This window comes from Somniosus microcephalus, chromosome 7 (genome assembly GCF_052327205.1).
Source record: "Somniosus microcephalus isolate GS21.2 chromosome 7, FLI_Smic_1.0, whole genome shotgun sequence".
NCBI classification, from domain to species: Eukaryota; Metazoa; Chordata; class Chondrichthyes; order Squaliformes; family Somniosidae; genus Somniosus; species Somniosus microcephalus.
Genome location: NC_140993.1, coordinates 77,643,036 through 77,787,214, shown reverse-complemented (window position 1 = coordinate 77,787,214; position 144,179 = coordinate 77,643,036). Strand labels below are relative to the sequence as shown.

Sequence of the window (144,179 nt, the reverse complement as noted above, 5' to 3'; positions counted from 1 at the left end):
TTTTCAACACCACGCGCCTCTGCATACTAGGCAGCGTGGTGGAGAATGGGGAAATCGGACCAGACCCCGACCGATTGCGCCCCCTACGGGAGCTGCCCCTGCCCAACACTCCCAAAGCCCTGAAAAGGTGCCTGGGGTTATTTTCTTATTATTCCCAATGGGTCCCCAACTACTCCGACAAAGCCCACCCCCTCTTGAAAGCATCCTCTTTTCCGCTCTCTGCTGAGGCCCACGCCGCCTTCAAAAGCATTAAGCAGGATATTGAGCGGGCCACGCTACAGGCAGTGGACGAGAACACTCCATTTCAAGTGGAAAGTGATGCGTCTGACTTTGCCTTGGCGGCCACCCTCAACCAGGCGGGGCGGCCCGTAGCTTTCTTCTCGAGGACCCTCCAAGGGCCCGAGATCAGACACACCTCCGTGGAAAAGGAGGCCCAAGCCATCGTGGAGGCAGTGCGCCACTGGCGCCACTACCTAGCCGGCAAACGCTTCACCCTACTTACCGACCAGCGGTCGGTAGCGTTTATGTTCAATAATAAACAGAGGGGGAAGATCAAAAATGATAAGATTCTTAGGTGGCGGATCGAGCTCTCCACCTTCGAGTATGACATCATTTACCGGCCAGGGGCCCTTAACGAATCCCCAGATGCCCTCTCACGAGGGATGTGTGCCAGCGCCACCGGGGATCGGCTACAGACCCTCCACAACGACCTCTGTCACCCAGGGGTCACGCGGCTGTTCCACTTCATAAAGTCCCGCAACTTACCCTACTCGATTGAGGAAGTTCGGTCTCTGACCAGGAACTGCCGCACTTGCGCTGAGTGCAAGCCTCGGTTCTACCACCCTGATAGAGCCCACTTAATCAAAGCTACACGGCCCTTTGAGCGGCTCAGCTTAGATTTCAAGGGCCCCCTCCCGTCCGTCGACCGCAATGTTTACTTCCTGAACATTGTGGACGAATACTCCCGGTTCCCATTCGCCTTCCCCTGCCCAGACATGACCAGCGCCACGGTCATTAAATGCCTCAACAGCCTGTTCTGCCTGTTCGGTATGCCGAGCTACATCCACACGGATAGGGGGGCGTCCTTCATGAGTGAAGAGCTACGCCAGTACATGCTGTCCAGGGGTATCGCCACGAGCCGTACCACCAGCTACAACCCCCGGGGTAACGGTCAAGTGGAGCGAGAGAACGGGACAGTATGGAAAGCAGTCACTCTAGCTCTAAGGACCAAGGGCCTCCCTATCTTCCGCTGGCAGGAAGTCCTCTCAGATGTGCTCCATTCGATACGGTCGCTATTGTGTACTGCCACTAATGCCACGCCTCATGAACGAATGTTTAGCTTCCCCCGGAAATCCACCTCAGGCGTATCCATGCCGTCATGGCTCTCCACCCCGGGTCCGGTATTCGTGCGAAGGCATGTGAGGGGCCATAAGACGGACCCTCTCGTGGAGCCAGTGCACCTACTCCACGCCAACCCCCAATACGCGTATGTCCGGCACGCCGACGGAAGGGAGGACACCGTGTCAATAAAAGACGTCGCCCCAGCTGGTAACGACAACAACCATGGCAATAGCAGCAACAACGACCACAGCAACTCTTACCCACCCACTACTCTTTCATCACCCCCGGAAGAACATCGACCAACGGCACCCCCACCAACTACCCCTTCAACAACCCTGGCGGCACCCCCGGCAGAGACCCAGGAGGCCACCGGGGACACCCAGCCGACACCCGCGACACCACAACAGCCACGTCGGTCGCAGAGGACTACCAAACCCCCGAACAGACTAAATCTATAGAAGGGGTGAATGTGATGAAATATTCCATTCATCACTGCCTGTGACTGTGGTTGGATTCAGGTTCCCCCTTACCATTGTATTGCCTGTGACTGTGGTTGGTTTCAGGTTTCTCCTCACCATTGTATTGTGTATTGGAATGTATGGAATGTGTTTTGTGTAGGGCTCCGCCCATACCTGGCCTCTATGTAAGCCAGCTCAGTCTGGCCTCACAGCCAGTACTGCAGACCTCCAGGGAAGATACCTCTCTCCACTGCGTGTTATCTTCTAAGTTAATAAAAGCCTTGTTTTGTTTCGCTAACATCGAGTCTCGGGATTATTGAGGCACATCAGTGCTGTAGCGGGTCGTCGTAGCTGCTGCTGCTGCTTACTGCTGCTGCGCTGCCTCCGCCCGACTCGCCGAACACATCGTCGAGATGTATAAGCTCCGGTCGCTGCGGCCTCCTCCTCACTGTCGCCGGCTCCACGGCCCGGGGCCTGCTTCTCCCACTCACGGTCCAGCCTCTGGCCGCCATGCCCGGCTCCCCTCGTCCCAGTCGGAATGCGAGCTTCCCGCCGAGGAGCTGCCGGCCGACGTGCTGCAGCGGGTTGTCGTGGCTGCTGCGCTGCCTCCGCCCGACTCGCCGAACACATCGCTCCGGCAGCGGGAGCGGGCGGCGGGGGAGCGGGCTGTCCGAAGCAGGGAGAGCGCTTACCTCCGGACCGCCTCGGTCACCATCTTGACTTCAAACTTTTGATAGGCCTTTGTGATTTTAACCCTTTTCCCACGTGAAGCCCGTCTGTTCTGAAACACGACGGTGAAACCTGGCGGTAGCACAATTGGATTGCTGACTATCAGCTGCAGCTCAACCATTAAATAGGAGATTCGATCAGCCATCATTTGCAGGTGGCAGGACTTTGTTGTCTCAGGTCTGGGGGAACTTTTAGAAGGCATACCCATTGTTGTGGAAGTTTGGAGCCTGACACCCATCTCCAGTGTGACCTCCTGGGAAACCCCTCTCGCCACCTTCACTCAACTGAGGCATATACCAAGTAATCCTAAGCCCTCAATGTGGAAGTCCCATTAGCAAAATGACACACGCCACAATTGCAGCAGTAGCCATCAGATTCTTTATTTACAGTAACCATCTGATGGCTTTTTAATATTAAACATCAAATTTCACCCAAGTGACTACCCTTATGACTATTTGTGCAGTATCTTTCTCTTACGCGTGCTCCCACGTGGCGCTTCCCCTGTGGCTTCAGCAGATGTGGAGGCCTCTTGCTCACTTTCTTGCTGCTCCTGTCTCGACACTTTTGGCGGGCGTCCTCTGGGGTTGCGAACCTGTGAGGGCTCGCCAACAGTCTGCTGCTCCTGCGGCTGTGCAGGGGTTGAGACGCCAATCTCAGTTGGGTGTGGACTCTGGTGAGGCTCTGACCGAGGGCTCTGCAGTGGTATGGAAGTGTGAGTGCTTGGAGAGAAGCCTTAATGTCTGCCACCAACTTCCCTCTCATGGGTCAGGTCCCCCTCAGCGCTTGCAAGTGGTTTGAGAGCACCTTGCGGCACATCAGGGGGGCCATGGGGGCCCGTATCTGCATTGGCAGTCCTACTCAGAAGGACTTCCATGAAGGTCTGGTTTCTCTGTTCAATAGATGACCATAGCTCCTCCAGAGATGTCATTCTATTCAGAACACTCACCATGTTTTCTGCACTCTGGCGACCTATCACCTCCATAGAGGTTGCCATCCTTTCAGTGGTGATGCGGTCATGCGCCAGACTCCACAAAGGCTCTGCTCATGTTTGCAATGGACTCCTCCATTCACTCCACACTCACAGCGACCCTGGAGACAAAACCTGCCAGAGACTCCTGCATCTGTTCCTGGAGTTCCAGCACTGCTGATCTTATGGATGGATCCAGAGGCAGAGGGTCGACATGCAGCTGAGCCGAGCTGGCAGAGTCCTGCGCCCTCCGACTAGGACTCTCCACTGCTGTCCCTGTCTCCACCATCTGCTGATGCTCACTTGTGAGCTGTGATACACCAGGTGACAATACGACTCTATCTCGCGAAGGTCCCACCGAGGTCTGAGTGTCTGCGCTAGTGCTGGGTGCACTGAATTCTGCTGTGCTGTGCCCTCAGAGGTTGCAGCTTCCTCTGAGGAGTCAGGATGCTCAGGCTCTTCCTCCTGGCTAGTGGGGACGGGTGCTTGCGATGGTCCTGTGGGGGAGTAAAGGAAAGAGTCAGAGATGTGATGCGAAGGTTACATGCACATTGTATATTGCAGATGATCATAAGTCCATCTGTTAGAGCTTCAGAATCATTATCAGTGACTCATGCAATGTCAATGAGAGAGATGGAAAACTATTCTGTCACCAGCTTGCTGTGATGCACCCGTCTGTCCGTCCCCCACTTGCGCATCGTCCTCCACTCCCACAATCTCCAGGACCGCCTCCTCCCAAGGGCTGAGCTGGGCTACTGAGGGTGGCCCTCCTCCTGTCCTCGCTCTTTCCCTCTTATTGTGAGCTCTCTTTTCCTGCAATGAGGGAGACAAGTGGAGTTTGAGTGAGAATGAAGGAGTGAGTGTAGAGAATCCATAGCATTGATGCTTAGAAGGAGACAGATGGAGTGAGGTAGCAAAACCAAGGGACCTCCCTGTGTGTTGTAAGTTGTAATTGCATCACGGTGATAGGGAGTGTGAGGGCTGCATAGTCGAATAGTTAGGTGAATGTGACCATAGAGAGAGAGGGAATGGGTAAGGGTGCATGGATGTCAGTGTCAAGTGGGATGTGGAGGAAGCGATTGCTAAAGCTGAGTGTTGGTGAGGAGAGGCAATGGGGATCAGATTGAGGGTGATGGGAAATTCATACTCACTTTTCCAGTGTGCAGAAGGTCATGAAACCTCTTCCTGCACTGAAGCCAGGTTCTGCGGGTTAGTGACAAAGAGTTGACCTCCTCTGCCACCTGGATCCACACAGCCTTGGTTTGCTGGGGAGGCTTCTTCTTCCCTGAAGAAGGGAAGAGCACCTCTTTATTTGCTTTTGCTCCCTCTACTAAAGCCTGCAGGCCAACGTCATCAAAGCGGGGTGCAGACCTAGGTCTCTGGCTGGCAGGTGCCTCTAACATGCAAAGGCAAAAGCTTGGCAGTCTGCAGAAGATCAAGGCTTGTTGCAGACCTTAAATGCAGCAGCAATGATGACGTCATCGGAGGCGACTTTCAGACTGGAAAAACTCATTGGCCATGGGTTCCCACACGTTGGAACTCAATTGCCCAATTAAGTTAAAATGGCATCATTCTCCCACATCGATTTAGAATCGGGTGGCTAACACGAAATGCGGATTACATGACCCCAGACCGCCCCAGTATCAAAATCCAGCCCTATGCCTCTATTTATAAAGCCAAGGATCCCGTATGCTTTTTTAATATCTTTATCAACTTGTCCTGCCACCTTCAAAGATTTGTGTTGAGTCTGTATGTCCCAGTTAGGTTTAGGATCAATCACTGGACACAGACAACAAGGATAACTTTTAACAGGTCTTTACTATTCGAAGGTCAGGGCTGAACTGCCCAGCAAATCCTTGCACAACACTTATATACCGGTGTGGTCACCACCGGTATTACAGTATTACAGTATACAGCAGCCAAGAGAAAGTAGTACATCTCTTAAGGTAGTTCTCTTAAGGTGGAACAGGTTACATACACCACAATCCTCCCTTTTTAGCTTAACAGTTATATCCCCATTTAACATAACATAATAACATATATATATACAACTTCATGCAAAACAGTTCAAAGATTCAGTCTCTGAGGAGGCCTCCTGATCCGAGTTGGATAACGCCTTTCAGGGGTCTCTGATTCTCGTTGCTGGGGTGACTCATCTAGTTGGTCTCTTATGGATTGGACATCATCAGGTACATTCACTTCTGAGGTAGATGCTTCAGGTTCACTAACTTCTTTCACGGTTGTCTCTGCCATAACCATGGGTTCGACCCTTGTTCTCGATTCTACCAGTTGGTCAGCATGACGCCGTATTACATTTTCACCAATATCTACCATGTACATCAGGGGTCCTTGTCTGGCCCGAATTGTTCCAGATTGCCATTTCTCGTTTTTATAGTCCCGGGCTAACACTGGTTGTCCTATTTCGAAACTCCGAGTGGTCTTGTTATTTATATGCTGGAACTGTTTGTTTTCAACTTCCCTCCGCACATTTGGTTTTAACAAGTCCAACCTGGACCGCAACCTCCTGTTGTAGAACATCATGGCAGGACTTTGGTTTGTCACTGCATGAGTGGCGTTTCGATATGCCAGTAGGAATTTGTCCACCTTGTGTTGTAGTGGAATCTGATCTTCGCTCATGGCCTTTATTGCTTTTTTAAACGTTTGTACAAATCTCTCGGCCAACCCGTTTGTAGCCGGATGATATGGGGCAGAGGTATAATGTTTCACCCCATTCTTCTTCATGAATCTCTGGAATTCTTCTGACACGAACTGCGGTCCGTTGTCTGAACATATTTGTTCTGGCAATCCATTTCTCGCAAATATCGTTCTTAACACCGCGATCGTCTTTTCCGAGGTAGTGGTAGTCATCTTAATCACTTCTGGCCATTTAGAATGTGCGTCCACCGCAATTAAAAACATGGAGTCCATGAAAGGACCAGCAAAGTCAATATGTACACGTTGCCATGGGGTTGAAGGCCATTCCCATGGATGCAGCGGTGCAATCGGAGGTGCATTTTGCACTTTTTGGCACCCTGAGCAGCTTTTCGTCAGCTCCTCTATCTGTTGGTCGATACCCGGCCACCACACATAAGCCCTAGCAAGGCTTTTCATCTTGACTCCCCCCAGATGACCTTCATGCAGTTCCTTTAGAACTCTCTCTCTTAACTTAGGAGGAATAATCACCCTTGTTCCATACATCAATGTTCCTTGACAGACGGACAGCTGTTCTCGTCTTGCTGAGAATGCCGGTAACAGTGGATCACCATGTGCTGGCCATCCCTTCACTGTCACTTCGTAGACCCTGGACAGTGTCGGGTCGTTCCTGGTTTCTCTTTCAATACTTGCATTGGTGACTGGTAAACATTCGATGATGGTCGAGTGAAATAACTCAACAGGGTCAACCGTCGGTGTCTCCTCCTCTGTAGGTAGTGGCAGGCGCGACAGCCCATCAGCATTACCATGCTGCTTTGTACCTTTGAATTCTATCTGATATTGATGTGCCCCTAGGAAAAGGGACCATCTCTGGAGTCTCTGTGCTGTCATCACCGAAACACCCTTCTTAAGGTTAAAAATGGATACCAACGGCTGGTGGTCTGTCAGAAGCATAAACTTTTGGCCCTGAGGTAATGATTAAACTTCTTTACTCCCCGCACAAGGCTGAGAGCCTCCCTATCTATCTGAGCATAGTTGCGCTCAGCGGAGGTCAATGATCTGGATGCGAACGCAACTGGCCTCTCCTGGCCATTTGGCAACTTGTGTGAGAGTACTGCCCCAATACCATACGGAGAAGGATCACAAGCCAAACGAATAGGCAGCGTTGGGTTGAAGTGAGCCAACACTTCCTCTGAGGTGATCAATGCCTTGCTTTTGCGAAAGGCCCTCTTACAGTCCTCGCTCCACTTCCATGGTACTCCCTTCTGCAAAAGAGCGTTCAGCGGGTGCAGCACCGTGGATAAATTTGGCAGAAACTTATGGTAATAGTTAATCAACCCTAGAAACGACCTCAATTGGGATACATTATCCGGAGCGGGAGCCTTCACAACAGCTTCGATCTTGTCAGGAGACTTATGAAGCCCCTCCTGGTCAATGACATGACCACAGTACGAGATCCGCTTCTGAAAGAATTCACATTTCTGGCGATTAACTCGAAGACCATATTCTTTCAATCTGGTGAGCACCAGTTCCAAGTTTGCAAGGTGTTCCTCGTCATCATCTCCTGTAATCAGAATATCGTCCAGGTAACATTGTGTACCTGGAATTCCCTGTAATACCTGCTCCATGGCCCTCTGCCAAATTGCTGGAGCCGATGCCACTCCAAAAACCAGTCTATTATACCGGTACAAGCCTCTATGCGTGTTGATCGTGAGATACTGGCGTGACTCTTCCTCAACTTCCATCTGTAAGTACACCTGCGCCAGGTCTATCTTGGTGAAGTGTTTCCCACCAGACAACAAAGCGAAGATATCCTCAATCCGTGGAAGCGGATACTGCACCGTGTGAAGCACCGGATTAACAGTGATCTTGAAATCACCACAGATGCGAACCTTCCCCGGTTCCCCCGGCTTGTTGCCCGATGAACGCTTCATGACTGGGACAATGGGCGTGGCCCACTCACTCCAGTCTACCTTAGACAGTACTCCTGAACGTTCTAGCCCTTCCAGCTCAGCTTCCACAGCAGGTCGTATTGCATAAGGTACCGGTCTGGCTTTGAAAAATTTCGGGTTTGCATGTTCTTCAACCTTGATGTTTACCGTAATTCCTCTCAGTGTTCCCAGTCCTTGTTGGAACACCTCTTTAGCATCGTCCAATATTCTGGACAATCGTTTAGGTTTGACATCTTTTGTACCGGAACCTACCATTAGTGCTTTTAAGGAATGCCAGTCCATATTTATTTTCCTAATCCACTCCCGTCCCACTAGTGGTGGACCTCCCTCAGGTAGCACATATAAGTCCATTCCTCGGCTTTCTTTGCCCTTGTGGACCACCTTTACCTCTATCTTCCCGATGGGGTATACTCTTTGCCCCGTGTATATTTTCAATACAATCTCCGTATCCCGTAGGGGAATATGTGGGAATAACCTTTTGTAATCTTTCTTATTCATGACCGTCAATGCCGATCCAGTGTCCAATTCCATCTTCACTTGGACTCCTGCTATCTGAAGTGTGACCCAAATTGTTTGGAGGTCTGCTTCCTTACCAACATTGTGTACTCTTAGACTACCCAGTTCATTACTGCTGGCGTCTGAATCTGACTTCTGTTCGTTCGAACTGTTCTCTGTCACCTTGTGTACCTTTTTGTACTTTTCCTGCGGTGACTTTTTGTTGCTGGTCTTCTTTCCTGACCGGCATACTTTAGCTATGTGACCAAGCCTGCCACATTTTCTGCATTCCTGATTTTTGAACCAGCACTGGTTCTGATCGTGTGTTGTCTTTCCACAACGATAACCTTTTACTGTACTCAAGACCATTTGATTGGTACAGAGTTCCGGTGACCGTAGCTGCATTTCCGCAGTGCCTCTTGCTGCGGCTTCTTGCGATGCTGCAATAATGACAGCTTTATCAAGCGTAAGATCATTCTCTTCAAGCAGTCGCTTTTGTGTTCCTTCTTTTAACAATCCACACACAAATTTATCTCTCAGCGCATCTGCTAGCCCTGTCCCAAACTGACAGTACTTCGATAGCTTATGTAGTTCAATTAAAAATTCAGCGTTGCTTTCGTCTTTCAACTGCGTTCTTCTGTAAAATTTAAATTGTTCCGCTATCATCAGCGGCGTGGGGTTTAAATGATTTTTCAGGACAGTAACAATATTCGCGAAGGTCTGATCCGCCGGTTTATTTGGTGATAGAAGGTGCTTCAATAGCCCGTATGTATTCACCCCCATTGAGCTTAATAAGGTTAATGCTTTCTCATCATCTGGTACCTTATTTGCTTTACAATAAACTTCCATGCGTTCTACATATGTGGTCCAATCTTCGACATCACTATCAAAGGTATTAATGTTCCCATGTTTAGGCATCCTTGCAAGTTAAAATTTTTTTTTTTTTTTTTCAATGGCGGCTTCCCACGCTTGTCTTCTTCCCCCGCCTACTAAAATGGCGGCTTCCCGCGCTTGGCGGTCTTTCCCGCGCTCGTCTTCTTCCCCCCCGCCGACTACAATGGCGGATTCCCGCGTTTGCCTTCTTCCCCCGCTGGCTGCAATGGCGATTGCCTTGCTGCTGCCGTTCTCGCCTCCCCAGCGGTTCTCACTCCCCGATGCTGCTTTGCCTTGCAGCCCCGCTTGCAGCCCGGTCCTTTACACCGGCTGCATTTGAATTCTCCGCGGCTCTCGTGCCTTAAGCTTCTCAACTCCCCAACGCTGTTTTGTCTCGCAGCCCCGCTCACAGCCCGGTCCTGTACACCGGCTGCGTTTGAGTTCTCCGCGGCTCTCGAGCCTTAAGCTGCCCCAGTCGCTGCGCCTCTCGGCCTCGATTGCAGCCCGGCCCTTTCTACCGGCCGTGGTCGAGCTCTCCGCCCTTATTCCTCCGTTTTCCCTCCCCTACTCCACAGTCAACGCGGCCGACTTTCTGCTCGTGTCGCTGATCGGCTTACCCACCACCGTGGTAGAAGGGATGATCACTGCCTGTCGCTGATGGAGGGCTTCGTGGTCAGAATTCTTTTTCTTTTTAACCCGGGTTCTCGATGCCTCCCGTGCGATGGTGCTCAGCAGGATGATGAGGGCGGATGCCTCTTCTCGACGCCCGTTTTGAGGACGAAGCTGCCTTGGATGTAAATTTGCCGCAGGGTAAGATCGGACTCGTCGCCACTGTTGAGTCTGTATGTCCCAGTTAGGTTTAGGATCAATCACTGGACACAGACAACAAGAATAACTTTTAACAGGTCTTTACTATTCGAAGGTCAGGGCTGAACTGCCCAGCAAATCCTTGCACAACACTTATATACCGGTGTGGTCACCACCGGTATTACAGTATTACAGTATACAGCAGCCAAGAGAAAGTAGTACATCTCTTAAGGTAGTTCTCTTAAGGTGGAACAGGTTACATACACCACAATTTGTGTATGTGAATCCTCAGCTCTCTCTGTTCTTGCACCCCCTTTAAAATTTTACCAATTTAGTTTATACTGCCTCTCCTAATTTGTCCTTCCAAAATGCATCACTTTACACTTCACTGCATTAAATTTCATCTGCCATGTGTCTGTTTCTTCAGAATCGTCATCACTATTTCCTAATATTTTCAGTTGTGTCTTTAATATTGAGTCTTTGTTTCACTCTCAAAAGAATAAAAGCCAAATAAATAAGAGTCAAGACAGCAAATAAGTACCTGTAGTACCATTAAGAGTTGAGAGGACAATAACATTTTTCCCAGGTGGTTCTCTAAAATTCTGGGCACAGTACTGCTGTGTCCCTTAAGTCCAAGGGACGCAGACTTGAACAGATATGGCAGACAATTGGTTTATCCATTCACCGCCAGATCTGGCTGGACCACATAAAGCATTATCGGGCCCTGCTCTCGTCTGCCAAAATTGCTCACTATTCCAGAATCATTCTGGAATGCAAAGATAAACCCCGGCTCCTATTCTCTACTGCTAACCGTCTTCTTAAACCCCTCTCCCCTGTCTCCTCCACCCTCACCTCCAATAACAAATGTGAGGAGCTCATGCACTTCTTTGTCTCTAAGATTGAGACCATCCGTTCAGCTGCTTCTGCCACTTCCCTTCCTTCCTCTAGCCCACTGGGCCAAACGTCCTCTAAGGCTCCCCCCTGCCCTAGCCCTGAACTCACATCTTTCTCTAGTTTCTCTCCGATCTCGCCTCATAACCTCTCTGCGCTCATCGCTCATCTTGTCTATGAGATCCACCTCCTGCTCCCTCGACCCTATTCCCACCAAAATGCTGACCACCCAACTTCCTTTTCTGGCTCCCATGTTAGCTGATATTGTTAATGGTTCTCTCTCCTCAGGTACTGTCCCCCTCTCCCTCATATCTGCCATCATCACCCCTCTCCTCAAAAAACCAAACCTTGATCTCTCCGTCCTTGCAAACTACCGACCCATCTCCAACCTCCCTTTCCTCTCTAAAGTCCTTGCACGTGTTGTTGCCTCCCAAATCCTTTGTGACTGTGACAAAGGTAAACTATCCCTCCTCGTCCTTTTTGACTTGTCTGCAGCCTTTGACATGGTTGACCACTCCATCCTTCTCCAACGCCTCTCCACCGTTGTCCAGCTGGGTGGGACTGCACTCACCTGGTTCCATTCTTATTTATCTAATTGTAACCAGAGAATCACCTGCAACGGCTTCTCTTCCCGCTCCCGCATCGTTACCTCTGGTGTCCCCCAAGGATCTATCCTGGGCCTCCTCCTATTTCCCATCTACATGTTGCCCCTTGGCGACATCATCCGAAAACACAGCGTCAGTTTCCACATGTACGCTGACAACACCCAGCTCTACCTCACTACTTCTTCTCTCGACCCCTCCACGGTGTCTGTATTGTCAGACTGCTTGTCCGACATACAGTTCTGGATGAGCAAAAATTTTCTCCAATTAAATATTGGGAAAACCGAAGCCATTATTTTCGGTCCCCTCCACAAACTCCGTTCCCTAGCCACTGACTCCATCCCTCTCCCCAACATCTGTCTGAGGCTGAACCACACTGTTCGCAACCTTGGTGTCATATTTGACCCTAAAATGAGCTTCCGACCACATATCTGCAGCATAACAAAGACCGCCTACTTCCACCTCCGTAACATCGCTCGTCTCCGCCCTTGCCTCAGCTCATCCGCTGCTGAAACCCTCATCCATGCCTTTGTTACCTCTAGGCTTGACTATTCCAACGCACTCCTGGCTGGCCTCCCACATTCCACCCTACGTATACTTGAGGTCATCCAAAACTCAGCTGTCCTAACTCACATCAAGTCCCGTTTGCCCATCACCCCTGTGCTCGCTGACCTACATTGGCTCCCGGTTAAGCAGCGCCTCAATTTCAAAATTCTCATCCTGGTTTTCAAATCCCTCCATGGCCTCGCCCCTTCATATCTCTGTAATCTCTTTCAGCCCCACAACCGCCCCCCCCCCCCCCCACCGAGATATCTGCACTCCTCTAATTCTGCCCTCTTGAGGATCCCAGATTATAATCGCTCAACCTTTGGTGGCCGTGCCTTCTGTTGCCTAGGCCCTAAGCTCTGGAATTCCCTACCTAAATCTGTCTGCCTCGTTACCTCTCTTTCCTCCTTTAAGATGCTCTTTAAAACCTACCTCTTTGAACAAGCTTTTGGTCACCTGCCCTAATTTATCCTTATGTGGATCGGTGTCAAATTTTTTTTGTCTTAAGATACTGTGCAGCACATTGGGACGTTTTACTACGTTAAAGGCGCTACTGTTGTTGTTGTACATACAGAGGGGTTGGAGACCATAAATTGGAAACGGATTGGGGACTCATTTAAGAGGAAGTGGAAACAGGGGTAAAACAAATCCTTGGTAACAGGTAGTGAGACCGAATGACTAACCTCATGGTTTATTTGGATATAAAACAGATTTTACTCATAATCTGGGGATTTCCAGAGACACCAACATTGAAAATGCAAAATTATTGAGATTTATATCCTCATAAAAAATGGGGGCTCAGCCCGATTGTTGGAGGGTCCATAGCAGGTGTGCTTCTCTTCACCACATAGGGTCTGGGAAGTGGTTCTTCAGGAGTATGGCCTGTCAATTCCCCTCAAAATATAACATTTTTGATCACTGAAGGTGAAAGTGTGAACGTTTGCTGTTGGCTACATGATCTTGAAAGTTAACGGTGATGTTATTAACTGTTAACCTGATTAGCAGAAACGACTGCTGTTTTCTTTTTTTGGTTTTTAACTGATTTGGAGTAATTGACGAGTGTTTGATTAAATTATCAAATTATCAAACTGTTTTTCTGTGGATGGCCACTACAGACAGCTAGTGTTGCAAATTCTGTAAATAGTCCCTAGGTGCGCAACTTGGGATTATCTTGAAAAATTTGACATTTTCAGAGTTCGTAACTCATTACAGGAATCAATATTTTTGAGGTGCATGAAAGCGTGAATGGTTGTTGAGTGTTCATTTCAAGTTAAGATTGTGCCGCCAGAATACGGGAGAGTTAAGGTAGCAAATTTAGGAAAAATAAAGTGTTTGAAATTTGGCTTTATACATCCTAAATTAAAGACACGTGGTGTGGATTTATTTTGATTGAAATACCACTGTTAAATACACAGAGAGATTAAAAAAAAGTTAAAAAGCAGGTTTGGAGAGTCAAGTCGGGGAACTGCTATTGTGCGATTGACTCCACCCCCACCCCCTATGGTTTTCACCTTTACTTCTGGTTGCCAAATTGTATTGCTGAAGTTAATTCTTTACTGTACTAGTTTTTTTAAGAAGGACGTTACAGAGTTAGGGAGGGGGCGAGGCCATGGAGGGATTTGAAAACAAGGATGAGAATTTTAAAATCAAAGCGTTGCTTAACTGGGAGCCAACATAGCGAGCACAGGGGTGCTTCCAGCACTTCAATCTGCTTTTGAGTGCAAAGAGCAGTCACTGTACAAACAGTTCCATTGTCCCTTAATAAAACAATGCTATTCATGATGGCCCTCTGATTTTTGTAGTTCCTACAATCCTGTGCCACTAACTAATTCAGACAGTCCATGATATTATTAGACAATGGCAAGTCAGGCAAGTATCCCCCAAGGGTCTATCCTTGGTCCCCCTCCTATTTCTCATCTACATGCTGCCCATTGGCTACATCATCCGAAAACACAACGCAGGTTCCACACTGAGCTCTACCTCACCACCACCTCTCTTGACCCCTCCACTGTCTCTAAATTGCTAGACTGCTTGTTCCTCCAACTAAATATTGGCAAGACCGAAACTATTGTCTTCAATCTCGCCACAAACTCAGTTCCCTAGCCACCGACTCTCTCCCTCTCCCTGGCAACCGTCTGGGGCTGAAACAGACTATTCGCAACCTTGGTGTCATATTTGACCCCGAGATGAGTTTCCGACCACATATCTGCGCCGTCACTAAGACTGCCTATTTCCACCTCCGTAACATCGCTCCACTCCTCCCCTGCCTCAGCTCATCTGCTGCTGAAACACTCTTCCATGCCTTTGTTACCTCTAGGCTTGACTATTGCAAAGCACACCAGCCGGCCTCACTTAAGCTCATCCAAAACTCAGCTGTCCATGTCCTAACTCGCACCAGGTCCCATTCACAAAGAACCCTTGTGCTCGCTGACCTACATTGGCTCCTAGTTAAGCAACGTTTTGATTTTAAAATTCTAATCAGTTTTAAAATGCCTCCATGGCCTCGCCCTTCCCAAACTCTGTAACCTCCTCCAGCCCTACAACCCTCCGAGATATCTGCGCACCTCCAATTCTGGCCTCTTGCGCATCCCTAATTTTAATCGCTCCATCATTGGTGGCTGTGCCTTCAGTTGCCGAGGCCCTATGCTCTGGAATTCCCTCCCTAAACCTCTCTGCCTCTCTACCTCCTTTAAGACACTCCTCTTTACTTTCTAAATGGTGAAAAGCCACAAACAGTGGATGTCCAAAGAGACTTGGGGGGTCCAGGTACATAGAGCATTAAAATGTCATGAACAGGTACAGAAAATAATCAAAAAGGCTAATGGAATGCTGGCCTTTATATCTAGAGGACTAGAATACAAGGGGGTAGAAGTTATGCTGCAGCTGTACAAATCCCTGGTTAGACCACACCCGGAGTACTGTGAGCAGTTCTGGGCACCACACCTTAGGAAGGATATATTGGCCTCGGAGGGAGTGCAGGTTTACCGCAATGATACCCGGACTTCAAGGGTTAAGTTACGAGGAGAGATTACACAAATTAGGGTTGTATTCCCTAGAATGTAGAAGGTTAAGGGGTGATCTGATCAAAGTTTTCAAGATATTAAGGGGAACAGATAGGGTAGCTAGAGAGAAACTATTTCCATTGGTTGGGGATTGTAGGACTGGGGGCCTAGTCTACAAATTAAATCCAGACCTTTCAGGAGTGAAATTAGGAAACACTTCTACACACAAAGGATGGGAGAAGTTTGGAACTCACTTCCTCAAATGGCAATTGACGCTAAATCAATTGTTAATTTTAAATCGGAAATTGATAGCTTTTTATTAACCAAAGGTATTAAGGGATATAGGCCAAAGGCGGGTATATGGAGTTAGGTCGCAGATCAGCCATGATCTCTTTAAATGGTGGAACAGGCTCGAGGGGCTCAATGATCTAATCCTGTTCCTATGTTCGTTGACCTGCCCTAATATCCCCTTACGTGGCTCAGTGTCAAATTTTGTTTGATAATGCTCCTGTGAAGCAATTTAAGATGTTTTACTACGTTAATGGCGCTATATAAATGCAAGCTGTTGTCTTCCTTAGTGATTGACAGAAAGACTTGCATTTCTATAGTGCCTTTCACGACCACCAGATGTCTCAAAGCGCTTTACAGCCAATGAAGTACTTTTTGAAGTGTAGTCACTGTTGTAATGTAGGCAACACGGCAGCTAATTTGCGCACAGCAAGCTCCCACAAACAGCAATGTGATAATGACCAGATAATCTGATTTAGTGATGTTGATTGAGGGATAAATACTGGCCAGGACACTGGGAATAACTCCCCTGATCTTTGAAATAGTACCATGGGATTTTTTACCTCCACCTGAGAGAGCAGACAGGGCCTCAGTTTAACGTCTCATCTGAAAGACGGCACCTCTGACAGTGCAGCACTCCCTCAGCACTGCACTGGAGTGTCAGCCTAGATTTTTGTGCTGAAGTCTCTCGAGTGGGATTTGAACCCTCAACCTTCTGACTCAGAGCCGAAGGTGCTACCAACTGAGGTGCGGCTGACAGCATTTAAAGGTGCTTACTAAATTTGTCAGGCATTCCTAGAACCACCGAGGGTACTGTTCTGTTTTCACAGATGTCTGGTGTGATCCTTCAAAGTTTAGCAGTGGGTCCAGACTGGGGTCAGAAGTGGCAGGCATCTATACATATTAAGAATGAGGAGGTTTGGAGCATCGTTTATAATGTAACTAGTGGAGACCTGCTCATTCTTGTCTGTATTAACTCTGGTCAAGACCTGCAGACAGATCTGGATGTGGCATTCTTTAAGAAAGGCTATGAAAAGGAAACCGTACTATTGTCATCTTGAATGGCAAAACATTGACAATGTAGGGATTCTATATGAGGATACCTGTACTAAGAGCCCAAAATTCTGCAGGTGAGAAAAGAACAAGAAAAAGGGAACTCCCAAAAGAATAGGAAACAGGTTAACCATATGGTGAACACAGATCCCAAAAATGCTTAATTTTTTTAAATCATAAATTTCACCCTTTTCCTAATATTATCCTGAACATGATAGTTCTGTGCAGTTAAAATCTCCACTCAATACTTTGCCGGGTATTGCTTTTTCACATGTGCTAAACTTTAGGCTTGTACAAATATGATAAATTGCATGTATGCACAGTGGAGGCAACTCACTGTGCATTATGGTGCGATTTCAGTCAGCCTCTTGAATGTTGCTTTTGGAGCGTGGCAACCCAGCAGTTACGTGAATGATACCAGCGAATCAGGGCGAGTGATTCATTAATCTGAAGCAGTAAAGAGTAGGATCACAGTCTATGCATGTATATCTCTAAACACAGGGGAAAATTCCTGATGTTTCTGTGCACTGGTGTAATGTGATCTGATGCTGATCCTTGTATGTGGTGTGAGGAGGAGAGAAACCGGTTCATGGTAGGTGTTTCAAGAATGTAATTTGAGGTCAATTTAAAAGTATTCAACAACTGAAATCAAGGGACTTTGCCAAGGACTGGTTACAGCCAAAGGCAAAGGCAAAAGAAAAGAGCAAGATGTGAACATCTAAGTAGAATGCATAATGCTGACAGGCTATAAGTTACTTAATTAGCTTACAATTTCATTTGCAACTTGGTCTTTAAACACTGAAAACTACAGTCACATTCTTGTAGAAGGTATTTGCTTGTGATTACAAAAACACCAACAAATTTTGTTACATAGGGGTTCTCAGGTTGATACCATGTAAAAACTACAAAGACAAAGCCCAATTGTCAACAATTACAGAGCTTAAAAATCTTGCAGAGTATGAAGTAAATATTTTTTGGAAAGAGTATACCATATTCCTTGGAAATATACCAAGGCATATTGGACCAGTCCCAGTCAGGAGGGTGGGATTATCAACAGAAATAACTAAAGTTCTACAGTTGAGACTCGAATGACACCAACATTTGTCTCTCAGGGGATGTACAATGCCTGCAGAGTATTTGGACCTCACTAAAAATCATAACCTTACAACTGATAACTACTAACATGAGGAAACACGATTAGGCCATTCAGCCCCTTGAGACATTCAATTAGAACATGGCTGATCTGTACCTCACCCCCATTTGCCTGCCTTGCTCCATATCCCTTGATACTCTTGCCTAACAAAAATCTCTCACAGTCTTGGAAATTTCAATTGGCCCAGCATCCACTGCCTTTTGGGGGTGAGTGTTCCAGATTCCCACTACCCTTTGTGTGAAAAAGTGCTTCCTGATTTCCCTCCTAAATGACCTAGCAATAATTTTAGGACTATGTGTTACATTGTTATAGTATCACATCGTTAAATGGAACTAATTTGGTATGGAACTACTTTGGTATGGTGTAGTTATATTGCTGTGTGGCACATTGTGCACGGGCGTCGGACATCTTGTATCATTCCGCACCATGCGGCAGCACTGTAACAAAAGAATACAGCTAAGTAAAAAGCACTAACTAAAATGAACTAAAAGTGTCTGTAATATATATAGTATAAGAACACAAGGAGACACAACATGGTGGCAGCGGTATAAGCGAGTACAAATTCTGCTGTACGAACTACGAATAAGACGAAAAGTGATTTTATGAGCTGATTGTGAGTGCCGGTGTCTGCGGTGATTGAAAGTGAAACTAAAATGACGGCTGCCGCTGCACTGACTGTGCAAATGCAACCCCTCATGAACTGGGAAGCCGACGATATAGTGGAAGCATTCCGCAAGTTCAAACAGAAATGTGAGCTTACATTCAAAAGCTTCCTGAAGGGTACTACCAACGAGGAAAAGGTTAGTTACATTCTGTTGTGGACAGGAGAAAAAGGCCTAGATTTGTATAATAGCTGGAGTTTGACTGAAGAGGAAAAGGAAAACCCAGCAACAATTTTTGATAAATTCAGCAACCATCTAGAGCCTAGATCCAATCACCGTATACACAGATACAAATTCCAGAGTCTAAGACAGGAACCCGGAGAAACAGCTGACAATTTCCTGACAAGGCTGAGAAATGAAGCCAGCAAGTGTAAATTTAAGGAAATGGAGGAAAGGCTTATGGACCAGCTAATATGGGAGTCAGCGCATGTAGAGGTACAAAAAGCCCTGATAGGAAAAGAAAAGCTCGGAATAACAGAGGCTATAGATACTGCGAGAGCTCATGAAGCCATGAAGCAGCAAATGAAAACGCTGATTTCTCAAACAGCCGACATGCGGATGGCTTCTGAGATGGACAACAGAGTGGATACAGTGAGAGAAAAGTACAACACACAAAGACATGCACATGACAACGGGGGAAACATGTGCAGAAATTGTGGAAGACCGCACGATTATACAGACAAGAGGAAATGTCCAGCATATGGAACAAGCTGCAATGCATGTGGCAAACTAAACCACTGGGAAAAGAGGTGTAGAATGAAGAAAGAAGGAACATACATCAAAAGCAAAGGCAGACAGCAGAACCAGAGAAAGAAACACAATATCCATGCCATGGATGAGCAGGATGATGATGATGATCACGACAATGCACTAAACATCGAAACCATAAAGATACAGCTTCACGAGATGTCCAGAGTGGAAAATACTCCAAGGAGAGAATTGCACACCGTCGTCCAAATCAAAAAAAAGTTCAAAGGTCGGCCCACAACCATCAACTTAAAGTTGAAGCTGGACACAGGGGCTCAGAGCAACATTCTCCCATTGAGATTGTACCAGCAGATCTTTCCCGAAAACCTGAGAGAAGATGGCTACCCGAAAAGCGGTTGTTTAAAGGCAAGTAATGTCACGCTGACAGCATACGGGGGGAATGAGATTAAACAACTCGGAATAACCTTTATCAAAGGGACACATAAAAGAAAGAACATCAACTGCATGTTCTATGTCACCGACACTGAGGGGCCAGCAATCCTGGGATTAAACAGCTGCGAGAAGTTGAGATTGATCTCAGTGCATCACGAGCTGACGGAAACGTCACTGAAGATAGACAGCAACACCCCACTGGAGAACCGCCCACAAATCAAGAGTAAAAAAGACCTGATAGACATGTATCCGGAATGTTTCGATGATACAGTGGGATGTTTCGGAGATTTCCAATACCACATCACCATCGATCCAGAGGTAAAGCCCGTTATCCATGCTCCACGAAAAGCACCCATCGAGCTGAAGACAAAGCTTGAAAGAGAGCTAAAGGAGATGGAAGAAAAGGGAGTGATCGTAAAGGTCACTGAACCCACAGACTGGGTAAACTCAATTGTGGTACGAGAAAAGCCAAACGGGCGTCTCAGAATATGTTTGGACCCCAAAGATCTAAACCAGGCGATAAAGAGGGACCACTATCCCACCCCAACACTAGAGGAGATTACGCCATCACTGGCAGGAGCCAAGGTTTTCTCAAAACTAGATGCCAGAAATGGATATTGGAATGTGAAGTTGGATGAGGAATCAACAACACTGACAACATTCAACACACCATTTGGGCGTTACAAATTCCTGCAGCTACCATTCGGGCTAAAGGTCAGTCAAGATATCTTTCAACAGAAAATAGACGAGACATACAGGGGCTGTGAAGGAGCTATAGGAATAGCTGATGATATTCAGATCTATGGAGCAGATGAAAGAGACCATGACATGCACCTACATGAGGCCATGGAGAGTACCAGGAAGGCTGGCATCAAGTTAAATGCAAATAAGTGCATAGTTAAAGTCAAGGAATGCCAATTCTTCGGTATGATTTATACACCAGAGGGAGTCAAGCCAAATCCAGAGAAGATTGCGGCGATTGCTGAAATGAAACCACCCAAAGACAAGAAAGAGCTGAGGAGTTACCTCGGCTTGGTCCAATACATGAGTTCTTTCATCCCACACATGTCGGAACATACAACAAATCTCAGAGAGCTATTGAAAGAAGACACCGAATACCAGTGGTCAGAATCACACGAAAGGAATTTCAAACAACTTAAAGAACTGTTGTGCAAAGAAACAAGTCTGTCATATTATGACAGAAGAAAACCAGTCACTCTGCAAGTAGACGCTTCTACCAGAGGACTAGGGGCAGCTCTGGTGCAGGAAGGAAAGCCGATAGCTTTCGCATCAAAGACCTTGACGTCAGCCGAGACGAGATACGCCAACATAGAAAGAGAATTATTAGCAGTAGTGTACGGATGCGAGAAATTCCATACATACCTATATGGCAGGCGATTTACAATAGAGAGTGAGCATCGTCCACTAGAACAGATCTATAAGAAGAATCGGTGCAAAGCGCCTGCAAGACTGCAAAGACTACTTCTAAGGATCCAAAGCTATGACTTCACGCTTAACTATAAGCCAGGAAAGGAAATGGTGCTAGCAGATGCGTTGTCTCGATTGTCACCATATGAGAAACACGAGGTGGAGGACCTAACAGTAAAAATCCACCACCTAGTGAATGTTACCCCTACAAAGCTCAGTCAAATCAGAGATGAGACTAGCAATTCGTCAATACTGGACGATTAAAGACGATATTGCAGTAGAAGACGGTATTCTCCTTGCTGGATCGAGGATCATCGTGCCAAAGACGATGCAGACACAACTTCTCCATCTCATACATGAAGGCCACATGGGAATGGAGAAATGCAAGCTGAGAGCCAGATCAGCTGTATACTGGATAGGCATGTACAAAAATATCGAACAGATGGTCTCTGCATGTGGTATATGCCAGAAATACAGAAATGCAGAACAGAAAGAGATGATACCTAGGGCAGCACGGTGGCATAGTGGTTAGCACTGTTGCCTCACAGCGCCAGGGACCCGGGTTCAAATCCGGCCTCGGGTGACTGTCTGTGTGGAGTTTGCACATTCTCCCCGTGTTTGCGTGGGTTTCCTCCGGGTGCTCCGGTTTCCTCCCACAGTCCAAAGATGTGCGGGTTAGGTTGATTGGCCATGATAAAAATTGGCCCTTAGTGTTAGGGGGGATTAAATACGTGGGGTTACGGGGATAGGGCTTGGGTGGGATGGCTGTCAGTGTAGGGACCGGGTGCTAGGGTTTGGATGATCAGCCATGATCTCGTTGAATGGCGGAGCAGGCTCGAAGGGCCGAATGGCCTACTCCTGCTCCTAGTTTCTATGAAATACTGTCAAGACCATGGCACACTGTTGGGGCAGATCTCTTCATGTGCAATCAAGAATGGTATCTCATAGTGGTAGATTACTATTCCAAGTTTCCTTTTGTGAGAAGGATGAAAGGCTTGAGAGCCACAACTACCACCAGGATTGCAAAGAGCTTATTTGCTGAACAAGGAATCCCGGAAAAGGTAATCTGTGACAATGGAACCCAGTTCACATCGAGTGAATTCAGAGCTCTGGCAGAAAAGTATGGGTTCAAAATAGTAACCTCATCCACACATTTCCCAAGGGGACACGGGTTCATCGAAAGACAGATCCAGACTGTCAAGAGAACTCTCATCAAAAGTAGTGAGATGGGGGAAGACCAAGACCTTGTCCTCCTATCACTCAGATCAACACCACTGAAAGCAGACATGAAATCACCTGCGGAATTGCTGAATGGGAGGAAGTTTAAGACTACACTACCAGCAAAAATACATCCTCCCCAGGACCAGGAGGACTTCAGACAAAAGCTGGCAGAAGCACAAATCGTAGGAAGCAAACATTACGATAAACATGCAAAGACGCTACCAGAATTGCTGAATGGACAATCAGTACATGTGCAAGACCCGGTGTTGAAAACCTGGAATCCAGCCAAGGTCATTGGAAAAGCTGATACTCCAAGATCCTACTTCGTAGAGACTGAAGCTGGTAACCAATACAGACGGAACAGACTCCACATCAGACCTTCACCTGAACTGGATAAGAAGCAGACATCAGCAACACTGACAACACCAGCTACCACAAGCAGTACAACACCAGAAACAAGCGCTACAAATCAAACAACCACGAGCATGCACACTCCAACTCCAAAGGCGACAGCAACAACAACGAGAGCGGAACACACCAAAACACCGCAGAGAGGAATGGTCACCACAAAATCCATGATATCGCGAATAAAAAAAAACCTCACGATTCTTTGTAGTTGATAATAATAGTTTAGAGATAATATTTGTTAATTTAAATTGTTAAATTTCATGTTTTAGTTTTTTGAGAAAGAGGGATGTTACATTGTTATAGTATCACATCGTTAAATGGAACTACTTTGGTATGGAACTACTTTGGTATGGTGTAGTTATATTGCTATGTGGCACATGTGCACGGGCAGTGCACAGTGCAGCGTCGGATATCTTGTATCACTCCGCACCATGCGGCAGCACTGTAACAAAAGCAAGAATACAGCTAAGTAAAAAGCACTAACTAAAAGTGTCTGTAATAGATATAGTATAAGAACACAAGGAGACACAACACTTGTTCTGGATTCCCCCACCAGAGGAAATAATTTCTCTGAATCTACCTTATTGAATACCTTTATAATTTTAAAGATCTCGATTAGATCAACCCTCAACCTTCTAATGGCAATCAAATATAAAAAGTTATACAATCTGGCCTCATAATTTAACCCTTTAAGCCCTGGTATTAATCTGGTGAATCTGTGCTGTACCCCCTCCAAGGCCAATATATCATTTCTGAGGTTTGGTGTCCAAAATTGAACCCAGCACTCCAGATGGGGTCTGACCAAGGCTCTGTACAACTGAATTGAACTCTACAACTCTGTGCACTTCCTCACTTTTGTATTCCAGCCCTCTTGAAATAAAGGCTAACATTCCATTAGCCTTTTTGATTACTATAGACTTACAATGGTAGGTTAAACACGGTGTGCTTGCCCCTTTCAATAAATATCCTCCGCCCACAATAGAGGAAATGAAAGATTATTACAAGACAGAAACTTAACGTAAAAATAGGCGCTTTATTGATTCCTGGGAACCATGTTTTAAACAAGTCGTTCACAATTATTTGCAGCACCCGCGCGGGGAATTCTGGCTGCAGTGGGGTTAGTTGGTAACTTATTTATCTGCAAAGTTAGGATCTTAAATGGTTGCATTTTCTGTATAAATATACACCCTTTCTATTCTTTTTCAGCCGTGGCCGGTTGTTCGCTGGTTTCTGTAGAAAGGTCAAATTCTCTGGTCGGCTGGTGCGGGTAGAAGCTGCGCGCGCACGCTGGCTGGCTGGCCCGGGCTGTGCATCTATCAGGTCTGTATCTGGCTTCTAAAGCTTCGTCAATATATTTTTTTAAAATTGCAGAACGTAAATAATACTTAGATTGCATTTATCTTTTCTCCCTCCCCCCGGATTTGTTGCACCCACGCAGACGTGGTTGAGTCGTAGTAAGGTTTCCATAATTGTAAATTAAATCCGTACATTGAATCAGGGGTTTAAAACAGGAAGACGGACTGATTACCATTTCCCTTCCTGCCTTGGTGTAAATAAATCTAGGGCTGTGTCGGCATGGATTGTGGAAATGCGCGTTGTGATTGACGATTATAGCAATTGTGTGAGATCAGATGGGTTATTCTGTTTTAAAAAGAAAAACATTCTAGATTAACATGAGCAGTCTCCCAGTTGGTTTGAAGCACAAGGTTGGTATGTAGGTAGATAAATGTATACTTTGTTGAGATGCGAAACAGTAGTTAAAGCACAGGGATCAAATGAAAAATTGCAAATACCAGAAATGTGAAATTAAAACAAATGGTCAGTAGGTCTCTCGACATTTGGAAGATAAAAGATAGTTTCACATTTTGGGTGGGATATTTTTGAGGAAGTGGGGAAGGGGATGTGCCAGTGTAGTACTAAGCCATGCAGACCAAAAGGTCCTGCTTTCAGTTACTGATCTGTACTGAATTATCTGATCTCTGGAACCTTGTAATTGGCCTCAGCACCCCTGAGCTAGAGAGGGAAAATCAGCAATGGTTTTCACTTCTGATCATTATTCAGTGACCCTTGCTGAAAAGTAAAGTAAAGGACTGCACGTGGGACCATTAATGGGATAGGTTGTGATGTATTCCACAGTCAGATAGGTTGCCGACACACCTTGTAAATATTGGGAAGATGGAAGCCATTGTCTTCAGTCCCTGCCACAAACTCCATTCCCTAGCCACCGACTCCAACCCTTTCCCTAGCCACTGTCTGAGGCTGAACCAGACTGCTCGCAACCATAGTGTCCTATTTGATTCTGAGCTGAGATTCCGACCCCCATATTCACTCCATCGCCATTATGTTCACCTCCGAAACATCGCCTGTCTCTGTCATTTGAGACCCACATCCATGCCTTTGTTATCACTGGACCCGACTATTCCAATGCTCTCATGGCCGGCCTCCCATCTTGCATCCTCTGTAAACTTGAGCTCATCCAAAACTCTGCTGCCTGTATCCTAACTCATACCAAGTCCTGTTCATCTGCTTCGATTTTAAAATTCTCATGCTTGCTTTCAAATCCCTTCATGGCCTCGCTCCTCTCTATCTCTGTAACTTCCTCCAGCCCTACAATCCTCAGATCTCTGCACTCCTCCAATTCTGGTCTCTTGCGCATCCCTGATTTTCATCGCTCCACCATTGGTGACCATGCCGTCAGCTGCCTAGGACTTAAGCTCTGGAATCCCCTCCCTAAACCTCTCCATCTCTCCACCTCTCTTTCCTCCTTTAAAATGCTACTTAAAACCTACTGTTTTGGCCAAGGTTTTAGTCACCTGTCCTAATATGTCCTTATGTGGCTCGGCGTCAAATTTTGTTCATGCATTTAGTGATGCGACTTGGGGCGTTTTACTATGTTAAAGGTGCCATATAAGTGCAAGTCTTTTTTTTATTGTTTTTAAATGTTGTTGTCTATGGTCACAGAAAATGCTGAAAATAATAGCAGATTTGATGCATATGTTGATGATAAAGTTGGAACAATTAAGCCTTGGACTTTGAAATCTAGAATATTAAGGCTGTCGGCAAGGTTTAAGCTGTCCTGGCTAGGTCCTTCCACTACATTGAAGGCAGATATCCTTCATATAACTGGTGAAGAAATTTTAAGTCTTGGGAAGGCAGCTGCTGGAGGCTGGGTATGACAACAAGCTTTGTGGTTTTAGCAGCACCACTCGTATGTTCATGCTTGATGCTACCTAACAGAAAGGCAAGCCGCTATTGTTGAAGCTGTCAACCATTCAGTGGCGAATAGTGTGTGTCCAGAGGCTGCGTTACAGCCATGCAACTCGTGCCATTGACCTGAGTTGTAATCAAGGGGACACTCAGTAGCCTGCAGCGGGCTCCGACCTTCTTGCCTGTCTCACTCGCCCTCCTGCCCTCATGGCTGAGATGGAAGAAGGAGAAGATGAAATTCAGTTCTTAAAAACTGTAAGTAAAATGTAATGGCTCCAAACTGAACCTTGTACAAGGCCCTTGCAAGGCAAACACCACTCCTGTGTGTGTCTATGCTGTAATCAGGGGAATGGTGGCAGTGCCCTCACATTTTATAGTGAGTTGGCTGCTCGTCATGCCTCTTGTGAAGTACTCCTAGCAAGAGCTCTGCACATTACACAACTGACAAGTGCATGTTAATGTCCAATTAGTGATTCCTTGAGGGGAGGGGAGGGAGTAGGCAGGGTATCTCCAAGGTTGAGGTGGCTCGAAGATATCTTGCTTGGCAATAGATGTTTGGAACCAAACTTCCCTTCTGCGATAGGCTTGGCCGTACAATCATTGAGCAAGGCAGGTTGCAGTACTCCGGGGCACAGTTGACTGTCAGCCAGCTAGCCTAGCTCACTATTGGAATTTTCGTGCAATTGCATGGGAACCTGAGTGGAGGATTTGCAGCTCTCTTATAATAAGAGTTGTAATCAAGGGGACACGCAGTAGCCTGCAGCGGGCTCCGACCTTAGTAATCTGTCACTGGGGCTGAGCTGCTTCCCACTTGCAACAACAAGAACTTGTATTTATATAGCGCCTTTAACGTAGTAAAATGTCCCAAGGTGCTTCACAGGAGTGTTATAAGACAAAAAATTTGACACGGAGCCGCATGAGAAATTGGAGCAGATGACCAAAAGCTTGGTCAAAGAGGTAGGTTTTAAGGAGTGTCTTAAAGGAAGAAAGAGAGGTAGCGAGGTGGACCCATTTAGGCAGAGAATTCCAGAGCTTAGGGCCTAGGCAACAGAAGGCACGGCCACCAATGGTTGAGCGATTATAATCAGGAATGCTCAAGAGGGCAGAATTAGAGGAGTGCAGATATCTCTGGAGTTGTGGGGCTGGAGGAGATTACAGAGATAGGGAGGGGCAAGGCCATGGAGGGACTTGAAAACAAGGATGAGAAATTTGGAAAAGAGATGTTGCGTAACCTGGAGCCAATTTAGGTCAGCGAGCACAGGGGTGATGGGTGAACGTGACTTGATGTGAGTTAGGACATGGGCAGCCGATTTTTGGATGACCTCAAGTTTACGTAGGGTAGAATGTGGGAGGCCAGCCAGGAGTGCATTGGAATAGCCAAGTCTAGAGGTAACAAAGGCATGGATGAGGGTTTCAGCAGCAGATGGGCTGAGGCAGGGCGAAGCCGGGCGATGTTACGTTGGTGGAAATAGGCAATCTTGGTTATGCCACGGATATGTGGTCGGAAGCTCATTTCAGGGTCAAATATAACACCAAGGTTGCAAACAGTGTGGTTCAGCCTCACAGATGTTGGGGAGAGGGATGGAGTCAGTGGGTAGGGAACGGAGTTTGTGGTGCGGACTGAAAACAATGGCTTTGATCTGTCCAATCTTTAATTAGAGAAAATTTCTGCTCATCCAGAACTGGATGTTGGACAAGCAGTCTGATAATTTAGAGACCGTGGAAGGGTCACGAGAAGTGGTGTTGGGGTAAAGCTGGATGTCGTCAGAGTACATGTGGAAACTAACGCTATGTTTTCGGATGATGTCGCCAACGGGCAGCAAGTAGATGAGAAATCGGAGGGGGGGCCAAGGATAGAACCTTGGGGGTGGGTGGGGGGGGGAACATCAGAGGTAATTATGCGGGAGCAGGAAGAGAAGCCATTGCAGGTGATTCTCTGGCTACGATCAGATATATAAGAATGGAACCAGGCGAGTGCAGCCCCACCTAGCTGGATGATGGTGGAGAGGCGTTGGAGGAGGATGAAGTGGTCAACTGTGTCAAAGGCTGCAGACAAGTCGACAAGGACAAGCAGGGCTAGTTTACCTTTGTCACAGTCACAAAGGATGTCATTTGTGACTTTGAGAGCTGTTTCGGTAATGTGGCACTGGCGGAAACCTGATTGGAGGGATTCAAACATGGAGTTGCGGGAAAGATGGGCACGGGTTTGGTAGGCGACAACACGTTCAAGGACTTTGGAGAGGAAAGGGAGGCTGGAGATGAGGCAATAGTTTGCAAGGATGGAGGGGTCAAGGGTTTTTTTGAGGAGCGGGGTGATGATGGCAGATTTGAGGGAGAGGGGGATAGCACCTGAGGAGAGAGAACCGTTAACAATGTCAGCTAACATGGGAGCCAGAAAAGGAAGTTGGGTGGTCAGCAGTTTGGTGGGAATAGGGTTGAGGGAGCAGGAAGTAGGTCTCCTGGACAAGATGAGCATGGCGAGATCAGGAGAGGAGATTGGAGAGAAACTGGAGAAAGATGCAAGTTCAGGGCTAGGGCAGGGGGAACTTTATAGGAAGTCTGGCCCGGTGGGCGAGAGGAAGGAAGGGAAGTGGCAGAAGCAGCTGAACGGATGGTCTCCATGTTGGATGCAAAGAAGTTCATGAGTTCCTCACACTTGTTGGAGGTGAGGGTGGAGGAGACAAGGGAGAAGGGTTTAAGAAGACAGTTAGCAGTGGAGAATAGAAGCCGGGGTTTATATTTGCATTCCAGAACGATTCTGGAAATGTGAGCAGTTTTGGCAGACAAGAGTAGGACCCGACAATGCTTTGTGGGCCAGCCAGATCTGGCGGTGAATGGCTAAACCAGTTGTCTGCCATATTGTTTAAGTCTGTGTCCCTTGAACTTAAGGGAGCGAAGATAAGGGCTGTACCAGGGGGAACAGCCAGGGTGAGAGAGAGAGTAATTGTTTTAATAGGGACTAGGGCATCAAAGGTGGTGGTGAGGGTGTGGTTGAGCTGATTGGTAGCTGCACAAATGTCATAGTGAATGGAGGGCCAAAGGCTGGACAGTTGGGATTTCGTAAGTGCAGTTGTAAGAGTTGGGGGAGAGTTTTTTCCAGGGGTGGACACAGAAGGAAGTAGGGTTGGGGGCGGGGTGGGGGGCGGAAGGGGATGTGGGTGGAGAGCGATACGAGGAAGTGGTCAGATATGGCCTTCTCTGCGATTGACACGATGGGCGTAGCGAGGCCACGAGAGATGGCAAGGTCGAGGTGGTGGCATGAATATGGGTTGGGGAATTTATATATCGAAGATAGGAGCAGCAGTAGGCCATTTGGCCCCTCGAGCCTGCTCCGCCGTTCAGTGCGATCATGGCTGATCATCCAAATTCAGTACCCTGTCCCTGCTTTCTCCCTATATCCCTTGATCCCTTTAGCCTTAAGAAATATATCTAACTCCTTCTTGAATATATTTAATGAATTGGCCTCAACTGTCTTCTGTGGTAGAGAATTCCACAGGTTCACCACTCTCTCTGGGTGAAGAAATTCCTCCTCATCTCAGTCCTAAATGGCTTACCCCTTATCCTTAGACTGTGGCCCCTGGTTCTGGACTCCCCCGCCATCGGGAACAGCCTTCCTGCATCTAGTCTGTCTAGTCCTGTTAGAATTTTATAAATTTCAATGAGATCCCCTCTCATTCTTCTAAATTCTAGCGAATATAAGCCTAATCGACCCAATCTCTCTTCATACGTCATTCCTGCCATCCCAGGTATCAGTTTGGTGAATCTTCGCTGCACTCCCTCCTTGGCAAGAACATCCTTCCTCGGATAAGGCGACCAAAACTGCACACAATACTCAAGATGTGGTCTCACCAAGGCCCTGTACAACTGCAGCAAGACATCCTTGCTCCTGTACTCTAATCCTCGAGGGAGAGATTAAGGGAGGATAGGAGGAGAGTGAACTCGGAGGAGAGAGAACATGATGAATTGCGATGGAGGTTGAAATCACAGAGGATGAGAAGTCGCTCGGTGCAGAGGCTGAGGGAGGAAAGCAGTGAAGATATCTCGGTAATAACATTTTTATGGTACTTGTGTGGGCGGTAGAGAATGAGAATTTTAAATGAGAGGTGAGCGGGGTGGAATAAGGTGAGATGCTCAAAGGAGGAGAAAGTGCCAGAGGAGTAGAGGGAGAGACCAAGGTGCGATTTGTTGATGAGAGCCACACTGCCACCATGGCATTCTGGGCGGGGCAAGTGGTGGAAGGTATAGCCAGGTGCGGAGGCTTAATTTAAGGGTAAGGTGTCATCACCCCTCTGCCAAGTTTCAGTCAGCGGCCATGATGTCGATGCAATCATCCACGATAAGCTCATGGATGGTAAGGGCCTGGAGGGAGCTGCGGAGAGGGTCAGTGATGGTTGACCCACTGCAGCGTCCACAGGGTCAGCGCTGGGAGGGGTGAGTTGGACGGGGAGGAGATTGGCAAGATTAGCCCCAACGGCCGCACTAGGCGGTAAGGTCGGCGAGAGAGTAGAATGGGACAGTTGGGGGTGCTGCTAGTGAGGAGGCAGCGACGAGTGCCACGGTGGACCTTTCAGAGGATGCCAAGAGAGGCACAGAGGGAAGCTGTGGGCTTATCTAAGAGGCAGTCGAGCCTGGGACGGCGGCAGGAGAGTAGGAAGGTCGAAGAGTAATGAAGGATTGAGGTAGGGATTTGGGAGGTCAGAGTATTGGAGAGATGAAAGGAAGCATGACGACAGGAGAGAGCGGTCAGGGAAGGATAGATAAAGAGAAAAGGAAAAGGGGGGGAGAAAAAAGTGGAAATAGAAGTAAACGGCTTGGGTCCAGAGCGGCAGCCAGAGTGCGCATGCAAATGGACACCGTGAAAAGCTCCGGTTCCATAGGCCTGATTATGTAGTAACTAGTGGGATACATATTTCCTAGTAGTAGCGGGGAATAGGTTGGAGACAATAGTAGGGAGACCAGCATTAACGTCAGAGGTCCCATGGAGGGATAAAGTTGATGCAGGTAGGATGGTGTTGGCAGAAAAGTGCGAAGTGATACATTTGGGTAGGAAGAACGAGGAGAGGCAATATTAACTAAAGTGTACAATCATAAAGGGGGTGCATGAACGGAGAGACCTAGGGCTATATGTGCACAAATCGTTGAAGGTGGCAGGGCAGGTTGAGAAAGCATTTTAAAAAAGCATACGGGATACTTCATACTTCATAAATAAAGGCATAGAGTACAGAAGCAAGGAAGTTATGATGAACCTTTATAAAACACTGGTTCAGCCTCAACTGGAGTATTGTGTCCAATTCTGGGCACTGCACTTTAGGAAGGATGTGAAGGCCTTTGAGAGTGATTCCAGGAATGAGGGACTTCAGTTACGTGGATAGACTAGAGAGGCTGGGGTTGTTCTCCTTAGAGCAGAGAAGGTTGAGAGGAGATTTGATAGAGGTATTCAAAATCATGAGGGGTCTGGATAGAGAGAAATTGTTCCCATTGGTGGACGGGTCGAGAACCAGAGGACACAGATTTAAGGCGATTGGTAAAAGAACCAAAGGCGACGTGAGGAAAATCTTTTTTGTAGTGAGTGTTTATGACCTGGAATGCACTGCCTGAAAGGGTGGTAGAGGCGGATTCAATTGTGGCTTTCAAAGGGAATTGGATAAGTACCTGAAGGGAAAGAATTTGTAGATCTACAGAGAAAGGGCGGGGGATTGGGACTAGCTGAGGTGCTCTTGCAGAGAGCTGGAACGGGCTCGATGGGCTGAATGGCCGCCTTCTGTGCTGTAACCATTCTATGATTCTAGGAAGTCCTGCTCCTAAACCTGCTTCTTAATCTGCTGAACGACTTTTACAAAACTATTTCCTTTCCTATATTGGTGGCTCCCACGTGGACCGCAATGACTGGTTGCTCTCTCACTCCTTGTATAAACCTTTCCAGGAGTTTTTTGAGGATGTAACTGATCGAATAGACAAGGGAGAACCAGTGGATGTGGTGTATTTGGACTTTCAGAAGGCCTTTGATAAAGTCCCACATAAGAGGTTAGTGTGCAAAATTAAAGCACATGGGATTGGGAGTAATATACTGACATGGCTTGAAAATTGGTTAACAGACAGGAAACAGGGAGTAGGAATAAATGGGTCTTTTTTGGGGTGGCAGGCGGTGACTAGTGGGGTACCGCAGGGATCAGTGCTTGGGGCCCCAGCTATTCACAATATATATCAATGATTTGGATGAGGGAACCAAATGTAATATTTCCAAGTTTGCTGACGACACAAAACTAGGTGGGATTGTGAGTTGTGAGGACGATGCAAAGAGGCTTCAAGGTGATTTAGACAAGTTGAGTGAGTGGGCAAATACATGGCAGATGCAGTATAATGTGGATAAATGTGAAGTTATCCACTTCGGTAGGAAAAACAGAAAGGCAGAGTATTATTTAAATGGTGATAGATTGGGAAATGTTGATGTACACAGGGACTTGGGTGTCCTTGTACACCAGTCACTGAAAGCAAACATGCAGGTGCAGCAAGCAGTTAACCAACCATGGCTAGCAAAAGAAATTAAAGCTAGTATTAAGTCAAAGGAAGAAGCTTATAAAGTTGCCAGAAAAAGCGGTCAGCCTGAGGATTGGGATCTTTTTAGAAATCAGCAAAGGGGGGCCAAGAAATTGATAAAGAAAGGGAAAATGAAATATGAGCACAAACTAGCGCAAAATATAAAAATGGATTGTAAAAGCTTCTATAGGTATGTGAAAAGGAAAAGACTGGCGAAGGTAAATGTAGGTCCTTTACAGTCAGAGACGGGAGAATTTATAATGGGGAATGAGGAAATGGCAGAGAAATTAAATAAATACTTTGTTTCTGTCTTCTTGGAGTAAGACACAAAAAACCTCCCAGAAATAAGAGAAAACCAAGGGTGTGGCGAGAATGAGGAACTTAAAGAAATTATTATTAGTAAAAAAACAGGACTAGCAAAATTAATGGGACTAAAAGTTGATAAATCCCAAGGACCGGTTGACCTACATCCTAGGGTTTTGAAAGAGGTGGCCATTGGGATAGTGGATGCACTGGTTGTCATCTTCCAAAATTCTATAGATTCTGGAACCCTGTTCCCGCAGATTGGAGGATAGCAAATGTAACCCCGCTATTTAAGAAAGGAGGGAGAGAGAAAATGGGGAACTACAGACCTGTTAGCCTCACATCAGTAGTTGGGGAAAATGCTGGAATCTATTATAAAGGATGCAATAACTGGGCACTTAGAAACTAATACAGGTAGACTATCCTTTATCTGAACTTCCGAAAACCTCTAAAAACCGAAAGTTTTTTCGTTCAGCGTAAGTCGTGCGCACGACATGACCAGAGTGGCGCACGACTTACGCTGAGCAGGGCAGAGGGTCACAGAGTTCCCTCCTGGGTAGGAGATTGCAGGCCGAACCGGGCAGTGTGAAGGAGGTACCGGGAGAGTGAACCCAACAATACAGTGGCCCGTCCGATGGCTGCAGCGGCCTGTCCGATATTCTTTTCTCCCCCCCCCCGCCGACCCCAACCCCCCCGCCGACCCCGACCCCCTGCCGACCCCCACCCCCGACAAATTTCCCAGTCTTCTAAAATACCTTCTGAAATCCGAAATTTTCCGAAAACCGAAACACGGCCGGTCCCGAGGTTTTCGGATAAAGGATAGTCTACCTGTAGTAAGATTGGGCAGAGTCAACATGGATTTATGAAAGGGAAGTCCTGTTTGACAAACCTATTGGAGTTCTTTGAGGATGTAACTAGTGGAGTAGACAAAGGGGAACTGGTAGATGTGGTGTATTTGGATTTTCAGAAGGCCTTCGCTAAGGTCCCACACAAGAGGTTGGTGAACAAAATTAGGGCACATGGAATTGGGGGTAATATACAAGCATGGATTGAGAATTGGTTAACAGACAGAAAACAAAGAGTAGGGATAAACGGGTCTTTTTCAGGATGGCAGGCTGTGACTAGTGAGGTACCGCAAGGATCGGTGCTTGGGCCCCAGCTATTCACAATCTATATCAATGATTTGGATGAGGGAACTAAATGTAACATTTCCAAATTTGCTGATGATACAAAGCTAGGTGGCAGTGTCAGTTGTGAAGAGGCTTCAAGGGGATCTCGACAGGCTCAGTGAGTGGGTGAGAACATGGCAGATAGAATATAATGTGGATAAATGTGAAGTTATCCACTTTGGTAGAAAAAACAGAAAGGCAGAGTATTTCCTAAATGGTGAAAGATTGGGGCATGCAGATGCTCCAAGGGACCTGGGTGTCCTTGTACATGAGTCACTGAAAGTGAATGTGCAGGTGCAGCAAGCCATTAGGAAGGCAAATGGTATGCTGGCCTTCATTAAAAGAGGATTCGAGTACAGGAGTAAAGAAGTCTTACTCCAATTATATAGGGCCTTGGTGAGACCACACCTGGAGTACTGTATACAATTTTGGCCTCCTTACCTAAGGAAGGATATACTTGCCATAGAGGGAGTGCAATGAAGGTTTACGAGATTGATTCCTGGGATGGTGGGACTGTCGTATGAGAAGAGATTGAGTAAACTAGGCCTGTATTCTCTTGAATTCAGAAGAATGAGAGGGGATCTCATTGAAGCATACAAAATTATTACAGGGCTCCCAAAAGCTGGGAGAATGTTTCCCTTGGCTGGGGAGTCTAGAACCAGGGGCCACAGCCTTAGGATAAAGGGTAGGCCATTTAGGACTGAGATGAGAAGAAATTTCTTCACACAGGGTGGTGAATCTTTGGAATTCTCTACCCCAGAGAGCTGTGGAGGCTCAGTCATTGGGTACATTCAAAACAGAAGTCGATAGATTTCTGACTAGTAAGGGCATCAAGGGATATGGCGATAGGGCTAGTGAATGGAGTTGAGGCAGAAGATCAGCCATGGTCATATTGAATGACGGAGCAGGCTCGAAGGGCCGAATGGCCTATTCCTGCTCCTATTTTTCTATGTTCTAATGTCTCTTACCCTCACACCAGGGAGCAACTAAGCATTGCTAGATTTATTTACAGGATAGAAGCAGTAAGACACAGTATGAAAGTAATATTGGAATATTTAAAAACAAGGCTAAAATCAGCCCATAAGTGGTTGAAATACACATTTTAGAATGTATATTTTACATGGCCGTATAGACTTTTGGGTGAAATATGTTTTGTCAGTTGGTAGACTTTCCAGATACAGGAAACTTTGTGCTATCCGGAGGTGAGCTATCCGGCAATCTGGAGCCGTTTTTTATTCTTTTTGTTTGTTTTTTTTGCTTTGTTTGAACAGTCAAGCTGTGCAAGGTCTGTAGCTATAGCAACAGCTTCAGCTACAGAGCTTTAGGGCCACACCCGAGTGTTTAGAAGCTGTTGCTAAGCAACAGTGTTTGTTGTCAAATACGGAGATAAGAATCTCTGTATCTCTCAACATTAACTCTGGAGAGTACGGCAGTTTTGAGGCAACGGCAGCAGCTCGGTCCCGTGGGTGCCGGATAGCACAAAGTTTCCTGTACAACATTGTACCTGCACAATTGTGAAATGCAATTCATCCACGGAGTTTGAATCTTTAGCCAGAGCTAAAGCCTATGGGAGCATTCTTCTCTAAACCTCTGAAATCAGAGCTGCCAGTTTTCCTTGATTAATGACCGAGGTGGGGGATATTGCATAGCATGCTAATGAGTAGGTAGTCATACACCATTCTGTCTCTCATACTATTAATGCTTTGACTATGTACAGTTTAATCAGCACAAAGTCTCTGTATCCTGATTAATTTCAAGTGCAATTAACTTAACCTGGTCTATAAGCTTCATTTAGTATTTGATAAGGAAAGATTGCTTTGATTTTTAACTCTAGCTATTTTAGTACTGTATGAGATAAAATACAAAAATCTCTGTTTTGACAATAGATATGATTGTTTCAAAATGCACCCAATTATAGATGCATGCAATTGTATTTTCGCCTCTGATTCAGAAGGATGCAGGTTCAAGCTCCACTCCAGGACTTGAGCACCTAAATTAGGCTGACACTTCAGTGCAGTACTGAGGGAGTGCTGCACTACTGGAGGCACTGTCTTTCAGATGAGATATTAAACCAGGGCCCCGTCTGCCCTCAAATGGATGTAAAAGATCCAACGACACTGTTCGAAGAAGAGCAGGGGAGTTCTCCCAGTGCCCTGGCCAATATTTATCCCTTAACCAACATGACTAAAATAGATACAAAAGCAAAATACTGTGGATGCTGGAAATCTAAAATAAAAACAGAAAATGTTGGAAATACTCAGCAGGTCAGGCAGCATCTGTGGAGAGAGCAACAGTTAACGTTTCAGGTCGATGACCTTTCGTCAGAACTGGAAAAAGTTAGAGATGTAACAGGTTTTAAGCAAGTACAGAGGCAGGGCAAGGGGGAGGGGAGAAAAGAACAAAAGGGAAGGTCCATAATTTGGTGGAAGGCAGGAAAGATTAAATGACAAAAAGGATGATGGTAAAAGGCAAAGGAGGATGGTAATGGGACAAGTAAAGAAGCAAAAGAAGGGTCTAGAGGAGGTGTAAATGGGAGTAGCAGAATGATTACCTACAGCTGTTGTCTGGAAAAAAAAAAATGGGGGCTGTGGTTATGATCTGAAATTGTTGAACTCGATGTTGAGTCCAGAAGGCTGTAAAGTGCCTAAATCGAAAGATGAGGTGTTGTTCCTCGAGCTTGCGTGTAGCTTCATTGGAACAGTGTAGTAGGCCGAGGTCAGAGTGGGAGTGGGACGGAAGAATTAAAGTGACAGGCGATCGGAAGCTCAGGGTCATGCTTGTGGACTGAACGGAGGTGTTCCACAAAGCGATCACCCAATCTGCGTTTGGTCTACCTGAATACAGTATACTAAATTGAAAGAAGTACAAGTAAATCAATCGCTGTTTTACCTGCAAGGGATGTTTGGGGCCCTAAATGGTGGGAAGGGAGGAGGTAAAAGGGTAGGTGTTGCATCTCCTGTGCTTGCATGAGAAGGTGCCGTGGGAAGGGGCGCGGGTGTTGGAGGTGCTGGAGGAGTGGACTAGGCTGCCATGGAGGGACGAAACAAGCAGAGGCCACCTGAAAAGTAGAGCGGTAGCGATCAAGTGGGAGGCCAAGTAGGGATAATGTGGCAAGCGGACAAGGAAAGCAACATGGGGAGCCCAAGACCTGCTGCTTGAAGTTGAGGTAAAAGCAAGGTTGGGAAGCGGCAAAGCAAAATTATGGCTGTCATTACTGTGAGGGGGGAAAATCCAGCAGATGCCTGCTCTCATAGATCACGTGTCCACACGGACCTGCCATTTTGCTAGCGGAGTAACACGGTATCAAGTGTCTGCTTGGCACAGTTGGTCGCACTCTTATCTCGGAGTCAGAAGTTGTACTTCTCTAGGACTTGAGCACATAAACTAGTGACAATTTTCTGGAGTATTGCACTATTGGAGATGCGTTTCTCGGATCAGATGTTAAACCAAGGCTCACCCCATCCGCCTGTTCAGGTAGGCTTTAATGATCCACTGACCTTATTCGATGAATTGCAGAGAGATCTCCTTGTTTTAGGGTGTGTACGTTTTTATAGTGGATAAAATGAGTACCATGTCTAATCAAAGACTATTAAGAATGATAGGTTTTAAAGCAGCAAGATAACAACAGTTGTTTGAGAGCGGGAATATAATTCCAAAGACATTATGGGGCTAGAATTTGCCATCCCCAATTGTGATCGGAGTCTGACTGTTGGTTATATTGCTGGAGACACTGGGGGAAAATTGGGTGGCGCCCCTTTTTGGGGTGCTAACGTCGCCAGCGCCCCGAAATAATTAGCACCCCTCCGCCGGAAATTCAGTTATAGCGCCCCAAGCAGGAGGTGGAACGCTGCTGGAAGATCGCGGCGCTACGTGCAACAGCGCCACGCGTGTCAGCACATAGCGCTGCGTCATTGCAGGCCTCCTCCCCTGATTAAAGGGGAGGGGCCTAGCGCTCCGCGCACTGGGGCCTTGCTAGACCACCAGGAACGGGGTGCCGTGGAAACAGCCCGGCACTCCAGGGGCAGGTGTTGGCAGTCGGACCAAACAAAATGGCCACCTGGCACCTGTCCCTTTTCCTAACGCCGCTGCCGCTGCAAAATCGGCCCCTGACCCTATCGGACATATCATCCGGCGATAGGTCTGGGGGCACAAGCGAAGTTTGCTGCTGGGGCGCTGCGCACGGCAATGACTTCATTACCGGTGGCAACGCGGGGCACTACTGGCCGACGCCGGCGCTAACCTCCCGCTGAATTTCGGGGGAGGCATCAGGGGCGCCGGTGCTGGGGGATTTGCCTAGTTAGCGCCCCCTGGGGGCACTAACGAGAGGCGCAAATCAACCCAATTTTTCCCCGACTCTCTGGTGAAGGATTTCATCTGGTTTGTGAAAACATAATCAGGAAATATTCTGGCATTGCCCACTTTCTGCAAGTGCTTTTGATTGCTGGTAATTTTAGAATGTGATTAGTGGCAACCATGGACAGAGAAAAATAAAAACAAAGTGCCAGAGACAAAAGCAAAATGCTGAAAACACACATCAGGTCAGCTAGCATCTGTGGAGAAAGAACCTTTCAGGCTAAAAGGTCATCGACCTGCAACGTTAACTCTGTTTCTCTTTCCACAGATGCTGCCTGACCTGCTGTGTGTTTTCAGCATTTTGTAGTATTTAGCTTTTGCTTTATTTGCTGGAGATTAATAGTTTTTAAGCAAGTACAGAGCCAGGGATAAGGAACAAAAGCGATAGGCTAGAGGGCAGGAGTGATTAAGTGACAAAAGTGATGCTGGTGCAAGGCAAAATGAGGTGATAATGAGACAAGTATAGAAACAAAAGATGGGTCCATAGGAGATGTAATTGGTTACAGCAGAATAGCCGAGGAGGAGGGTTGGACAAGATTTCTGATTGGTCCCCTTTAAGGACAAGACACACTCGACAGTTTTTCTGGAATGTGTAATTTGATCCTGCCTGCTGTAGAGGAGTCTGCAATGTGTAATTTGATCCAGCCTTGTCACGCAGCTTACAGAAAGTGGAAGTGTAGTTAGCTTTGTGAAGATCCTCTGTTATCTAGTAATCTGTAATTGTAATTATAGTTGTCCTTGGCTGGTAAAATAAGACTTTATACTCTAATTAGTGGGTTAGTTACTTCTTTGGCGTTTTATGTGTTTTTTTTCTTTCTGTACATGATAATTCTGTAATTCAAAATGAATGGACTGCGTATATGGGAGGCACATGCGTATGTGGGTGTTGCGTCTTTGGGTGGGGTCCATGTGTGAGGTGTGTATGTGTATTCAACCTTCTAACACACCAGCGAGTTCACACTGGAGAGCGGCCATTCACCTGCTCAGTATGTGGAAAGGGATTCACTAATTCATCCGATTGGAAGACCGTGATCCACATCTAACATACTGTGTGCATGTGCAGAAGGACGTAGAAGACCCTGTGCAAATAATCACAGTGTAGAAAGATGGATCAAGGGATCTGAGTCATGAAATACACCATTCATGGTGAGAGTGCTTATAAGAGGGCCACAACAAATCATAAAAATACAGACCAAAATATTGCAAAAGCTTCTGTGTATACAGTAAAGGCGGTTATAGAATCTGTATTTACATAGGAATACATACATAGGATATACAGCACAGAAACAGGCCATTTGGCCCAACCTGTCCATGCCGAAGTTTATGCTCCACTCGAGCCTCCTCCCGTCTTTCCTCACCTAACCCTATCAGCATAACTCTCTATTCCTTTCTCCCTCGCATGCTTATCTAGCCTCCCTTTAGATGCATCTATAGTAGTCGCTTCAACCACTCCCTGTGGTAGCGAGCTCCACATTCTCAACACTCTGGGTAAAGAAGTTTCTACTGAATTCCCTATTTGATTTCTTGGTGACTATCTTATATTGATTGCCTCTAGTTTTGTTCTTCCCCACAAGTGGAAACACTCTCTCTGTATCTACTCTATGAAAACCTTTCATAATTTTAAAGACCTCTATTAGGCCACCCCTCAGCCTTCTCTTTTGAAGAGAAAAGCGATCCAGACTTTTCATCCTTTCCTGATGGGTATAACATCTCATTTCTAGTACAATCCCTGCAAATCTTTTTTGCACCCTCTCCAGTGTCTCTGTATCCTTTTTATAATATGGCGACCAGAATTGTACGCAGTATTCCGTGTGGTCTAACCAAGTTTTGATACAAGTTTAGCATAACCTCTCTACTTTTCAATTCAATCCCTCTAGAAATAAACCCTAGTGCTTGTTTTTTTTTTTATGGCCTCGTTAACCTGCGTCGCTACTTTTAGTGATTGACTACTACTTTCCTCCCCCCACCCCTCCAATTTGGTGTCATCCGCTGTTGTGTCTCAAGGGGTTTTATAACCTTACCTATATAACAATTAAGAAGGACTCCGGGGTGGAGAGTTTAGTTTACGGCCATTTTATTTACAATGTGCTTCTTCACTCAATGCACTATATTTCCCATGGTGCATTGCAAATCACCACTACGGTATCCCATGTGGGACAATTCTAATACACATTCAAAATACACAACATGTTTCCTCCCCCTTAAAATAGAATGTCCACAAAACAGAATAACCGAAAATGACTATAACTTTGGAAGAGAGGGTAGACCGCCTCTACATTCCGCTAACCCTGGGGATTATTCTGCCCCATGCACACAGGTTAGCACTAACTGTAACTAAGGCGCTCTGGAGGCTGCCTTTCTCTTTGGGGGTAATGCCTAGTCTCAGGAGCAGGCTCTGGCTGGCTCTCCCGTGACTCTGCAGGCGTGGCTTCCTCCCTCGATGGCACAAGAGTGGATGGTGCCACCGTCTCAGGGTCGGACGACCAGCCCCTGCTGGAGCCCCCAGCAGGTCCTTGATCCTCTGTTTCTTGGGTTACCTGTGACGACTGTCTTGGCAGTAACTGGTCTACATGCCGTCTCCATGTTCGGTCGTCTCCGGTGCGGACTCGGTATGAAACGGGGCCCGTCTTTTGAATGACCGTAGCCGGGACCCACTGCTCCGGGGTGGTGTAGTTACGCGCGAGGACTTTGCCCCCCACCACAAAGTGTCGTTCTTTGGACCTCTGAGCTCGTCTGCTGACTTGATCCTGCTGATTGGCGTGCACCACTGCTTCTGTGGACGTTGGCCTCAGCAGGTCAAGGCCTGTCCGTAGCTGCCTTCCCATGAGTAGGTAAGCAGGAGATGCTCCAGTCGTAGCATGAGGCGTGTTTTGGTATTTCAGCAAGAAAGCATTCAGGCGCTGCTTTAGAGGAGCATCACTTCTTGCCGCTTTCAACGCGCGTCTCAACGTTCTGACAAATCTCTCCACCAATCCATTCGTGGATGGATGATAAGGCGCGGAGAACGTGTGCTGGATTCCATTGCTCTTGAGGAACTCCTCCATCTCCTGGGATGTGAACTGTGTTCCATTGTCGGTTACGATCTGCTCCGGCAGACCAAATTGCCCGAGCATCTCTCTGAGTCTCGATGGTTTTCTCCGTAGTGGTAGTGGACATTACTGCAACCTCCGGCCATTTGGAATGGGAGTCCACCGCGACCAGGAACATCGCTCCTTCCACTGGTCCCGCGAAGTCCAGATGGATCCGTTGCCACGGTGTCGCCGGCCATTCCCATGGATGTAGTGGCGCTGCTCTTGGCGTATCCCTGGTTGTCTCGCATGATGGGCATGATTTTGCTTCAACTTCAATTTCATGATCCAGACCGGGCCACCAGAAGTAGCTTCGTGCCAGCTCCTTCATCTGGACAATGCCACAATGTCCTGAGTGCAGCTCGTTGAGGACATGTTTCCGCAGCTTTGGTGGTATGATCACTTGCATGCCCCAAAGGAGGCATCCTGACATGACAGACAACTCCTTCCCTCTTGACAGGTAAGGTAGGAGCTCAGGTGGTGCGTCTGACACCCGTGATCCGTCTCCTCGCATCACCCGATCCAGCACCTTGGATAGCGTAGGGTCCACTCTGGTCTCTTTCTTGACCTGCCGGGCCGTGACAGGGGCATTGCTCACCATGTCAAAGTAAAAAATCTTCTGCTCACAGCCTTCAGAGGGCACAGGCAGCGGAAGTCTTGACAATCCGTCCGCATTGCCATGTGCTGCTGACCTCCGGTATTTGATGTTGTAATTGTGAGCGCTTAACATCAGCGCTGCATCCTGCACGCTGCCAGGGAGGGTATTCCTGTGTGTGGACCAAAGATCGATGTCAGAGGACGATGATCTGTCGGCAAGGTGAATTTCCTTCCGAACAAGTAGTGATGGAACTTTTTGATTCCAAAGATGATGCCCAAAGACTCTTTTTCGATCTGCGGGTATTTCACCTCCGCCTTGCTCAGGGACCTTGACGCGAATGCAATCGGCTTCTCTTCGCCTGAGGGAAAGATGTGGGACATGACTGCGCCGACGCCATAAGGCGACGCGTCACAGGCCAGCTGAATCTGCAACGACGGGTCAAAGTGCGTCAACACTCTGGGGTCAGTCAAAGCTGCTTTGGCTTTCTTGAATGCAGCTTCGCACTCCTTCGTCCACGCCCAGGCCTTGCCCTGACACAGCAACTCGTAATGGCTTCAACAGTGATGCCAGCTGTGGAATAAACTTTCCGTAATAGTTCAGGAGACCTAAGAATGACCGCAGCTGGTCGACATTTGTAGGTGCAGGAGCGTCGGCAATGGCTTTCACTTTCGACGGTGCTGTGTGTAGGCCGTCCGCGTCGATGACATGGCCTAGGTACTCCACTGATGGCTTGAAAAATTCGCATTTGTCCTTGCAAACGCGTAAGCCATATTCTTCAAGTCTTCCCAGTGTCTTCGTCAGGTTCTGCAGATGCTCGTTGTCGTCCTTTCCTGTGACAAGGATATCGTTGAGATAACATTGTACCCCTGGAATGCCGCTTAAGATCTGGTCCATAGCCCGCTGAAACAATGCTGGTGCTGACATTATACCAAAGGGTAGGCGGCAGTACCTGTAGAGGCCCTTGTGGGTGGTGATGGTGAGGTACTTCTGTGAGTCCTCTTCTACATGCATCTGCAAGTAGGCTTGGCATAGATCAATCTTGCTAAACTTCTGACCGCCTGCTAGACCCGCGAAAAGATCTTCAATGATGGGGAGGGGGTACTGTTCAGCTGAGAGCACAGGTTTCACTGTTACTTTGAAATCTCCACATAAGTGAACCGCGCCGTCACTCTTCATCACTGGTACCACGGGCGTGGCCCACTCACTGTGCGAAACCAGCACCAGGACCCCTATCTTGACCAGACGCTCCAGGTCAGCCTCCACCTTTGGTCTGAGGGCGTAGGGAACGTTCCTGGCCTTCAGGAATCGTGGCTGGCTGTCGGGCTTCACCTTGAGTTTGACCGTAATCCCCTTCATACTCCCCAATTCTCCGTCAAAGACAGCTGCATGCTTTGTCAACATTGCCGCTAGCCCCGCCTCTTCGACTGACACCGCATTCACTTTTTTCCAATCCAGATGAATTTTCTCCAACCATGGCCTGCCCATCAGGGATGGCTAGTCACCCTTGACCACGTAAACTGGCAGCATCACGGTTTGTCCATTAAGCTCCACCTTGACCTCCGTCTTACCCAGCATTGGGACTGTTTCCCCAGTGTAGGTCTTTAAGATGAGCTTGGCTGGTGTCAGTGATAGGTGGTTCAGTTTTTCTTTGAATAGCTTCTCTGAAATCGAGACAGCGGCCCCCGTATCCAGCTCCATTTTGACCGGTATTCCCTCTAGTGGTGGAGTGACTCCATAGCCCGATGAGCCTCCATTCACCGTTAACACATGGAGATTCAGCTCCCCATCAGAGTCTGTGTCACTGTCTTCCTGTTCTTCTTTCACCATGTGTAGGTTTTTCTTTTTAGAACGCCAGTTGGATGCGTTTCCTTGTTTGTGTCTGTGTAGGATTGTTTGCTTTGCCCTTTACACACACGTTCAATGTGTCCTTTCTTTTCACATTTCCGACAGGTCAGGTCTTTACACCAGCAGTCAGATGGCTGATGACCTGACCTTCCACATTTGTAACACTCTCTGGCACCCCTTGCATGCTTATCCGGTGTAGCTGCTACCCTGTGCACTCTTGTTACAGCCCCCAACAGCTGTGCATCTTTAGCTGCTAACTCCATAGACACATGGAGCTCCACTGCTGATTTAAGCGTCAGTTTGTCAGTCATGAGCAAGCACTTCTGCGTTGCATCACATCTTAATCCACACACAAACCTATCACGGACAGTGTCATTTAGAGTTTCACCAAACTCACAATGCTCAGTTAGCTTCTTTAGCACTGCAACATATTCGGCTACGGACTCGCCCTCCCCTTGGTTTCGTTTGTGAAACCTGAACCTCTCGGCAATCAGCAGCGGCTTGGGTGCGAAATGTGTTTTCAAAACTTCCACAATCTGATCATATGTCTTCGCGCCGGGCTTATCCGGGTACATCAAACTCCGTAACAAGCCAAATGTTTTTGCTCCGATCACACTGAGGAACGTCGCCACTTTCACGTCATCTTTAATGCCATTTGCAGTCACACAAAATCCGCAACGCTCTGTATAAGCACTCCATTGCTCCGCCGTTTCATCAAATGGTCCAAACGCTCCGGTTAGCATAGCCATTTTGTTTTCTTTTTTTTTTTACAGTCCTTTTCCTCCACTTCGTTTCACTGTATCGTTGCTCTCCCCCTTCTTATTTGTGTAACACACGAACCGCCACCTTTACGAGGCGATTGCATCAGCACTCGACTGCGGGCGCGCCATTAAGAAAAGACAGGAACTTCTTACTTTAAACATCGCCGATTCCAGTGCAAAGTGATGCGCAACTCCGTCATCCTCGTCACCAGTTTTGTTGTGTCTCGAGGGGTTTTATACCCTTGCCTATATAACAATTAAGAAGGATTCCGGGGTGGAGAGTTTAGTTAACAGCCATTTTATTTACAATGTGCTTCTTCACTCAATGCACTACATTTCCCATAGTGTATTGCAAATCACCACTACGGTATCCCATGTGGGACAATTCTAATACACATTCAAAATACACAACATCCACAAATTTAGAAATTGTGGTTTTGATTCCAAAGTTTAAATTGTGAACGCCATTGGTCCCGGTACTGATCCTTGTGGAACACCATTTGTGGAATACCTTCTGCCACTCTGATTAGCTACCCTTTACCCCTATTCCCTGCTTTCTGTCTTGAAGCCAGCTATCCATTCTGCTACTTGTCCACTGACTCCGCATTCTCTGACCTTATTCATTAGTCTGTTATGTGGTACCTTATCGAAAGTCTTTTGAAAATAAGATAAATTACATCTACTGCATTACCCTTGTCTACTCTCTCTGTTACCTGTTTAAAAAATTCAGTGAGGTTGGTCAAGTAAGACTTTCCGTTTTGAAATCCATGTCTATTCATTATTATTTTTGGTTTCTAGATGTTCTTTTTTCTCCTTTTTAGTAGGGATTCTATTATTTTTCCTACCATCAATGTTAAGCTGACTGGTCTATGCACATGTCCTATCTCCCTTCTTAAATATAGATATCTGGCACTACACCTTTTCCTAATGAATTATTGAATATGTGTAGTAGTGCCTCCTCTATCTCTTCCCTAGAATCTTTTAAAATGCGCGGATGTAATCCATCCAGTCCACTGGTTTTATCCTCTGAGTTTGATTAGTTTATTTAATATTTCTCCGCTTTTTTTATTTTAAATGCGCTTATCTCATTTCTGATCATCTGACGTCAAATCCACCTGTTCTGTCTCCCTGGTAAATACTGAAGCAAAGTAATTATTTAATATTCTTGCCATTTTTCTATCGCTGCCTGTGATATTATCCTGTCCATCCCTTGGTGGTCCTATTCCCATCCTGACTCCTTTTTTTCATTTAGGTGCCTGTAGAATATTTTACAATGTTGGTTTATGTTCCTTGATAATTAAATTTAATAGTTTCTCTTTGCCTTCCTAATTGTTTTTTTTTACTTCTTTCCTAATTTCTTTGTATTCTCCTCCTCCCCTCCCCCACCCCGAATTCCTTACCCTCTCCATCTCTCGCCTCCCACCCTGAGTTCCTGACCTTCTCCTATATTTATATTAATGTTGTAGAATTGCATATGTCACAGAAAATTGTGTGCCTCTGCTCAGAACATATAAGACTGCTCAGAACATATAAGAACAGAACAACTAGGAGTAGGCCATTTGGCCCTTCGAACCTGCTCCACCATTCAATAAGATCATGGCTGATCGTCTAACTCAACTCCACCTTCCCGCACTCTCTCCATATCCCCTGATTCCCTTAGTATCCAAAAATCTATCGATCTCTGCCTTGAATATCCTCAACGACTGAGCCTCCACAGCCCTCTGGGGTAGAGAATTCCAAAGATTCACCACCCTCTGAGTGAAGAAATTTCTCCTGACCTCAGTCTTAAATGGCCGACCCCTTATTCTGAGACTGCGACCCCTAGTTCTAGACTGTCCAGCCAGGGGAAACAACCTCTCAGCATCTACCCTGTAAAGCCCTCTCAGAATTTTTCTATGTTTCAAATGAGATCACCTCTCATTCTTTTAAACTCTAGAGAATATAGGCCTAGTCTACTCAATCTCTCCTCCAAGGACAATCCCCTCATCCCAGAAATCAGTCTGGTGAACCTTTGTTGCACTCCCTCTAAGGCAAGTATATCCTTCCTTAGGTAAGGAGACCAAAACTGTACACAATACTCCAGGTGTGGTCTCACCAAGGCCCTATATAATTGCAGTAAGACTCCTTTTACTCTTGTGCTACAGTCCCTTTGTAAGAAAGGCGAACATACCATTTACTTTCCTAATTGCTTGCTGTACCTGCATGTTAACTTTCTGTGATTTCTGTACAAGGGCACCCAGGTCCCTCTGAACACCAGCCTTTCCCAGTCTCTCGCCGTTTAAAAAATATTCTGATTTTCTATTTTTCCTACCAAACTTCACATTTCTCCACATTACCCCATCCGATGAGCCTAATTTTGTGTAATAACTTCTTGTATGGCACCTTATCGAATGCTTTTTGAAAATTCAAATAATCTGCATTCTCTGCTTCCCCCTTATCTAACCTGCTAGTTACAACCTCAGAAAACAGATTTGTCAAACATGATTTCCCTTTCAGAAATCTGTAATCTGCCCAGCCATATTAAGATTTTTCTGAGTGTCCTGTTACCATGTCCGTAATAATAGATTCTAGCATTTTCCATACTACTGATGTCAGGCTAACTGGCCTATAGTTCCCTGTTTTCTCTCTCCCGCCTTTCTTGAATAGCGAGGTAATGTTTTCTACCTTCCAATTTTTGGGGACCATTCTAAAGTCTAGGGAAATCTGGAAGATCAAAACCAATGTATCCACTATCTCTGTAGCCAGTTCTTTTAAACCCTAGAATATAGGCCAACACGTCCAGGTGATTTGTCCCATTAATTTCCCCAGTACTCTTTCTTTACTGATCCAAGTTCCTCATTCTCACGAGACCCTTGGTTCCCCACTATTTCCGAAATGTTTTTTGTGTCTTCTGCCGTGAGGACAGATACAAAGATTTGTTTAATGTCTCTGCCATTTCCTTATTCTCCATTATAATTTCTCCTGTCCCTGCCTCTAAGAGACCCACGTTTACTTTCGGTAATCTCTTCCTTTTTACATACCTATAGAAGCTGTTTTTATGTCTCTTGCTAGTTTACTCTCATACTCCAGTTTCTTTCTCTTCATCAATTTCTTGGTCATCCTTTGCTGAATTCTAAAATCCTCCCAATCCTCAGGCTTTCTGCTCTTTTTGACAACATTATAAGCCTCCTCCTTTAATCTGATACTACCTTTAACTTTTCTTGTTAGCCACAGTTGGACCACATTTCCCGTGGGGTTTTTATTCCTTAAGGAAATGTATATTTGTTGTGAATTATAAATTATTTCTTTTAATTCTTTAGTATCTCATTTTCTATTTGCTGTGCCAAGCAGTAATAAGCTATTTAGTGGGGATATTAAATATTTTGAGGGAGTAGCAGTAATATTATTTTTCAAATTTTTGTGTAAAATCATTCCTCAAATTAAAATCTGTAGGTGGCAAATACTGCAGCTCCGAATATAAAATATCCGATATTTTTATAAATACAATTATAAATGAGCTTATATTTCTGTTTGTCTATTTACTGACTACATTTTCATTTATTATGTACCTGTTGAATAGTAAACAGTTTGTCCAAAGTTTTTTTTTTATGTCCGAGGTACCAGTGGATGATGATGGTAATTTTTAATTTTCTGAAAGTGATTTTTGTAGTGCTGTTTAGTTCCAGGTATTATAACCATTTTAGTAATGCAATAGCTTTTACATTATAGGTGAAATGACAGAGCTGAGAAAGAGAAAAACACAGAAATGTTTAGAAGAACCCGCCATTCAGGAGGAGGCCAAGCCCGTGGCGGTGGCAGCAGCAGCAGATGCATGCCTGGAAGAGTCTGCCCCGAAGGATGAGGTCGAACAAGCCTGTGCAGAAGAAATTGTCTCAAAGGAGGAAGAAGAGGAGGAGGAACGTACAGAAAAACTGACGCCGACAGACAAAACAGCCAGCACAGGAAGCAAGGATACAAAGAGCAAGTGTAAGTATGTGTATTTTCCTTTTTTAAAATTCGTTCCTGGGATGTGGACGTCGCTGGCAGGGCCAGCATTTATTGCCCGTCCCTAATTGCCCTTGAGAAGGTGGTGGTGAGCCGCCTTCTTGAACCGCTGCAATCCGTGTGGTGAAGGTACTCCCATAGGGCTGTTAGGTAGGGAGTTCCAGGATTTTGACCCAGCAACGATGAAGGATCGACGATATACTTTCAGGTCAGGATGATGTGCGATTTGGAGGGGAACTTGGAGGTGGTGGTGATCCCATGCGCCTGCTGCCCTTGTCCTTCTAGGTGGAAGAGGTCGTGGGTTTGGGAGGTGCTGCTGAAGAAGCCTTGGCGAGTTGCTGCAGTGCATCTTATCGATGATACACACTACAGCCACGGTGGAGGGAGTGAATGTTTAAGGTGGTGGATGGGGTGCCAATCAAGCAGGCTGCTTTGTCCTGGATGGTGTCGAGCTTCTTGAGTGTTGTTGGAGTTGCACTCATCCAGGCAAGTGGAGAGTATTCCATCACACTCCTTACTTGTGCCTTGTAGATGGTGGAAAGGCTTTGGGGAGTCAGGAGGTGAGACACTTGCCGCAGAATACCTTGCCTCTGACCTGCTCTTGTTGCCACAGTATTTATGTGGCTGGTCCAGTTAAGTTTCTGGTTAATGGTGACCCCCCCCAGGATGTTGATGATGGGAGATTCGGCGAAGGTAATGTCGTTGAATGTCAAGGGGCGATGGTTAGACTCTCGCTTGTTGGAGATAGTCATTGCCGGGCACTTCTGTGGCACGAATGTTACCTGCCACTTATCAGCCCAAGCCTGAACGTCGTCCTGGTCTTGTTGCATGCGGGCATGGACTGCTTCATTATCTGAGGAGTTGTGAATGGCACTGAACACTCTGCAGTCATCAGCGAACATCCCCATTTCCAGCCTTATGTCGGAGGCAGCTGAAGATGGTTGGGCCTAGGACACTGCCCTGAGGAACTCCTGCAGTGATGTCCTGGGGCTGTGATGATTGACCTCCAACCACCACAACCATCTTCCTTTGTGCTAGTTATGATTCCAGCCAGTGGAGAGTTTTGCCCCGATTCCCATTGACTTCAGATTTACTAGGTCTCCTTGATGCCACGCTTGGTCAAATGCTGCCTTGATGTCAAGGGCAGTCACTCTCACCTCACCTCTGGAACTCAGCTCCTTTTGTCCATGTTTGGACCAAGGCTGTAATGAGGTCGGTAGCCGAGTGTTCTTGGCGGAACCCAAACTGGGCATCAGTGAGCAGGTTATTGGTGAGTAAGTGCTGCTTGATAGCACTGTCGATGACCCCTTCCATCACTTTTTGCTAATGATTGAGCGTAGACTGATGGGGCGGTAATTGGCTGGATTGGATTTGTCCTGCATTTTGTGGACAGGACATATCTGGGCAGTTTTCCACATTGTCTGGTAGATGCTAGTATTGTAGCTGTACTGGAACAGCTTGGCTAGAGGCGCAGCTAGTTCTGGAGCACAAGTCTTTAGCACGACAGCCAGATATTGTCGGGGCCCATAGCCTTTGCTGTATCCAGTGCGCTCAGCCATTTCTTGATATCATTAGGAGTGAATCAAATTGGCTGACGACTGTCTTCTCGGATGGTGGGGCCCTCGGGAGGAGGCCGATATGGATCATCCACTCGGCACTTCTGGCTGAAGATGGTTGCAAACGCTTCAGCCTTGTCTTTTGCATTCACGTGCTGGGCTTCATCATCATTTGAGGATGGGGATGTTCATGGAGTCCACTCCTCCCGTTAGTTGTTTAATTGTCCACCACCATTCACGACTCAATGTGACAGGGCTGTAGAGCTTTGATCTGATCCATTGGTTGTGGAATCGCTTAGCCCTGTCTATAGCATACTGCTTCTGCTGTTTAGCATGCATGTAGTCCTGTGTTGCAACATCCCCAGGTTGTTACCTCATTTTTAGGTACACCTGGTCCTGCTCCTGGCATGTTCTTCTACACTCTTCATTGAACCAGGGTTGGTCCCCTGGCTTGATGGTAATGGTAGAGTGGGGGATATGTCGGACCATGAGGTTACAGATTGTGGTGGAATACAATTCTGCTGCTGATGATGGCCCACAACGCCTCATGGATGCCCAGTTTTGAGCTGCTAGATCTGTTCTGAATCTATCCATTTAGCACGGTGGTAGTGCCACACAACATGATGGAGGGTGTCCCCCGTGTGAAGACGGGACTTTGACTCCACAAGTACTGCGGCGCGGCAGTCACTGCTACCAATACCAATACAATCATGGACAGATGCATCTGCGACAGGTAGATTGGTGAGGACGAGGTCAAGTAGGTTTTTCCCTTGTGTTGGTTCTCTCACCACCTGCTGCTGGCCCAGTCTGGCAGCTATGTCCTTCGGGACTCAGCCAGTTCGGTCAGTAGTGGTGCTACTGAGCCACTCTTGGTGACGGACATTGAAGTCCCCCACTCAGAGTACATTCTGTGCCCTTGCTACCCTCAATGCTTCTTCCAAGTGGTGTTCAACATTTCTTCTTACTTTCACTAATCCTGCAATGACCTTTTTAAAAGTTTGCTGTCAAATGACTGCCATAGTAGCAGCACAATTACTACAGGTAATTTATTTACCCAAGGCATTTTCTCAGTTTTATTCCAAGTAGGTACTACTGGAAGTAATAATAAAAACAGAAAATGCTGGGAATACCTGAAACGTTAACACTGTTTCTCTGTCCACAGATGCTGCCTAACCTGCTGAGTATTCCCAGCACTTTCTGTTTTTATTTCAGATTTCCAGCATCCACAGTATTTCGCTTTTGTACTACTGTAAGCAATGCAGACATTATTGCATGGATTGAGAAAATACTTGAAGAATGAAATTGAAAATTCCATTGGTTTGTCATCTACATAAACCAACTTGCTTTGTTTAAGAAAAGACTTGTCACAGCCAGTCCTCTTCTCCATCAGACAACTTCAGAACCGTAGGAGTTTCCCACACTGCCTCTACCTCAGTTGATCTTTCCCTCAGCTGATGGTCACCCACTTCCCTTCCTCCGTTTCACTATGCCTCTTTAGCTGCCAGTGACATGAAATATGCATTATACGAAGCTTTCCTTTTCTTCTTCAGTCTGGATTGTCTCCACTGTTTCTCAAGCTCAGTAGCCTTGAATGGGAGTCACTCCTTACACCTATGTTTGTCCTGGATGCTCGTGGTTTCCAGAAACACTCAAATGATGGCATTCCACACAACATTAGTTTCAATTATTTTGCCATAATAAATGGACTTGAATGTGTTGTCACCTTCCAGCTCCATGCTTTTCTCTACCAAACATCCGAGTTAAATCCCTTCAGTCCAGCTTACCCTGCTCATAGCATTCGAGGCAGCCCTGGCCAAAGACAAGACTGGCATCCTCTGACTTAATGCGCTATTCTTCCTAAAACCCTCTGCTGTTCAAATCAGGGCTACTATTTTTACAGTTTTCACAGAAAAGTGCACAGTCACAGAATTACAACCCCCAAAAATGCTTGTAAAAATCTCATGTAATAAAAGCGATATTTAGTCATTTTGTGAATTTGTGGCTATTAATCTGTTTCACAATGGCATGTACCTCTTCTCTTCTGAACCAACTCTGTTCAACGACTGAACCTCTACCGGCTGCACATCTACTTTGGTTTCTCCTAGCTTGAATTTGGACAAGGTGGCATCCCCTCCTGGTACTGAATCCAGTCACTGGAAATCAATTGCATTTCTGCAGTTTTGAATAATTGTGGGAGTCCAACATTATTATTTTTTTTAAACACCAAATACTTGCATGTTTGAAGAACTGTTGTAATCAAGAAGAGCTTAACTGTTTATCGGGGCCTATCCAAACTATGGGTTGCAATTTAACTAGAACCTTATGTAATGACTATTAAAATAACTATTAATATATTTCCAATTGCAGTTAACTACAGACCTCAGCCCAGGTCATTGGCAGGGCAGAGTTGCACAAAGACAGACCATGGTTTTATAAATAAACAGTCAAGCAGGATTGGATTACACTTTTATATAACATGGAGTTATTACTTAAAGTAGACTCATGAATAATATGCCACACTGAGCTAAATTGCATCTGTTTTGAACTTGTCCTTTAAAGGAAAAAAATGCACAATTAATTGTAAAAGTTACCCACATTGATACTGTTATTTTTAACAATTCAGATCGGATATGTTTGGCTAAAGTACACAAATTATTGTGTTTGCTAGTCTGTAATTAAAAACTTTATAATTGTGTGTGGAAGTTTCTGTATTTCATACTTGTGATAGAGTTGAATTTTTTTTAATGTTTTGCAGCTGCCTTTCATCAGTGGGTAAAGGTTTTCTTTGGCAGCTGGGCAGCAATTGCAAGTGGAATGTTGTATGCTGTGTACCTTTCTACATTTCATGAAAGAAAATTCTGGTTTTCTAGCAGACAGGTGAGATTGTTAGTATATCTTGAGGTTTGCCTAATTTGCTGTTAACGATAATGCTAAAGATATTTTTTCCCCTTTTCCCCTCCCCCCCCCACCCCCAACACCACCTTTTCTGAAGGTGGTGACTCATACTAACAAGCAGTTGTGGTTGTGGCACCGTCCTTGGCCTCTTGTATTGTTCCACGGAAGCTCAACGTAAACTCGAGGAACAGCAAATCATCTTCCGATTAGGCACTTTGCAGTCTTCCGGACTCAATATCGAGTTCAATAATTTCAGACCATAACCTCGGCCTCTATTACTTTTTTCCTTTTTAATTTTTTCCACCCCTTTGTTTTGGGTCCTCCTTTTTCCCCCCCCCCCCCCCCCTCCTTTTCCTTTTTGTTTCTCTCTCTCACCTGGCAGCTGTCCTTATCCTGCCAGTACACTTCACACCTAATCTCCGCTGCCTTTTGTCTCCACGGGCCCATTACCATCTCATCTGGCTTCTAATACCTTTTATTGTCTCCTTTTCTTCTTTTGTTCGATCGCAGCTTTGCCTTTGATCTTTTTATTTTCTTTCCAGTTTTGAAGAAGGGTTTCAACCCGAAACGTCAACTCAAATTTCTCTCCACGGATGTTGCCTGACCTGCTGAGTTTTTCCAGCATTCTCTGTTGTTAGTAAGCAGTTGTGGTTCTCTGGTACCTTGTATCAGTGGCTATTCTTCATATATAAATGAAAGCAAGTTTCAGGGCCTGATAATGACCTTTGAACCAGATGACTGCAAGTACTGTTTAAAAGCAGTGCTTTGCTGGTGTAGGTTGTTTATATTTAGAAGATTGAATGGCAAGCTCTGTGCCCGGCCTCCCAATAATGGTACTACCCTGTGGACAGTATTTCCTATAGCATAGTTTTGGGGGTGGGGGGAGGATCAGACACGCATGACCGAGACGGAAAGGAGAAAACAAAAACCCTGTCATGTCAGGAAAGTCCAGTAATGCCAACTCTCGCAATTTAATTGCAAGACACACGATTTTTTTAATGAAAGTTTTCCCCAACTCGTGATCTCTCGATTGACCTCTGATTAAATTATGACTTTTTTCCCGGCTGTATGAATCTTCGTCGCTGCCTCCTGTGATTGGCTGCTGGGGACACGTGGGTTGGGTCAGTGGTTCTCAAGGGGGTGGTTGGAGGGCGGGGATGGGGTCCGGGATCACTGCGTGATCAAAGGCTGTTGCGGACCATGGGCACTTAAACAGGCACAGTACCGACCGCAGAGTTAGATCGCAGACCCCATTTAATGTTGAAGTGTACCTCGGAGTCGACTCCATTTTTCTTTCGGATGCGATCGTTTTTCTTGTGCCGAGCTGCAGTCCGAAAAAGCAATGAGCTGTGCCAGACTTCCTGCGCTGTGTGTTGTTTTATCTGAGGCTAATCGCTGGGCTCTGGAGCGTTTGTGAGTTTCAGACTGTGTGTGAAGCACTTCTCAGCGCCAGGGGTTACTGTCTATCCCTTTCATCTGTCTTCAGATCCCATGTAACCATCAGACTGCAAAGGGATTGGTTAGGAGTGAGACATCCTGGGGAAAGTTGGTAATAGTGAAAAAACAAACTTTGCTCCTCCTTCAGACTGGGTTTGCACACATGCCTGCTTAACTTGAGCGTGGAATCCTGACGACCATAGTGTCATAACCGCACAGAAGGAGGCCCATCAAGTCTGTGCCGGCTCTCTGTAGAGCAGTCCAGTCAGTCCCATTCCCCCGCTCTATCCCCGTAGCCCTGCAAGTTTATTTCCCTCAAGTGCCTATCCAGTCTCCCCTTGAAAACATTGAGTGTCTCCACTTCCACCACTTCCGTTGGCAGCGAGTTTCAGGTCCTCACCACTCGCTGTGTAAAAAAGTTTTTCCTCACATCCCCCCTGTATCTTTTTCCCAAAACCTTAAATCTGTGTGCCCTAATCCTTGTACCATCAACTAGTGGGAACAGCCTTTCCCCGTCTAGCCTATCCAAACCCGTCATAATCTTGTACACCTCTATCAAATCACCCCTCAACCTCCTTTGCGCTAATAAAAACAAATCCAGCTTCTCCAACCTGTCCTTGTAGCTAAGATCTCCCATCCCCGGAACCATTCTGGTAAATAATCTCTGCACCCTCTCAAGTGCCTTCAAATCCTTCCTAAAGTGTGGTGACCAGAACTGGACGCAATATTCCAATTGTGGCCGAAACAGCGCTTTATAAAGGTTCAGCATAACTTCTCTACTTTTGTACTCAATACCTCTATTTATGAAGCCCAAGATCCCATATGCTTTGCTGACCACTCTCTCTCAATATGTCCCGTCACCTTCAGGGACCTATGCACATTAAATCCCAGGTCCCTCTGTCCCTGCACTCTCTTTAAAACTGTGCCATTAAGTTATATTGCCTCTCCCTGTTCCTCTGCCAAAATGCATCACCTCACACTTCTCTGTATTAAGTTCTGTTTGCCACTTGTCTGCCCATTCTGTCCTGTTGCAGTCGATTGATATCATCCTCACTGTTTGAAACCCCCCGCCCCCCCCCCCCCCCCCCCCAAGTTTGGTGTCATCGGCAAATTTAGAAATTCTACTCTGTATTCCAATAGGCCCTAGCACTGACCCTTGGGGAACACCACTTTGACCACTGGACAAAGATACATGCATCCATAGATAGATGCAATATATCATTTATTCTCAATACATGCATCTTTGAAAATCTTGTTGAATAATATAAATAACTATTTATAACTATAGTACTGACTTCAAGATTCTTATTATTGAAGCTGCATTGCACGGAATATTACCCTCTGTAATGAGTCAGAATACATTCAGAGTTGTATACAACCACACAAAGCTGTATACAAAGAACAATCTATATGCCATTGCTTACAAAATAGGCAAAAATCAGGATGGTGACAATTTTCATGCACCTTGACATTGGCAGGATTTTTTATATGGGAATTTGGCTTTGTTATTTTTCTCACTGATTTTTCTCTGCCAGTTAATTTTCCCCTGCTCTGAGGTGTACTGAATCCCCAATGCCATCAATGGAACTGAATATCAGGCTCTGCATATAATGGGTGGCTGATCTGATATCGCCCGAATATCAATTCATTAAATATATTCACAATTCATTAAATATATTTAAGAAGGGGTTGGATATATTTCTTAAGGCTAAAGGGATCAAGGGATATGGGGAGAATGCAGGGACAGGGTACTGAATTTGGATGATCAGCCATGATCTCATTGAATGGCGGAGCAGGCTCGAGGGGCCGACTGGCGTACTCCTGCTCCTATCTTCTATGTTTTGTGTCACCACTCGAGCCGTATTTCTAGGCCAGACTGTTTTCTGTGATTGAAGGGTCTAGATTACAACCACATAGTGTTCTGGAAAGGGTAATGATCAAAAGCAGAGCCAGGCCGGCCTGCGAGTGATGAAACAGCTACTCCTGCTCCTATTTCTTATGTTCATGTGTTTTTAATGTCAGTAATTGCAAGGCCAGTGAGGGGTCAGGTCAGGTCGAGGGGAAAAAAATAGCAACTCATGATTTCTATACCAAATCTCATGATTTTTTTAAGAGTTTGTCTCCTGATTTATGAGGCGGTGGGGGGTGGCAATGTCCTCCAAGCCAGGTACTCTAATATTGAGCTTTACTTTGAATATGTAATTTAAAAAAATTCTAATATCATTACAAGCAGTCCTTTAGAGTATTTTTACAGTGCTTTTAAGGTGTGTCTTTCTGAAGTTGAGCGCTGACAGTAATTTCAAATGCACTAAACTGTCCCCACCACTTACACTGTCCATGCTTACACTGTTCATATCGGGCAAATGGTGCCAACATTTTCAATCACCATAGGAGCCTATTGCAAAGGTGCCGCTTATAACGTAGCGTGCTGATTGTTTCGGGCAGTTCAACAAGTACTTACCGATTTAAAAGGCTCTGCTGATTTCAGCCAAGATCAGGTTTTCAAGTAGCATCAAACCACCATTCACACCTTGTAATAACAACAGCAAACGTTGGAAAAACTCAGCAGGCCAGGGCAACATCTGTGGAGAGAGAAACGGAGTTAACGTTTCAGGTCGAAGACCCTTCGTCACCATTCACACCTTGTACTCCCCTGTATTGTGTTTATTCATTTAAAAGGCTGTACTAATTCCAGTTGCGGTCAGGTCTTCGAGCAGTTTCAACCCACCGTTCACACCTTGTTATTCCCCAGTATTGTATTTATTGATTGAATAGACTGTGCTGATTTCAGATGGAGTCGAGTCTGCAAGCAGTTTCAATCAGCTGTTCACACCATGTTAAAGTACGATTACCTTAGTGATGAGATTCTGGATGCAACTGCTAACAATTGCCAGTTGCTAAGTGAGATTTTCCATTTTTTAAAAACATGTTGGTAACTTAGCTTTTTAGTTTTACCAGCCACTGCGTATAGCGCAAAAAAAATCACGTTAACACCAATGCACCTGCTATAAGTGGTGGGCACTTTTTTTTCTCCTTTCACTCTCTCCATTAGTCCTCTGTTCCTTTCTTGAAGGAGGTGGTTATTAGAACAGTGAGTACACTTCAAAAGTACTTAATTGACTGAAGCATTTTGGAGTTCCCTGAGGTTATGAAAGGTGCTATATAAATGCAAGTTTGCTCTTTCTTTCTGCTGGAGTACAGTTCAATAGGCCATGTAGTACCTTGTCCAAATGTCTATTCTACACATTTTGGCACGCTATTCGACTATGGGGGTATCATCCAAGCCTAATCCTTTACTCGCCAACTGTCTACATGCGCACCTTTTAGCAGATCAAGGATTCTGGCTGATATTTTGTTACTTCACTCGATTAGGGACACTGAGGCCAGTTGGTGTGCTCTCGTCAGGTAGAAACATAGAAGATAGGAGCAGGAGTAGGCCATTCGGCCCCTCGAGCCTGCTTCGCCATTCAATGCGATCATGGCTGATCATCCAAATTCAGTACCCGGTCCCTGCCTTCTCTCCATATCCCTTTAGCCTTAAGAAATATATCCAACTCCTTCTTGAATATATTTAATGAATTGGCCTCTACTGCCTTCTGTGGTAGAGAATTCCACAGGTTCACCACTCTCTGGGTGAAGAAATTCCTCCTCATTTCTGTCCTAAATGGCTTACCCCTTATCCTTAGACTGTGACCCCTGGTTCTGGGCTCCCCGACCATCGGGAACACCCTTCCTGCATCTAGTCTGTCCAGTCCTGTCAGAATTTTATAAGTTTCAATGAGATCCCCACTCATTCATCTAAACTCCAGCGAGTATAAGCCCAATCGACCCAATCTCTTCTCATACGTTATTCCAGCCATCCCAGGTATCAGCCTGGTGAATCTTTGCTGAACTCCTTCCATGGCAAGAACATCCTTCCTCAGATAAGGCGACCAAAACTACACACAATACTCAAGGTGTGGTCTCACCAAGGCCCTGTACAACTGCAGCAAGACATCCTTGTTCCTGTACTCAAACCCTCTCGCTATGAAGGCCAACATACCATTTGCCTTCTTAACCGCCTGCTGCACCTGCATGCTTACCTTCAGCGACTGGTGCACAAGGACACCCAGGTCTCGTTGCACTTCCCCTTCTCCCAATCTATTGCCATTCAGATAATCTGCATTCCTGTTTCTGCCACCAAAGTGGATAACCTCACATTTATCCACGTTATATTGCATCTGCCATGCTTCTGCCCAATCACCCAACCTGTCCAAATCATCCTGGAGTTTCTCGGCATCCTCCTCACAGCACACACGCCCACCCAGCTTTGTGTCGTCTGCAAACTTGGAGATATTACATCTAGTTCCCTTGTCTAGATCATTAATATATATTGTGAATAGCTGGGGTCCAAGGACCGATCCCTTGGACCCCGTTTATTCCAACTCTTTGCTTTCTGTCTGCCAACCAGTTCTCTATCCAAGTCAATACCTTGCCCCCAATCCCATGTGCCTTAACTTTACACGCTAATCTCTTATGCGGGACCTTATCGAAAGCCTTCTGAAAGTCCAAATACACCACATCCACTGGTTCTCCCTTATCTATTTTACCAGTTACATCCTCAAAAAATTCCAGTAGATTAGTCGAGCATGATTTACCTTTTGTAAATCCATGTTGACTTTGTCCGATCCTGTCACTGTTTTCCAAGTGCTCTGCTATTGCATCTTTTATAATGGACTCTAGCATTTTCCCCACTACCGATGTCAGGCTTACCGGTCTGTAATTCCCCGTTTTCTCTCTACCACCTTTTTTGAATAGTGGGGTAACATTAGCTACCCTCCAATCCATGGGTACTGTTCCAGATTCCATCGAATGTTGGAAGATGATCAGCAATGCATCTACTATTTCTAGGGCCACTTCCTTAAGTACCCTAGGATGTAGATTATCAGGCCCTGGGGATTTATCGGCCTTCAATCCCGTCAATTTCCCTAACACCATTTCCCTACAAATACTGATTTCATTCAGTTCCTCCCTCTCATTAGACCCTATGTTCCCCGACATCTCTGGGAGGTTATTTGTGTCCTCCTTTGTGAATACAGAACCAAAATATGTATTTAATTGGTCTGCCATTTCTTTGTTCCCCATTATAACTTCCCCTGACTGCAAGGGACCTATGCTTGACTTCACCAATCTTTTTCTCTTCACCTATCTATAAAAGCTTTTACAGTCAGTTTTTATGTTCCCTGCAAGCTTACTTTCATATTCTATTTTCCCCTTCTTAATTAATCCCTTTGTCCTCCTTTTGTTGAATCCTAAACTGCTCCCAATCCTCAGGTTTACTGTTTTTTCTGGCCAATTTATATGTCCTCTCCTTGGATCTTATGCTATCCCTAATTTCCCTTGTTAGCCACGCTTGAGTCACCTTTTTTGTTTTATTTTTATGCCAAACTGGGATGAACAAATTCTGTAGTTCATCCATGTGGTCTTTGAATGTTTGCCATTGCCTATCCACTGTCAATCCTTTGAGTGACATTCCCCAATCAATCCTACCCAACTCTCGCCTCAGACCATCATAGTTTCCTTTATTTAAATTCAGGACCCTAGTCGCTGAGTCAACTACTTCATTCTCCATCTTAATGAAGAATTCTATCATATTATGATCGCTCTGACCCAAGGGGCCTCGTACAACAAGATTGCTAATTAATTCTTTCTCATTACATAATACCCAGTCTAAGATGGCCTGATCTCTGGTTGGTTCCTCGACATATTGGTCCAGGAAAACATCCTGTAAACACTCCAGGAATTCCTCCTCCACAGTATTGTTACTAATTTGGTTAGCCCAATCTATATGTAGATTAAAGTCACCCATGATGACTGCTGTGCCCTTATTGCACGCTTCTCTAATTTCCCTTTTAATGCCATCCCCAACCTCCGCATTACTGTTGGAGGTCTGTATACCACTCCCACTAACGTTTTCTGCTCCTTGGTATTTCTCAGTTCTACCCATACAGATTCCACATCATCAGAGCTAATATCCTTCCTTACAATTGTGTTAATCCCTTCTTTAACCAGCAATGCTACCCCACCTCCTTTTCCTTTTTGCCTATCTTTCCTGAATACTGAATACCCCTGGATGTTGAGTTCCCAGCCTTGGCCACCCTGGAACCATGTTTCCATAACCCCAATCAAATCATATTCGTTTACCTCTATTTGCTCCTCGCATTAAGACACAAAGCCTTCAGGCTTGTTTTTTTAACGCTCTTAAACCTATTAGAATTATTATTTACTGTGGCCATGTTTGATTTAAACCGTTCATTTCTCTGACTGCCGCTTTTGTTTTTCTCCTTCCTATCTTTTGCTTTTATCCTTGTTTCCCTTTCCTCTGTCCCCCTGTTGAGGTTCCCAACCCCCTGCTATTTTAGTTTAAACCCTCCCCCAGAGCACCAGCAAACACTCCCTCTAGGACATCGGTCCCGGCCCTGCCCAGGTGCAGACCGTCCGGTTTGTACTGGTCCCACCTCCCCCAGAACCGGTTCCAATGTCCCAGGAATTTGAATCCCTCCCCCTTGCACCATTCCTCTAGCCATGTATTCATCTGAAATATCCTTCTATTTCTACTCTGACTAGCGCGTGGCACTGGTAGCAATCCCGAGATTACTACCTTTGAGGTCCTATTTTTTAATTTACCTCCAAACTCCGTATATTCAGCTTTTAGGACCTCACCCTGTTTTTTTACCTATATCGTTGGTACCTATATGCACCACGACAACTGGCTGTTCACCCTCCCCTTCCAAAATGTTCTGCAGCTGCTCTGAGGCATCCTTGACCCTTGCACCAGGGAGGCAACACACCATCCTGGAGTCTCGTTTGCAGCTGCAGAAACACCGATCTATTCCCCTTACAATAGAATCCCCTATTACTATAGCTCTAGCCCTCTACCCCTCTTTTTCCTCCCGTCCTGTGCAGCAGAGCCACCCCTGGTGCCAGGAAGTTGGCTGCTGCTGCCTTCCTCTGATAAGCCATCCCCCAACAGTATTCAAAGTGGTATATCTGAGAGGGGGATGTCCACAGTGGACCCCTGCACTACCTGCCTGCGCCTACTACTCTGTCTGTTGGTCACCCATTCCCTTTCTGCCTGTCCAACCTTTGCCTCTGGTGTGACCAACTGCTTAAATGTGATATCCATGACGTCCTCAGCATCGCGAATGGTCCAGTATGTATCCAATCGCAGCTCCAGCACCGCAGTGCGGTCTGCCAGTAGCTGCAGCTGGACACACTTCCTGCACACATGGTTGTCAGGGACACAGGAAGTGTCCCTGAGTTCCCACATAGCGCAGGAGGAGCATACCACGGGGCCGGGCTGTCCTGCCATGACTTACCGTTTAATTAATTGAAATTAAATTGAATTAAATCAAATCCATCCCACCAATTACACTACAGTTAAATGATATATTTAAGGGCCCTGGTTTACAAACAGTCCCTGCTACACCACAGAGACCTTAAACTATAAACCACAAAGTTAAAGTTTAAAAAGAGAGAAATATTCACCAACCATATTCACCAACCAATCACTTACCTGCTTTCTGGTGACATCACACTTCGATTACTTTTTACTTCTCCCTCCCTCTGAGCTCGGAGATTGGAGATTAGTAAGCCTACCTGGTCCTCGCCGCAGGTTTCATACCTCGCCGCCTCGTCTCCCGCAGGTCCGCTGCCGCCGCTCAGCTAACTCCAAACAGTTCAGCTATTGAATGAAGGGCCTTCCTGATCCCTTTGACTCTATGCTGCACCAAGAGTGTGTTTACCTACGGCAGACCACTCTGTAATACTTATTATGGGTTACATGCTAAATGCTACATTTTTATTTGTTTTTCTCTCCCTTGGTTTCTGTCATGTTTAGAAGTGAGAGGTGGATATAAAATGTGTACAGTAAAGTACAGAACTGCGTCTAAGATATCATAGAGTCAATTTTCCAAAGCATTATGATTTGAAAGCCATTGATGACTTGGAATAATGTTCCAAATCAGCCTTGAAACTCTTCCAGCCCACCCCTGTTCCCTCTCCAAAGAGCCCTATTTTCAAATAAACATTTTTTTTTAAAATGTGCGTGCATGTTGTTGAATTCTTTTTGATTACATTTCCTGATTAATTTTGTATGTTTTATAATGCATCTCGGAAACTGAAGTTGTTCGATTTAGTCTGACAATGAAACTGTACAGAAAAGTTTCTTCAGTAACCCAAATGGTCTTTTCTCCAAGTATTTATGCTTATTGTTGAGAAGCCCTCCCAGGATGTACAGTGGCTAGTCTGGAGCCCATCCTAGTTCATTTTAAGATGACTTTGCTTTGGCGATTGGGAAGCAAATGTAATGCTACTATTCAAGAAAGGAGGGGGACAGAAAGCCGGAAACTATAGGCCAGTTAGCCTAACACGAGCGAATATGGCTAGGATAAATAAAATTAAAGAGTTAAATGCGTGGCTCAAAGACTGGTGTGGGAGAAATGGGTTTTGCTTCTTGGGACACTGGCACCAATACTGGGACAGGAGGGAGCTGTTCCGTTGGGACGGACTCCACTTGGCCAGTGCTGGGACTAGAGTCTTGGCGAATCATATAACTAGGGCTGTAGAGAGGGCTTTAAACTAATTAGTGGGGGGGAGGTTTCTAGAGAGCAAATAATAGAAATGACAACAGAGAAGGTCATAGACTTAGGTAGCAGTGGGGGAATTAAAAAACAGAATGTGTCAGGAAGGGACAAAAGGTATGGAGCAAAAATAAAGTACTAAAAAGGGAAAAAACAGGAACTAAGTGTTACAAAACATATTTGAAAGTTCTTTATCTGAATGCACGTAGCATTCGTAACAAAATGAATGAGTTAACGGCACAAATAACGACATATGGGTATGATCTTGTGGCCATTACAGAAACATGGCTGCAGGGTGACCGTGACTGTTTATTAACCTGGTATGTTTAATTCCCAATCAGGAAGGACAGGCAGGAAGGGAGAGGAGGTGGGGTGGCTATGTTAATAAAGGAAGGAATCACTAAAATACAGAGAAATGATATTGGGTCGAAGGAGCAGGATAGTGAAACAGTTTGGGTGGAGATAAGGAATAATAAGGGGAAAAAAACACTAGTGGGTGTAGTCTATAGGCCTCCGAACAGTTGCAACTCTGTTGGACGGAGTATTAATCAGGAAATAGTTGAGGCTTGTAATAAGGGAACAGCTATAATTATGGGGGATTTTAATTATCATATTAACTGGACAAATCAAATTGGGCAGAGCAGCCTTGAGGATGAGTTCATTGAGTGTATTAGGGATGGGTTTCTTGAGCAGTATGTAACTGAACCGACCAGGGGGCAAGCAACCTTAGATTTGGTCCTGTGTAATGAGACAGGATTAATTAAAAATGTCCTAGTAAAGGATCCCCTTGGAATGAGTGACCATAACATGGTTGAGTTCCATATTCAATTAGAGGGTGAGAAGGTTGGATCTCAAACAAGCGTGCTGAGCTTGAATAAAGGAGACTATGAAGGTATGAGAGCGGAATTGATTAGAGTGGACTGGGAAAATAGATTAAAGGGTAAGGCGGTACATGATCAGTGGTGTACATTTAAGGAGTTATTTTACAACTTCCAAAAAATATATATTCCACTGAGGAAAAAAGGGTGTAAAAGAAAAGATAGCCATCCGTGGCTAAGTAAAGTAATTAAGGATAGTATCCGACTAAAAACAAGGGCATATAAGGTAGCCAAATCTAGTGGGAGGATGGAAGATTGGGAAGTCTTTAAAAGACAGCAAAAAATAACTAAAAGATTGATTAAGAAAGGGAAGCTAGATTATGAAAGTAAATTAGCAAAAAATATAAAAACAGACAGTAAAAGTTTCTATAGTTATATAAAAAGAAAAAAGGTGGCTAAAGTAAATGTTGGTCCATTAGAGGATGAGACCGGGAAATTAATGGTGGGAAACATGGAGATGGCAAAAACACTGAACAATTATTTTGTATCAGTCTTTACAGTAGAGGACACTAAGAATATCCCAACACTGGACAAACAGGGGGCTCTGGGGGGGGAGGAACTAAATACGATTAAAATCACTAAGGAAGTGGTACTTGGTAAAATAATGGGACTCAAGGCGGATAAATCCCCTGGACCTGATGGCTTGCATCCTAGGGTCTTGAGGGAAGTAGCGGTAGGGATTGTGGATGCATTGGTAATAATTTTCCAAAACTCACTGGACTCAGCAAAGGTCCCGGCAGATTGGAAAACTGCTAATGTAACACCCTTATTTAAAAAGGGTAGTAGGCAGAAGGCTGGAAACTATAGACCTGTTAGCCTAACATCTGTGGTTGGCAAAATGTTAGAGTCCATTATTAAGGAGACAGTAACGGGACATTTGGATAAACATAATTTAATAGGACAAACTCAGCATGGTTTCATGAGGGGGAAGTCATGTTTGACAAATTTGCTGGAGTTTTTTGAGGAAGTAACATACAGGGTGGATAAAGGGGAACCAGTGGACGTAGTGTATTTAGACTTCCAAAAGGCATTTGACAAGGTGCCACACAAAAGATTATTGCTCAAGATAAAAAATCACGGGATTGGGGGTAATATTCTGGCGTGGGTGGAGGATTGGCTCTCTAACAGAAAGCAGAGAGTTGGGATAAATGGTTCGTTCTCAGATTGGCAACCAGTAACTGGTGGTGTTCCGCAGGGGTCAGTGCTGGGTCCCCAACTCTTTACAATCTATATTAATGATTTGGAGGAGGGGACCGAGTGTAACATATCAAAGTTTGCAGATGATACAAAGATGGGACGGAAAGTAGTGAGTGAGGAGGACATAAAAAACCTGCAAAGGGACATAGACAGGCTAAGTAAGTGGGCAGAGATTTGGCAGATGGAATACAATACTGGAAAGTGTGAGGTTATGCACTTTGGCAGGAAAAATCATAGAGCAAGTTATTATCTTAATGGCAAGAAACTGGAAAGTACTGTAGTACAAAGGGATCTGAGGGTCCTGGTGCACGAAACTCAAAAAGTTAGTATGCAGGTGCAGCAAGTGATCAAGAAGGCCAATGGAATGTTGGCTTTTATTGCTAGGGGGATGGAATATAAAAACAGGGAGGTATTGCTGCAGTTGTACAAGGTATTGGTGAGTCCGCACCTGGAATACTGCATACAGTTTTGGTGTCCATACTTAAGAAAAGACATACTTGCTCTCGAGTCAGTACAAAGAAGGTTCACTCGGTTAATCCCGGGGATGAGGGGGTGGTCATATGAGGAGAGGTTGAGTAGATTGGGACTCTACTCATTGGAGTTCAGAAGAATGAGAGGCGATCTTATTGAAACATATAAGATTGTGAAGGGGCTTGATCGGGTGGATGCGGTGAGGATGTTCCCAATGATGGGTGAAACTAGAACTAGGGGGCATAATCTTAAAATAAGGGGCTGCTCTTTCAAAACTGAGATGAGGAGAAACTTCTTCACTCAGAGGGTGGTAGGTTTGTGGAATTTGCTGCCCCAGAAAGCTGTGGAAGCTACATCATTAAATAAATTTAAAACAGAAATAGATAGTTTCCTAGAAGTAAAGGGAATTAAGGGTTACGGGGAGCGGGCAGGAAATTGGACATGAGTCTATGTTCGGAATGGTCATGGCCCTGTGGGTAGTGGAGTGGGCCCAGGGGCCGTGTAGCCTGGTTCTGCTCCTACTGTGTTCTAATTCTGTGTTAGATTTCAGGAGATGGTTTTATTCCTGTTCCTGGCTGGGGTGGAGATCGTCTTTACAGAAGGTAAGTACTGTAGAAAATATAGGGACAGAGTGATCTCCTGGAAGAATTTCGATCGCCTAGATGGGTCGGAGAGGAATTTCCCAGATTTTTTTCTCCCAAATTGGCCATTGGGTCTTTATCTGGTTTTTCGCCTCTCCCGGGAGATCACATGGGTTCGGGTGGGTGCAGAGTGATAGAAGATTTGAGGTTAGGATCAGATCAGCCATGATCTTATTGAATGGTGGAGCAGGCTCGAGGGGCCGATTGGCCTACTCCTGCTCCTATTTCTTATGTTCTTATAACATCTGTCATTGGGAAAATGCTGGAATCCATTATTAAGGAGGTAATATCAAGACATTTAGAAAATCATAAGACAATCAAGTAGAGTCAACATGGTTTTATGAAAGGGAAATCGTGTTTGACAAATTTGCTAGAGTTCTTTGAGGATGAAACAAACGGGGTGGATAAAGGGGAATCAGTAGATGTAGTGTATTTGGATTTCCAGAAGGCATTCGATAAGGTGCCATGTAAAAGATTACTGCACAAGATAAGAGCACAGGGTTGGGGGTAATATAGTGGCATGGAGAGGGGATTGGCTAACTAACAGATAACAGAGTCGGGATAAATGGGTCATTTTCCGGTTGGCAATCAGTAACTAGTGGGGTGCCACAGGGATCAGTGCTGGGGCCTCAACTATTTACAATCTATATTAATGACTTGGATGAAGGGACCGAGTGTACTGTAGCCAAATTTGCTGATGATACAAAGATAGGTGGGTTAGCAAGTTGTGAGGAGGACACAAAGAGCCTGCAAAGGGATATAAACAGGCTAAGCGAGTGGGCAAACATTTTGGCAGATGGAGTACAATGTGGGAAAATGTGAGGTTATCCACGTTGGAAGGAAGAATGAAAAAGCAAATTATTATTTAAATCGAGCGAGACTGCAAAATGCTGCGGTACAAAGGGATCTGGGGGTCCTAGTACATGAAACACAAAAAGTTAGCATGCAGGTACAGCAAGTAATTAGGAAGGCTAATGGAATGTTGGCCTTTATTGCAAGGGGTATGGAGTATAAAAGTTGGGAAGTTTTGATGCAACTTTACAGGGCGCTGGTGAGACCGTACCTGGAGTACTGCGTACAGTTGTGGTCTCCATATTTAAGGAAGGATGTACTTGCATTGGAGGCAGTGCAGAGAAGGTTCACTAGGTTGATTCCTGGGATGAAGAGGTTGACGTATGACAGCAGGTTGGGCCTATACTCATTGGAGTTTAGAAGAATGAGAGGTGATTTTATTGAAACATATAAGATTCTGAGGGGGATTGACAGGGCGGATGCTGAGAGGATGTTTCCCCTAGTGGGGGTATCTAGAACTAGGGGGCATAGTTTCAGAATAAGGGGTCGCCCATTTAAGACGGAGATGTGGAGGAATTTCTTCTCTGAGGGTCGTGAATCTTTGGAATTCTCTACCCCAGAGAGCTGTGGAGGTGGAGTCATTGAATATATTCAAGGCGGAGATTGACAGACATTAGAACTACAAGGGAGTCGAGGGGTATGGGGAGAGAGCGGGAAAGTGGTGTTGAGGCCAAGATTGGATCAGCCATGAATGTTGGAGCAGGCTCGAGGGGCTGATTGGCCTACTCCTGCTCCTGTTTCTTATGTTCTTAAGCTTCGATTTTTGAAAATCTTACAACTTGCTAACGTGCTTGCAAGCAGTCTGAGGCAGTTGCTGTGGAAAGGCATACGTCATTACACATCTGATGTACATCATGTTGAGTCCTCAAGAAGTGCCTCCTGCTGCTGGTGTTGGACTTGTGAAAAATTTCTGACTTTCCTGCACGATTGGAAATATTTACAACTTTTAACCAATATATTCAATGTTCAGATTTCATCAACTCGGAGCACGTCCTGCCTGTCTTTGCAGATCTGTGATGGTCAGGATCATGACATTTTTAAAAAATAGTTGATTTTAAGATACTGCAACATAACTAAGCAATAAAGAATAAAATTAGAGCAACCTGCAGTCAGAATACTACACCAGGCCTCAGCGTCCCTGGGTGAAGGTGGGGAAAAATCAGCCAGTGTTCCCACTCCTGATCCCTATGCTAGAAAGTGCACTTCTAAGGACAGGATCAGACTTGGGTACAATGTGTCTCACAGTTGCTGCCAGTACTCCCATTCAAGCCTCTCACATGAAGAATGGGCTCTTGTGTAAAGTTTGGAGAGGGCTGACACTTGTGAAACTGTACTCCAAGAATCAGCACTTTCAGATACTTCCTTTTGAAAGTCACTGGGTAACATGCTGTTCTCAGCCATTGGCCTTTGCTATAGTATTTGACTGCAGCTTCCAAACAAATGTTAATGATAGAATTGGAAAACGACTGGATTTACATGAAGCCTTTTTTATGTGATCTTAGACAGAGAGAGAAGTCCAGGAAGGGATGAGGGATTATATAAACATGAGGAATTGGAAGCATAGTTGATGTAATTCACCAGATCAGAAGGCAGCACCAACACCCTTGGCAATGTAATGTTCCACATAGCCTACAAACAAAACCGGTATAGCTGGAACCAGTACATTGCCATAGTGACACCTTTTATCTCTTCCTTTAAGCTAATGTTTTTGTCTCCAGTCAGAGTTGTGATTTTTGAATAGGGGTGCTCTATTTAAAAGAACCAGTTCTGATGTTTCTAGGCAATATCATCCGAAAACACAGCAACGTTTCCAGAAGTACACTGACGACATCCAGCTCTACCTCACCACCACCTCTCTCGACCCCTCCACTGTCTCTAAATTGTCAGCCTGCTTGTCTGACATCCAGTACTGGATGAGCAGAAATTTCCTCCATCTAAATATTGGGAAGACTGAAGCCATTGTTTTCGGTCCCCGCCACAAACTCTGTTCCCTACCTACTGACTCCATCCCTCTCCCTAGCATCTGTCTGAGGCTGAACCAGATTGTTCGCAACCTTGGTGTCATATTCATCCTGCGCCTCACAAACAACCTGACGACTCCCAGTGATGCAGAGACACAGAGTGCCCACAGCGCCTGGTCTGCACTCCAGGCCTCCATAATCGGCACCTGTGAAGAGATGCTTGGTCACTGGACCAGGAAACGCCAAGACTGGTTCGACGAGAACGACCAGGAGCTAATAAGCCGCAAGCGCAAGGCATTCCTGATCTGGAAACAGCAACAGAACTCGAAAGCAGCTCTACAGACGCCTGAAGGCCGAGGTCCAACAAAAAACTAGCGACCTAAAGGACAGATGGTGGGTGGAGAAAGCGCAGGAGATCCAGCAGCTAGCCGACCACCACGACATGCGTGGATTCTTTAGCGCAGTCAAGACCATCTACGGCCCAAGCACCCAAGGCCCTACCCCACTGCGGGCCAAGAACGGAGAGGTACTCATCAAGGACAGTGAGGCAGTCAGTGCCCGCTGGAAGGAGCACTTCGAAGATCTCCTTAACTGCGACTCTGTCTTCGATGCGAGTGTCTTCAACTCCATCCCGCAGCATGCTACCCACCACCATCTCCGCACAACTCCAGCCCGGCATGAGGTTGAAAAGGCCATCCGACAACTGAAGAACAAGGCCTCAGGAGCAGATGGAATCCCCGCCGAGGCACTAAAGCATAGCGGAGAAGCACTACTGGCGCAAATTCATGAACTCATTTCTCTTATCTGGAAGGAGGAGAGCATGCCAGGGGATCTCAGACGCCGTAATTGTGACCATCTTCAAGAAAGGTGACAAGTCCGATTGCGGTAATTGCAGAGGAGTTTCGCTGCTGTCTGCCACAGGGAAAGTCATCGCAAGAATCCTCCTCAATTGCCTTCTCCCAGTGGCCGAAGAGCTCCTCCCAGAGTCGCAATGCGGATTCCGCCCACTAAGGGGCACAATGGACATGATCTTCACTGCACGCCAATTACAAGAGAAATGCAGGGAACAGCACCAACCCCTGTACATGGCCTTCTTTGATTTCACAAAGGCCTTCGACACTGTCAACCGTGAGGGATTATGGAGTGTCCTCCTCAAATTCGGCTGCCCTCAAAAGTTTGTCACCATCCTCCGTCTGCTTCACGACAACATGCAAGCTGTGATCCTGACCAACGGTTCCACCACAGACCCAATTCATGTACAAACTGGGGTCAAGCAAGGCTGTGTCATCGCACCAACGCTCTTCTCGATCTTCCTTGCTGCAATGCTCCATCTCGCCCTCCGTAAGCTCCCTGCTGGAGTGGAGCTAATTTGCAGAACAAACAGGAAACTGTTCAACCTCCGTTGCCTCCAGATCCAAGGTCGTCCCATCCTCTGTCGTCGAATTACAGTATGCAGACGACGCTTGCATCTGCGCTCACTCGGAGGTCGAACTCCAAATCATCGTCAACACCTTCACCGAAGCGTACGAGAGCATAGGCCTTACACTAAACATCCGTAAGACAAAGGTCCTCTACCAACCTGCCCCCGCCACACAGTACTGCCCCCCAAGTATCAAAATCCACGACCAGGCCTTGGACAACGTGGACCACTTTTCATACCTCGGGAGCCTACTGTCAACAAGGGTAGACATTGACTATGAAGTCCAACACCGCCTTCAGTGTGCCAGTGCAGCCTTCGGTCGCCTGAAGAAGAGAGTGTTTGAAGACCAGGACCTCAAACCCGGCACTAAGCTCATGGTCTACAGAGCAGCAGTGATACCCGCTCTGCTGTATGCCTCAGAGACATGGACCATGTACAGCAGGCACCTCAAAGCACTGGAGAGGTACCACCAATGCTGCCTTCGCAAGATCCTGCAAATCCATTGGCAGGATAGGCGCACCAACATCAGTGTTCTTGCTCAGGCCAACATCCCCAGCATCGAAGCTTTGACCATGCTCGATCAGCTCCGATGGACGGGTCACATTGTCCGTATGCCCGATATGAGACTCCCAAAACAAGCACTCTACTCGGAGCTCTGGCACGGCAAGAGATTCCAGGTGGGCAGAGGAAACACTTCAAGGACACCCTCAAAGCCTCCTTGAAAAAGTGTAACATCCCCACCGACACCTGGGAATCCCTGGCCCAAGACCGCACAAAGTGGAGGAGAAGCATCCGGGAAGGCACCGTACACCTCGAGTCTCTTCACCGGGAGCAAGCAGAAGCCAAGCGCAGGCAGCGCAAGGAGCGCATGTCATCCCAAGCACCCCACCCACCCGCCCCTTCAACCACCATCTGCTCCACCTGTGACAGAGACTGTAGGTCCCGCATTGGACTCATCAGTCACCTGCGAACTCAAGCAAGTCATCCTTGGTTCTGAGGGACTGCCGAAGAAGATATTTGACCCCACGATGAACTTCTGACCACATATCCGTGCCACCACTAAGACCGCCTATTTCCATCTCCGTAATATCGCCCGACGCTGCCCCTGCCTCAGCTCATCTGCTGCTGGAACCCTCATCCATGCCTTTGTTACCTCTAGACTTGACTATTCCAATGCACTCCTGGCTGACCTCCCATGATCTGCCCTCCATAAACTTGAAGGCATCCAAAATTTGGCTGCCCATGTCCTAACTCGCACCAAGTCCCGTTCACCTAGCACCCCCTGTGCTCGCTGACCTACATTGGCTCTCGGTTAAGCAACGCCACAATTTTAAAATTCTCATCCTCGTTTTCAAATCCTGCCATGGCCTCACTCCTCCCTATCTCTGTATTCTCCTCCAGCCCTACAACCTATCTGCACTCCTTTAATTCTGGCTTCTTGAGCATCCCCGATTTTATTGCTCCACCGTTGGTGACCGTGCTTTCTGTTGCCAAGGCCCTAAGTTCTGGAATTCCCTCCCTAAACCTCTCTGCCTCTACCTCTCTTTCTTCCTTTAAGACTCTCCTTAAAACCTACCTCTTTGACCAAGCTCTGTCCTAATATTTCCTTATGTGGCTTGGTGTCAAATTTTGATTGAAAGCGCTCCTGTGAAGCACCTTGGGACATTTTATTGTGTTAAAGGCGCTATATAAATACAAGTTGTTATTGTTGTTCTAATGACATAAAATCAGTGGCATTTAATAGGAATATATGGACACATTGCAAACGAAGTAAATTTCAAAAGTGAAATGGAGATAAAACACTGGTAGATCCGGTTAATGCAACCAGGGTTGCCAGTTTAGTGTAAGGTGGTAGTACTTGGGAATCACAGAATTGGAAAATGGCAGGTTTAATAAAGATAAACGATGGTGCATAATGTGAATCCGTTACAACAGTAAACCTAGATTAGCTTTCCAGAATGCAGTCTTTTGCATTCTTCCAGCTATTATTTATGATTGTTCCTGCTAGGAATGTAAGAAAATGAAAGCCAGAGTTTCACAACTTCTGTTTAAGCCATTATTCATTTCTCATTTAACAAAATGTAAATAAATAGTTGAACAGTGGCTCAAACGGTTCCCATCCACCACTACCACCCTTCGCCTGACTGAACTGTTTCTCTCCTTGAACAGCTTTTTTAGCTCCACTCATTTCCTCCAGATACAGTAATAGGTGTCACTATGGCAACCCACTTGGGTTCCAGCTATATCTGTCTTTTTATAGGAACACATTGTTCCAATCCTATTCAGGACCCTTTGCTAACCTCTTCTTCCATTACATTGACCATTGTTTTGGTGCTGCCTCCGGCCTTGCTCTGATCTTCAGAATTGCATTAACAATGCTTTCAATTCCTCATTTTTATATAATCCATCTCTGACTCAGCCCTTCTCTTTCTGGACTTCTATCTCTTCATCTCCAGTGATTGGTTTTCCACAGAGACCTATTACAAGCCTACCGACTCCCATAAGTCTCTGGATAATGTTTTGTTCCACCTCAATTTCTGTTAAATTTCTACTGCATTCTCCCAGTTTCGCTGTCTCTGTCACATTTCCTGTGATTATTCCATTTTCCATAGTAGAGTTTCTTTAATGTCCTTTTTCCTTGGCTGAGGTTGCCTTTCAATAATGGTCAGCACAACTTTTGATCCGGTTTGCTCAGTTTCTTGTACTTCTGCTTTCGCTCCCTCCCCCTTTTGCAGAAATGATGAGGTCCCCTTATCTGCATCTTCCCACCACTAGCCTCCACATTTACCAGATCATCATCTGCTGTTTCTATCACCAACAACGTAATCCTGCCACGAGGTAGATCTTCAGTTCCTCTCCCTTCTCTGTTTTCCGGAGGCACTGTTACTCCCAGGATACCCTTGTTCACCCTTCCACTACCTCCAGTTGCAACGGTCCACCCTGGCACTTTCCTGTGTAACAGCAGCAGATGCCACACCTGTTCCTTCACCACCTCCCATGCCATTGTCTGGAGCACTAAAACAATCCTTCCATGAGATGGTGGTTTATTTCTTCTAATCTGGTATACTGTATTCGCTGCTCATGTTATGATCTTCTCTACATTGGGAAACCAGTGACATCTTTTCTGAACATCTCCATTCTGCAGTAAGCTTAACCCTGACCTCCCTGTAGCTTGTCACTTAACTGCCCCTTTCATGCACACTTTGAGCTCTCCATCTTTTGCCTCCTGTACAGTTTTAACCAAGCTCGCACAAGCTTAAAGAAAAGTGCCTTTGTCCTAGGCACTCTGCACTCCATGAGAAAGATGAAACTTTAGTAACTTCAGCCCTGAGCTATAGCCCTCATTTTCTTTACAACAGGGGATGCTGTTAATGTAGAGGTGGGTCTGTCAACATCTGGGGGAGAAGAGGCAAGTTGACACGTCGGTATAGACGCCTCAACAGTACTAAGTTCTGGCAGGGGGTGTCTGTGTCCAAGGCATTGACCTTTTTCTTTCCTGTTTATTGGTAAGAGTGGATCTACTGTGTTTCTAGCAATTTTTTATTTTCATTTCAAACCTTCTACATCTGCAGATTTTTTTTCCCAACCCTACTAAAATTCAATTCTTCTAATGAAGGTGTTACCAATGTTTTCTGCTGACCTGCTGACTAACCTGTGTATTTCTAGCATTTTCTACTTTTGTTCTAGGTTTCCATCATTTGTACTTTTTAAAAATGTATTAAATGAGTAATTCGTCACTTTTCTTGATGAGGAGAAATATGAGATAATCAGGGAGATTTTCCTGGGTCTGTGCCTGGATGCAGCGAATATCACAAAATCAGGTTGATGGGAGCACATGCCTGTAAAGGACAGAGGAAAATTAGGTGTGTTGCTTTACAGGCGTGCACTTTGAGCCCCTTGATTTTCCAATATTCGCCGTGCTCCGGTCGACAGTGCATCTGGGCGCACACCCAAGAATATCTCCCCTTATATGTTTCAGAACTAACAAAGGTTGATCAAGAGTACTTGCCCTCTGCCCCACCCACTGCCCATGTGTGTACGCTCTCAGCGCAAATTTGCATATGTACGCACACTTTAGTTTTATTTGCTGATATGTGATATAAGACCATAAGAACATAAGAATTAGGAGCAGGGGTAGGCCATATGGCCCTCGAGCCTGCTCCGCTATTCAATAAGATCATGGCTGATCTTCGACCTCAACTCCACTTTCCTGCCTGATCCCCATTTCCCTTGATTCCCCTAGAGTCCAAAAATCTGTTTATCTCCGCCTTGAATATACTCAACGATTCAGAATCCATAGCCCTTTGGGGTAGAGAATTCCAAAGATTCACAACCCTCCGAGTGAGGAAATTCCTCCTCATCTCAGTCTTAAATGGCCGACCCCTTATCCTGAAACTATGCCCCCTTGTTCTAGTTCATGTCCAGGGCTGCTAATCGCTGGGCTATGGCCCTCACCAAAATGGCGGCTGCCGAGTCCTGCACCAGAGGCGGGCGATAGTGTGACGGCCGCCATTTTTTTTCAGGGTAAGTATCCCAATTTCTAGGCCCTAGTATTTAATTAAATTAACTTATAGATCTAGTTTAAGTTACAAATACAATTAATTAAATAATTACCTGCCAAAAAGCAGCACCTCCTTCCCCCTCTGCACCGAATTCCCACGCTCGCCAAATTCCCAACTTTAACACTCTGTTAAAGTGCACTCGGTTTAAAACCATTCTGTGCAGTCCACTCTGTGCATCAACAAATACTGTTTATTTTTAATATGAAAGTCATTGAAAGACAAATTTCAGGTTTCTCACTGTCAACTTCATTGTTGCATAGGAACAATGCTAAATGCCCTCATCAACCTTGTTTGTTTTTGTGCCCTTTAGGATCTTGAACGAGAAATCTCTTTTCAAGCGGACAGTGGCTTATACTACTACTATTATAAAAAGATGTTGCAGGCAACGTCAATCCAAGAAGGTATTTTAATCATTTTTTCAATGTATCTTTGTTTATGGCTTGTGGGGAAAATTTAACTTTACTGTAGATAGATGCCCTTTTTTCTTTTCCCTCTGGGTGTGCCGTGTGATTTTGCCCCACTATTATCTAGGGTTTTTTAAAGCTTGTATCTGAAGTGTAAATAGAAAGGAACTTTTTCCCCTTAGTAGAGGGGTCAATAACCAGGGGGCACAGTTTCAAGGTAAGGGGCAGGAGGTTTAGAGGGGATTTGAGGAAAAACCTTTTCACCCAGAGGGTGGTTGGAATCTGGAACTCTCTGCCTGAAAGGGTGGTAGAGGCAGGAGCCCGAACAACATTCAGCCACAGTAAATAATAATTCTAATAGGTCTAAGAGCGTTAAAAAAACAAGCCTGAAGGCTTTGTATCTTAATGCGAGGAGCATTTGTAATAAGGTGGATGAATTGGCTGCGCAAATAGAAGTAAACAAATACGATTTGGTTGGGATTACGGAAACGTGGCTCAAGGAAGGCCAGGACTGGGAACTCAACATCCAGGGGTATTCGATATTCAGGAAAGATAGGCAAAAAGGAAAGGGAGGTGGGGTAGCATTACTGGTTAAAGAAGGGATTAACACAATTGTAATGAAGGATATTAGCTCTGATGAGGTGGAATCTGTATGGGCAGCACGGTGGCATAGTGGTTAGCACTGTTGCCTCACAGCGCCCGGGACCCGGGTTCAAATCCGGCCTCGGGTGACTGTCTGTGTGGAGTTTGCACATTCTCCCCGTGTTTGCGTGGGTTTCCTCCGGGTGCTCCGGTTTCCTCCCACAGTCCAAAAATGTGTGGGTTAGGTTGATTGGCCATGATTAAAAAAAAAAAAAAAATTGCCTTTAGTGTTAGGGGGGATTAAATACGTGGGGTTAAGGGGTTACGGGGATAGGGCTTGGGTGGGATGGCTGTCGGTGTAGGGACCGGGTGCTAGGGTTTGGATGATCAGCTCGAAGGGCCGAATGGCCCACTCCTGCTCCTATCTTCTATGTTTCTATGTAAAAACGTTAGTGGGAGTGGTCTATAGACCTCCAAACAGTAAGGCGGAGGTTGGGGATGGTATTAAAAGAGAAATTAAAGAAGCGTGCAATAAGGGCACAGCAGTCATCATGGGTGACTTTAATCTACAAATAGATTGGGCCAACCAAATGAGTAACAATACTGTGGAGGAGGAATTCCTGGAGATCAGGCCATCTTAGACTGGGTATTATGTAACGAGAAAGGATTAATTAGCAATCTTGTTGTACGAGGCCCCTTGGGTCGGAGCGATCATAATATGATCGATTTCTTCATTAAGATGGAGAATGAAGTAGTTGACTCGGAGACTAGGGTCCTCAATTTAAATAAAGGAAACTACGATGGTCTGAGGAGCGAGTTGGGTAGGATTGATTGGGGAATGGCACTCAAAGGGTTGACGGTGGATAGGCAATGGCAAACATTCAAAGACCGAATGGATGAACTACAGAATTTCTTTATCCCAGTTTGGCATAAAAATAAAACAAAAAAGGTGACCCAACCGTGGCTAACAAGGGAAATTAGGGATAGCATAAGGTCCAAGGAGAGGGCATATAAATTGGCCAGAAAAAGCAATAATCCTGAGGATTGGGAGCGGTTTAGGATTCAACAAAGGAGGACAAAGGGATTAATTAAGAAAGGGAAAATAGAATATGAGAGTAAGCTTGCAGAGAACATAAAAACTGACTGTAAAAGCTTTTATAGATATGTGAAGAGAAAAAGATTGGTGAAGTCAAGCGTAGGTCCCTTGCAGTCAGAATCGGGGGAATTTATAATGGGGAACAAAGAAATGGCAGACTAACTAAATACATATTTTGGTTCTGTCTTCACAAAGGAGGACACAAATAACCTCCCAGAGATGCCGGGGAACATAGGGTCTGATGAAAGGGTGGAACTGAAAGAAATCAGTATTTGTAGGGAAATGGTGTTAGGGAAATTGACGGGATTGAAGGCCGATAAATCCCCAGGGCCTGATAATCTACATCCTAGGGTACTTAAGGAAGTGGCCCTAGAAATAGTAGATGCATTGCTGGTCATCTTCCAGAACTCAATAGACTCTGGAACAGTACCCATGGATTGGAGGGTAGCTAATGTTACCCCACTATTCAAAAAAGGTGGTAGAGAAAAAGCCTGACATCGGTAGTGGGGAAAATGCTAGAGTCCATTTTAAAAGATGTAATAGCAGAGCACTTGGAAAGCAGTGACAGGATCGGACAAAGTCAACATGGATTTACAAAAGGTAAATCATGCTTGACTAATCTACTGGAATTTTTTGAGAATGTAACTGGTAAAATAGATAAGGGAGAACCAGTGGATGTGGTGTATTTGGACTTTCAGAAGGCTTTCGATAAGGTCCCGCATAAGAGATTAGCGTGCAAAATTAAGACACATGAGATTGGGGGCAAGGTATTGACTTGGATAGAGAACTGGTTGGCGGACAGAAAGCAAAGCGTTGGAATAAACGGGTCGTTTTCTGAGTGGCAGGCAGTGACTAGTGGGGTACCGCAAGGATCGGTCCTAGGACCCCAGCTGTTCACAATATATATTAATGATCTGGACGAGGGAATTGGATGTAATATCTCCAAATTTGCAGACGACACAAAGCTGGGTGGGAGGGTATGCTGTGAGGAGGATGTCGTGAAACTCCAGCACGATTTGGACAGGTTGGGTGATTGGGCAGAAACATGGCAAATGCACTATAATGTGGATAAATGTGAGGTTATCCACTTTGGTGGCAAAAACAGGAAGGCAGATTATTATTTGAATGGCAATAGATTGGGAGAAGGGGAAGTGCAAAGAGACCTGGGTGTTCTTGTGCACCAGTCGCTGAAGGTAAGCATGCAGGTGCAGCAGGCGGTTAAGAAGGCAAATGGTATGTTGGCCTTCATAGCAAGAGGGTTCGAGTACAAGAACAAGGATGTCCTGCTGCAGTTGTACAGGGCCTTGGTGAGACCACACCTTGAGTATTGTGTGCAGTTTTGGTCGCCTTACCTGAGGAAGGACGTTCTTGCCGTGGAGGGAGTGCAGCGAAGATTCACCAGGCTGATACCTGGGATGGCAGGAATGACGTATGAGGAGAGATTGTGTCGATTGGGCTTATACTCACTGGAGTTTAGAAGATTGAGAGGGGATCTCATCGAAACCTATAAAATTCTGTCAGGCCTGGACAGACTAGATGCAGGAAGGATGTTTCTGATGGCCGGGGAGTCCAGAACCAGGGGTCATAGTCTAAGGATAAGGGGTAAGCCATTTAGGACTGAAATGAGGAGGAATTTCTTCACCCAGAGAGTGGTGAACCTGTGGAATTCTCTGCCACAGAGGGCGGTGGAGGCCAGTTCATTAAGTATATTCAAGAAGGAGTTGGATATATTTCTTAAGGCTAAAGGGATCAAGGGATATGGGGAGAAGGCAGGGACCGGGTACTGAATTTGGATGATCAGCCATGATCTCATTGAATGGCGGAGCAGGCTCGAAGGGCCGAATGGCCTACTCCTGCTCCTATCTTCTATATTTCTATTCAAGAAGCATTTAGATGAGCACTTGAAGCACCATAGCATTCAAGGCTATGGACCAAGTGCTGGAAAATGGGATTAGAATAGGCTTGATGGCCGGCGTGGACACGATGGGCCGAAGGGCCTCTTTCTGTGCTGTATAACTCTGACCCTAAATATTTCTTTTGGGTGTTCTGTAATGTAATCTGCATTAATTTACTCCCAGACGTCCAGATTATTCTTTTGTATGTTTGCAACCCATTGTGCTGTTGGACCTCTGAATTTGCATGCTTGTCATGCTTCACTGCTGGTGACCTTCTCACTGGTGTGGTCATCCTGATGTGTAACCTAGACATAAGAAATAGGAGCAGGAATAGGCCACTTGGCCCCTTGAGCCTGTTGCGCCATTCAATAAGATCATGGCTGATCTTGGGCTCAAAGCCACTTCCCCGCCCGCTCCCCATAACCCTTCACTCCCTTATCTTGCAAAAATCTGTCTATCTCCACTTTAAATGTATTTAATGACCCAGCCTCCACGGCTCTCTGGGGCAGGGAATTCCACAGATTTACAACCCTCTCGGAAGAAATTCCTCCTCATCTCAGCTCTAAAAAGACGACCCTTTATTCTGAAACTATGCCCCCGAGTTCCAGATCGCCCCACGAGGGGAAACATCCTCTCTGCATCTACCTTGTCGAGCCCCCTCAGTATCTTATATGTTTCAATAAGATCACCTCTCATTGTTCTAAATTCCAATGAGTATAGGCCCAACCTTTCTTCATAAGTCAACCCCTTCATCTCTGAAATTATGGCAAAAGACTATCAGGGAAGGAAATTAGTTACATAATGTTGTATAAAAGTGATTTGCTCAGTATATGTTACTATTTTACTATTAGGCCTTTTTGAATTGACACATGATAACAAGACATTATCGTTAAGGACCCTTAATTCAGTGCAACAGATCAATCTGTATCCAGAGGTCTTTGCTGGTATACTGTACCGCATTACTGGCAGTCAGGTACGTACTCCGCCGATGTATACTGCATCTGCAGACACTTTCTTTGAATGCAATTTATTTTAACATTTTAATTCTGAAAATGAAGACATTAAAAGAGCTACAGATAAATGTTTTTGTGGTGTCAGGAGAGTAATTCTTTTGTAGCAATAAGAACGCTGCGAATGTAGGTTCTTGAGGGCAGCTATATACAACAGAACCTTGATAATCTGCCGTAATGGGGTACCAGTCCTCGTGGATAATAGAAATTGGTGCATAATCCCCAAATTACCGTACACTGCTGATTGCTCTGCCTCTCCCTACTCATCTGCATCTGTCCACTATGGCAGCACTTGTCTCCAGTACTCCTGTTGGTAATATCTGCTGGCTTGAAGCTCTCCTATGTATCTGCCCGTGACTCCAGCTCCTTGACCCACGAGAGACTGCCAAAAATACCATCCGTGTGCCAACCACCAGTCCCAGCTACAGAAGTGAGGGCTAAGGGTTGTATGCGCTCACCTCCAATGTTCCTGTCAACAGCCTTCACTGAATGCTGCTGACTTGAAAATCAATAGAGTTTGGCTGTTTAAAGGTGCTTCTCTTCAGAACAGGATGAGGATCTAACAGTGACCTTGTCCTCAAATACTGATCAGAAAAATGACTCCCCTCATCCTGATATCTTTTAAGTTTTTCTTAAATTAAAGAATAAATGAGCTATCATTTTCATGGATTTTCAGCAAGTTTTGTCTCTGAATTGGGGCAAATGACATTAACCATCACAGCTGGGAAAAGCAGCAAATGTAGCTGTTTTGCCAAGCCTACAGAAAACCATGCTTCCAACTCCAAACACTAACTTGAGTACCCATTAAACCCATCACGTGTTGGATGTGGAGAGACTTTGCTATGTTCTACATAGAAACATAGAAACATAGAAGATAGGAGCAGGAGTAGGCCATTCGGCCCTTCGAGCCTGCTCCGCCACTCAGCGAGATCATGGCTGATCATCCAAACCCTAGCACCCGGTCCCTACACCGACAGCCATCCTACCCAAGCCCTATCCCCGTAACCCCGTAACTATTGCAGTATCAGTCACCTCTACCGCAGCATACACTGCAATGGCTAGGTAAAGAAACATCGGATTTCAGTACCAAGTCCCTAAAAATGACACAAAAATAGAAAATGCTGGAAATACTCAGCAGGTCAGGCAGCATCTGTGGAGAGAGAAACAGAGTTAACGTTTCAGGTCGATGACCCTTCGTCAGATGATAGATGCCTGTTTTAATGTGATTTAATATTTTGTGAGGTGGCTTTTGGGAGAGGTACATATTTTTAATGAATATTTAATAAAAGTGATTGTATTATCTTATCTTATCCTGGAGTATTTCTTCAGCAGAGCTGTATTATATTTGTGGGTATCTGCACTGTAACATAAATAACACCATTCGTCGTAACTTCCTAATTAATGTAAACTAAATGCCTTTTTGAATCCCTTTTTTGAAAGAAATAATATGATGGGTAGTTGCCTGGCACCCAGCAGGAAGCCGGGCTTGCAGGGAGCGTGGGTCAGAGATGGGGCTATAACAGGATCATGAAATTACCCCTATGGTATCTAAAGGGAGCGTCCTAGAGACTCTGCTTAATACTCCTGTCCATTCTCTATTAACTTACTTTGTAAAAAATGGTATTATTAAGTCTAATTTTTTTTCTTTGCATTTTTTTTGTAGGAAGCAATTGAGCCAGTGTATTTTTACATTGGCATAATATTTGGATTGCAAGCAGTTTATGTGACTGCGCTATATGTCACAAGCTGGATGCTGAGTGGGACCTGGATGGCAGGCATGCTTACAGTAGTGTGGTACATTATCAACCGGTAAGGCTGTCTTAATGCAGAAATCATCTTTTCTTTTGTTTTACCTTTATAATCAAGGTATGTAACTCCACCTCGTGGAGTGTTCTTTAACTGTATACAAGTGCATTATAGGGGACCCATGGGCCGAATTAAGGATGTAAAAATTGTGCTAATTAGGAGAGAACTTTCCTACTCTGACATTTCCTACTGAAATGTGATGTGATTGCTGAAGGCCTGTTTCAAATGGGCACATTTGCAAACTAATTTCCTGGCTATTGACAGTCATTCTTAATCCTCTTAGCTGCTTTGGGTGTGACTGTAAACTGGTGCTTTTGTTTTTGTTTTCTTTTGTTGCATTTAATTCTGTGCATGTTTTTTTTATTACCTGTTTTGCACTGAATTTTTGCTCTTTAATTTTTGTTTCTACCATTAAGTAATTAAAAACCTTTATATTCGTAGGATAGACATTCGTCTGGAAATTCCTCTTCCCTTTGGGGAGCTGGAGGATGAGTTCTTCAGGACTGCACAGAGGCCAGTGCTCCTGCACTGGAGGTGCCCAGCCCTGATCCAACCCACTCTTGCCCAAGCAGGTTTCTATACACCCTGTCAGAGTTGCTTGGGCATGTCCAAAAAAAACCCCATATAAATACTACATCACAGAAGCAGTCTCAGGATCTTGCCCTCTTCCACAGTCTGACCTGAAAATTTCAATCCTGGTGGGGAAAATCACTACTGGCTTTAACTTCTATGCAACTGTTTTTTTTTTTTTGAAGCTGTCACGGGTGGTATCTGTCAAATAAAACCCCATGCATCAGATTACCGATGCCTTATTTACTGCAGTGAGTGACTTTATCACTTGCTTGAAGAAAAGTGACCAGCAGGAGACGGGCATTGTACTCTTCCAGATGCTGCAACATTCAGGATACATTTGTCAAACTTCCACAGCATGGTAATTTTTTTCCTCTTCTGTGATGATGACTTCCTCACATGCAACATGCCATTCACCTGCTTGATTGTATCTTCATTGCAGCCCAAATTGTAGATTTCTGAGGAGGGTGCCTCTTGGATTCAAAAATGACAGCCCAGTTTTACTGCACCTCCTTCAGCATCACATCCAGAGCTCTCCTGGTAAAGGGGTTCTGGCAGTACCCTCAACTATCACTTTGCAGTGAAGTTGTCATTTTGCTTGCTGCTAACTTGCATTGCTTGGAGTTATTGCTGTAACTATGACTCTCTTAAGGGCGCGGTGGACGAGCTGCTGCCGTGATTGACTTGAGTCGGGAAATCTCTTGGGGTTCTACCAGGCGAGTGAATCCCTCAATGTTCTATTGGGGTGAGCGCCCGCTTGGGGTTCTACTGAGTTGAGGACTCTCTCAGGCTCCCCCTAGAGATGAGTCTAGAGTTACAATGTAACTGTGTAATCTTGGAGTTCTATAACACAGTGAGTCGTACCTCCACGCGGTCCTGCTGGGCAGCACTTCGGTGCTGGCTAAACGACTGTCTGAGAACTTCCAACCAAATAGGCAGAGTAACCAAACCTTCTCAGCCTCTTGTGATTTAGCAGGGCCTTGAGCAGCTTGGGGAGCCTCAGGTCTATAAGCCTTCTCAATGCTGGGGAGCCGGTGTTACAAGTAGCTGTGGCTTCTTTTGAGTTGTAAGTCATGGCGGGTCGTACCATTAAGTTGTCCTGCCGGCGACACATCGGTGCAGCCAAACCGACATGGGAGTAACTCAAAGACAATGATTGATGGCGATCATTCCCGTAGGAGGGGGCTTAGCAATAAGCAATAACAAAGAAAACGAGACTTTGATTCCCGGCGGGATCTAACTGAGACGGGGCCTCAGATAACTGCCCTATGTCAGCACCGCTCCTACCGGCCTGACATGAATAAAGGCTCTGCCAATCAAGACCCAAGACTAGGCGAGAGTGCTGACGATTTTGAACGCTACCAACTGAGGCTTTTCGACTCAGGTTACCTGGATGGAAGACGCCGCTATTCCGAGAGACCAGGGCCTAGAGAGGATTCTCCAAAGTTGATGATGACTTTAGGACACAGGAGAAGCAGCTCGTGTAACGGTCGAAGAGACTGTAACATCCAATGACTGTCCTAGATATAATTACCAGAGCCCCAGAACGTGGGTATGGAACCAGGTTGGATTCCACACGGGGGGGGGGGTGGGGTGTGTGTGTGTGTGTGTGTGTGTGTGTGTGTGTGTGTGTGTATAATTTGTTGTTATTGTCGTTATTAGTTTTTCTGCCTGTTAATCACTGATGCATTGTATACATTATAATTACGCGTGTCAGTTGTAATAAGCTAGCCGCATCTGTGATCGGATGATTAAACAGTAAAAGTCACGACTTAACGCATTTAACAAAAAATTTACACATCAAATGATGAGGGATGACCATCATACCGAACGGTACTGGCTCAGCTTACTTACCTTGGTGGAGGCTTTCACGGTTGGTAGACTTGTATGGCCGTCGCAAGATCAGCCCAGTCCTCATAAGATCCTGGTTTTGCCGGCCACTTTGGTTGTGGTTAGCCGATGGACTTTTGCTACGTGGACGAGCCAGACTCGAAACGGACACTCACACTCGTGGGGCCGAAGCCCCATTAAGTAACAAAAATAGCAGCAGCTCATTAAATCTGCTTCTTGCACACATAGGATTACATAGGATATACAGCACAGAAACAGGCCATTCGGCCCAACCAGTCCATGGTGGTGTTTTATGCTCCACTCGAGCCTCCTCCCGTCTTTCCTCATCTAACTCTATCAGCATAACCCTCTGTTCCCTTCTCCCTCATATGCTTGTCTAGCCTCCCCTCCTCTGGGTAAAGAAGTTTCTTCTGAATTCCATATTTGAATTCTTAGTGCCTAGCTTATATTGACGGCCTCTAGTTATGCTCTTCCTCACAAGTGGAAACTCTCTCTCTCTCTATCTACTCTTATCAAAACCTTTCATAATTTTAAAGACCTCTATTAGGTCACCCCTCAGCCTTCTCTTTTCAAGAGAAAAGAGACCCAGCCTGTTCACCCTTTCCTGATATTTCTCACATTTCTGGTATCATCCTTGTAAATCTTCTCTGCACCCTCTCCAGTGCCTCTATCCTTTTTATAATATGGCAACCAGAATTGTGGTCTAACCAAGGTTCAATACAAGTTTAGCATAACTTCACTATTTTTCAATTCTATCCCTCTAGAAATAAACCCTGGTTTGCCTTTTTTATGGCCTTGTTAACCTGTGTTGCTACTTTTAGCGATTTGTGTATTTGTACTCCGAGATCCCTTTGTTCCTCTACCCCACCCAGACTCGCACCCTCTGAGTAACAAGTGACCTCCCTATTCTTCCTACCAAAATGTAATACCTCACATTTATCTGTGTTGATATTCATTTACCAATTATATGCCCATCCTGCAAGTTTATTAATGTCCTCCTCGGTATTGACTATCCAACCCACCACCCCCCCAGTTTGGTGTCATCTGCAAATTTAGAAGTTGTGTTTTTAATTCCCAAATCTAAATTTTTAGTATAAATTGTGAACAACAGTGGTCCCAGCACTGATCCTTGTGGAATACCACTACCCACCTTCTGCCACTGTGAATAGCTATCCTTTACCCCAATTCTCTGCATTCTGTCTTGAAGCCAGCTAGCTATCCATTCTGCTACTTGTCCCCTGACTTCGCATTCTCTGACCTTATTCATTAGTCTATTATGTGGTACCTTATCGAAGGCCTTTTGAAAATCCAGATAAATTACATCTACTGCATTACCCTTGTCTACTCTCTCTGTTACCTCTTCAAAAAATTAAATGAGGTTGGTCAAGCAAGACTTTCCCTTTTGAAATCCATGTTGACTATTCGTTATTATATTTTTGGCTTCCAGATGTTCTTCTATTTTCTCCTTTAGTAGGGATTACATTATTTTTCCTACCATTCTGTGTGATATCCTGCCAACACTCCAAGTGCATGGCCCAATCTGTACTGGGATCACTCAGTAATACAGTACTGTATTTCATAGAAGCATACAGCACAGGAAGGGGCCATTTGTTCCATCGTGTCTGTGTTGACTCATTGAAGATCTATCCAATTAGTCACGCTCCTCTGCTCTTTCCCCATTGCCCTCTAAATGTCTCCTTTTCAAGAATAGATCCAATTCCCGTTTGAAAGTTACTGTTGATTCTGCTTCCACCACCTTTTCAGGTAGTACATTCCATTTCATCATAACGTGCTGTGAAAAAAAATTAAATAAATTAAAAATTCTCCTAAATCCACCCCTCCCTTCCTCTAATACCACTTCTCTTCAATCTGTGCCCTCTGGTTACTGATCCTCCTGCCATCGGAAACAGTTTCTCCTTATCTACTCTAAAAATCCTTCACAATTTTGAACACATCTATTAAATATCCCCATAACCTACTCTGCTCATTTAAATAAGTGAACTTCATAAAATACTATGCTTGTCTGAGGTGCATCCGTATACCACTCCAAGCTGAAAATCGGCCTTTGTTTCTGTGTAAAGGCATCATGACTCCACTGTAGTAGAATGTATCCACACAGTTTGTTAGAGTGAATGATGATTGGTATTTTTTTATTGTACTTTTTTTTTTTCTCCCTTTCTTTTCTGAAGACACTGAATCTTGCTGGGATACAGTTCCATAGGCACCAGTAGCCCTCCAGTCCTTCATGCAGTCTTCATGTGTGAGACAATATAATCAATGCTGGCAGGTTATGGAGAGGAGAGCATCACAGGAGCCCATTCCTGTCCTTTTCTCATGTCCATTTTATCTTGGAGGATTCACAGGATAGCTATTAGGAGCGTGAAGTCTCCCCTGTGCTTTGTACCAACTTTATTGGATACTCCAGACCACTGACTTTCAGTGAGATGTTAAAGGTGTCATGTTACTTGGTCAACTTTAGGGGTTTGTATCTGAGTAATGTAAGAAGGATCCCTCCTTGACTTGGGTGAGAGCAAGGGTGTGCCCCTTGGAAATGTGGGTTTCAATCAACACTAACTGACATATGAATATCCTTTTAATTTGCCTCTTTAAATAAGAATAAAGTTATTCATTAGCTGTGGACGTTGCTGGCAAGGCCAGCATTTATTGCCCATCCTTAATTTCCCTCGAGAAGGTGGTGGTGAGCCGCCACCTTGAATACAACTGAGTGGCTTGCTAGGCCATCTCCGAGGGCAGTTAAGAGTCAACCACATTGCTGTGGGTCTGGAGTCATGTATAAGCTGGACCAGGTAAGGCAGATTTCCTTCCCTAAGGACATTAGTGTGGTAAACCACTGTTTGTATTCCTGTTTGTCCTGTTTGTATTCCACTGTGTGCATGCCTGGACATGCCTCGGCTGACTCCTCCCACAGGTCCTAGTATAAAGGTGACTGCTCCCCAGCCCTTGGTATCCTGGACCGGTCGACCACTCGAGGCAGACCTCCATTCTGTTGTTAATAAAAGCCTTTGGTTACTCTTCTAACTCTCAGTCTTTTATGAGTAATTGATAGCGCATCAATTAGTGAACCAGATGGGTTTTTACAACAATCCGGTAGTTTCATGGTCACCATATCTTCTATGTTTCTATATTTCTTAAGGCTAAAGGGATCAAGGGATATGGAGAGAAGGCAGGGACAGGGTACTGAATTTGGATGATCAGCCATGATCTCATTGAATGGCGGAGCAGGCTCGAGGGGCCGAATGGCCTACTCCTGCTCCTATCTTCTATGTTTCTATTACTGATGCTAGCTTTTATTTTTAAGCTCCAGATTTATTTAATTACTTTGAATTTAAGTTTCTCAGCTGCCGTGTTGGGATTTGAACTCTGGATCATTAGTCCAGGCCTCTGGATTACTAGTCCAGTAACATAACCACAATGTTACCGTATCCCCTCTTGGAGGCATTATTAATTTATTAGTACCACAGATATGAATGTGTTTTGTAGGTCGTCCTTCACGTGTGGCATATGAATGATATACGATCAGCGCAGTAGTGAGGGAGTGTTGCACTTTTGAGAGTGCCATCTTTCAGATGAGATGTTAAATCAGTGCCCCATCTGCCATCTTGGGTGGACATAAAGGATCCCATGGCAGTATCTGTAGAAGAGCGGGTGACTTTTCCCGGTGGCCTGACCAACATATATCCGTCTACCAACAACACTTTTTAAAAAAAAAAAAAAAAATACATTTTCTGATCATTTATCTCATTGCTGTTTGTGAGAACTTGCTGTGCACAAATTGACTGCTGCATTTCCCCACATTACAACAGTGACTATGTTTCAAAAGTAATTTATTGGCTGTGAAGCACTGTACAATATCCTGGGGGTATGAAATGTGTGATATAAATGCAAGTTCTATCTTTCTTTCATTTGGCGTATTCCCAGGATGGTGGAATCGAGATTGAAAATTCAGTAAATGGAATCATAAATGCTCACTTGTTCTACCACTCTAGGATGACATATTGTACTGTGAATGTGCTCCACCAACTGCCCTTTAAAAAGTTGATTTCTTAATTTATCTGTGTATATAAATATTGTGGAATTAAATTCCTATGAGATGCCAATCTAAAGTAAATATTACATGATATTAGTAGTCATGACAGAACAGCTTTTTCAAGAAGGTTTCTTCTATAATATAGATGGTGTAGGAATTTATTATTTTAATACTTCCTGAAGTTTTTTTTTACCTACTTTAACATGCATTAGCCAATCAAACTTAGTGTAGACATTGTCATTATAGATGTTGCTTTGTGATGACTATTTAATTGCAAGTCCTTTCCTTTTAATTAAAAACATTTATATAGCACCTTTCATGACCTCAGGATGTCCCAACGTGCTTTACAGCCATTGAAGTACTTTTGAAGTGCAGTCACTAATATAATGTAGCGCACTTGAGATACACGACAGATAAATTGTTTTCAGTAGAAAGTGCAGGGGGGTACTTAAAAAAGAAATTAGGAGAGTGAAGAGGGGGCATGAAAAAAGACTGGCGGGCAAAATAAAGGAAAACCCCAAGGTGTTTTATAAGTATATTAAGGGCAAGAGGATAACCAGGGAAAGAGTAGGGCCCATTAGGGACCAAAGTGGCAATCTGTGTGTAGAGCCGGAAGATGTAGGTGAGGTTTTAAATGAATATTTTGCATCTGTGTTCACTATGGAGAAGGGACGATGTAGGCATAGAAATCAGGCAGGGGGATTGTGATATACTTGAACAAATTAGCATTGAGAGAGAGGAGGTACTAGCAGGCTTAAAAGTGGATAGATCCCCAGGCCCAGATGAGATGTATCCCAGGCTGCTGTGTGAGGCAAGGGAGGAGATTGCAGGGTCTCTGACGCAAATTTTCAGAACCTCTCTGGCCACAGGGGAGGTGCCAGAGGACCAGAGAACAGCTAACCATTATTCAAGAAGGGTAGTAGGGATAAACCAGGGAATTACAGGCTAGTGAGCCTAACATCAGTGGTAGGGAAATTATTGTGAAAAAAATTCTGAGTGACAGAATTAGTCTCCACTTGGAGAGGCAAGGATTAATCAAGGATAGTCAGCATGGCTTTGTCAGGGGGAGATCATGTCTAACCAATTTGATTGAATTTTTCGAGGGGGTGACTAGGTGTGTAGATGAGGGTAGTGCAGTTGATGTAGTCTACATGGACTTCAGTAAGGCTTTTGACAAAGTCCCACATGGGAGACTGGTCAAGAAGGTAAGAGCCCATGGGATCCAGGGCAATTTGGCACATTGGATCTAAAATTGTTTTAGTGACAGGAGGCAGAGGGTAATGGTCGAAGGTTGTTTTTGTGACTGGAAGCCTGTGTCCAGTGGTGTACTGCATTTCCCTGGTTATCCTCTTGCCCTTAATACTTCTATAACACTTGGGATTTTCCTTTTATTTTGTCCGCCAGTGTTTTTTCATGCCCCCTCTTGGCTCTCCTAATTTCTTTTTTAAGTACCCCCCTGCACTTTCTACTGAAAACAATTTATCTGTCGTGTATCTCCAGTGCGCTACATTATATTAGTGACTGCACTTCAAAAGTACTTCAATGGCTGTAAAGCACGTTGGGACATCCTGAGGTCATGAAAGGTGCTACATAAATGTTTTTAATTAAAAGGAAAGGACTTGCAATTCAGGAGGGAAGTGCTACAGCGCGTACCCACCCGTAGGGATCGGAATATCCGGGCCTATGTGTTTCAGTTTCTGGAGTGGGACTTGAACCCACAACCTTCTGACTCAGACTACCACTGAGCAAGCCTGCCATCTACAGTTAGCCTTCAGAATTGCATGTGCCTTTTCTAATGTACTTCTGATTTCATTATCTATTTTAGGACTGATACAACCAGAGTGGAACATACCATTCCTTTAAGGGAAAATTGGGCATTACCATATTTTGCATTACAGGTTGGGGCACTCACAGGCTATCTGAAGACCAACATTAATTCTACTATGGGGGTGAGTGTGAAGAAGTGGTGAACCACAGTAATCCAAACTTAGATTAGATTTTTTTGTGTGATGCTTAATTTCTGAGTTGAGAACCTGAAATTTCTTGCTGCCTATAAAGCTCCTGCCTTTGACTTAGGTGGTGTTTGTAGTACCTGCCGGCTGCCGCACAAAGCTAGCTTTCCTGAAGGTATCCATAACTATGATGGTGGCTACTACACACATAGAATTTTACAGCACAGAAACATGCCATTCGGCCCAACAGGTCTTTGCTGGTGTTTATGCTCCACATGAGCCTGCTCCCACCTTACTCCATCTTGCCCGATCAATATATCTTTCTATTCCTTTCTCCCTCATGTACTTATCTAGCTTCCCCTGAAATGCTACTGCTAGTGCAGACAGAATAAAGCAATTAGGAACAGATGACCAAATTATTTATTATGCGTATAGAAACAATACCTATCTTCTCTTTCATTTCCCCTAGACCCAGTAAAGGAAATTGTAAAGCATTTGCACTACTGTTGTGTTCCTGGCCATTTTTGAAACGGCTACCCAGATTCTTAGGAAAAATGTGCCGATGCAAATATTTTTTGGTGTTCATTTCAAACTAGGATGGCTTTTCACATGCAATTGTACAACAACAACAACTTGCATTTATATTGCACCTTCAATGTAGTAAAATATTCCAAGTCGCTTCACAGGAGTGTTGGCAAACAAAATTTGACATAGAGCCACATAAGGAGATATTAGGATAGATGACCAAAAGCTTGATCAAAGAGGAAGGTTTTAAAGAGGTAGAGAGGTTTAGGGAGGGAATTTCAGAGCTTTGGGCCTAGGCAGCTGAAGGCCCGAATGCCAGTGGTGGAGTGATTTTAATCGGGGATGCGCAAGAGACCAGAATTGGAGGAGCGCAGACATCTGAGTGTTATAGGGCTGGAGGAGGTGACAGAGTTGGGGAGGAGCGAGGCTGCGGAGGGATTTGAAGGCAAGGATGAGAATTTTAAAATTGAGACATTGTCAGACCTGGAGCCAATGTAGGTCAGCAAGCACAGGGGTGATAGGTGAACGGGACTTGACCTGAGTTAGGATATGGGCAGTAGAGTTTTGGTTGAGCTCTAGTTTATGTAGGGTGGAAGATGGGAGGTTTCATAAACTCAGTGCGAATTATTGCATGAGTGTAATTTTTTTTGTCAATCTCCTGAATATTTAGAGAGGTTGCCAACTATTAGGCATTTTTGATGTGGGTTATCTGTTGAGACTACCCAAACTCATTTCATAGGACAACTTACAGCCAGGAAAGGACAGATTTTCATCCACTCCTATTTGTCAACTACATGCTGTCCCTTGACTCTTGACCCAGCTCTACCTCACCACCACCTCTCTCGAACCCTTCACTACCTCTGTGTTATCAGTCTGCTTGTCCGACATCTAGTCCTGAATGAGCCACAATTTCCTCTAGTTAAATATTGGGGCGACCAAAGCCATTATTTTGGCTTCCGCAGCAAAAACCCCCCCAAAAAACTCTGTACCCTCGTCACCGATTCAAACCACCTCCCCGGCCTCTGTCTCAGGTTGAACCAGACTGTTTGTAACCTCTGCGTTCTATTTGACCCTGAGCTGAGTTTCCAATTCCATATCCTCTGCATCACCAAAACTGCCTACTTCCACAATTTTGTCTGACTCCGCCCTGCCTCAGCCCATCTGCTGCTGAAACTTTCGTCCATGCTTTTGTTACCTCCAGACTCCATTATCCCAAAGCTCTCCTGGCTGGTCTCCTATCTTCTACTCTCCATAAACAGGAGCCCATCCAAAATTCTGTTGCCCATATCCTAACCCATACCAAGTCCTGCTCACCCATCACCCCTGTGCTCGCTGACCTGCATTGTCTCTCCGTCCACCAATGCCTCAAATTGAAATTTCTCATCCTTGTGTTCAAATCCCTCCATGGCCTCACCACTCCCTATCTCTGTAACCTCCTACAGCTCTCCGAGAACTCTGTGTTCCTCCAACTCTGACCTCTTGTGCATCCTCCACTCCTTTCGCTGACCAAGTACCCTTTCCCATCTTCAAAATACTGCCCATCTCTGCTCCACCTCTGCCACTCCTGCTGCTGAGATGCTAATCCATGCCATTATGACTTCATGGCTCAATTTCTCTAAAGCTATCATAACCATCCTTCCTGTCCTTCCCCTCTGGAACTCTCCTAAATCCCTTCCATTTTACCACCTCCATTCTTGCTTTCAAAAGATTTCTCTCAGAATTAGGGAATGGAGCTGAAATTTTATCTACTTGTACTTCCCTCGCACTTGATGTCTTTTTTTTTCTTCTCCACACTATAAAGTTTGTATGGTATCTTTCCAGTGCAAGATGTTAGATAAATGTAAGTTTTATAATTAATATAGATCTTAATTTGAGATCTGTATATAGGATCTTGGCTACCAAAAGCTAATGTTGGTGTTTCCTCCTGCCCTAGATGTTTTCATATCTCCTAATGTGTGCATCTACGTTTGCCTTTCTAATGATGTGGGAGATTAGTCACTATGTATTATTTGTACAAGCCTTCAGTCTTTTCCTGTTGGATTGCCTGGATCTAATTCAAAGCCGTAAGGTATGTGAAAAATAGAATATAAATTCTCGTTGTGGTGGGGGGGGGGGGGGGGGGGGGAAGTGTGGACAAATACCAAAGGGAGGAAGGTATAGAGGGGTTAATTGGAGCTGACCACATTTTGACCATGTTAGTTATATTTTAGTAGTGGTGGAGGGGGCAAGGTTAAGTCATTACAAATTGTTATAAGTCTATTGAAGGAGTATCTTGAGTTTGTGGAATGTGTTTTGTGATAACCATGTTGGCACTATGATTTTCTATTACTGTATTCCTATATAGTTGATGTAGAAATTGGTAATGGAGAGTAGTTGAATCTGACTGTGCCCACTGACTCTGGTGTCAATATTGCTAGACCAAGCATAATGATCGGCACTAACACTGCTCCAGAATCTAAAGCATGTCACTTGTGTTAAAACTGCCCTTACTTAGTGTTGTGTATCTGACCCCTTACAACTGGTAGGCTTTTGCTAGCAAGTAGGTTTAATGCTTGTATCGCAGTGTGAAATGGCCTGCCTGTACCAGGCCCTCTGGTTTCCTCTGAGACTCTTGAGTTGTTGTGCATCACAGGCACATAACAAGGGGCATGCTTGCCTTTGTGCAGTTGTGTGCTCTGAGTTTCAGAAGATAGCATAAGTGACCAATTGTTTATGGTTGTTTTGTGCTGACTGGTTGGGTAAATACAACACCAACACAAGAGAGAATAAATTTAGTAACTGCTTTCCTGGGAAGCAGCAGTAGCCTGGAGCATATCATTGGGATACTATTTTATTTGTAATAGTGCAATGGCTATGATTGCACGATTGATGAATAGTTTTATTTTACACGATGAAACAAAAGGCTAAGATGATGGGTTTCATGATTTCTAAGCAATCGGTCTGGATCATTACTGCAAGTCTTTGAAGGAATAGTTTTCCATATTTGTTTGCAAGTCTAAATCTTTCAAATACAACAAACCATATTCATAAGGCTGTCTTTGTGATCCTCACTAACTATCTTTACAAAGAGGGTGGCGGATAGCAAAATACATGCTTTAAATTTTTTCTTAAACCAATGCAGTGCACAATAATTACTTTAGCCATCCATTTAAATATGAATAAAGAAATGTACTGAACCCAATAATGATTTAAATTTCAGTATTCTGTGTGAGTAGCTTTTGTTTACACTTTTTTATTTTGGTGTAGGGGTTGCTGTTGCAGTTGTGAAATGGTTAAGGATTGTCCTTGGCTTTCTTTTTCAGGTGATTGATGTTTACAGAATGTATTTGGCGTGCCTTGCACTGGGATATTTTATGCAGTTCAGAAATTCTGCTTTGCTGGCTTCCCCGTTGCTAAGCTTCATTGGTGGCTCGCATCTTGCGAAGTACATTCAGGTAGTAGAAGATGGCCTTGAAGCTTCATCATTTAGTTTTAACCTTTTTGAGTAAGCATGTTGGAGCCCTCATCGTATTGGTCCATTTAATAAAAACAAACTATTGCCAAAACAAAAATCCACTGTTGCTCTCAATACGTTGTTTTGAATAGGACTGATAATTGAAACGGCCAAATTTTCTTTGTGAAGTGGAGTTAGTTTAAAATATTCTGGGGTGTGACACAAGTGTCAGTGATGTTTTAATACTGATTCATTCCCCTTTTCTTTAACAGCAAAATCTAAAAAAAGGTCACTTCGTAGTAAGGCTGATGAAATTGCTGCTTCATTTTTACTTGGTTTTCACAGTTTCAGTCACTTTGAATCTTGTAATAAAGGTAAGTATGAGATCTAGCAGATCGGTATGTATATTTTTGTCATTATTATTTTGCACTTCATTAGCTGAAGACCAGTTATGTTTCGTTTCAATAATACATCTGAATAACACATCCCTCTTACAGACAACGATCTTTCTGCTCATTTGCATGGGAATGCTTTGAGAAACCTTGTCTCAAATATCTAGAATAAGCTTTTTTTAAAAACAAAATCCTTCACTATTGCATTACGTTGTGTTTTTATATATATTACACATACCTTAAATTTTTTTAAATTTTAATTTCCCCTCCCTACTCACATTTTCCTTCCTCCTCTCCTGAAGATGGTGAGGTATGGGCAATGGACATTGATCCTCATCGAAGGAGCCATTCTTTATGTACAAGTCTAGACAGTGGGTGTTGTTATTCAGTTCTCCGTGGATGGCATCACAGCTAAGCCTGATTATGTGCTCATGCAATGTTCACACATCTATCCAGCAAGTGTGACTAGATCGCAGTCAGGAATAAGGCTGATTTTTCTTTTTGCCCTCCCTAATCCACTGCACTGAGGCCAATTGTAGCATCCTTAATCTTAACCTGGCTCACATCATCTCGCTCCATTTCTTTTGTGCCATTCTTATTTATTCTAACAGCCAACATCATTCATGTTTTGAAGCCACATGGCTGTAGCTCCGAGTTTGAAAGTTCTGCTGTTCTGTGGAATGTTACTATGTTTCTGGTTATAGTGTTTGAGAGCGTCTGAGTGCAGTTTTAAATGATTTCATGTCCTATTTAAAAATTCTGCTTGAGAAAAGTTTGGTTACATCACTGAACAGGAGTGTGTGCAAAGAATTTGTTTTATAAGCGGCATGGGTTAAACAGGAGATCTGGTTTTGATTCACGCAAGGATCACTTGATATTGAGTTAGAATACTGGTTGACTTGCTCCCCTCTCTTTCATGACCAATTGTAATGACCCTGCTGCTACTACCCTGATTGAGATCTTGGCTTTCTTGTACCTTTTCTGATTCTTGCTGGGGTATGGTTTCATGACTGTTTGGATACTGTGTCCATTATACTGTACATGGATGGGCCTGGACAGTAAGCGCTTGCAGGCTATTTCCCCTGTCGAGGGCATCACGGCTGAGTCCAATCCCGTCCTAATCCGATGTTTATATGCACGTACTTTCCAATAGGAGGTCACTGGACCGTGATCATGAATAGAAACCCTGTCTGATTTTAGTTTCCGTAGCCCAGGAGCAATGAAGCCAGTTATAACAACCGAAATGCTACCCAGCCAAGGTCAGCTAACTAAGCACAAACGAGACATTGAACCTGGGATTTCTGGTCTGTATCGCTCAGTATTTTGCGATACGGTGATTAATAGGCAAAGTTCTACTTGAACTATTTTTATCACATAATATTTACTTTTTCAGTTTGTATTTTGCAATACTGTGATACTTTGATTTTAAAATAATGTATTGTTCCCCATATGTATTGATGCCAGAAACAAAAACATGAAAGGTAGATTATTATATATTATGAGATTATCTCATTCACCAGAAAAATGTCTGGCATGTACTTAATGAATGTGAATGTTTTCCAGTGTAATTTCTGGCACGAATTACTGAAATAATGAAACAAAAAGATACAAACCTATTTCAGAATTATGGAGCAAGAAGTTACCATTTGAGCCTCTTCTTCCATTGGATTATGTACTTGTGGTAAACCACTGTTGTTGTTGTTGTTGTTGCACACTGTTGTACCTATGCATGCCTCAACATGTCTCGGCTGGCTCCACCCACACAGGCCCAGGTATAAAGGTGATTGACCTGCAGCCCCCTGACTTCTTGGAACCCAGTCAACCACGAGAGGCATGCTCTGTTCTTTGCTAATAAAAGCCTTTAGTTACTCTCTTAACTCTCAGTCTTTTATGAGTAATTGATAGCGCATCAATTTTATTAGCAAAAACAAAATGTCGACATTTGCTGAACAGCAGACTGCTGCACCAAACGCTGAGCAACAGGAGCTGCTGCGAGCCCTCAGACCAACATGCCTGGACCGAGACCCCCAAGAGGCGGGTTCGGCTACCAAATTCGCGCATTGGCTGCGTTGCTTCGAGGCCTACCTGCAAGCCTCAACTGTGACCCTGGACGAAAACAAGCTGGAAATCCTGGCCTCAAAGGTGAGCCACCAAGTTTATACAATAATCCAGGACGCGACGACCTACGCGGCGGCTATCGGTCTGCTAAAAGGGCAATACGCACGCCCGGTAAATACGGTCTATGCCTGGCACCTCTTAAGATCCCGCAGACAGCAGCCCGGGGAATCGGTGGAGGCCTTCCTACGGGCACTACGGATACTCGGCCGAGACTGCGACTGCAAAGAAGCATCAGCCGCAGCACACACGGAGGGACTGATCCGAGATGCTTTCGTTGCGGGGCTAAGGTCCGATTACTCCGGGCAGAGACTGTTGGAAAAGGGAGAAATGGACCTGCGAAAGGCAGTGTCCCTCGCGCTCTCGCTCGACGCGGCCCACAGGAATATGGACGCCTTCTCCCCTAACCGCTCCGCAACGTGGACGCCACAACCTTGGGTCATGGGACCGCCACCTTCAACTGCTGCTGCGATGTCCAAGGCACAGAAATGTTATTTTTGTGGCCAGGCAAAACACCCCAGAGCACGCTGCCCGGCGCGAAACACTACCTGCTCCGGCTGCGGGAAGAAAGGACACTATGTCAGCGCCTGCAAAGGTAAAACCGCTAACGCCAGCAGCGCCGCGTGCGAACCGTGGGGGCAGCCATCTTGTCCGCCATCTTGGGCTCCCCCAGCCGCGTGGGGATCGGGACCATGGGCGCCGCCATTTTGTCTGCCATCTTGGACGTCTCCAACTTCAACCACGGGGGACCCGGACTCAACCACCGCCTCATCTGACGACCACATCGACTCGCTCGACCATACGCTGGCCTCCGTGATGCTGGACCAATCTCTCCCTCATCAACTGTCCAGGTCCATGATGGACATTAAGGTAAACGGCCGCGCCACTTCCTGCCTTTTTGACAGCGGGAGCACGGAAAGCTTTATCCACCCCGACATGGTGCGGAGTTACTCTCTCCCGGTCCTGCCGACGCGACATCGGATCTCTTTGGCTTCCAAAGCCCAGTCAGCGGACGTCAGTGGCTACTGTGTAGTGACCCTTTCAGTAAGGGGCACAGAATACAAAAATTTTAAACTCCTGGTCCTGCCCCATCTTTGCGCTGCCGTTCTACTGGGGTTGGATTTTCAGTGCCACCTTAAGAGTGTCACATTAGCGTACGACGGACCCCTCCCCCCACTCGCAGTCTGCAGCCAGCAGCTTTTAAATCGCCCGCCGCGCACCATTTGCAGCCTCTCCACCCTTAAAGTCCCCCCCCCCCCCCCCCCCCCTCCTTGTTCGCTAACCTCACCCGCGACTGTAAGCCCATCACTACCAAAAGCAGGCGTTACAGTGCCGGGGATAGGAGCTTCATTAAATCCAAGGTAGCAAGACTCCTGAAGGAAGGGATTATTGAAAGTAGCACCAGCCCATGGCGAGCACAAGTGGTGGTAGTGAAGACTGGTGAAAAACAGCGCCTAGTTATTGACTACAGCCAGACGATCAATTGCTACACCCAGCTAGATGCATACCCACTCCCCCGCATATCTGACATGATCAATCAGATAGCACAATACCGGGTGTTCTCGACGATTGATCTGAAGTCGGCATACCACCAGCTCCCCATCAGGGCTGAGGACCGCCAGTACACAGCTTTTGAAGCTGACGGTCGTCTCTACCACTTCCTCAGAGTTCCCTTCGGCGTCGCCAACGGGGTTTCAGTCTTCCAACGGGAGATGGACCGGATGGTCGACCAGAACGCGCTCCAGACCACTTTCCCCTATCTAGACAACGTCACCATCTGCGGCCGCGACCAGCAGGACCATGATGTTAATCTAGAGAAATTCCTCCGTACGGCCCAGCGGCTGAACCTAACATACAACAAGGACAAATGTATGTTTCGTACCAAGCGCCTTGCCATTCTTGGCTGTGTAGTGGAGAACGGAGTCATCGGCCCCGACCCCGACAGGATGTGCCCCCTTATGGAGCTCCCCCTCCCCCACTGCCAAAAAGCACTGAAGAGATGCCTAGGGTTTTTCTCGTACTATGCTCAGTGGGTGCCGAACTATGCGGACAAAGCCAGACCCCTCATCAAGTCCACCTCCTTCCCCCTGACCGCAGAGGCCTGTGCAGCCTTCACTCTCATAAAAGGAGATATTGCGAAGGCCACAATGCACGCAGTGGATGAGTCCATCCCTTTCCAAGTGGAGAGCGACGCTTCCGACTTTGCCCTAGCTGCAACCCTTAACCAGGCGGGGAGACCCGTGGCCTTTTTCTCAAGGACCCTCCAGGGCCCCGAGATTCGACACACCTCGGTCGAAAAGGAGGCCCAGGCCATTGTGGAAGCTGTGCGACATTGGAGGCATTACCTGGCCGGAAAACGATTTACCCTGCTCACTGACCAGCGTTCAGTAGCTTTTATGTTTAATAATAAGCAGAGGGGCAAAATCAAGAATGACAAGATCTTGAGGTGGAGAATCGAACTCTCCACCTACAATTACGATATCTTGTACCGGCCTGGGAAACTCAATGAGCCCCCAGATGCCCTATCACGTGGTACATGCGCCAACGCGCAGGTCGATAGACTGAAGACCCTCCACAATGACCTCTGCCACCCGGGGGTCACCAGGTTTTTTCACTTCATCAAATCCCGTAACCTGCCCTACTCCATCGAGGAGGTCAGGACCATGACCAGGAACTGCCAAATCTGTGCCGAGTGCAAACCGCATTTTTATAGAGCAAGCCTGATCAAAGCCACGCGCCCCTTTGAACGGCTGAGCGTCGATTTTAAAGGGCCCCTCCCCTCCTCCGACCGCAATGTGTACTTCCTCAACATAATTGCCGAGTACTCCCGTTTCCCGTTTGCCATCCCTTGCTCAGACATGACCAGTACCACGGTCATTAAATGTCTGAATGACCTCTTCGCCTTGTTCGGTTTCCCTAGCTATATTCATAGCGACAGGGGCTCATCCTTTATGAGCGATGAACTCCGGCAGTACCTGCTCTCGAGAGGTATCGCTACAAGCAGGACCACCAGCTACAACCCCCGGGGGAATGGCCAGGTGGAAAGGGAGAATGCGACGGTCTGGAAGGCAGTCCTTTTAAACTTGAAATCTAAGGGCCTCCCGACCTCTCGCTGGCAGGAAGTCCTCCCTGCGGCGCTCCATTCCATTCGGTCACTGCTCTGTACAGCCACCAATGCTACCCCTCACGAGAGAATGTTCTCCTTCCCCAGGAAGTCCACATCGAGGACCTCGTTACCGACATGGCTGACTTCTCCAGGACCCGTCCTACTGCGGAAGCACGTGAGGTCCCATAAGACGGACCCCCTGGTCGAGAGGGTGAGCCTCCTCCATGCCAACCCTCAGTATGCTTACGTGGTGTACCCGGACGGGCGGGAGGACACAGTCTCCATACGAGACCTCGCACCTTCGGGTGCTCCCGAAACACCCCCCTCGCCATCCACCACTACCCACGCCTACCCCCAGTACGCTTACGTAGCGTACCCGGACGGGCGGGAGGACACCGCCCCCACACGAGACCTCGCACCTTTGGGTGCCCCTGAAACACTACCATTGCCATCCACCACTACCCACAACCCAACCCTGCTAGACGGCATGCCGCAGCCCCAGGACCCGTCATTGACCACCCAACCACTCAATGAGACGCCAGACTCAACGTTGGATGCTGCACCATCACCGCCGCCACCACGACGATCAGGACGGCATACAAGGCCACCTGATAGACTTACTTACACGAACCTTTAGTACACTTCACCCCGCCGGACTCAATTTTAAACAAGGGGTGAATGTGGTAAACCACTGTTGTTGTTGTTACACACTGTTGTACCTATGCATGCCTCAACATGTCTCTGCTGGCTCCACCCACACAGGCCCAGGTATGAAGGTGATTGACCTGCAGCCCCCTGCCTTCTTGGAACCCAGTCAACCACGAGAGGCATGCTCTGTTCTTTGCTAATAAAAGCCTTTAGTTACTCTCTTAACTCTCAGTCTTTTATGAGTAATTGATAGCGCATCAGTACTACAGGAAAGTTTGTGCTATCCGGCACCGACGGGACCGAGCTGTTGCCGTTCCCTCAAAACTGCCGGACACTCCAGCGCTAATGTTGAAACATACGGAGATTTTCAGCTCCGTGTGAATCAACAAACCCTGTTGCTTAGCAACAGCTTCTAAACAGTCAGCAAGCGTCTCTAGCTGAAGCTGTTGCTTAGCTACAGACGTTGCAGAGCTTGACTGTTGAGAAAAAAGCAACGAAAAGAAACGAAAAGAAAAAAAACGGCTCCAGATTTTTGCCGGTGGCCCGAGCTTGCCGGACATTTAGCCTCCGGATAACACACAGTTTCCTGTATTCCCACTTCGTGGGATCTCTTTTTAAAAGACAAATAACTATGTAACTGATATACTTCCTCGATTTCCCCATAGACAATTGAGTTAAAACTGCAGCACATTAATCTAATATTGTGATTTACAATATTCAACCTGACCAGTTGCATTTTGCAGTTGATGTCTCCATGGTTCCACAGAACTGGTGTAACCATTGTACATCAAGTATTTGATCCTACACTTATATCCTTTTACCCTGCAATCCTGCTCATAGCAGATGGGTGGGAACCTCTTGGTCTACAAGGGCATATTCATGCTAGAAAATTAATTCAAAGATAATTAATGCCTCTTGAAGTAAAATAATGGGTAATTTCTCAGTCAAATGCAAAGTAGATAGTGTGTCTGTCTTGTAATCTTGGCCTGTTTGTTTTTGTTTGTTGTTACGACTGACTGTGACTGCAGCCTTGGAATTCACAATTTCTGTTTGTTTAAATATTCCCAGAAAATGGTCCCCCAGGAAGAAAATGAACACATATTAAAGTTTTTTGAAGCAAAATTTGACTTGAATACTACAAGGTAAAGTTGTGCTTTTTACTTTATTAAGGTTTTGTTTTGGAACAATGTTTTGGTGCTGCAGAATAGTAATATAATTCAGTAAGTTTTGAACAGAGCTTTAACCGTTTGAGTACTGATGCTAATTTATCTCTTTGGATTGTGATTCATTTTTTGCACTTCAAAGTAAATAAGAGAATACTTGATCTGAATGAGTTGATTTCAGCCAGTGTGCTAGTAGAGACGCGACAGTTGGCTTCACTGATCTAGTCAGGAGGGTTAAATTGGCTCAGGCACCCTCTCCTAACTGCTGTCCAGCAACCCTGCTGTGAAAGTGTGGGTGTGAATGTTGTGCAAAGACTCACTTCTGCTTGGCCATGATGCCCCCACAGTTGACTAGCCTGTCAACATTCATTGTCAAAGTTACCAATGGTAAAGAGTCACTTGTGCAAGAATGAGAACTAGCACCCATTAAAATAAAACCAAAAAGAAAAAGGCCTTTTGTGGACCATCTGGCCAGTCCCAAAACAGCAAGTCAACATGTTCATGAAGTGTGAGTCAAAAATAGGCAAGGGAAGAATCTTCTTTATATTATAAACGGTGTGTGGTTGACCGTTCCAAAGATAGGTAGTGCTTTGGGTATAATGTTACATGACATTAGGTTCTGTGACAGGGCTAACTAAAGCTAGAATAAGTAACCCATCTTCAGAAACCCCGATAAGGTGCCACATAAAAGGTTGCTAGCTACGCAAGATAAAGGCTCATGAGGTTGGGGGTAATATATTAGCATGGATAGAGGATTGATTAACGGATAGAAAACAGAGTAGGGATAAATGGGTCATTTTGAGGTTGGCAGGCTGTAACTAGTGCGGTGCCGCAAGGATTAGTGCTTGGGCCTCAACTATTTACAATCTATATTAACGACTTAGAGATGAAGGGACCGAGTGTAATGTATCTAAGTTTGCTGACAATACATAGCTGGGTGGGAAAGTAAGCTGTGAGGAGGACACAGAGCCTGCAAAGGGATATAGACAGGTTAAGTGAGTGGGCAATAAGGTGGCAGATGGAGTATAATGTGGGGAAATATGAAGTTATTCACTGGTAGGGAGAATAGAAAAACAGAATATTTTTTAAATGGTGAGAAACTATTAAATGTTGTTGTTCAGAGAGATTTAGGTGTCCTTGTACAGGAAACCGAGATAGCATGCAGCGATAGCAAGCAATTAGGAAGGCAAATGGCCTGTTGGCCTTTATTACAAGGGGTTTGGAGTAAAAGAGTAAGGAAGTCTTGCTACAATTGTATAGGGCCTTGGTGAGACCACACCTGGAGTACTGTGCACAGTTTTGGTCGTCTTATCTGAGGAAGGATATACTTGCCTTAGAGGCGGTGCAACAAAGGTTCACTAGATTAATTCCTGAAATGAGAGGATTGTCCTATGAGGAGAGATTGAGTAGATTGGGCCTATACTCTCTGGAGTTTAGAAGAATGAGAGCTGATCCCATTGAAACATATAAGATTCTGAGGGGGATTGACAGGGTAGATGCTGAGAGGTTGTTTCCCCTGGCTGGAGAGTCTAGAACTAGGGACATAGGCCTAGAAATTCAGTATAGCCACGTTTGGGGCGCTACAGCCGGGCGGCCGCTAAAGTTTGCGCCCGGCGCAGCTTCGCGCCACCTTCGCCGATATTCAGTGGCATCGCCCCAAGAGGTTGCTGCAGCGCTAAAACAGGCGATGCACGACTATCATTAGGCGCTAAGCCGGCGGCCCGGGGCGAAACCCCCGAGGGCGGGCGCAGCGCAGGTGCGGCGAGTTGCTGATTGACGGCAGACACTCTGGCGCCGGTGAGCTCTTAAAGGGGGAGGGTGGATTTGTTTGCCTGCCACGCCCTGCACACTGCAGCCCTGAAGCAAGGCCTGACCACTGCTGCTTGACCTGTACAACGCCCAGGACTATGGAGAAGGCCAGGGAGAGAGCGCAGCGCTTCAGCGACGGTGACCTGAGGGTGCTGGTTGGCACAGTGGAGCGCAGGCGCGATGTTCTGTTCCCTGAAGGTGGCAGGAGGCCGCTGCCCAGCGCCTATCGGAAAGCCTGGAGGGAGGTGTCAAACAGGGTGACCTCCAACAGCGTGGTTGCCAGGACTCCTGTGCAATGCTGAAAAAAGTTCAACGACCTCACTCGGGTTGTCAGGGTGAGCACCCTTTCCAGTGTCCTCCTCATCCCTGCATGTGCACCTCAGTTTATGGGCTAAGGGACCTGAAAGCCCTAATGCCCAGCCCTCATCCAGCAGCTATGGGACTGTCATGAAAATCACTTGCACATTCAGCACTTTACACACTGTAAAAGCTATTCGACCATGGGAGGCAGTACAGCCCAGATCAGGGCTTCACACTGTCAGGGCTAGTCCACCATGGGAGGCAGTGCAGACAAGATCAGGGCTTCACACTGTTAGGGCTAGTCCACCATGGGAGGCAGTGCAGACAAGATCAGGGCTTCACACTGTACTTCGAGGCCGTCCTTTCTCTTGCAGGGCAAGGTGGCGCACAACCGAAGGCAGCAGCATGAGACCGGGGGAGGCCATCCTGACCTCAAACAGCTCTCCGACCTGGACCAGCGTGTGGAGCACATTATGTCAGGCCGGCTGATTGGCCCCGTCGCCAGTGGAGATGCCGACCCTGTTGTGGGCCCCAATGGTAAGGGCATCACCTTTTTGACCTATCTCTTTCCACTTGCGCCTCAGAACAGCATCCTTTGCCACTGTCGGCCCAATGCAGTGCATAGCAGCACTCATGCCTCCCTCGCTGCCACCCTGTCCTCACTCTAAAGCAACTCTTGTGCCTCCCTGCTTTCAGATGGTGAATCGCCAGGTGAGGAGGCGGGCCCTCAACCTGGCACTGTGAGTGAATCGGAGGGCGAGGAGGAGGAAGAGGAAGCCGGACCATCAGTGCCACCCTCAGCTGAGGCAGCCCATGGCGATGATGGGGACACGTCTTCCCTGGAGGGGAGCCGGGGGGAAGGGTCGGTATAGAGTGAAGCTCCGGGGCCCAGCGGCCTGCAGCAACGCAGGAGGGGTGGGGAAGCTCGGCGGCCTTCTCCCCGGAGGGTGAGTGCGGCCTCCAGTCCTGCTACGGTGAGTGCAGAGGAGGTGCGGCTCCTAGAGGAAATGGCCGCCCAGGCTGAGCGCAGGCACACTGAGCTCATGGCTGCAGTGGCAAGGATGCCTGACTCCATAGAGTCACTGTCAAGGAGTGTGCAGGAATTCGGGGCAGCACAGGCCAGGAGTCTGCAGGACTTCGCGGCAGCACAGGTGGCTTCTAGCCAAGTGCTCAGTCGTGCCGTCCATTCACTGGCTGGTGTCATGCGGACACAGACCAGGGCCACAAGGGCACTAACTGCTGCCACCCTCGCTGGATTGGCCAGGCACCGCCAGGGCACTCGCCGCGCCGCAGCAGCCCAGCAGTCTGTGCTTCAGCAGTTTGCTGCGCATGCTACAGTGCTGGCCCGTGCGAGTGCCAATGTCTCAGGCGACCAGTGAGTACCTGTGATCTGTCAGGTTGGCAGCATTCCTGCAGCCGACACTGCCACTGCAGCTGCCACCAGCTGCTGGACAGACTGCTGCCGCCCAAGCAGAGTTGGAGCAGTCAGCAGCCGGCCCCTCCAGGGCCAGAGCTGGTCCAGGCCGACCCCCAAGGGCATCTGCCGTCTCGCCATCTGACCCTCAGCAGCCTTCCCCCAGCCTTGCTGCAGCCACTGGGGTCCCATTGAGGAGGAGCTGCAGGGCGGGCAGGGGCCAGTCACGGATGCGAAAGGCATCACCCTCGCAGGGCAAAAAGTAGAAGGTGTGGCCAAATGTTTTGTTTCACTTGTAAAGGCCGAGACTGGTGTATTTGTGTTTTTGGGGGGGCTTCTCTCCATTAGTTTGTTATGTGGGAAGGGCACAGAGGTATCAAAGTAATAAATGTTCTTAAATCGCACTGTCCATGCTTTCTTTTGGAAGTCCTGGTTGCCCTGCTCGGCTGAGGGCTTGTGGAGTGGCTACATTCATCTTGTGCCATTGGCACAAGCCATTCCCTGAGAGGGGGCCTAGAACCGACGTGCAATAAGCCGCCGACGGGCGGCCCTTGCACTTTCTGCCTCCCTCCTGTGCTGGTCCTCCTCCTCCTCCTCTGGTGGTCCTCCAATGTCTGGTGGCAGTGGCTGAGTCCTGCGGATAGCCAGGTTGTGCAGCATGCAGCACACGACCACGAAATGGGAGACTCGCTCAGGCGAGTACTGTAGGGCTCCTCCGGAACGATCCAGACAGCGGAACCGTTGCTTCAGGACGCCGATTGTTTGCTCAATGATGTTCCTGGTTGCTTGATGGCTGTCATTGTATCCCTCTTCAGCAGGGGTGCTGGGCGCACGGAGCGGGGTCATCAGCCAGGTGCACAAAGGATAGCCTTTGTCCCCGAGAAGCCATCCTCGTGGGTGAGGCTGGGCCTGGAACATGTCTGCCACAGAAGTCTGGCGCAGGGTGAAGGCATTGTGGCTGCTGCCTGGAAAGCGGGCATTGACAGCTAGGATGATCTGCCTGTGGTCACACACCAACTGCACGTTGATCGAATGGTAGCCCTTCCGGTTGCGGTAATCCTCGGCATTCTCCAGAGGTGCCCGCAAAGCCACATGCGTGCAGTCAATGGCGCCCTGCACCATGGGGAAGCCCGCTAATTGCACGCTGTTGCTGCTTGACAACGGCCATGGAGAAGGAGATGAACTGACGTCTCCTTCTGAAAAGGGCATTGGTCACCTGGCGGATGCAGCAATGTACGGCAAACTGGGAGATGTTGGAAATGTCCCCAGCAGCGGATTGGAAGGAGCCGGTGGCATAGAAGTTGAGAGACACCGTCACCTTCACTGCCACCGACAGAGACGTCCTGCTCCTCAGCTGTGGCTGCAGATCTCCGCGAAGCAGGTGGCAGATCTCCGTGACCACCGCCCTTCGGAATCGCAGCCTCCGAACACACTGCTCGTCAGACATGTTCAGATATGAGAACTGCTGGCGGTATACCCTGGGTGGGTAAGGCCTCCTTAGCCGACGCCTGTTGCCCCTTCTCCGTCTGGCCATGACTGCCACTCTCTCACGGCGTCTCTGAGCCCTTTGAATGCAATGGAGAAGGCCAACGTTTGCACCCATTGCAGCCCCATTATATGTTTCCAATCAATGCTATGACACTGAAGTTAAAGACAAGTGCAAAGCTGTGGCATGAAGCCACAAGTACCTGTGTGAGTGTTGAGCCAAACCAGAAAGCTCTCTACCTTTGTCTCTCTGCAAAGATCCGTCTCTCACAAAGAAGGAGTGTTGCAAAATGGCTGCCATTTGTACTGCAGGAGGAGTGCCCTTTAATTTGCGCCCCGCAGCGACTGGGAACTGTTCCCCTCTACCAGTCGCTAGGGGTGCCAGGCGCACAATAGGCCGGCGCCACTGAATTTCCGGTTTGGGGCGCACAAAGGGCGCTGCACGATGAAATGACGTCAGGATCTGCGCGCGCAGCTGAGCGCGCGCAAAGGCTCTGCGCCGCCGCTAAATCTTTACTGAAGTTGGGGAGAGGCGCAGATCGCGCTGCGCCCGGCCGCTAGCCGCCTAGCGCCCCACATCTCCTCCTAAGGCGCTAGCAGCTGGCGCAAACAACTGAATTTCTAGGCCATAGTCTCAGGATAAGGGGTCGGCCATTTAAGACTGAGATGAGGAGGAATTTCTTCACTAAGGGTTGCGAATCTTTGGAATTCTCTACTCCAAAGGATGCTGAATCATTCAGTATATTCAAGGCTGAGATAGATAGATTTTTGGACTCTAGGGGAATCCAGGGATATGGAGATCAGGCAGGAAAGTGGAGTTAAGGTCTAAGATCAGCCATGATCTTATTGAATGGCGGAACATGCTCGAGGGCCCGTATGGCCTCCTCCTGCTTCTAATTCTTATGTTCTTAAAGAACGTGTTGTTGCAAAAAAAAAAAAAAAAACGCAATTTAAAGAATCAAAGGATGGGTCAGTTAATGAACCAGCTCAAATGGGTCATGTAGCCAGTTACGGCTTAACATAACCTGCCAAAAAATGGCACATTAGATGCAGGCATTGGCATCAACGCACAGCCCCCAACCAGTAAGCTAAAGATCCATCAGCCCCACAGAAGAAGCTGAAATGCTACTGCATGTTGAAAGACCTGTCGTGCTTTCTTATGCTTTGAATGGAAAAAAAACCCTCCGATGCTCCCCTCCACCACCCCCTGCCCCCCAAGCTCGTCTCTGCTAAACAGTCACAATCAGTGGCCCACCCCTCCATGCTCCGGGACAGTCGGTAACCAGACTCTCCCTCCTCCCTGACACCTCCACTATGGGGAAAATTCTCACTTTGTCCTTCTCTTTTTCCCCCCCCCCCCCCCCCCCCACCACCACCACCAGATGAGGTAAAATTTTGGAACCCACCACTGAACAAAATAATGCACATCAGCAAACACCCCAACTCCCATGCCTGAGGTAACATTCTTATGCTACCCCCTCTGCTGGTTCTTAATGATCCCCCCTACCCCCAACTGAGTCAGCCTTTCACAGTACAACTCCCTCCCCCAGGTTAACGCAAAATTAGCCACAAGAATCCTCCCAATTCCACCCCCTCCCCCCTAAATAAGGGGGGAAAAAAAACACTGTCCCTTCTGCACCACTTAGCCAAATGTTGATGCATATCTGTCCCCCGCTCACCTTGCACCCCTCTCTCCCTCCCCTCCTCCTTCTCCGTGTCCTCTCCCTCCCACCCTGCCTGTCTCTCCCTCCACCTGCCTCTCCTCTCTTTCCTTACCCATCTCCTCCTTCCCTATCCTTTCTCCTACCTCCTCCACTTCCCCCTCCGATCCTGCTTGATCTTAAAAGTGCCCTTGGTCTTGACATAGAAGATAGGAGTAGGCATTCGGCCCCTCGAGCCTGCTCCGCCATTCAACGCGATCATGGCTGATCATCCAAATTCAGTACCCTGTCCCTGCTTTCTCCCCATACCCCTTGATCCCTTTAGCCTTAAGAAATATATCCAACTCCTTCTTGAATATATTTAATGAATTGGCCTCTACTGCTTTCTGTGGTAGAGAATTCCACAGGTTCACCACTCTGGGTGAAGAAATTCCTCCTCATTTCTGTCCTAAATGGCTTACCCCTTATCCTTAGACTGTGACCCCTGGTTCTGGACTCCCCGACCATCGGGAACATCCTTCCTGCATCTAGTCTGTCCAGTCCTGTCAGAATTTTATAAGTTTCAATGAGATCCCCTCTCGTTCTTCTAAACTCCAGCGAGTATAAGCCCAATCGACCCAATCTCTCCTCATACGTCATTCCTGCCATCCCAGGTATCAGCCTGGTGAATCTTCGCTGCACTCCTTCCATGGCAAGAACATCCTTCCTCAGATAAGGCGACCAAAACTACACACAATACTCAAGATGTGGCCTCACCAAGGCCCTGTACAACTGCAGCAAGACATCCTTGTTCCTGTACTCAAACCCTCTCGCTACGAAGGCCAACATACCATTTGCCTTCTTAACCGCCTGCTGCACCTGCATGCTTACCTTCAGCGACTGGTGCACAAGGACACCCAGGTCTCGTTGCACTTCCCCTTCTCCCAATCTATTGCCATTCAGATAATAATCTGCCTTCCTGTTTTTGCCACCAAAGTGGATAACCTCGCATTTATCCACGTTATATTGCATCTGCCATGCTTCTGCCCAATCACCCAACCTGTCCAAATCATCCTGGAGTTTCTTGGCATCCTCCTCACAGCACACACGCCCACCCAGCTTTGTGTCATCTGCAAACTTGGAGATATTACATCTAGTTCCCTTGTCTAGATCATTAATATATATTGTGAATAGCTGGGGTCCAAGGACCGATCCCTGCGGTACCCCACTAGTCACTGCCTGCCACTCGGAAAAAGACCCGTTTATTCCAACTCTTTGCTTTCTGTCTGCCAACCAGTTCTCTATCCAAGTCAATAACTTGCCCCCAATCCCATGTGCCTTAACTTTACATGCTAATCTCTTATGCGGGACCTTATCGAAAGCCTTCTGAAAGTCCAAATACACCACATCCACTGGTTCTCCCTTACCTATTTTACCAGTTACATCCTCAAAAAATTCCAGTAGATTAGTCAAGCACAATTTACCTTTTGTAAATCCATGTTGACTTTGTCCAATCCTGTCACTGTTTTCCAAGTGCTCTGCTATTACATCTTTTATAATGGACTCTAGCATTTTCTCCACTTCTGATGTCAGGCTTACCGGTCTGTAATTCCCCGTTTTCTCTCTACCACCTTTTTTGAATAGTGGGGTAACATAAGCTACCCTCCAGTCCATGGGTACTGTTCCAGCTTCCATCAAATGTTGGAAGATGATCAGCAATGCATCTACTATTTCTAGGGCCACTTCCTTAAGTACCCTAGGATGTAGATTATCAGGCCCTGGGGATTTATCGGCCTTCAATCCCGTCAATTTCCCTAACACCATTTCCCTACAAATACTGATTTCTTTCAGTTCCTCCCTTTCATCAGACCCTATGTTCCCTGACATCTCTGGGAGGTTATTTGTGTCCTCCTTTGTGAAGACAGAACCAAAATATGTATTTAATTGGTCTGCCAATTCTTTGTTCCCCATTATAAATTCCCTTGATTCTGACTGCAAGGGATCTACGCTTGACTTCACCAATCTTTTTCTCTTCACATATCTATAAAAGCTTTTACAGTCAGTTTTTATGTTCCCTGCAAGCTTACTCTCATATTCTATTTTCCCCTTCTTAATTAATCCCTTTGTCCTCCTTTGACTCCCCATGTGCAACACCACGGGACATCAACTTGTAAATAAATATAAGATTTTTACTTAGTTTCTCACATTACAACGGTGACTCCACTTGAAAAGTACTTAATTGGCTGTAAAGCGCTTTGCGACGTCTGGTGGCCATGAAAGGCGCTATATAAATGCAAGTCTTTTTTTATATAATTCTTACAATTTTTGAGCCTCAATTGGCTTAAACATCAGCCTTTGGGGATGGTTTTTCAGTCAGTTAAACACCATTTAAAAATCAATTAGTAACTCGTCTCTAAAGTGGATGGTGGGATCAAGGCAGCAGAGTTAAAAGCATGTGTTTAAAAAAAGAAAAACAAGCTTTGAACGTTAACTGAAGTCTGGAATTACCAATGTTTGTCCCTCTGGTACATGAACTTTCTTACCATGTCATCTAATTCTGTTTCAGATATGTGTAATATTTTATGTCGATTACCTAGCTTAATAAATTATTTGAAGTATTTATCACTGTGAGTAAAGAAGTTTTCCTGATATCTGTTCTAAATTTACTATGCATTAATTTCCATTTAATTTCTCTATTTTACTTTCATGCTTTACTTTGAAGTAATTATCGGGCTAAACTTTATCAATCCATTTAATATTTTATATGCTTCAATGAGGTTTCACCCTATAACCACCATCTTTTTAGACTGTAAAGCTTAATCTACCCAGATCCTTCCTCATACCTCATTCCTTCTACACTAGATTGCCCTATTTGGTGACCGTTTCTCATGTAAGCATGTATTTCTGTGGGCTAGAGACCCATACTAAGCACAATGCTCTAAGTGGGGTCTGACTGGTACATTGTAAAGCATTAGCATAACGTATATGGACTTGTAATCCACTGTTCTGGCTATATGTCCTAGCATTTTAGCATCACTTTTTAATTGCTTTGCACCATTAGACTTTGAAAAAGATTTGTTATCTTGTTCTGATCCCTTTTTTTGGTCTCCCTGTGCTAATTCACTTCCATTCATTGCATACTTGTGTCCCACATTTTGTCAACCCATGTGTAATATTTTGCATTTAGTCAAGTCTTTTTGCAAATCTTCTTTTGCTTCTTTCACTGTCTACTTCTCCCTATTTTGTGGCATCAGTAAATTTGATCAACATACAGTTGTTTTAAGAATTAGGAGCAGGAGTAGGCCATACGGCCCCTCAAGCCTGCTCTGCCATTCAATAAGATCGTGGCTGATCTTTGACCTCAACTCCACTTTCCTGCCCTTTCCCATAACCTCTGGAGTCCAAAAATCGACCTATCTCAGCCTTCAATATACTCAACAACTGAGCCTCCACAGCACTTTGGGGCAGAGAAATTCCAAAGATTCACAACCCTCTGAGTGAAGAATTTCCTCCTCATCTCAGTCTTAAATGGCCGACCCCTTATCCTGAGACTATGCACCCTAGTTCTAGACTCTCCAGCCAGGGGAAACAACCTCTCAGAATTTTCAGTATCCAGATCATTTATGTAGGTGAGGAACAATAAGGATCTGACCCTGATTCCATTCAACACCTTTTCTCTCTCCCACTCAGTCTGATATACTTTTCACAAGTGCTTTCTTTGAGTTTTATCTTTTGTGTTTGTTGGAGGTTGTAAGCCAGTGGATGAGATAAAAATTGAACACATTTACATTATTTCTCTGTGTTGTGTGTGTTATGTGTACAGAAGGATAAAATGTACAGTACCTAGCAATATTTATTTAAAAGTCAGGTTTTGCATGCCGTCACTGCTGAGAAATGCTTGGCAGTTATTTTTACATTGGTTATTCTTTTTAGTTTTTTGTATCTGTGGTTCAATACAACTGAAATAACTTGGATGGATGGGTTGCAAGTAATTTGAGCACAGATATACTAAAAGTTAAATATCTGATATAGCAATCAGTTTGATTTTCTATGAATTATTTATATTTTCTCAAGTTTCCATGGATCATATGCCAACTGAAGCGAATAGGGCACAACCTATCTGTGCCTAAGCCTCTGCCAGCAGCTTAGCGAAGTGTACGAAGCAACTTGGGACTGGCCTCCATGTGTATAGTGCGTATTACATGTTGCACTCCAGTGGGGGAAGAACTTGGCCTCTTTTGTACCTTGTGACTGGAGCATAGGAAGCAACATAAAATTGATAACATAGACTAACTGTCTTAAATCAACATTGCATGTGTCACTCACATGGCTCTAGCAGTTCCCTAGGAGCTCCCAGACAACAGCACACGTGTTTCTTTGAATCCTGCTTGAGTTGTGCTGCCAATCCAGCCCCATCATTACTAGTAGGGTAAATGACCTACCTGTCCTCCCCTTACCATCATTCCTGGCTTATATTAATGACTTGGATGAAGGGACCAAGTGTACTGTTGTCAAATTTGCTGACGATACAAAGATAGGTGGGAAAGCAAGTTGTGAGGAGTACACAGAGTCTGCAAAGGGATATAGATAGGTTAAGTGAGTGGGCAAAAAGTTAGCAGATGGAGTATAATGTGGGAAAATGTGAGGTTATCCACTTTGGTAGGAAGAATAAAAATGCAAAATAATATTTAAATGGAGAGAGACTACAGAATGCTGTGGTACAGAGGGATCTGGGTGTCCTCGTGCATGAAACACACAAAGTTAGCATGCAGATACAGCAAGTAATTAGGAAGGCAAATGAAATATTGGCCTTTATTGCAAGGGGGATGGAGTATAAAAGTAGGGAAGTCTTGCTACAACTGTACAGGGCGTTGGTGAGACCACACCTGGAGTACTGCGTACAGTTTTGGGTTCCTTATTTAAGGAAGGATGTACTTGCATTGGAGGCAGTTCAGAGAAGGTTCACCAGGTTGATTCCTAAGTTGAAGGGGTTGTCTTATGAGGAAAGGTTGAGCAGGTTGGGTCTATACTCATTGGAGTTTGGAAGAATGAGGGGTGATCTTATTGAAACATAAGATTCTGGTGGGGCTTGACAGGGTAGATGCAGAGAGGATGTTTCCCCTCGTGGGGGAATCTAGAACTAAGGGGCATAGTTTCAGAATAAAGGGTCGCCCATTTAAAACGGAGGTGAGGAGGAATTTCTTCACTGAGGGTCGTGAATCTTTGGAAGTCTTTACCCCAGAGAGCTGTGGAGGCGGAGTCACTGAATATATTCAAGGCGGAGATAGACAGATTTTTGAAAAACAGGGGAATCCGGGGTTATAGGGCGTGGGCAGGAAAGTGGAGTTGAGGCCAAGATCAGATCAGCCATGATTTTATTGAATGGCGGAGCAGGCTCGAGGAGCCGAATGGCCGACTCCTGCTCCTATTTCTTATGTTCTTATTGCACCAGCATAGCTGGAATTGGAAACTCAGCAGAATAGGGAGATCAAATCTGTGCTCCATCACTTAGTGCTGTACCACATACTATTCAAGAACAAAGGTCCAAATATACTTGGTGAGGACATTAAGGAACATTGGCAGTACCCAGAAGTTGCAGTACAGTATAACAACAACGTGTATCTATATAGCACCTTTAACATAGAAAAATGTCTCAAGGTGCTTAACAAAGGTGTAATCGGTTGCTTTTGGAGGGAAACAACTAACAATGTAATATATTTCAGGAAGACCAAGGCCTAGAAATTGGGTATAGCCCCGCCAGCACGTTTGCGCCGAAAATTTTGCGCCCGCCGCGGAGCCAGTTGTGCCCGCCCCATATTCACTTTCAGCGCCCCAAAGCGGAACTGGGCGCTGGTACAGGGTGTGTCCGCCCCGCTTGGGGCGCTGAAAGTGAATTTCAGCGCCCCCGGTCCCGCTGCGCCACCCGATGCGGTGCGGCAGGCTGCTGTACTGCAGGCCTCCCCCTTCTCTTAAGGGGGAGGTGCCTGCAACGGCCGGAGCCCCGATTGCAAGTGCCGGCAAAAGAGCCCGGCACAACGGAGAAGTGCCGGGCTCCACGGAAACCAGCCGGCAATGCTGCGGGGGGGGGGGGGGGTGGAGGAGGCCGAGGAAGGAGGTGCGGGCAGGCGGCCGCCGAAAAAGCAGCCGCCCCGCACCTCCACCTTAACTTGCGCCGCTAAGGCTGCAGTAAGGACCCGGTCTCCCGATGTTGTTAGCGCCCGCCACGGAAGAGGCGGCCGCTACTGAAGATGGGGATCGGCGTGGTTTCGGGCGGTACCGGGGCACTGCGCACACCGATGACGTCATCGGTGCCGGCGCAGCGCTACCGGCTAACGCCGATGTTAGGGCCCACCTAATTTCGGGCGCGACGCAACTTCTGGCGCAACCCACTCTTTCGCCCCTAATTGGGCGCAAACGCAACTGAATTTCTAGGCCCAAAAGTTTTGGACAAGGTTAATAATACAAATATTGATATTTGTGCAACAATGGTGCTTTTTAATTTATTTTTAAAATTTCATTGGGTGTCTAATCAGATCTTCTGTGTTGTAAACTTCTGTGATGCACATCATACAGGGATTTGGGCATATTTGATATCATTAATAGCACAATAACAGAACAGAAACTGTTTCCCAAAATTATGGAGGGAGTTCCAGGATTTTGACTCGGTGACAATGAAGGAACAGCAATATACTTCCAAGTCAGGATGGTGTGTAACTTGGAGGTGGTGGTGTTCCCATGTGCCTGCTGCCCTTGTCCTTCTAGGTGGTAGAGATCACGGGTTTGGGAGGTGCTGTCGAAGAATCCTTGGTGAGTTGCTGCAGTGCATCTTATAGATGGTATACACTGCAGCCACGGTGGAGGGAGTGAATGTTTAAGGTGGTGGATGAGGTATTGGAGTAAGTGTGAGTGTATGTGTATTCCTATATACAATACTCACTAATACCTTCTGCCCCCTTTAACCATACAGCAGAATATGTCCAGCAGAATATGTCCAGCATCTCGTGGAGTGTGCTGAGCCCCCTCCTCTACTCCCTCTTCACCCACGACTGTGTGGCTGTTAATGGTTCCAACACCATCATCAAGTTTGCAGATGACACCACGGTAGTAGGCCAGATCACCAACAACGATGAGTCAGCCTACAGGGAGGAGGTCCAGCATCTCGTGAAGTGGTGCGCCAACCACCACCTGGCCTTTAACACCAAGAAAACAAAGGAAATAATCGTGGACTTCAGGAAGTCCAAAGGCGGAAGTCACACCCCCATCCACATCAATGGGGCGGAGGTGGAAAGGGTGGCCAGCTTTAAGTTCCTCGGAGTCCACATCACGGAAGACCTCTCCTGGTCCCTCAACACCTCCTCTCTGGTGAAGAAGGCCCAGCAGCGCCTATATTTCTTGAGGAGGCTGAAGGGATGTAATCTGTCACCCCCGATCCTCTCTAACTTCTACCGCTGCACTATAGAGAGCATCCTGACAAACTGTATCACGGTATGGTACGGCAGCTGTAGCTCCCATGACCGGAAAGCCCTGCAGCGGGTAGTCAAAACTGCCCAACGCATTACCGGCACCCGGCTACCGACCATAGAACATATATATCAGAAATGCTGCCTACGGAGGGCACGGTCCATCATCAAAGACCCTACCCACCTCAGCCACAGTCTGTTCGCCCTCCTACCACCTGGAAGACGCTACAGATGCATTCGCACCCGTACGACCAGATTTAGGAACAGCTTCTTTCCCAGGGCTGTCATCCTACTGAACTCCACAAATAAACACTAAAGCCTGCTGTGGTAAACCACTGTCATACGTGTCTGTGTCTGTATGTGTATTCCACTAGGTACAGGTCTGGACATGCCTCGGCTGACTCCTCCCACTATTCCAGGTATATAAGTGACTACCTCCCAGTCCCTTAGTATTCTGGACGGGTCGACCACTCGAGACAAGACCTTCATTCTTTAGTTAATAAAAGCCTGATTGTTACTCGCTCAACCTCAGTCTTTTGAGTAATTGATGGCGCATCAATTTTATTAACTAAATTTTTTATAATGGAGAAGATCCTCACACCAGCATGCCTGGACCTGGACAGTCGGGAAGCGGACGCTTCCACCAAGTTTGCTCACTGGCTCACGTGCTTCGAGACATTCCTGACTGCCTCCACTGCGGCCGAAACGGATGCGGACAAACTGTCTGTCCTGTTCTCCAAGGTGAACCACCGAGTGTACTCAGTCATCCGGGACGCGACCTCGTACACAGCCGCCCTCCAGCTCCTCAAGACCCAGTACACGCGCCCTGTGAACGAAGTATACGCTAGGCACCTTCTGGGGAGTCGCAAGCAACAACCTGGGGAATCGACTGAGGAATACCTCCAAGCACTGTCCGTGCTTGGCCGGGCCTGTGGGTGTAAGGCGGTAACGCCCACTAAGTACACGGAGGAACTGATCCGGGATGCCTTCGTAGCGGGCCACAGGTCCAACTACACCCGACAGCGACTGCTGGAGCAGAGTGACCTCACCCTCGACAAAGCCTCCGACATCGCACTAATGCTGGACGCAGCCTTCCGGGGCATGGATGCCTACTCCTCTGCACCGTGGACGCTGCGGGGAACGACAACCTGGGACACGGTAGGACAGCCCCATAGCACTGTGCCGCCACAGCCCAACAACGGCCCAACTACCGCAGCAGTGTCCCAAAGCCAGACAGCAGTATCCCAAGGCCAGAAATGCTACTTCTGTGGCCAGGCCAAACACCCCAGAGCGCGCTGCCCGGCGAAGAATGCGACCTGCTCGGGCTGCGGGAAAAAGGGACACTACGCCAGCGTCTGCAAGGCCAAAGCCACCCCGAACGCCAGCAGCGCCGCGTGTGGGCCGTGCGAGCCGCCATCTTGGGCCCCCAACAGCGCCGCGTGTGGGCCGTGCGGGCCGCCATCTTGGGCCTCCCCAGCCATGTGCGAACCACCGCAGCAGCAGCCATCTTGGACGACTCCAGCCACATGGGAATCATGGACGCCGCCATCTTGGACACCAGCCGGGACGCAGCAGACCGCCAACCCCCCCCCCCCCCATCTGATACTCGCAGCGACACACCGACCCCTACGCTGGCCTCTGTGACGCTGGACCAAACGAGACCGCACCAGCTAGCTCGGTCCAAAATGGACATTAAGGTAAACGGCCATGCAATAAACTGCCTTTTTGACTCCGGGAGCACAGAGAGCTTCATCCACCCTGACACGGTGCGGTGTTGCTCTCTCCCAGTCCTGCCTGCGCACCAGCGGATTTCTATGGCCTCCGAGTCCCAGTCAGCGGACATTGGCGGCTACTGCGTGGTGACACTAGTAGTAGACGGGACTGTGTTCAATAATTTTAAACTCCTGGTCCTGCCCGACCTCTGCGCTGCCGTTCTACTGGGGTTGGATTTCCAGTGCCACCTCAAAAGCGTTACGGTGGCCCCCTCCCCCCACTCACAGTCCGCAGCCAGCAGCCTCCAAATTGCCCGCCGCGCACCAGATGCAACCTCTCCACACTCAGAGTCCCACCCCCCCCACTGTTTGCTAACCTCACCCCCGACTGTAAGCCCATCGCCACAAAGAGCAGGCGATACAGTGCCGGGGACAGGGTTTTCATCAAAACCGAAGTGGAACGGCTCCTGAAGGAGGGGATTATTGAGGGCAGCTCCAGCCCCTGGCGAGCCCAGGTTGTGGTCGTTAAGACCGGCGAGAAACAACGCCTGGTCATCGACTACAGCCAAACAATAAACCGCTACACCCTGCTGGACGCCTACCCACTCCCCCGCATAGCTGACATGGTCAACCAGATCGCGCAGTACCGCGTCTTTTCGACCATTGACCTGAAATCAGCGTACCACCAGCTCCCCATCAGCCCTGAAGACCGCCAGTATACTGCTTTTGAGGCAAACGGCCGCCTCTATCACTTCCTTAGGGTTCCCTTCGGCGTTACCAAAGGGAGATGGACCGGATGGTCGATCAAAACGAGCTGCAGGCCACTTTCCCTTACCTAGATAATGTGACCATCTGCGGCCATGACTTGCAGGACCATGACACAAACCTCGAGAAATTCCTCCGCACCGCCCAACTCCTGAACCTGACATATAACAAGGAGAAGTGCATATTCCGCACAGACCGCCTCGCCATCCTTGGCTGTGTTGTGGAACACGGGGTCATCGGTCCCGACCCGGACCGGATGCGTCCCCTTATGGAACTCCCACTGCCCCACTGCCTAAAAGCTCTGAAGAGGTGCCTAGGGTTTTTTTCCTACTACGCCCAGTGGGTCCCCTACTATGCAGACAAAGCCCGTCCGCTGATCAAATCCACCTCTTTTCCCCTGATGGCAGAGGCCCGCTTAGCCTTCCACCGTATCAAGGAAGACATTGCCAAAGCCACCATGCACGCAGTGGACGAATCCATCCCCTTCCAGGTGGAAAGCGATGCGTCCGACTTCGCTCTGGCCGCCACCCTTAATCAGGCGGGGAGACCTGTGGCATTCTTCTCACGAACCCTCCAGGGCCCGGAGACCAGACACTCCGCGGTCGAGAAGGAGACCCAGGCTATCGTGGAGGCTGTGCGTCATTGGAGGCACTACCTGGCCGGAAAACGATTTACCCTGCTCACTGACCAGCGTTCAGTTGCTTTTATGTTCAACAACAAGCAGAGGGGCAAAATCAAAAATGACAAGATCTTGAGGTGGAGAATCGAACTTTCCACCTACAATTACGAGATCTTGTACCGGCCTGGGAAGCTCAATGAACCCCCCAGACGCCCTATCGCATGGCACCTGCGCCAGCGCGCAGATCGATAGGCTGAGGGCCCTCCACAATGACCTCTGCCACCCGGGGGTCACCAGGTTTTTCCACTTCATCAAGGCCCGCAACCTGCCTTACTCCATCGAGGAGGTCAGGACCATGACCAAGAACTGCCAAGTCTGCGCTGAGTGCAAACCGCACTTTTATAGACCAGACAGAGCCCACCTGATAAAAGCCACTCGCCCTTTCGAACGCCTGAGCGTCGATTTCAAAGGGCCTCTCCCCTCCTCCGACCGCAATGTGTACTTCCTCAACATCATTGACGAGTACTCCCGGTTCCCGTTCGCTATCCCCTGCCCGGACATGACCAGTGCCACGGTCATTAAATCTCTGAACAGCCTCTTCACCCTGTTCGGTTTCCCCAGCTATATCCATAGCGACTGGGGCTCATCGTTTATGAGCGACGAACTCCGCCAGTACCTGCTCGCTAGGGGTATAGCCACAAGCAGGACCACCAGTTACAATCCCCGGGGGAACGGACAGGTGGAAAGAGAGAATGCAACAGTTTGGAAGGCTGCCCTACTAGCCTTAAAGTCTAGGGGCCTTCCGACCTCCCGCTGGCAGGAGGTGCTCCCCGATGCGCTCCACTCGATTCGGTCACTGCTCTGCACTGCCACCAATGCCACCCCTCACGAGAAAATGTTTGTCTTCCCAAGGAAGTCCACATCGGGGACATCGTTACCGCCATGGCTGACGTCCCCAGGGCCGGTACTACTGAGAAGACACATGAGGGCCAATAAAACGGACCCCCTGGTCGAGAGGGTCAACCTCCTCCACGCCAACCCCCAGTACGCTTACATTGCGTACCCGGACGGGCGGGAGGACACAGTCTCCATACGAGACCTCGCACCCTCGGGGACCGCTGTAACCCACTACGACACAGTCTCCATACGAGACCTCGCACCCTCGGGGACCGCTGTAACCCACTACCCATTACCACCACCCCCCCCCCCCCCCCACGACCCGATATCCAACCGCAGCAACCGGCTCGCCTTGGACCGTCACCCACGAGGACTACACGCCAGGGCCCCAGCCTACACGGGACGCGACGCCGGAAGCTCCACCACCCCTGCCGTCGCCACGTCGATCACAGCGGCAGACAAGACCTCCGGAGAGACTCCAATACACGAACTTTTAAATACACTTCACCCCGCCGGACTCATTTTTAAACAAGGGGTGAATGTGGTAAACCACTGTTATACCTGTCTGTGTCTGTATGTGTATTCCACTAGGTACAGGTCTGGACATGCCTCGGCTGACTCCTCCCACTATTCCAGGTATATAAGTGACTACCTCCCAGTCCCTTAGTATTCTGGACGGGTCGACCACTCGAGACTAGACCTTCATTCTTTAGTTAATAAAAGCCTGATTGTTACTCGCTCAACCTCAGTCTTTTGAGTAATTGATGGCGCATCACCTGCACATCTGCCGATGCACTTTATTATGGTCATAGTTATGCTAATATATATGTACAAATGTATGTTGAAATGTTTAAGTGTCCTAATCCAAATTGTACACTCTCGGGAGCCGCAAGCCTACATTTCGTTGTACTGCACTTGTGCACTAACAATGACAATAAAAGTTGATTTGATTTGATTTGATTTATTGGCCTCTTGTGTAACTTAACATTCAAATATATGCTGTGCTGTGAATATATTAATTATATTGTAATGAATATGTTGACAGAAATCTGGCATTACACAAATCTCTTTCCCAGTATGAAAATTAGTTTGTATTTCTTTAGCAAATATTTTTGTTTTCTTAACACTTAAGTTCTGTTTTCATTGGAACATATGAACAGTGCAGTACTTTAGAAAAGTCTTTCTGAAATTAAGGGGTCGATTTTCCTGAAGCTGTCGGGAAGAAGGCGGGACTACAACTTTCGGGTTTTAGACCCGCCTACTTCGACGTCCAGCCAATCCGCGCGATTTTCCCTTGATTGACCTTGTTGAGGCCGCCCAGTGGGCTCAGCAGGCCAATAAAGGGCCACCCGGCAACAGGTGATGTCACAGACTGCAATTTCATCTGTCAAGAGTTCTTGACAGATGAAATATCAGTGTTTCACAGCTGTTTGAAGCTGTGAAACACTGATAGTCTGAGTTCTAACATGAGTCTTTCTGCACAGACTCCGTTAGAACTCTCAGCAGCACTCAAAGCTGAAGGCTGTCACTTTTCACGGATCGCAGCCGTTCAGCTTTAATTGCCGGCTGAGTGATGGGCTCCCGACGGCTACAGGAAGAAAGGCTGTTAAGGTAAGTACAGGTAAGTAAAAGTTCTTTACACACTTTAGACACACCAAACACACTTACCTTTGCACTCATGCACCCATCACTCACCTGAGCACCGGCATCGCGACTCCTTCAACCCGTCCAACTCCTTCAACCTGATGGCCCGCCTGCTCTAACCTGGCGTGGTTTGGAGCCATCGGGAATCCCACACGAAACCCCTCAAAATAGGGATTAGGCTAAAAACTGCCTGTTAACTACCTGTTAACAGGCAGTTAATTGGCACTAATCCCTTCCCGCCTGGTTTCGGCGGGTCCCAGTGCGGGGCGGGTACCCGCCGCCCCTGAAACTTGCATGGGGCGGGATGGTGTCGGGACCCCCAAATTCGGGATTTCCCCACCCCACACGCCTGAAACCCTGCCTGACGGCTCCAGGAAAATCGACCCCTAAGAATTTTAGATCATTAAAATGAGCAGGCTTGATGGGCAGAATGGCCTATTCCTTTTGCTGTGTTCCTTACTGCTCTAGTAATCTCTCTTTTTCCCTTTTTTTCACTCAGAGACTTCAACACAAACTTGCTGCTCTGTCAGGAAACCTTCCAGACCCCATCGCAAGAATTCTTTATCCGACTGACCCAGACCTGTCTTCTCCCATTCTGTATGTCTGTGTTGCTTATCTGCCTTTTCTCAACCTTGGAAGTCGTTTTCAGGAAGTTTCGGTAAGGAAGGAAGTAGAGGTTATCGACTAGGTGTATTGCTGCCAAAGGATTTAGCTTAGATGCTAAAGAAATACGCCACAATAAATAATTGGATTATGATTTATATGCATAAAACCACTTTAGAACATTTATCATGAGGCTGAAGGATTAATTCATTAAATAGAATAAGCAATGGATGGGAAAGAGTGAGTGATACTGGAAGCATTCAAATGGATGCCTCATAACTTGTTTGATGAATGTTATACTCATTAATGTGAGAGATGTTGGCGCTGAGAAATAGAAGTTTCAGACATTTCGATTCATTGTCGAGCACTCCCAAGTATAGCATCCTAGATCTATTTTTGGAAATATTTTGCATATAGGAAATTCTAATAAGGAATGCTTAAGGCAGTCATACGGCCTTAGCCTGACGTATTTCTTTAATAGAGAATTCAAGATCCAGTAATTATGTTTTGTTTCACTGGCTAATCGTAGGATGAAACCATGCCCTCATCCGGTGACGCGTATAAACTGTGACAAAGCTCAACAATTTCGAGAGCTGTGCACTTGCGAGGACTACATGCTGAATTAGTGTATCATTTTCAGTGGGTGCCGCTGGAGTGCTTCCACCTTCAAAGGTGAATCGGAGCATTCGAGCACTGCTGCAACACAGCAAAGCATTCGAGGAAGGGCATAATGAAATTCACTGTTACTGACATCACCAGCTCTGAATGGCTCATTATAACAATGTATTGATCTTTAAATCTAACAAAATTCAATTCAATCTACAATTGTAAACTTTTTTGTAAAAATAGAGCATTTATGATGCATTAAGATAGCTTAGTATTTGAAAGGCTGCTAAAGAACAGAAATTACACCATGAGACATCTGTTTTAGCTTTAGACAATAACTTGCAGTGAAGACAATAGCATTATTAATCAATTTGAAATAAGATGAAATCATTGCTGTACAAATGCTTACATTCTTTTATATTTATCAGCTATATAATAGCCTGCTGACTACCAGCATTGGTAGTTGCAAGCTTCAATACAACACATAATGTCAATTGTTCTGTGTTTATACCTATTCTTTGACTGATGGATTTAATAAAGGACTAAATAGTACATTTTTTAAAAATTCAAGCTTTTCTAATGTAGGTGTGAGAATACTCTTGCATATATCATTATACTGTTTAATTCATTCTCAGGATTTTTTTTTTATTTGTTCACGGGATGTGGGCCTCGCTGGCAAGGCCAGCATTTATTGCCAATCCCTATTTGCCCTTGAATGGCTTACTAAGCCATTTCAGGGGGCAGTTAAGAGTCAACCACATTACTGTGGTTCTGGAGTCGCCTATAGGGCAGACCGGGTAAGGGCGGCAGATTTCCTGCCCTAAAGGACGTTAGTGAACCAGATGGATTTTTTACGACAATCTGGTAGTTCCATGGTCACCATTACTGATACTAGCTTTTTATTCCAGATTTATTTAATTAACTGAATTTAAATTCCCCAGCTGCTGAGGTGGGATTTGAACTCTTGTCTCTGGATTATTAGTCCAGGCCTCTGGATTACTAGTCCAGTAACATTACTACTATGCTACCGTTCCCTTAATTTGTTCGTGGGATGTGGGCATCACTGCCACATTTAATGCCCATCCCTAGTTATCTTGACAAAGTGGTGGTGGGCCTTCTTGAATCACTGTATTCCGAATGGTGAAGATGGTCCCACAATGCTGTTGGGTTTTTACGAGACTCCAACAGCTTCATGGTCACTTTTGCTGATACCAGCTCTCTTTATTTCTAGATTTTTAAAGAACTGAATTCAAATTTTCCAACTGCCGTGATGGAATTTGAACTAACATTCGCTGGATTATTATTGTAGGCCTCTGGATTACTCGTCCAGTAATGTAACCACTGCACTTCCTTCATCCTCTTGTACTAGCTCATCCCTCTCCTCATGTAGCCCGTATACAGACTGTACTGGGATAGTAAGCAATTTGTGGTGCAGAAAAATGGGTGAAATGTAACTTTGTATTCTAATTTATTATTAATTTTTTTCAAATTTCAAGGATATATAGGTAGAACCTATATTGTAGACATTTGTGTTTTTCCTTCTGTGGTCCAGCTATACATTGACAGACATTGTACTTTTTGGCAAAACGGGAGGAAGAATTCTTCATGGTATCTAAAATTAGTAAATGAGGACATTATTATCCAATATTACAGCTTTGATAAACTGTAGATTCCGTGTTCCAAAATATTCCTTAGTTACTTTTACTGAAGTCGTGAAGATTTTAATGTGGCAATTTAAGTTTGTTTATTTTGCTTTAGTGATGTGCCTCAAAAAAATGATGGTTCGCTGGAGAACATGGCGATCGGTGAGAGGCCGGAGGTGGTTTACCACATGTTGCACATGGTGCTCTTTGGTTCACTGGCATTGATGTTCCAAGGGTAAGTGTGTTTATGGAGATCCTGTGGGCACCTTTTTAAAGTGACGAGAACTCAGGCTCTTGGAACCTGTGGAGTGTTATGAAATAGTTGGAGGAATTCTATTAGTCCATTACTGGCCTGGTTACACATGTTTAAAAAAATCCATAGCTAATGAGAACTGCAGATATATGAATAAACTTTAGTAACTTATTCTTCCTGGGTAATATTGTCTCCGTTAAATACTCATTATTGTTGAGTAAGGCAAGGAAGTTCATTTTTTTTTTGTACTTTTTTGTTAAACTTATTAGCCTGTTTTTATTTAAAAAAATGTAAATCACTAATTGTTTCTACACTAATGGGCTTTAAAATGATGGCGTCTTAATTTTGTGAAATCTGTAAAGGATAACTGTAATTTTTGTGCGTGTGTGTCGAGGAGAAAGACATAACAACGAATCTGGTCCTGTCGTCACCTGACATCCACATGGGCACTTTCCTGCGGTAGTCAGTGGATTACAATCCACAGCAGGAAGCATGGCTTCCCTCCTGTCCTTGTCCAGGCCACTATGATCAGTTGTGGAACTCCAGTTGCTACCCTGGTTGAGATCTGTTAACTTGGCACAGACCAAGATTGAAGCTGGGACCTTCCTAATCTGTGTGGCTCAGTCCGACACCAAGCAGTGATTTCCTCACTGAGCCGTTGAGTTCTAAGAGATACTGTTGTGTGTGTGAGATTATTTGGTGCCATGGTGTCTATTAATGGCCACAATGCAGTTTGTGGTAGGGCTGTAAATGTTATTTCACGCAGATTTTTATTATCTTGTAATAGTGGCAGATCAGAATATAAGAACATAAGAAATAGGAGCAGGAGTAGGCCATTTGGTCCTTCGAGCCTGCTCCACCATTCAATAAGATCATGGCTGATGATCTACCTCATCTCCACTTTCCTGCACTATCCCCATATCCTTTGATTCCCTTAATATCCAAAAATCTATCGATCTCTGTCTTGAATATACTCAACGACTAAGCCTCCACAGCCCTCTGGGGTAGAGAATTCCAAAGATTGACCACCCTCTGAGTGAAGAAATTTCTCCTCATCTCAGTCCTAAATGGCCGACCCCTTATTCTGAGACTGTGACCCATGGTTCTAGACTCCCCAGCCAGGGGAAATCCTCCCTGCATTTACCCTGTCGAGCATTTTGTATGTTTCAATGAGATCACCTCTCATTCTTCTAAACTCTAGAGAATATAGGCCTACTCAATCTCTCCTCATAGGACAATCCCCCCCCATCCCAGGAACCAGTCTTGGGTAAGGAGAGTAAAACTGTACACAATACTCCAGGTGTGGTCTCACCAGGGCCCTATATCATTGCAGTAAGATGTCTTTACTCTTATACTCAAATCCTCTTGTAATAAAGGCCAACATACCATTTGCTTTCCTAATTGCTTGCTGTACCTGCATGTTAACTTTCAGTGATTCGTGTACAAGGACACCCAGGTCCCTCTGAACACCAACATTTCCCAATCTTTCACCATTTAAAAAATACTCTGTTTTTCTATTTTTCCTACCAAAGTGGATAAATATAAATAATATGTGGTTATTTTGTAGGAACTAAGTGCATTGTTATACTTTTGGATTATATAAGGGGTTTTGCCATTGTTTATCCTTCCTGGGTTGTGACGGATGGTTATTCTAGTCAGTACCCAGATGGTGGTGCTGTTTAGCTTCCTCTATGTAATTGCAGAATTTTGTTGACAGTGGGAATTCCCTGACAAGTTTACATCTGTAATTTCTGTTGGTGATGCTTGTTAGAAAAACTTAAAGGATTACCTGTAATAACTCTTACTGCACATTATGCCTTCACAGCTTGAAGTATTTATGGACTCCTTATGCCTGTATGTTCACTGCCTTTGGTGTTTGCTCTCCTGAAATCTGGATGACTGTGTTTAAGTGGTTGCGACTAAGGACAGTGCCTCCAGTGCTTCTGGTGAGTTCAGAATACTCCTTTAGATCATTGAAGGCCACAAACTTTTTATTAATTTTCTTCTACAGAGTAATATTCTTTGTATTTTTTTTAATTTAGGCTCTTATGTTAAGTACTGCAGTTCCAACAATAATAGGGTTCAGCATGTGGAAGGATGTGAGTACATTTGCAAACTTCTGTTTCAGTACTGTGATATGTTATGTTGACAAATACATTTGTTAATCAGATGTGTTTTTGAAATCACTTATGGCTGGATAATTCAGAGAGTGGGAAGATATGGACAGGGCAGGGCATATCTGGGCAGGTGGTGACTGTTTTCTATTCTTGGCCAAGTTGATAATATAATCTGGCTTAGTTCACTTAAATGTGGCTCCTTCTTGCTTGTGAAGTAGGATAGTTGAGGGCCATGGATTGGTCCAGTGCCTCATGGTTGAGGAACTGTAAGAAATATGAAAGGTACAGAAAGGAAGTAAAAAGGGAGATTAGGAAGGCCAAGGGAAAGTATGAAAGACTGACAATCAATATACAGAGGAAAAGCAGGAGCTTTTATAAGTGCATAAGAAGTAAAAGAATAGCCAAGGAAGGCGTGGGACCACTTAAAGATGAAGGGCGTCTTGTGCTTGAGAATGAAGGAATGTGGAAATGTTTAAGTATTTGGCATAAGCTTTTAGAGTGAATAGTGAAATGGGACTGTAGGAATACCCGAGGAAGGTGTGGAAGAGAAACTACTGAAGATAAATATTGAAAAGGACACTATATTTACATTTTTAAAAATAGTAATGGTTCTAAACATAAAAAAAATCACACGGTCCAGCTGGATTCATCCCAGAATTCTTGAGATTGGGGAGACGATAGCAGAGGCACGAACCATCATTCTCAAATATCTTTGGCAATGGGAATTACAGCAAAAGACTGGAGGGTGGTAAATGTTACTCTGTTCAAAAAAAGGGAAATGAATTAGCCAGGAAATTCTGGGTCATTAAATAATCTTACCTTGGTTGTGAGAAATAATCTTACCTTGGTTGTGAGAAAACTTCTCAGACCCACAATACAGGAAGAAATTAGTGAGCACATAGCAAGACACAGACTGATCAAGGATTTGTAAAGAGCAGGTCATACTTGACAAACCTAATTGATTTTTTTGAGAAATTCACAGAGGATCTAGCTAAAGGGAATGTGGTGGATATGTTTAGAAGTGTTTTTATAAGGTGCTGCTCAAGAGACTTGCTGTAAATTAAAGCACATGGTATCAAAGCAAATGTAGCCATGTGGATAAAGTGATAGGTTGAGGCTGGAAAGCACTGGAAAACAAAGAGCAGGGATTAATTGATTGATTGTTTTTGAGATTAGCTTGATGGGGTAGTGGTGTGGTCCAGGGATCTGTGCTGGGATCTCTCTTGTTTTTCATTAATGATTTTGACTAGCACGAGGGGGATCATATTGAAGTTTGCTGAAACTAAGGGTTGGGAAACGGAGGAAGAATGCAGAAGATTACAAGAAAACTTGTACCAAGCACTGAGCAGTCCCAAGTCAACTGTAGCACAGTTAATTACAGAATAGAGGCCTCTGTAATGTTTCTCCCCACCAATCTCAAAATCCTCTGCTGCTTAGCTGTAATGCCTCCCACAGTTGAATAACCAACTAACACTCACTGTCTGGGTTTATGCTTGAGGAATGGCCACTTCAGTGAGGTGCTGAAGGATGGTTGGTGACTGTGGAACTGTACTCTAGTATGCCATTGCCTTCAGGAGAAGGGCCAAGGCAAGTTCTGTTGTAATAGTGCATTTTGACTTGTTTATGTTAGTTTAGCTGAGCATTATGCATTTAACTTAAAGTACTTGTTCATTAGTTCTTTCCAGATGTAATGGCCGAACTCTCTGAACTTCAGGAATTTTATGATTCTGATACAGTAGAGCTGATGAACTGGATCAAGTAAGTTGTAACTTGGTGTGTATTCTTTATTAAAGTCAGTGGCTGGAAAATTGGTCTCATGCTGGATATCAGTGTGAAGTGGGCCGGTGCGTCTGACAATGAAGACCCAAGGCTCACTGGAAATTCTGCCTCCGATCTCATCTACATGATACCGGTGAGCTGCTGGTGCCAATCGGGCCTCCCGATGCAGCTCGCTGGTCGGCGTCCTAGTTAATTCGGCCAGTTCTGACACAGAAGCCAGCCCACGGGTACTTCCTGGGAGGGGGTGGAGGGGAGCGAGGCCTGGGGTATTACTGTGGAGCCTGGAGAGGAACGCTCCAATCCAAAGGTATTTAAATCCCAACATAAAAACTGACGACGCCTGAAACACTCAGCATGTCAGTTAGCATCTGTGGAGAGAACATTAAACTTAATGATTTTAGAACTGGAAAAAAATTACAAATAAACCGCATTTAAAAAGGAACAGAACAAAAAAATGGGGAGAGACAAAAAATATGCACAGGTATATGAGAGTTTTGAATGGCCTATAAAGTGTTTAAATGGAAAACAATATGGTTAAATGGCTGAAATGGGAAAATATTTCATTTCTCAGAATTAATATCTCTCCCCCTGAGGGAGAAAAAAAATCACCAATCCACACTTTTTTAAGGAATAATTTCTGTCCTGCAACAATATTTTACCACATACAGTGTGAAGTCTTTAGGCTATGTATGCACAATGGTATGTGAACCAAATGCAGTCAATTCAACTCAATAGAAGTGCTAATTTGAATCTACTTTTACTACTAATGTGCTTTTAATTACCAGCTTTTGAATGTAACTGGGGACTCATGGTTTTAACCCAATCCTCTCAGGGCAGACCATAACCTTCCATTTGTTACCAAATTCAGATGGAGAACTGAACATGGTTGGACAAAGTGGCAGCAGTTTGTTGAGGCAGAAAACGGATTATCTATCAGTACAGTGTGGCACGTGCCATGCTAGGAGCAGTCTCACCAATATGCACAATTGAGCCTCTTCAGCAGATCCTACTCTGCATACAGCTGAGCCAGGCAACTTTAGTTGAATACTCCAGCTTCATGCATAGTAGCATTTTAATTTGCTGCCTGGCATTCTACTTTGTTACGGAAGCTACACATCAGTGAACCTTCAAAACACATTATCACGCCTCAAACTATGTCTAAGAGGCAAAATAATTGCATTTTCGTACTACAGTACCTAGTAACAGCTGGACAGGTCAGGGCCGGGAGGAGAAAAGTTTTCAACCCCAGTCACTGTAGTCTCTGTTGTAGTTCACAATCATCTTTTCTCTTGTCTGGTACTGTAATGTTGATGTAGATAGCTAAAGTAATTTGCAGGGACTATTGAAAGCCATTTATTTCAAAATATTTTTAATCCTCAAAACTGTTTTCTGTCAATGTTTCTGATTTAATTTTAGGGAGTTTGTTATTTACATTGGCATTATCTTATAGCGCCATTGCAGAACACATTTACATAAGGGATTTTTTTTTATTTGTTCATGGGATGTGGATGTCACTGGTAAAGCCAGCATTTATTGCCCATCCCTAATTGCCCTTGAGAAGGTGGTAGTGAGCTGCCTTCTTAAACCGCTGCAGTCCGTGTAGTGGTTTGGTACAACTGGGTGGCTTGTTAGGCCATTTCAGAGGGCGGGCAAAAGTCAACCACATTGCTGTGGGTCTGGAGTCACATATTGGCCAGACCGGGTAAAGACAGCAGATTTTCTTCCCTAAGGACATTATTGAACCAGATGGATTTTTACAACAATCCGGTTGTTTCATGGTCACCATTACTGATGCTAGCTTTTTTATTCCAGATTTATTTAATTAGCTGAATTTAAATTCCACAGCTGCTGTGGTGGGATTTGAACTCGTGTCCCCGGATCATTAGTGCAGGATTACTAGTCCAGTAACATAACCACTATGCTACCGTACCCCATATGTTGTGCTGTTATTGGATTGATTTTTTTATGGTGCAAGTCCTCTGCCATAATATTTATTTAAAAAAAAAGTTAGGATCCATCAGTGGGCTGACATTCTTAAATAAGAATGTAGTTTATTTTCATAATTTTGATCTTCATGCCAACAAAAGGAAACCTTATCATTTTTAAAATACTAAATGGCTGCTCTTGCCCTCCCTCCCTCATTCACGTGCAGCATATATCATTTTACCATTTGAGAGGATGGGCAGGGGATTGGCTGATTTGTTACTTTGCACTTCATTGTATGTGAAGCACCTTAGGACATTCTGAGCAATGCGATAAGGAGCTCTTTCAATGCAAGTTCGTTCGCTCATTCTTTGCTTAAAGGTATGAGGTTCTTTTTTATTTCCTCCCCAACTGACTGTCTTGTTTGAGAAGCTTACAGTTTTGTGTAAACTTCCTTTTGTATACCAGCGAGCCAGATTATTAGTGCTTTCACCTTCATTTTAAATGCATAAGTCAGTTCTGTACTTTAAATTCTTAAATTTTATTTTTTTTATTTTTATTGCTCTTGTTGCCTAGAAGACAAACCCCTACTGCTGCTGTGTTTGCTGGAAGCATGCAACTTATGGGAACTGTGAAACTCTGTACTGGCCGAACAGTGACCACCCATCCCCTCTATTCAGATAGGGATCTAAGAAAACGGACGGAGGAGGTGAGCACTTCTCATTGGCTTAAGAGGCTGCACATCATGACACACACTGGTTGCACTGGAGTGGCATTGTATTACTTTGTCATTGAACCACTGACATGAATCATTGGCCCGTATTTTCCGATGCCTACGGGTGTGTACGAGCTATTTACACACCTGTAGGGACCTTGCAAGTTCCGGTTTCAGGCATGCGAAGAATCCTCTTGACAGATCGCACGCCTGCCCTGGAGAAGGGGCTCTGCGGGCGGAGATTTCCGCTTTCTGCAGAACCTCCGCCTGCTGAAATCCTTTAAAAATCATACGCCTGGTAAAAGCAGGCGTAAGGCCAGCATAAGAGTTTTAAAAAGTTAAAAAAAAAAAAAAAAAATTCACTCATTTATAATTTTAAAATACTTTTTAAAAAGGTAAGTTTATTTTTAGGCCCATAAAAATCTTTAATTTTTTTTTCAAACAATTGCATTTTTGTTTAAAATATTTAATTTAATGTAATTTTAACTAATTTTATAAACGTGGTTTAAAAAAAATGTATTTAATGTTTTGATGTGTTTTTGGAGTGATCTGCATTCATACTTTTGATAGGTCTAAGCTGAGAGACCTGTCAAAAGTATGAAGGGGGATTCCCTTCTTTCATTGGTTCCCCATGGCCCACTTGATCCCAGGGACGCTTGCGATCCACATGTGCCCCTGGGATACCTTGGCCCTCACATTTTGTAGAGCAGAGGCCCAGGAGCGAAAAATGTCCGGACCTCCGGAGCCCTCGGGTAAGGGCGTAGAATTTTTCTAGATCGGCGGCCTCCGCACGCAGGAAGCCTCCGATCGGCAAATACGGGCCACTGTGTGTTTTGGGTTTTGCCGCTGTATGGACTTTCCCAATGGTTCCATTGGCGAATGCACCGTGCATTGTGGAACAGACCAGCAAGTACCCAGGTTTGTGTGCTCAGTTAACTTATCTCAACTGGGATCCGGCAGTAGGGATGCTACAGTTGGTCTTCACACCCTAGTTTAGGAAGTGGAGAGTTGGTTACTGACTGCTCCTGATTATGATCTAGTGAAACCTACTGAACAGTGAGTCTGGCAGGATATTAGATGATGATCATGATCTGTTATGATACTCACACAGTTCAATAGTATATTAGCACTCTTTCTATGTTCATACGTGAATAATGGCCAGTTGGGTAAAATACTGAAGGGCCAGTGCCTTTGGAATCATCTCCCCTCCTGAATTAGCACTGTCTGCATAGAAAGCAGAAAGGTTATATTTTTGTTCTAAAGGTTAATGCTACCACCAGAGTAAATTTAAATGCAGAAATTTTAGAATGACAGGCTAAAACAGGAATGTTTCTTTTCGTAGAGTTGCAAATCCATGGATTGAGACGTTTGTTCTACCCAATTTGCTGCTTTGTCTTGTCACCAGATCTACCAGGTCTATTCTAGGAGATCTGCAGAAGATATTTATATGATTCTCATGTCATACAAAGCCGATTATGTCATAATTGAAGAGGGAATTTGTAACGACATGGGTACAGTGAAAGGCTGCCGAGTAAAAGACTTGCTGGATGTTGCAAATGGCCATGTAAGTTTATTAAAGATCTATTTTCCAAGTATTCATGCATTGGTTTAGCAGAAGGACCAAGATGGTGTTTGGTTACGTTGAAACTGTACATGGTAAGGAAAGGACAGTAATTGTTCCTTTTCATTGTGTGTCCTGGCTTCTATTTGCTGCTCAATTTTCATTTACCTAATGCTAGGCTCTGTGGGTATATTGCAGGGACGAGCATTTTAAACATAAGTTGGAATTTGCCTCAGTGATTGGGGAGGGAGTTTCAGCCTTTGTTTTTATTTCCCCATTCGTTGACTTTAGACATATCAGATAATACAGTTGGATTGACTTACTGAAACCTGATATGAGTAGCTATTTTATCTTTGTAGCATATTTTAAAATAACTCTATCTTTGAGCAGTAAGGCCACTTTTTGTTTTCTCTTCATACCTACAGTACTGATGTGTAAGCCTGAGAGATTTTTTAAAGTTTAAGACCAGTTACACTGCTTACTGATGCTTCAAGATGGTGGGTGAGCAGAGCTCAATACTTTTAAACGTAGCTGAAGTTTACAAGCTTCTGTGAGCATAGCACCCTTGTTTCAACACAAATATTTTAATCACTTAGATAACTGATTTAAAAAAAACATATTCTGCAGCATATTCAGTGTTGTAGTAAGCCACTATATAATGCTATTGGCTATTGACCATTGAATCACACAAAATCATTCTTAAGATCAATTGTTGTTTACAAGTGCTCAACTGAAATACTGTGCTATAGTTTTCTTGTTCAAACATTAAAAGTTCATCATTAAAACTTTCTCCAGCATCATGTATATTTAAAGTTTTATTGAATTAGTAGCTGCATCAATGATACAGGAGATAATTTTGAAATGTAAGTAGGCCAAGTTGGATGTTACAATTTATTCTAATGGAGTGATTTAAAATATGGTGGAAAATAGTTTCAGTTCTGCTTTCAACTTCCATTGCACAAGAGTATAATCCCACAGAATATAACTGTTTATTTTACAATATACTGAATTTACAATACCTATATTAACTGAAACTTGTGTGGCAGAAAATCCAGTGATTCGCCATTCTTCGCAGTCTTCAGTTCATGTGCCAGATCACATCAGTCAAAAGATATTAGAAGCCTTTGTAGGTTAAGCAAATACAATAATGCTAACAGTCATATGATCGATATTAAAAGCTTTTTTATGTTGCCTTGAGTCACAGAAATCACATGTCTTTTATGTATCTATTATTAATGCATTACATAGAATATACAGCACAGTAATGGGCCATTCAGCCGACTAGTCTGTGCTGGTGTTAATACTCCACACCAGTCTCCTCCCATTCAACTGCCTCATCTCAACCTTTCAGCATATCTTTCTATTCCCTTTCTCTCACGTACTCATCCAGTTTCCTTTTGAAAGTATCTAAGCTATTTGTCTCAACCACTTCCTGTGGCAGCACGTTCCACATTCTAACCACTCTAAGAAATGTCTCCTTATTTCCCTATTGGATTTATTAATAATTATCTTGTACCTATGGCCCCTAGTTTTGGATTCTCCCACCAATGGAAATATTCTCTCCACCTCTGGAAATATTCTCTTTTCTAAAGAAAAAAAGCCCCAACCTGTTTAATCTTTCCCAATAGCTGTAATCTCTCAATTCTGTTACCATCATTGAAAATCTTTTTTGCACTTTCTCCAATGCTCCAATGTCCTTTTTTATAGTATGGAGACCAGAACTGTGCACAGTGCTCTAAGTGCAGTCTGACCAGGGGTCCTATACAAGTTTTAATATAACTTCACTACTTTTGAATTCTATACCCCTAGAAATAAATCCCTGTGCTTTGTTAGCATTTTTAATTGCTTTGCTAATTTTTTGAGGTACCACATTTTAAACACCAACCTACAGTATAATGCCCCTTTAAGCATTGAATGTATATTCTCTTTTAGAAGAGGAAGAGAAGGTAAATCTGCACCTTCCTGCTATCTGAAAGTAACATTGCATTTGTTCTGTAGTATTTCTGACAAGTAATATGTATAATTTAAACCTTCTATTGCATGGGAAGGATTGTAAATCTGGAGCCAATGTTTTCAAAGTGAGTCTATTTTCTGTGTAAATGGGCAGTATTGCCTAAAGGTACCAATTGGTTGGAGGGCGGAAAGCGAAAGTTACGGGAAATTTCTCGGACTGGAAATATGTGATGAGTGGTGTGCCACAGGGATGAAGAATTAAGTGATCAATGTCAACATTTTCTGATGACACCAAATTGATGAGTTGGGCAAATTATGACAAGACTGAAAGATTTCAAGATGACCTAAATAGGCTAGGAGGATGGGCAGATAGGTTGTAGGTACATTTCACTGTATAAAAATGTGAAGTAAATACAGCTTAAATGGCAAGATCTTAAGTGGAGTAAAGGAATAGAGGGACCTAGGTGTGCAGATACACAGGTAATTAAAATGGCAGCATAAGTAGACTTGGCCAAAAAAGCTAAATGGAATCTTTAACTTTGTCGTTCGGGGCATAGAGGACAAAAGAAAGGAGGTAATGTTAATCTTGTACAAGATCTTAGTTGGACTTTGGTTGGAGTATTGTGTACTGTTTTAGATACCCTATTATAAGAAACAATGGAAAATGTACTCATAGCTTCACTAGAATATTACCTGGGATGATGGGTTACAGTTATGAAAAGAAACTTGAGAAGTTGGCACTTTTTCACTTTAGCTGAGAAGGTTAAGTGCTGACCAGAAAGAGGCCGTCAAGATTATGAAGAGTTACAATAAGGTGAATAGTGATGGATTGTTTCCAGTGATAGTTGAGACTGTAATGAAAGGGCACAAACTTAAGATAATCACAAACAATTAAAGGAGTTAGAAACAAAAATATTTACACAGAGGGTGATTAGAATGTGGAATTCAATGCCACAAGTTGTTGGAACAGAGTTCATAGTACTTTTAAAAGTGAATTAAATAATTGTTTGAAATGAAATTGCTCTTCACCATAAATGGCACGAGGAGTGAGCAGGGGAGTGGAATTAGATTTGGCTCATAGAGACAAAACACTGGTGCAGACTTCAGTGGATTTAATGTCCTGTTTCTGTCCTGTAAATAATATGCAAGTGAAACGCTTTAATAAACTCCTGTGCTTGTGCACATGAAGGCCACTGTGTTTCTGGCTGTTTTGATGTGAATGTATTCTTTCTCAGTTCAATGTTGGTAACTGCAATTTTAGTTTTTTGTGTTTTTTCCTTTTCCAGATACTTTATAGTGAAGGAGACAGTGACGCAAACTATGCGTTTTCGCTATATGGACGATTTTGCCATGAGATTAAGCTGGACTATTCTCCTTATGTCAACTATTTCACCCGTGTCTACTGGAATAGGTCATATCGTGTGTACAAAGTCAACACACTGATATCGTTTCAGTACTAATGAAGATTGAAGCCTTCCTAACCGCCATCCACATTGGTGTTGCATATATTTAATTTTTGTGTTGAAGTAATGCCTCATTTTGCATATGGACTTTTTAAAATGGACTTTTTAAAAGCATTCATTTTTTTAACTTATTTTTTACAAATTAGCCTGAAATGAAAAGAGCGCTAATTTTTTTCCGAGTTCAGCCTACGGTGTTACTCAGAATGGAGGCCTAAAACAAAAATTTTTGTCAGGTTGAAATAAGTTAATGCATATCCGTTAATTCAGCTGCAGAAGAGTACTGTATTTAACTGTTTGGATAAGGAACAGACCCTACTGAGCTGCACATGGTCTCAAAAACCACTGCACTCTGGGTGGAACTTAAGAACACTCGGCCATTGTGTGCACGCAGTCTGCATGCCTAAGCTCTGCCCAAAGCTTAGTGACTTTTATGTCAGTAGAAAACTCTTTTTTCAAGTATTACTGTAGGTAATTTACTTCACTGTTTTCGGTTACAGACACACAGAGGAACAGGATCATTGTATTGAGTCCTTGAGGCCTTACTAAAAATGAGTACTGAGCATGACTAGGAGATGGTGCTGTTTTTTTAATTACTGGCTTCATAAGTTGAAACAGGAACATCTTATAGAACAGTCTGGTTTAAACATCCATGCAGTGCACATGTACAGTAAACTAACTGTTCTTTCACCTTGTATGGTACAGTATATTACTAATGAATAATTTTGTATTGAATTATTAGGCACCACATTTTTAGTTTGAAGTTGATTTCTAAAGAGTGATATAAGAAGGTGAAAGATAGTTCTTCTATTTATTTTATTTTGGAAATTAGTATTTTTTTAGCCTCACAGTTCTGCTGCCATGAGCCATCTTCCAGAACAGCGGGTGAGGAAAAAGACCGAGCGCTACCCTGTAGATGAGCTAGTAGGAGACATCTGCACTTCAAGGTTATTCAGGCCAGTCTGGTGATGTATTTTGCTGCTCATTGATGCCCTTTTTGTGACCTAGCTTATAACTCAACTTTTGGGAAGATTCCTGTCATAGTCACAAAGATGGGAAGCAAGTGACTCGGCTTTGCCATTTCAAGACACCAGCACCTTTATTGACAATAGAAAGATGAAGCTGTGGAAAATAGGGAGGGGGAAACAACAAATTCACTTTCAAAAAGAAAATAACTCTTGGGAGTGGAACGAGGTGCTGCAGTTGGTTAGACACTAGTCTTTCGCCTCTTGGATCTGTGTTCAAATGCAGCCCAGGCTGAAGGGATGAATGTCGCTGTCTCCTGGCTGTAATGCTGCAATGTAAATGAGTTTGAGCAGTCTCAATCCAGTTCCTGGTGGGCATGGCCTACAACTCAAAGTTAGTTTGGCACTAATTGATAATCTCTCTCAGAAAAGCCGCAGGACTCCTGGTGTGGATAACGGAGGAAAAGTGTCACACTGGTGGGGTAGAAGGTATTCTCTTGCAGTTGAAACAGAGTAGAGGCAGCTTTACTCTGCATCTGGCTGTGCTATGCCTTACCTGGGAATACTTGATGCTAACACTGGCTGCCTCAAATGGAAAGCGTTCCATTCCCCAACGCAGCATTCCTCACCTTGATAAGCCGAAAAATATCTCAACAGATACTGGGACAGGAGTAGGCTATTCATCCTCTCGAGCCTGTTCTGCCATTCAATTACAACTAGATCACAGTTGTTTTGTACTTCAACTAAATTTACCCACCTTTTGCTCTATATGCCTTGACCCCCTTACCTAACAAATATTTTGAACATTTCTATTGACCCAGTATCCATAGCCTTTTGAAGGATAGAGTTCCAAAATTTCCACTATCCTTTGTGTGGAAAAATTGCTTCATGAGTTCACTCCTAAATAGTCTAGCTCTAATTTTAAGATTATGCCCCATTGTTCTGGATTCTCTCATAGTTTCTCTATCTGCCCTATCCAATCCCTTTACCATTTTAAACACCTCAATTAGGTCACCCATTAACCTTCTAAACTCAAGGAAATACAAGCCAAGTTTATGCAACCTGTCTTCACAATTGAACTCTTTAAGCCCTGATACAATTCTGGTGAATCTTCAATGTACCCTTTCCAAAGCCAATATATCTTTCCTGAGGTGCAATGTCCAAAACTGAATACAGTATTCCAGATGGGGTCTGACCAAGACTTTGTACAACTGGAGCATCACTTCCTCCCGCTTTGTATCCCAGCCCCTTGAGATAAAGACAACATTCCGTTAGCCTTTTTAATTACTTTTTCTACCTCTGCACTAGCTTTTAGTGATTTGTTTATATGGACACCTAAATCTGTTTGCCTCTCCTCATTAAGAAAATGTTCCAGTTTATCTTTTGTGGATTCTATGTGAATGATCCCATACTTCACTGCAGTTTAGCTCACTCATTTAGTCCCTTTGTAACTTCCTGCTCCCATCTACACAACTTACTGTGCCTCATAACTTAGTGTTATTTGAAAACTTGGATATATAACTCTCTATTCCTTAATCCAAGTCATTAATTTCTATGATTAAAAAATTGAGGCCCCAGTGCAGATCCCTGGGGAACACTACTTGTCACATTCTGCCAATCAGAGAACATTCCCTTTGTCCTCGCTCTCTGTATCCTACCTCCCAACCAATTATCGACCCATGTCAGAAGGTTACCTCCAATTCCATGTGCTTTCCTTTTTGCTAATAATCTCTTGTGCGGAATCTTATCAAATGCCTTCTGGAAGTCCATATAGACAATATCTATAGACACTCCCCTATCCACCATGCTAGTGGCCTCATCAAAAAATGCAACTAGATTAATCAGATATGACCCACCCTTTACAAATCCATGCTGACTCTCTGATCAGCTTTTGTTCTTGTCCAAGTACTCAGTCACTCTGTCTTTGATAGATTCCAGTAACTTTCCCACAACTGATGTTAAACTGATGGGTCTGCAGTTGCCTGGATTCTCCCTTCCTTCTTAAATAATGGAGCGACATTTGCAGTTTTCCAATCCAAATGCACAGTTACTGAATCTAGAGAGCTTTGGAAAATTATGACTAATGTATCTGCAATTTCTTCACTTATTTCTTTTAATAATCTTGGGTGGGAACCATCAGGTCCTGGAGATTTGTCTATCTTGGGCTGGACCATTTTTGGGGGGAAATCCAACATTATGATCCAGATTAGTAAATGTTGGCTTTAGGTGGGAATGGTTAAGAAGAACAAAAGATGGGGAATTGGGATAATTTGAGTGCATCATAACCATATGCTATGTAATTCTGCATAAGTTACATACCCTCTTAAATGTTGTGCCTTGCAAAAGGTACATGGTTCCTGTAGGATTGTAGATTTGCGTGGGGTTGGGGGGGGTGGGTTGTACTGTATATAGAATTCCATTCTAACTGAAATACATTGCTAGGGTCCCAATCATCTTGACATGAAGCTTGTGATTCTTTTTGGTGTTTTATAAATTGCATATAACACTTTTGCTATCTTTCTCCCTCCCAGTATTATATTGTCTCCCTCCCCAGTGTTCTATTCTCTCTGCTGTTGTGGTACTTTGAGCCCTCCTATAGGTGGGATGGTGTAGCTTATTATATTTTCATGACCACCATCAGTGTTGCTTTTATTGATTAATGAGAGGTACTTATTACAGGACAAGATAGCTTTCTCTGGCATATCTAGTGATCTGGTCACTAGTTAAGCTCAAATGCTATTTGTCACCAGGATCCCACCCCTTTTACCCCATACAGATGTCTAACATTGTGTCACTGCAGCTGCTAGGCTGCTCTGAAAAGTTTAGAATTATTTCGCAGAAAGAATTCCTACATATGTAGCATGATCTTGGTAGCAAGATGCTAATATATAGTGAAACCTATATTAACTTGGAGATCCCCTGTCTTACCTGAGACCATTTATGCCAATCTGACCCATCCATTCATTATACTTAAATCTCTATGGGACTACTATCTGTAAAGACCAAAGCTTTACTGTTGAGAAGCATTTTCACTAGCGTCTCCCATCCATTGTAATTTGTTCTAACCTATTTCTTTATCTTATCTTTATTTTGGTCTATATAAACATTCCCAAAATTCAGCACCTGTCTAATGGTAGTTATGTTTGAGAAAAATATTAGGAATTTGATTCAAGCTTTGTAATTGGAGCCTTGGTCTCACAAGAATGCAAGTCCACCTGCTACACTGTATAACCACAAGATGTTTGCAGACAACAGTTGTTCAAATGAGGTATCAAATATTGTAACTATTTTCTAATTCCAGTTAATTTTTCTTCTAAGTGTAAGATTTTGAAAAAAAATCACTATTTGCTTTTTAGTGCATCTGGGTGGTGTAGCTGTTAGAAACTTAGACTATAGAATTAAAAAGTTTGCACTCAATGTGAAGAAATAAATAGTCACTTTTTAAACTTTATAAAATCTGGATACTTGCTGGTTAAAACCATACAGTATAGTGCAGTGCTGTATTGTGAGCCTTAAACCCATTTCCCATGTTCAATAGTGCTATTAACCATAAGTCATGCATAACTATACGATATGACACAAGATACATATGCAGTACTCAATGGGTAAAAGGTAAACACTTGCGTGTGTCTGATGCAGCACAGCTAGTGTATCTGTCGGTGACTACACTGAGTGCTTTGTATACTCAGTACCAACACTGAAAAGATGGGAGCTACATTGGTGAGGGGGTAGATTTTTCCATCATTCAGTATAGGCAAAAGTGCTGTACATCTCGCTACTAATGTAATGTTTGATGTGGTTCAGGTTAACTGGATTATCTTTGGGATTTGCAGGAGAAATGAAAGAAAATGTTATCTGTAGTCATTCACCTTTGTGAGGAAATGAAATAAATGGATAGTCAATTACCATGTAATTTCTAAATGCCCACTGGAAGATGCAAACATGATGAACAGAATGGCTTTTTGAAAACAAAAGAAAAGCCAAGGACAAAAAGAAGCTATTTGGCCATCATTTATTAGTACCCAAACTCTTTCCCAGAATAGTACCCATCTGCATTTTAAATCCCTTTAATCTTCTTACCCTCACTACTGACCTGTATATTATTCCAAATATTTCACTCCTTGTGGAAAGAAGCTCTTACTAATATTTGTTTTAAATTTTCACAATGTTCAACTTGTGAACTCTGATCTTTCTTTCTATCTTAATTAGAATTCCTAATCTGGGATTACCTTATCTATACTATACAATGTTTATCTAACTCTGTGAAGACTCCCATAACCACTTTCTTTTGAGACTATAGAGCTTGAAATTTTCCAGTCTTTCCTCATAATATTTTCTTTTAGATTTGGATCAATCATCTTGCTGTTTTCTCTGCTCTCTCCAATTCATGTGGAGCTTTTTAGTAATGGTAATGACCATAATTGAACACAGTACAATGCACTGGTCAGACCACACTTAAGTAAAGTCCCAGCACAACCTCCAGAGGCTTGTTCTTTGTTGTTCTTGTTGTATATCTCCACATTCTGTGTTATTAAAAATGCCTTTGCCACATTGTTCTGACATTTTCTTCTCCATATCTTTGCTTATCTCCTGCATAAATGAAGTATGACAAGACTGGTATGAGCACCATTTTACCTTTTGTGCTCTGAGATCTGTAGGGAACAAAGAACATTTCAGGAATGGCATATGTGCATAACTCACAAATACCAGATTGAGCCGAATGCCACTCGTCCTTAAATTCTATATTTTTTGCTTAATAAATGTTTTATTTTTAGCATAGATACTCACTTCTGCTGACTTGCCCAACAATGTCCAGTGGAGTGATCAAGTATGAATTGTTGTAATTTTGTGTTGCAAAGCTTCAGTAGCTTCAACACCTGACCTATTCAATGAATGCTATTCGGAGTGTCAGATTCTTATATTTTGTTATTTACTGTATTTCTCTAACTTGTACTATCACATTTTTTATGATTAAAATACCAAAGGGAAACTTTAAAGTTGGTACTTCACTAAATGTATTTTCTGATGCTACCCCTTCTGAATTGCACAGAACTTGTTGAAACATTGCTATTAAAATGCTGCTGTGTAAATTAAATTGTGGTGCTACTTAAAAGATAAAGGTTCTCCTCCCCTCAAGCAGTTAGTAAATGCACCACCTGGTATGGAATTGAGATGTACAGGTTGTGAAAGCCCCAAGTTTGATATCCCTTTGTCCATGCTGAGTCAGTTGGAATGGTAGTGTTCCATTAGCTCCAGCAAACCTGTACTGGTTCTTGCTCCTGATTGCTATCAACTGATCTGTGCTGGAAAGGTGTATGTGAGAACAAGCTGAGGATTTAGCTATGGTGACCCCCATGCTTGAATAACCTATCAATACTAATTGTCCAGACTTTTACATGTTGAATGATCACTTGAGTGTTATACCAAACAGCCATGACCCAGGAACAGTATTCCAATGTGAGTTGTCGTATTCAGGAGAGATGGGGTGAGGGGGAGAAAATTCAAGGGAAGTTTTTTTTTAAGTGTATAACTATCCAATTCATATCTGTGATCTAGGGTCTTGTATCATCAACTTCAGAGACCTTCAGTTATATTCAATCAGCACCCCAACAGAACTAGGTACTTTTTACCATAAAATGGAATCCAAGTTACCGTGTATTGCTGAATAGCTCATACTTGATCATGCGTTATCCATGTGTATATTTTTGTAATTTTATTTTAAAAGATGTTTTGCTTTGGAAATGTTGAGTATACACAGTATAATCGTCACACACGTGCTGGTGCAAATAAAAGTTGTGGAAAATTAACTTTGTATTGAGATCTATTTATGTTTTCCAGAAAAAAAATTAAATTATAAAATTCTCCAGGTAATGCCATTCCTCCTTAAGATACTGGTGTTGAAATTTATAGGTTAAAGAAGCTAACGTAGCACGCTATATTTGACAAAATGTCAGGGATGTAAGCTTTTGAGATATTTCATTAGGTAGTCTAATGAGTTGATGATTATGTGAGAGTCTGCCAATAACTATACATATTGAATGAAGTAAGTTTAGTTTCCTCTGAACTAAAGTGCTATCTTAACTATTCACACAGGTCTGGTTGGGTTTAATCCATACCCGGCTATATAATAATTTTATGTGCACACATGCTATCTGTTGGATCCGTGGTTCAGTGGATATGCTATTATTGAATAATCTCACGGATGCTGTACATTAACAAATAACAGGTCTTTACTGGAGGAGGGTATTCTCTAGACTGGGGGTACAGAGGCATGCGCAAAGCTTGTATACCGGTGTGGTCACTGCCGGTACTACAGTATACAGGAGCTGTAAAAGTAGTTCTGACTTAAAGGCACATACACAATAATTCCTCCCCTTTTAGATTAGTAATACCCCTAATATTCAAATAACAATTAACATTTCAACATGTACATTAAACAACAAAAGTCCATTTATAGATTCAGTCTTTGGGGCGGCTTCCTGACCCTTTCGGGATAGCGCCTTTCCAGAGGTTCTTGGTCTTGGTGCAGAGGCAATTCTGACCCCTTTTCATTGGGTAGTTCATCGGGTTCCACTGCTTCTGGGTCTGAAGTAGATGCTACCGGTATGTCGGGTTCATCCCCAGGTACTCGAGACATGGGGTTGATGCGTTCCTGTGACGCTAAGATCTGATCGACGTGGCGTCTCACAATGTTCTCCCCGACATCCACTGTGTACATTAATGGCCCCTGCCTTGTACATATCGTTCCGGGTTGCCACTTCTCTGTTCGATAGTCACGGGCCAAGACTGGTTGCCCTACATTGAAGCTCCTTGTCGGCTTCTCATTGATGTGCTGGAATTGTTTGTCCTCAACATTTCTTCGCACATTTGGTCTGAGCAAGTCCAGACGAGATCTCAACCTTCGGTTAAAGAACATCATGGCCGGGGTCAGGTTGGTAACTGCATGTGTCGCGTTTCGGTAGGCTAATAAGAAATTGTCCATCTTATGCTGTAGTGGAATTTCATCGTCACACATGGCCTTTATCGCCTTCTTAAAGGTTTGTACAAACCTCTCAGCCAATCCATTTGTGGCTGGATGATACGGGGCGGATGTGTAATGCCTTACCCCATTCCTTTTCATGAATTTTTGGAACTCGTCGGACACAAACTGTGGTCCATTATCAGAGCAAATCTGCTCTGGCAAACCGTTTCTGGCAAATATGGTCCGTAGGACTGCAATCGTTTTCTCTGTAGTGGTTGAAGACATTTTCATCACCTCAGGCCACTTTGAATGAGC

The 144,179-nt window shown here is 45.2% G+C and overlaps 1 protein-coding gene across 3 annotated transcripts; it reads left to right on the top strand.

Moving 5' to 3' along the window:
* The first annotated feature begins 23,703 nt into the window (after positions 1–23,703).
* LOC147114745 (putative C-mannosyltransferase DPY19L4) lies at positions 23,704–142,710 on the top strand. 3 transcript variants are annotated; one of them, XM_085992638.1, is made up of 19 exons: positions 23,704–23,988; positions 48,218–48,475; positions 52,805–52,926; positions 75,295–75,385; positions 79,813–79,934; positions 81,635–81,780; positions 90,072–90,195; positions 92,657–92,791; positions 94,026–94,157; positions 94,429–94,530; positions 101,486–101,559; positions 121,825–121,983; positions 124,293–124,412; positions 126,256–126,376; positions 126,473–126,529; positions 128,223–128,305; positions 130,826–130,958; positions 132,370–132,528; positions 135,765–142,710. In XM_085992638.1, exons 2-19 carry the CDS (start codon positions 48,223–48,225, stop codon positions 135,936–135,938), a joined length of 2,307 nt encoding a protein of 768 aa, XP_085848764.1. In that variant the 5' UTR covers positions 23,704–23,988; positions 48,218–48,222; the 3' UTR covers positions 135,939–142,710. The 3 variants fall into 3 exon arrangements, with proteins under 3 accessions (XP_085848764.1, XP_085848762.1, XP_085848765.1); XM_085992636.1 differs by lacking the exon at positions 23,704–23,988 and adding an exon at positions 29,630–29,919; XM_085992639.1 differs by lacking the exon at positions 23,704–23,988 and having other exon boundaries at positions 48,395–48,479.
* The last annotated feature ends 1,469 nt before the right edge of the window (positions 142,711–144,179 follow it).

Bases quoted from the DNA above. Each gene is read 5' to 3' on its own strand.
- LOC147114745 (XM_085992638.1), top strand. From the start codon at position 48,223: ATGACAGAGCTGAGAAAGAGAAAAACACAGAAATGTTTAGAAGAACCC. The intron at 75,386-79,812 runs GTATTTTAATCA...TTTTACTATTAG, and splicing joins GGCAACGTCAATCCAAGAAG to GCCTTTTTGAATTGACACAT. The intron at 94,158-94,428 runs GTAGTAGAAGAT...TTTCTTTAACAG, and splicing joins ATCTTGCGAAGTACATTCAG to CAAAATCTAAAAAAAGGTCA.